Source organism: Xiphias gladius, chromosome 16 (genome assembly GCF_016859285.1).
Source record: "Xiphias gladius isolate SHS-SW01 ecotype Sanya breed wild chromosome 16, ASM1685928v1, whole genome shotgun sequence".
Taxonomy (NCBI): Eukaryota; Metazoa; Chordata; class Actinopteri; order Istiophoriformes; family Xiphiidae; genus Xiphias; species Xiphias gladius.
Window position 1 is genome coordinate 21,208,630 of NC_053415.1, and position 143,871 is coordinate 21,352,500.

A 143,871-nucleotide genomic window follows, 5' to 3' on the forward strand; every position below is an offset into this window, starting at 1 on the left:
CCTCTATATTAACAAAGTGTTGTGTAAATGACACTCAGCTCACCCACATAATGACTGTTGAGAGGTAACGAGCTGTCTCGTTAGTGACGTGCCAATCAAACGTGACTAATTTATGAGTTGGTAAAATTATTCATGAGTGAACATGAAAACAGGAATCACAGCAGAGGAGAGGAGAGCAAAGCAGAGCAGAGCAGAGCAGAGCAGAGCATTATCTCAGTCTAATAAGCTGTGTGAAAGTTGAGTCATTATGTTTTCAGACAGTAACATGAGGACGGTGTTAACCTGGAGCTTTGTTACAGTTTACTGACACACTGCTGCCCTGGGCTTGTTACACTGTGTGGTGACACCTAACAGTTTTTACACTTTAGAGGTCATCTGTTTACCTGAGCTGTTCATATACTACAACACATTTCAATACATCCCAGAAGAGTGGTTCTCAACACCCCTGGAAAGTTTTCACAGCGTCCTTTGTTATATCTTTCATCGTAGCGATTGCAAGGTAAACAGTAAAAAAACAACGTTCATGTTGCAAATTGATCCAGCAGGAACGTGTGCTTGCGTGTATTTGATCAGCCAAAGCAGTCCCTGGCTTGACAACGTTGAATTACACCAAAAGTCTGGTTTGTCTTTTTTGCTGGAGCCCTCTGCTCTGGCAGCCCTGCTGCACTGATGGACTACCTCCATTCAAATGGAGACATTACCCGATCTCTGTAGTCTGCTCCTCATTGCAGTTTGAGGCTAGCGGCTCGAGGTTAAATTAGCTGCCATTAGCAAAATGCACCCTAATCTCAGAAGTGTTGTTGCATTACGGGTAATGAGTTGCATTATGGGTAATGTAGGCAACAGGTTTCGACAAGGAAGAAGAATGAGTGGAATAAAAAAGCTGATATCTCTGGTTTTGCTGCATCAATTTTTATGATTTTTAACAAAAATTTCCACCTTAAACGACGTCAACAATTGTACTGAGTCTCAGAAGCTCGTCGAGTGGAGAGTGGCTAGACAGGACGTAACATCAGGATTTCAGGTCTCTGTATCCAGACGACAGAAAAAAGCCCAAACAAAAAAAAACAACTTCTCCATCTTTCTGCTTGTCTCTTACTCAGTCTCAGGCAGAGGCTCATTACAGAGGCAGTCGTCATGCCAAGAAGCTCAAGTCTCAGGAGAACAAGGCCAAGGCCAAGCTGTCAATCACTGCAGAGACCAATGGGAGCAGCTCTAGTGCTGCTGGCCCCGCCCCTCATGCTGCAGCTAACAGCAGCACCAATCAGCAGACAGGTTGAGTTTATCATCTGATAACACTGATCTGAATATTGTTACTGATGCTGTTTTCATACTGGGATGAGTTTGGTTTTTTTTTTTTTTTTATCACGGGGTGTTTTTCATTTCTTCCTCCTCTTTTTTCCTCTCCTCCTCTTCCTCCTTCCTTCCTACAGAACTCTCATCCAGCCTCAGTGACTCCTCCATTCCTCTGAAATCCTTTCTCCTCCCCTCCTCCTCATCCCCTCCTTCCTCCTCCACCTCCTCTAGCAGAGCAGGCAGTGAGCCCCCCCCCTCCAGTCCTCCATCCGCTCTCCCAGCTCCAGGCCTCTCTACCTCTTCTTCCTCCTCCTCGTCTTCTTCCAAAGCTTCTCCTCCTCCCCGTCCTCCAGCTCCTGTCACCTCCTCTTCATCCCCTGCTCCTCTTCCCCCTCCTCCTTCCCAGGCCTCCTCCCAGGATGCTCCTCTCTCAGTGGAGTCCGAGGAGGAGAAGGCGAAGAAGCTGCTGTACTGCTCTCTTTGCAAAGTTGCTGTCAACTCTCTGTCTCAGCTGGAGGCTCATAATGCAGGTGAGGAGGAACAAGCTGATGAACGGAAAGCCACCTCTGTCATATTTTTGTACGTTCACCTGTTCACCGGATTAACCGGTAGAGAGTACGCGTTGATGTCAATCTTTCACATGACACCACTCGCCTCACACACACTGAGAGGAAAGACAAACATACAGGTGGCTGCACTGAATGTATAGTGTTTCTCCTCTAGATACCAAGAGGAGAAACAGTTATCTCGAAGGGCCCGTGTCCACAGGCAGCTGTTTTGCACTGGCACCGTTTATTTTCTATACAAATCCTATGAAGTTCAGCGATGACGGCGCTGAACGTCCTCGGCGCAAAAATGCCCTCAGCGTACAGCTTTTTTTAACGCTGCGCTCAAAGCGCTTTCAGTTGAAAATAGTCACTCCTCTCCCACCTACCAATCAAAATCAAGAAGGGGGCAAGACTTACAATGTCAACACTGTCACTGACAACCCAGTTATTTACGATCTAGCATCGATGTGTTTCCATCGTTTTTAGCTAACCTTTCTGAAATAAAATATAGGGACTTGACGTTTACAGCGAAGAAATGCTGAAGTGCTAGAGGACGGTTTTTGTAACCTAGCAACAATTAGCGCTTGATTGAAGCTCTCTGACAATGAGGTCATGGGAGCTGCCAGTGCAAAAAACAGCTGCCTCTGGACAGAGGCCCTAAAAAAGTGGCTGTGAGTATTTTTAGAGTAACAATGGGGCACGTGACTACTTGTGAACGCGCTTGCAGTAATGAACCCATAAAGAATTATCACCTAAACCACCTAAACCATATTCAAAATGTTTGTTTCATGTATTAATTTGAGGAACGTTATAGTCTCCTCATCACTCCTCTGATGTTTTCGTCTGCTGCTATTTTTTATCTCTGCAGTGGATGTTTAAGTCACATGCTTCATATACGTCATGATTTATTCACAAATTCTGTCTCCATTGCACTTCATCGCGTTTAGTTTTTATCAACATAATAACTTCAGCCAAGCGTAAAAACTTTATTATATTTTGAGTTTTGTCACATTCCCAACGTTTCCAGTCATAAAAAAGGGTGTATTGAAATTCACCAGTTAGTGAAAATGATTAATCAAATCAAGATGAAAAACAGTAATTTAATCAGAACTTTGTGAAAACAATAATGTGAATTTGGTTGACTTTGCATTTAAAAGGTTTCTGATTAGCAGGCAACTCTCATATCTCAGATATTGGAGAAATGTATAAAAACAACAACACTTTGCAACATGAGCAAGGCTTTGTAGCTGCAACACTATGCAAAACCTAAAATGAGAGATATATGCATCATTATGTATCTCATTTCTTAGAAGTTGGTCTCTCTGCGTCTTTTGTTTTCAGGTTCGAAGCACAAGACGATGCTGGAGGCTCGGAGCGGCGCCGGGCCGATCAAGGCCTACCCTCGACCCGGAGCCAAGCTGAAGAACGGCAGCAGCTCGGGACTGAAGGGTTCCGGCCTGCAGAACAAAACCTTCCACTGTCAGATTTGTGACGTGCACGTCAACTCTGAGATCCAACTCAAACAGGTAGAAACACACACAGAGGGTACAAACAGTATAATAACATCACATTAACATTGCTTTATACAGACCCAAATCCTTCACTGTTAATTTGTTCCTGTTCTGTAGCTGTAGATTTAGTCCAGTTATAGTTATAGTGGAGATTTACTCTTCACTAAATTAAGAAAGGTTGCACCACACAAACTAGTTCTTACGTAGAAATTATTTTTTACTGATATTTACGTCCACTAATTACCAGGTGTAACTGTGTAGTTTACTGAACCAAGCTTGCTAATATACGACCCATTTAGAGTGGAGAGTAAAAGGTAATACGGAATATGGTTGACACTACTGACCTGAAAATTGATAAAATGCTGTTTGATGTAAACTGCGAAGATTGTAAATTACGTTTCACAAAAATGGAAGCAATGCTGTAGCTTGTGAAGCAACATCGACTTCTTGTTTGAATAGCCGATGAAGCGCTTTTTGCTCTTAGCCACCATGTTTTCCATCGCAATCATGGAACTCACAACTGGTCTGGTAGTATCCCTAACACATACAGTAACATACCACGACATCAAGGGACAGTTGGAGACTTGTCCCGCAGCCACTCCACACGTTGGCTAAAAGCTTCAGGTCATTGTCTCACTGAAAGTTGAACTATTGTTGCACTCTGGAAACCGGTTTTCTTCAAGGACCTCTCTGTATTTAGCTGCATTTATCCTTCCCTCTCTTCTGACCAGTCTTCTTGTCCCTGCCACTGAGAAGTAACCCCACAGCATGATGCTGCCACCACCATGCTCCTCCATAGGGATGGTATCAGCCAGGTGATGAGCAGCGCCTGGTGTTCACCAGACATAGTGTTTGGATTTCCGCCCAAACAGTTAATTTTTTGTCGCATCAGGCCAAAAAGCTTTTTCCTCTTGCTCTCCTCTTTCTCTCAGTCCTTTAAATGCTGGCTCACATATGTCTTTTCCTGAAAGTGGCTTCCATCTAGCCGCTCTACCATTAGGGCCCGATTGATGGAGTAGAGCTGAGATGGTCGTCCTGCCGGCAGGTTCTCCCATCTGTGCAGAGGATTTTTGAAGCTCTGTTAGAGTGACCCTTGGGTTCTCGGTCACCTCCCCGACCAAAGTCCTTCTTGCCTGGTTACTCAGTCTTTGTGATTCCAAACTTCTTCCATTTCACAGTTATTGAGCCCAAATTTGTGAAAATTTCTAAAAACATGTTTTCACTTTGTCATTCATTTTGTCATTATGGGTTACTATGTTTAGATTGATGGGCAAAATGTCAATTTATCTACAATACAATAAAGCGTGCAAAAAGTGAAGGGATGTGGATACTTCTGAAGCCACTGTAATGTTAAAAAACACAGCCATGCAACCTCAGGATTTTTTTCAATCTGAAAATGTGTGTCTGTTGTTGTTGTTGTTGTTGCAGCACATCTCCAGCAGAAGGCACAAGGACAGAGTGGCAGGAAAACCCAGCAAACCCAAATACAGTCCTTATAACAAACAGCAGAGAAACTCTCTCACTGTAAGTGTCTCTCTACCATTTTCTCTAAAATTCTAATTCAGATTAACTTTGTTGGTATGACACTAATTAAGTTCACTACTATTCAAAAGCAGGTCTGAAACAATGTTAATATATCCATCAATGTAATAGACAAATATTAATATAAATCATTAAAGGCTTTCCTTTCTTTTTCTTCTCTCCCCTCTTCTCCTCGTATCCTTTCCTCTCCTGGTTTCCTTTTCTTGTTTCCTCTCCTCGTATCCTCTGTTCTCCTTCTTTCTTTCCTTGTCTCCTCTCCTCTATTGTATCCTTTCTTTGACTTCTCTCCTTGTATCCTTTCCTTTTATCCTCTCATCTCCTTTCATTGTCTCCTCATCTCCTCTCCCTGTTTCCTATTTCCTCTCCTTTCCTTGTTTCCTTTTCTTTTCTGCCCTCCATGTCTCCTCTCCTCCTCAGAAGGAGTTGGTGAAGCCCTCCCTCTCTCCCTCCTTCCTCTCCAGTCCCTTCGCTCCTCTCACCTCCTCCCTCACCTCCTCCATCTCGCTCCCTCGCTCTTCTCTTTCCTCCTCTTCCCTCCTCCCCCCCACATCCTCACCCCTCACCTCTGCCATCTCTCTCCCCCATCGCCCTCCGGCCTCCTCGTCCCTCTTCACTGCCCCCTTCCTGCGTCCGGCTCCTGGACCAATCAGAGCAAGCCAAGGATCGATTCTTTTCTCGCCCTACTGATGACAGAGCGACGGTGGGGAGTCGAACCGGCAACCTTTGACCTCGGACCTCCAGTTTGTTTGGAGCTACAGGGGCAAAAGAGTCCAGAAGAGACATCAGCTCTGCCATCATGGCTGCAGGGATTCAAACGCGCAACCTTCTCATCTGACTGAGGCTTCACAAAGACACTTGAGAGGACAGAACGTCCTCCTTCTGCCTGGATCAGATGTTTTTCTCTTGGGTCTGAAACAACCTGAAGCAACCTGTGACGATTTTATCCGAACTAGAAATGGACGTGTTGCTTTAAATAAACCACAGAGCTAAACCCAAGCAGAACCAGAGGCTGAGAGCTTCCATACGTACGGGAAAATCAGGAACTTTATTTATGCAGTCATTGAAAAATCCTTACAGAATTTCACAAATTTCCTAGAAAATAATAAGTGGTCCTGGAAATTTCTTTTAAAAAATGTCTGAAAGAAATGCAGCTCATTTGTTGTCTGAAGTTGTCATCGTGATATGCCAGAATCAGGAGGATGTCCGGCTCAAGGAAAATTAACTGAAACAGTCAACTTGTGCATGGAAAACATAGGGAATATTTACACGTTTTTTTTTTAACCTTATTTTTTTAAACTTATTACCGAAACAAACCCCAAAGTACCTCATCATTTATGACTGTTTCACACTGTTTGGTGGCAGCCGGAATCTGCTGTTTTTTCTTTTAACATATTTTCTTTTGACTGAGATGACAAGAATCAGAACCAGGCTTTGGGAGGAACCAGAATTGCGAAGCAGAATCTAAAAAATCTCAACGATACCCAAACCTGCACCTAAAACACTCATGGTGAAGAGGCACTGGTGTCAAAAATTCGCCGCATTTTGATTTTCAGGCTAAAGATGCAGCTTGAGTGGAGCCCAGACACAAAGGTGGACAAGAAAGTCTGGACCCAGAATTCAGTTCAGGTCAGGTTTGGTCGGATCCTCAGAGATTCAGGGGGGTTGATTCTGTCAGAACAAATCTCCACTGAGCACAGAATTCAATTTGATTCACTTCAGTTCACTTCAATTCAATTCAATTCTTCCTCCTGCTGCAGGGGCGAACCAGCACAAACCAGAAGTCCGAAAACTCAGCAGAAGTCTTCCACCGTGAAATACTACTGCTATGCTTACTGCAGCTGTCTTCATGTTGCACTAGAATGTGCTATCACAGACGTTCTCCCTCAGACGTGCCTGCACTCATGTTCCTAACATACGGCATTTCGAGCAAACAAACTGCTAAGTGGAGGCAGAGAAATTTACAGATAAGGCTTATTCTATATTGTTATGACTGACAAAAAAGACCAAAACCGACAACGTGTCAGTTCGTTTGATAACATTTCCTGACTTCCCTGCCTTGTCTGTGGCACTATTGGTTCCTACCCAAAAGATCTAAAACTCTAAAATGGGGTCACAAATATGTAGTTTCACCTTTTAAAAAGGCTCAGTAATTTCATAAAGCAGCTGAACACCGTAGGTTTTAGCAAACGTTACGCAAACAGGATGAAATAGTGCATTTGTTGGGGAACTATTATCAGTTTGACTTCCAGGTAAAGTGGTTTAGATAGTCTGGATTAACTGTTAGTTTCTTTTCAACCTGTCTGATCTTTGGGTCACTTGACCAGTCCGACTTCTTAAATGATGTCACCGTTTTCACAGATCTCAGCTGTTAACTCAGTGAGTACTATGTCATTATTAGGCTACCGATACAAATGATGGACAAAATAAGACCTATGTTACAGGGCCATGGCCAGGACACAACAACACCCACCTCTGAAATCCTTCACCTGCCACAAGAAAAATCTCTGAAAGGTTTTCAATGTTTAAAAAAAAAACAACAGAACCCCCCCCTTTTTATTCATTTCATTGTTCAGTTATATCTTCTGTTAATGTCATCTATCTACATTCTGGTCTCCATGTTACTTCTGAACACTGCCAGCCTGCTGTTTAATGTTGGATAATAAATCCCTTTAATTGTGACTTATTTGTGTGTTTTTTTCCCCCCTAAAAACAGTCACATTTAATATATTTAGAAAAACAAAAATAGGATAGGACCCTAAACTAGCTTAACTTTCTCATTGGGATTTATGGTAACATAAAATCCAAATGAAAATCCATTTTCATGGAGGTCAGGTCTGCTCATTTTGGCAAACCCCCCCGAACCCACCGAAAAATTCTTAACAGAAAGTCACATCAGGATAGATTCAGGACAGTTTGTTGCTCGTTTTCACTTCCTGCTGACTCAACGTACTGTATGTTTGGAACTCAAACACGAGTACATGAACTCCACTTTTCTCTTTATGTCTGATGTCCACACCTCTGCCTGGACCAGTGCTGCCGTCCCTGTCGTCTCCACTGCCGCTGTGCTACAGACCCACTCTGGACTCTGGATCGGGCTATTTCCTGATTTTACAATGAAAAGGCCTTTTGTCCTGACTGTTGCCGGGTGTGAACTCTCTCTCTGTTGGTTTTCTTTCACTCAACCTTGCTCCTGCTATCACTGAATCTGACCAGAACCTTCTGGAGTTTAAAGTGTCTGAGCAGAACTTTTAACTTAAGCTTTTATCACTAAGAGGAACTTCTGAATACTCCAACACATCACTGGAACCTTTCACAACCTGCAACAGCAAAGGAACATTTTCCTAAAATAAGCTTATTCAATTTCCATGATCTAAACAAAATATTAACATTTCCCTGGTTGCTTTTTCTGTGCTCTGATCATTTATTTTACCTGGTATGTTGTAAATATTTACCAAAAGCTTTTTCACGACTTTCAAACAACTGCACGATCTAAAGCACGATCTGATGGTGATTTGTTTTTTAATGTCGCTCTACACCCCATCTCTCCCAGTCCCAGTCATCCTCAATATATATATATATAGCATATATTGTATATATCTTTTCACTATATATACAGTATCCTCATCAACTCAAGTCAATTTTCTTTACCACAAATTACAAGATTTGTGACACTCACTGTATGATGCTGTCAAGATGCGATTTAAAACGTTGTAAGAACCCCATACTACCCTTTTACGCTTTTTTGCTGATATGTGTAGCAACAAGTTTGTCGAATATTCTAATTGTGTTTTTGTTCAGCGTTTGGCAGTGTCCATTTTGGTCTTACTGTCCCATGTATCAGACAGAGTTCATGTAATGAAGCCTGAGCTAGCTCCATTCACTTAAGGAGGTGAAAGGGGGTTGAAAACTCTGAAAAAAGCTCCTAAGTGGACCTTTTAGTGGAGATTATTTTGTCACGCAAGCTGGATCATCCTTCAAGAATGAGCCTCCATGCTCAACAACAGTATAGTGTTTTGTCTGTCCATCACTTTCATATTGTGGCTGTGATGAACACTACAGCCTGTAGGGGCCACTAGCAGGACTTTTGACTTTTGGTCTGGCCAACAAACATCGTTGCTTGAAGATTGCTTTCGTCAGCAGTTTTAGGCCTCCACGTCGTAAATTTAAAATGACCAGGAGGTTGTTTGACAGTCGTGAAAGGGCCTCGCAGACCAGGTGAAACCATAGGAAAACACCGTAGAAAACACAGTCATACAAAGTCAAAGACGAGGTATAACAGCTCCACCCCCTCTGATAGGACCATTTGTTGTGAGTCTAGTCCACACAGTAGTTTTTCTCCGGGTTCTGAAGACTCTTCTCTTATTGGCTATCACAGCATTGTCAATGATTTAACCAATCAGCTGAACTGAGATTTACCTTAAGGAGAGTCACTTGCTCCGCTCTGCGATCGGTTAATTAAGAAGAATACAAAGAGAGGAAGAAGAAATGTCACTTAAAATCTGATTGGTTGAGTCGAAAAAACGTGAGCTGTGACTGGTCAGAGCGATGTGACCGTCGATCATGTGTCTTCTTCAGCATGGCTTGTTGCCTGGAAAACATCTTTTTCAAAGTCCATGACTTTTCCAGGTTTTTCATGACCATAAAATCCTGCACATTTTAATTTACAGTCAGTATGGACAAGAGGAACAGTGAATTGAACACGTGAGTGTTGTATTACGATAAACTTGACCTAATGTGAAACTATCCTGTAATGGGGAAAAAATGCTTAAGGATAAGTTTTCCTCATTTTGTTGCAAGGGACTTTTATTAAAAATTGACAAGTAAATGTCCGTGATTCAACAGCTGCTGTTTTTGTAAATACAAAAATGTCAAAAACATACCTATAAGCTGATATATAATTAGTATGATATATTATAAAGGGTTTTTATCTTAAATTTATTGTCTTATGAATTACATACAAAATACTAAATTTAGAGATGGAATACAAAATTATTTCATTTTCAAGCAATAATATGTACAATAAATGTTATTTGGTATTTCTTACTACAAGGTCTCCGGCAAAAAAATTCTTTCTATTTTAATTAAATGATAATGATGATCTAATAATAAACTTCATTTATATAGCGCTTTTCAAAACACATTTACAAAGTGTTTTACGATTAAAAAAAACAGAACATAGTAAAAACATTAAAAGATTTAAAACACTAAAACAAAATAAATTGCAAATAATTCACTGAAAAAAGCAATTTCATTGACTGCACCGCTACTGGATCAGAAATATTAAGAATATAAGCAGAAACACTCAGTAGACCTCTCAACTGGCTGTTTTCAGTATCATTCAGTATTCAAACTGGGTTTTAAACCGGTGGTCATTTTCTATGGTTTCAAATTGTCTGTCTTCCTGCCTGCTCCTGAATAACTTGAAGCATCTCAGTCTTCCAATAATGAACAAACAGGTTTGAGGACATTTTGTGTGTGTGTGTGTTCTCTCCATGCTTGGAATGAACCTCAACCATCTGATTTAATCACTTTGCTTCCAGAAATAAATGCTCATTTTCCATTAACCCAGATGACAGGCAAACAGTGAATACTTTAAGTCTTTAAAGGAGAAGTTCACCCACACTGCTTCACACACGACAGCACCCTTCTCTGATCCAGGCAGAGTTGTTTTTAACACATCTGATATATTCAAGTCCACAACAAAACATAGAGTTTAGGTATAGTTTAGGTGGAAAGTTATTTGTGCCAGCAGGTATTGAATTTGAATTTTGTCTTTAAAATTTTTAAACTGTAAACCAAGTTTTAAGATAAATTTGACCAAACTTTCTTTCTTTCAAATTTCCACCAAATATATTTTAAAAATAAATCCAGATTTTCAAACTTTGGTGATTCATTTCAGATTCAGCTTTCTGAGACTCTTCACCGAAATGAAAGTGGTAAAGGCTGACAAATTCAGATTCAGTCCATTTAACCTATCGTCACTGTTCAATCCTTTCAGAGATTATCTTTAACGGCAACAAGTGAACTGCTGAAATTGGATCGTCAAGATGCTGATAAAGCAAGAAGCAGTTCAAAATTGAGAATAAACAGATATTTCCTTTAGATTTCAGCTCATAACATCAGAGTTAAGTCTTCCTCGGACATGTTAAAAAGCAACATTTCCTGCTTCAGAGAACCTCTGACCACTTCTTTGTGTACAGTATTTACTCTCTGAGCTTGTTTTTTATGAACATGATGATGATGATAATAATTACAATGCAAATATGCAAACGCAAACTTGTCAGGTTGAGATTACGTAACATTTCTCTCATTATTTTATTTGTTTCATTTGTTTTCATTAAAAACTGTTGAACATCATACATCAGTGCTGAATTCTTTTTAAGTGAACATATTAGTTAATGGAGATATTTATTCATTTTATCTAGTTTTGGTTTTATTCCTCCATTTAATCTTAACACAGCTACTGTGACTTTAATGACTTGAGCTCTAAACCTGTCTCATGTAACCTCCACAAATCTCATGTGACTTGAAAGACTCTTGCGTGATCCAGAACTTCATGGGAGCTAAAGTGATTCTTGTATGACCTTAACAAGTCTTTGGGACCTTGACAGCTGTCATGTGACCTTAAAGACTATCATGTAACCTCAACAATTCTCGTGTGACCCCAGTAATTCCAAGGTACCATCAACAAGTCACATGTGACATTAAAGATTCTCATGCCACCTCAACACTCACGTAACATAAAGTCTCGTGAAACCCTAAAAACTCCCGTGTGATCTTAAACAGTCTCTTGAGAGATTTTCATGTCACCTTGAGTGCTACGTGACCTTAAAGACTCATGGAATCTCAATGTGTCTCATGTGACATGAAAAACTCTCATGTGATGCAGAGTCCCATGGGGGCTAAGATGATTCTTGTGCAACCTGAACAAATCTTTGGCAACTTGACGATTCTCATGTAACCTCACCAAATCTCATGTGACCCTAAAGACCCTCATGTGATATTACAGATGCTCATGTGACATTGAGTTTCATTCAACCTCAATGTGTCTCATAAGACCCCAAAGACCCAAACGAGACCCTAAATATTCTCATATGACCTCTCATGTGGCCTTGATTTTAATGTGACCTCAGTAATTTTCATGTATTCTCATATAACTTCAACAAACCTCATGAGACCCTAAATTCTCATATGACCCCCAGTGAGTTTCATAAGACCCCACATCTAATGTGACTTTAACGACTTGTGATCTCATTAAGTCTCATTTGATGTGAAAGACTCCTGTGTTCCAGAGTCTCAGGGGAGCTAAATGACTCATGTGGGACCTTAACAAGTCTCAAATGACCTCATCAAGTCTCAAGTGACCTGAGCATGTGTCATGCATCATGACATAAGTCACATATACTATTAAAGACCCATGAATCTTCAACTCTCATGTAACCCCAATGAGTCTCATGAGACCCTCAAGTCTCCCATGTGATGTTACAGACTCTCTTGTGACCTTGGGTCTCACTTGACCTCAGTAATTTTCATGTAATCCCAGCAATTCTTACGTAATGTCAACAAATTTTTTGAGACTTTAAAGACCCCCATGTGACTCTCCTGTGACCTTACGTCTTCTTAATGTTGTACGTGACCACAAGTCTCATGTAATGTCAAAAACGACCCAGATGTAACTTTAAAGACTGTCATATAACCTCAGTTTTAACCTCAACTTTCATTTGACCTCAATGAGTCTCGTGTAATCTTAGTTAGTCTTTGAGACCCTAAAGACACTAATGTGTATTTAGTGACTTTCAGCTGACCTTAGTGAATCTCATGAAACCCCAACTAGTCTCAAGAAAAATCAAGTCACAAGATCTTAAATACCCCACATGATATTAAAGATTTCCATGTAACGTAATGAATTTCCTATAGCTTTAGTTTCATGTGCACGTGAAGGTATCAGTGTATCTTTAGTGACTTTTACGTGACTTAAATTAGTCTCATGAGGCCTTAAAGACTCGATGAGTCTAATTATTCTCATATGACCCCAAAGATTTTCATGTGACTATAATAACTCTAATTTTCTTGTCCACTAGAGGGCACTTACTCTACACAAAGGCCAGTGTTGACTCATGACTGACACTAGACTGAAAAATCCCTAAAACATGTGGACAGTGTGGAGGGTTGATATGACGAAGAGCTGCAGAAATTGAAACAGCTGGTGCGAAAAAATACAGTCAGCTACAGAAACTACAACTTCTGACCTTTTCCTCCTCAATGGAGAGCATTTACTCCCTGACACATTTATGATCAACACAGCTACTTTTTCACTAAACCACAGTGATACGTTGACAACATGTTGATAACATGGCCTTGGATACGTAACACCGTGAGCCCTGATGGGAAACTGCTTGCTCCCTTACTCCTCTCTCTTATAGTAATTCAGAAACTGAGGACTGTGTTTCTGATAAGAAGCAGGTCATTTGTGCTTTTAACAAAGCCAGACATAGGTCTGGACAGTCTTTTTTTTGTTGTTGTTGTTGTTGTTGTTGTTGGTTTTGGTTTCGATCCCATTACAGAACATTCAAAATCAGAGTGAATGTGTTTTTTTTTTATGATAAGCAATTTATTGAACAAGTACGCATTACCAACAATGCATATACCAATAGACATATTCACACAACTTTTTAACACAAACTGCATAAACGTATACTATCAGTAATTTTGCAGGGGCATGGCAGTCAGTAATACAAATTAATCACAGACAACAACACAGAAAAACACAATTACAAACAAAGTGTCAACTTCTCTCATGAAATAGCAGTTCAATAGTTTTTTCCACAAGTCATTATGGTGTCATCAGCTAAATTCACTCCTCCGCTCAGTGTTCTGGTGGTCCTCCTGAAAATAATTTCATAATGAATTAGATTAAAGAAATTGGATCAAAGAAACAACGTTTTGGGGGTGTGCCTGGTCTGATTGACATGCCTGGTCTGAACCCAGTCATGAGTGATTGATAGGCAATCCGTTTGGAGGACGCCAGGTGGGTCATTCGCCGGTGAACTCGAATCGCATGCAGCACCTGGTGCAGCAGTCTGTACACTCTATGAGTAAAGTCCAAAGCCTGGGTAAAGGCATAAGAATTGGCTTTATGATTAAAGTGAGCATAGTGCAACAGTCTGTAGGTTGGCTATAATGCATTGTTGAAATGCTATTGCAGCAGTCCATAAGTAATGGAGGTAAGGTACGAAAAGGAGCCACTTTTCATCATGAGTCCTTGTGTTTGAGACAGTTAATATGTAACAGACTCACAGTTTAGTCCAAGAAGCTGTTCTGAAGTCTACTCATGTTAACAACTTCTTGGTTTAATTAGGTCACTATAAAAGGAACAAAAAGGCAACCTGATAAAGTATTTGAATGGAAATTTGCACGAGTAACAACCTCTCTCTAAATAATTGACGCTCTTGGAGGAGCACACTGATATCATAGATTTTCAGAGCTAATTTTAAAACATAATGTTTTAATATGTTTTAACCTTTATATACAATCTGTGGTTTAACCACACAGTTAGCTTACACCCATGCTAACTTCAGCTACAATAACATTACATGGTTACTCTTCATATATGTAATATTTGCTTAATGTGGACATGTATGCGATTAGCTAATATGATTACTTTAACAGCTATAAAGTTTAAAGCGAGTTATGGAGGCTAACTAGTTAGCGACTTAGCCCGGCATAGCCTAGAGCCTGGTGCTATCAAGTTGCCTGTACAGGTGGGTGGGCATAGTGTCCTCGGGTGGGCATAGTGTCCTCCTTCTCAGTCACATCCACCCCTCGCTCCTCCCCACCTCCACCCTCTCATCCAGTTGTGGTTACTTCTGGCTCCATAAAACCAAGATGGCGACGGCCAAAATGCCAGACCCGAGGCTTCGAAACGTCAGTTCACAAACCAGTGGGTGACGTCATGGTGGTTTACCACTTCGTATTACCCAATGACATTGGAAAATATATAAAGGCACAACACAGGGAATATGTATCACAAAAAATATCATTCAAGGTCTGGGTTTACTGGATGAACCACTGATATGATCCAGAAACTTTTGTCATTTCTTTAAATAGTTATACTGTTTATTGATTAGTCTAAAGGAGAGTCTGATAAGAGGCAACTCTAACTTTAGGCTTGTACCATGCACATAGAGACGGAGCTTAGGGAGATGTCCACTCTTTAACTATGAGTTTCAGACTAATCATAAGTGTGGTCTGGATCCAAGTGGCATCATAGGGAGCCAAGGACTTGAATGGAGATGGTTCACCTAATTAATGGACTGCTTGAGTATGGACATTGTGTCCTGGACACAAACATGAATTGCTATCCAGAAACATCACATTGAATGCTTATTTAAGCTAAACGGACCAACAGAATCAATGTGAGTTTTTAATTTTGGTAGTTTTTACCACCAAAAATCTTATCGTATGCATCTTCAAGATCATCTGAAGAGGAATAAAATCACTGAGTCAGTCTTACCAGAACAAACCGGTACTGCCCAGGTCATCGGACAGACAGAACTGGACTGGACTGAAAGCTTTTAACTGGCTTGATCATTTACCGCACAGTCAGCATCTCTTGCTATGTGGCAATAAATGATCAGGCCAGTTAAAAGGTGACAAGGCATCTTCGGTGCAGTGTTTTTCAGCCCACACTGAACCGGTAGCTCATGACCCCACCTCAAACACGCAGCCTTCAAACACACAATGACCGACTCTCTGTGAGAAGTTTACACGCAAACATGGAACAAGATTACTGCGAGAGGTCAATTTAAAGCACGAAATAAGGGAACGTGATAATGATGTCACTGCTACTTAAGTTTTGAAGTTTGTTTTTTTTTTCTCAGAAAGACCAAATGTCACCAACTACTTGATTTCACAGTGTTTTAGTTCCTGATGTGTATTTTTCACCAGGGACCTAGCAGAACATGCCAAACTGGAGAGAAATGTACAAAAGGTCACAGCAAACAAACTGTCACATTTGAACTTCAGTCTAAACATTTATCACAGCTGACCTGGGACTAGAAGTCAGACAGCATGAGCATAAAAGTTCAGAAATATTAACAGAAACCTGCATTTTTGGTGCTTTAAGCTTCAAAACTTCAAATTACCCCTAAAATCCACTGTTAATCAGCATAAAGTTGTGAAACCTGGTGACAGATGAGATTCCCTCCATATGAACTTTACAACTAAAGCACAGAAATAATCATCAGTACCCGAGAAAAAATAAGCATGAATAACTTTCTAATAATCTGCACATATTGGAAAAAATGAGCAGTATTTGGGATATTCACAGGCCTCGAGGCACGGTGAAAATCATCTTCTGCAGCTTTTGGGGCTTCAAATTGATATCAAGCTCAGCATGATTTTCAAAACTTAATCTCTCCTTAATTAAAACCCAGAGGAATATAGTTCCTTTAATCAGAGTCACTGGGTCACTGGGTTCATTTAATCTGGCTATTTACCATAAACTTTCCTTTAATAATCATGTAAACCTGCACAAAAGGTATGAAAAAGCACATTTATTATATTAAACATATATAAATATCTTTAAAACCCCTGTTACTAACTCTTACTGTTTGATTTCTTTGTATGTAACTGCATCACATGTTGTGATTTCGTACATTTCACACGTGACGTGTTTGAAAACCACATGTTCGTGTATGTTAAGTGATGTTTCATATGTAATAAATCCCAATAGACATGTATAATTTTTAGATGTTTCAAGCGTGAAATCAAAAATTTCACCTGTGAAAATTCATATACAAGGCATATGTGGATTTTGGATGTTTCACATGTGTAAGGATCACATGTTAAAACAACAATTTCTTGGAACGTTTTTTTATGCGATATTGTCAGATAGTATTGAGAAATTTGTTCTTTTCTAAATTGAAATAAACTCAGAGGGAAATTTAAAGGGTTTAAAGGTATAACTTTCTGGACAGTAAAAGTGTGTTATTAAAACATTTCCTACTAATCAGTACCCAGAGGATGATTTTCACATGTAAAAAAGGATATTTCCCTCCAGGACATTTTATTACTCCCTAACCTAACCAGGAGATTTTTCTTCATTTAGTCGTCATTTATTCCCAATAGTCATCACTATTATCTTGTAAAAGGGACACAATGTTTCTTCCCACTCTGGTCTCTGACTCCATTTCTGATATGAAGTGCAGTGTTTTTTTATGAGGAGTTTCCACAAGTAGTTTCAATAAGAGAACAGACTTCTGAAAGGAGGAGGATGAGAGGAGGAGGAGGAGGAGTCCTTTTGTCTAGTCTGGATAAAAGAGTTGCGAAGCCACGGGGAGATCCTGCAAAAAGAAGCGGACACTGCTACAAAAGGAGTACTAGTAGTATTTCTATTCAGAGAGCTATAATATTTATACTTATTGCATTGGATCTCATAGTGGTGGGAGAACTGTATTTACCGTTATTGTGCTTGTAGTAACAGAACATATTTTTACTTATTGTTGTAATATTGCTGATAGATTATTAGTTTTTACATATATGATACTGCAGCAGAGTAGTAATATTTTTCTAAATGTAGTACTAAAAGTATTTTTAGTTTTAAGATCGCTATTCTTTGTGCATGTGTAGTCAACTTAATCGTCATAGATTCAGTACTTATAATAGCACTTGATAAATTGAAGTGTTGACCGTGGGTTTAAATTAATTAATTAGACTAGAATAGAGTATCGGCAGAGTCCAGTAAAATGCAGGACTACGAGGAGTCAGTGTCGTTCCTGGGGACCTGGGGCCCGTTCCAGAGGAGAGTCTTCTTCCAGCTCTGTCTCACCTCCATTCCATGTGGATACAACATCCTGTCCGTCATCTTCCTGCTGGCTAACCCCCCCCACCACTGCCACATCCCCGCTAACAGCAACCTGAGCCAGGACTGGATCCAGGCCAGCATCCCAGTACAGGTCAGAACCAGTCAGAACTGGAATTTGGCCCTGTTCAAACTGAATGATTCTGAAAGTGATCAATAAAGTTAAAAAAAAAAAAAAGATTATTAAATGGGAACATTCCGAGTTTTATTTCATCATTTGTTTTTTATCATTTAATAATGAATATTTTTTTAAATGGAATCAAAATCTTTTGCCCCCCGTAAGGCTTTAAATTGACTTTTTAAAAATTCCATTTATTAACCCATTTCCCAAACCAAAATTTCTTTAATGTCTTCCAACTGACTTTCCATTACAGTTTCTGTTTGAGGGGGGTAATATTCCAAGAAAAAAAAATGTAAAATTTCTGAGATTATAGTCTTCAAATTTACAAGAATAAATACTTGAATATTTTCTGAGATTGTAAAGTTAAAAATTTGGATAATATTTTATATGTTTTTCATATATAAGTAAAAAGTAAAAAGTACAATTTTTACCTCTGAAATGTTGTGCAGAAGTATAAGTATATGAGTATAGTATATAGTATAAGTATAAAGCAGCAGAAATAAAGTCCCTTAGAACGGTACTTAAGTACAATGCATGAGTAAAAGTTACTTTCTGGCACTGTGGGATACCTGGCTTAAGGTAAAGTTAACTTATTTGTTATATGCAGTAAGATAATAATTTACTGGATAGTTTTGGATTAGTCTAGGCCATGATCCTAGTGCGGGTTAAAACTGGTCTAGTCTCAACCGACTTTGGCTTCTCTGGTGCTCTCTACCTCCCAGACTGTTGTTGCAGTGCAGGTTGGAAATAGTGATGATGTTGTTTCCTGGTCAGGAGGTGGCCGGGAGGCCAGAGAGGAGCAGTTGTAGTCGGTACGAGCTGGACCTGGTGCTGAACCTGTCTGCAATGGGAACCAGACTCAGCCATGACCAGATCCAGAACCTGTCTTTGCTGGGATCAGGTCCAGATATCCTCTTCTCCAGCCTGAAGCAGGAGGGCTGTAAAGATGGGTGGACCTACAGTACTGAGTACTACCAATCTACTGTAGTCACTGAGGTACTGAACTACTGCTTCTACTAGTGTTACTGTGGAGTTTACTACTGCATCTTCTGTGAGTACTAATCCAATTATTTGTACTTGTTTTCACTGTTGTTACTGTAACTATTAGGGACACAACGTCCTCCTGCCGACTGTAGGTTACTGTTTAGACTCCAGCATATTAAATAAGGATCCAGTCTGGTCAGAACAGCTTCTGTATGTGAAACCACTGGGTGGTCATGACCTTTCTCAGTGGTCACCAATCATTGACATCCCTCAGATAACTGCAGGAAGCTAAGATGAGAAACTGGAAATGACTGGATTGGGGTCTCCTGCATATGTGATCTATCTTTGTGGTGTAATGCCAAAACTTCTGCTGCAATGGCTAAACCTCTTTTTTAAACTTTATCTAAAATGGATTTTAAATTATATTTTGGTTCAGAGAAGAGAATAATAAAGGTGTGTGTTTTACATTTCCTATTTCTGCACGACAGTAACGGTCCCAATAATCCACTCAGTAGCTGAGCAATTGGGGGTCTTTAACTTCGACAAATGAATGCAAATGTATGCAAATTAATGAATCTGCATTGAACTTCGGAGTCCGAATATTTTTCAAATTCAAAAAAGGACGACCACATTTCATTTTCTACAACTACACTATTACTTCTAACCAGGTTTTGACTCTGTAGAGTTCACTAAGGGAAAGTGATTGAATTAAATATACTCAACAATGTGAGGAAACATACTATTACTACATTCATGGAGTAAAGCTAGCCAGAAAAAGTTGAAAAACATTTTTCATTGGTGGCGAAACAGCTCCAAGAACATCTAAGAAAAAAAATCTTTTGTATTTTGCTTTTTCTTTAAGTTTCTAAAGTCTTGTCTCATTTCCTGTTTGTACTAAACAGTAAAATGCATTAACATTTTGTGGGTTGTAACTACCAAGAGAGTATCGTCCACGGATAACAACATAGTATAGCTCATTGAATTTATATAGTAAGGTATTGGGATTTTTTGTTTGGGTTTTATTGGTGCGACACACCAAATACATAAGCACACTTAGACTGCATGAGGTAGAAAATAAGAAAAAGAGCACTGCATTACCCATTACCCATTGTACAAATCAGCTGATTGTCAAACTACGGATGGCAACAGAATGTAGACAATTACAATATTTTCTGGTATCCTTAATATATTTTTACTCAATTCCAGGTGGGAAAAAAGAGTAGAGTTATACTTGGTGCCACGTAATATTTACAGCTCCTTCATTCTTCTCTATATTGAAATTGGTTGAACTTTGATGTTGTTATAGTTCTTGCAGCTGCCGCCAGACTCTCCATTGAACATAATGGCCTTCAGACTGACAGTCAGTAAACCACTAAGGAGGAAGAAGAAAAAGCACAGAATTGAAAGGCAGGGATGGCACTGACCAACTAGAAGGCAACAGGTAAACAGGCATCGAAGAAAACAAGGAGGGCTCAGATACGCCAACTTCGCAATGTAGATGATGAAGCAGAGGCAGTGATTTATGTCCTTGTGCTATTTTGAGGCAACTCTGTAAAGTTCATCTCAGCTTGGTGCCTTTTGTTAAGCAAGTTGTATCAGTGATGGACAAACAAACCTTTGGCATAGGGAAGTGACAAGTAGAACAGATCAGGAGGAAAACCCAGAGGAGGAGGACCAGACCAGAAAAAAGCTGATGTCACAGCCCAACCGAAACCAAGCAATTCGGAGGCTGTTGAAACCAGCAGTCTGGACAGGGAGAGCCCACATGCTGGAGGGCTGAGATCAGAGAAGTTGGATAGAGGAATTCCAGGTTCAATCTGGTCACTTGAGACCTGGGCTCTGAGGACTTGGATGCTCAAGGACCAGGCTTGGAAGAGCTGAATGCTGCAAGACTGGACAGGGTGGAGGTTGATTTCTGGAGAACAGAGCACAGAGGAGCTGGTTGCAGGAGGACTACGACAAGCTGGATACTAAAGGACCAAGATCTAAGAATCTATATACTGAAGGGCAAAGATCTAAGGAGATGGATACCAGAGGACCAGGCAACAAGGAGATGGATTCTGCAGCAATGGGCTTTTAGATGACCAGGACACCGTTTCTAGAAATCTGGATACTGAAGGACCACAATCTGGGAAGCTGGATGCTGGAGGACCCGTCTCAAAGGAGATGGACTCTAGAGAACTGGGCTCAGAATAGCAGGCCACTGGAGGACCGTCTCTAAGAATCTCTAAGAATCTGGATGCTGGTGGACCGGGTTTTGAGAAGGAAGACACTGGAGATCCAGGTTCAAAGAAATTAGATACTGGAAGACCAGACTAAGAGGAGTTGGACGCTAAAGGACAGGGCTCAGAGGAGATACATGCAGGTGGTCCAGGCCCAGAGGACAAACCAGTGGTCTTAAGCAGGACACGGGGGATCATAAGCCAAGACACTCAGGAAAAACTGACTCCGGTTAATCAGTAGTATATAAACAGAAAAATCAAGTCCAGATAGAGCAGGTCAAAGCACTCTGTGTCCAGGGGTACTTGACTGTTGGTGACCTGAGGAACTGGTCTTTTTTTCTGCAGTGATTTCCAGTTTATGTTTTTTGTGTCTGTTTTGTGTTATTCCAGGTTGCATTCATATGTTTGCTTTATATTCCATTGTTTCAGTCTGCTGTATTATTCCAGTTCATATTTTTATGTTTGCAGCAGAATTCCCATATGTCCATTGTCTTCCAGTTTAACCTGGTGTGCGGTGACCAATGGAAACAGCCTCTGACCTCTCTTGTCTACTTCCTGGGGGGACTGTGCGGGTGCTTCGTCTCTGGACAGCTCTCTGACCGGTACTTTTCAGTTTTATTTTAAACTGTCTCCCTTAGCCAATCCTCTCAGCTGCTACAGAGTTACGCTGGACATAAAAAAGTCCTAGGGCGTTGTCATATTAGGTATGATTGCTACAGACTGTGCTGGAGTACAATCCCCCCCTCCCATCCCCCGCAGTTCAGCTTTCACATTAGTGATGTTGTTCTGTACCCGAGTACACTTACGTATCCACACACTCCGATGCAGTTGGCGGCGGTATGCACGTAGGTGGTTTGCAATCTGCGAATAAACACAAAGAAGAAGAAGAGTACACTTGCGATCACATTCTAAGATAGCAGTCCAATCCCATGTTTTGGTACAGTAGTTTTCACACCTGATGCATTTCTAACAGAGTGCACATGAACCGTACTTGAGACCACCTTTCCAAGTAGAACCGGGCACGGTTTGGTACCTGATGTTCACACTAATCAAATTAACTGGGCTTTGCGGTCAAGTGTACTTCGATCCGGGCCCTGATGTGAGGGCCCCCCTTAAGCTTCCATGGTCGAAAACATCTACCGTTGATTTGGATGAATGTCATAGCAGCGGACGACAATATCTTGCTTCTTCAGTGTCTCTCTTCTCTGGCATTAATATCTGAACAGAGAACCGTTATGTTGCTGACACTGCTCTGTCGTATTTGTACTCCAGGTTTGGTAGGAAGCCTATTCTGTTCGGCTCCATTGCCATGCTTAGTGTCTGCAGCACCGCTGTGACTTTTGCTCCAACCTGGTCTGTCTTCACTGTGCTCTTCTTCATGCTGGGCCTGGGACAGATCGCCAGCTACGTAGCTGCGTTTGTACTGGGTAAGGGTTATTTTCAGTTTCAGGACACTGTGGCCTCTGACCTTTATTTTCCTCTCTGGTTGTCAGCTTGTCAACTTTTCAATAACATAGCTGATGTATTTCTACTGACACAGCCATCATTATTTTATACTTAATCCTACAAAACAATTAGAAATATAAAAAGGTCTACTGGGCACTTGTCCATGATTGTACTTTTTTTAAACATAGCATTTCCTCCACAGGTTCAGAGATCCTAATTGGTTCGACCAGAGTTCTCTTCTCCAGCCTATGTTTGCCTTTTATGTATGTGATTTCTATGACGCTGCTGCCTGGCACCGCCTACCTGGTCAGGAACTGGAGACACCTGTCACTGATCATGGCTGTCCCCGGCCTGGCCTGTATCCCCCTGTGGTGGTAAGATGACCTGTATAACAGACATTACCAAGATTTTCACTATGTAGGGCAGTATAGTCCTTCCCCGGTTTCCACCAAAACATTTTCTTCTAACAAATTACAGAGGACACATTTTTGTGTTTGTCTGTCTGTCCAAAAGGATGATTACAGAGTCTCCTCGCTGGTTGGTGTCTCGTGGCCGTTTGCAGGAAGCAGAACTCCTGCTGAGGTCAGCAGCTCTGGAGAACCGCGTGGAACCTCCACGTGTCATCTTCCTGTCAGCCAGCGTAAGGACCTCTAACCTTGGTCTTGTTCCACACTCTAAAGGACAGTGGCCATTCTACTGTATTTTCTGTCTCTCCACAGGTTGAAAAGGCAACAATCCAGAGGGCAGAGTCCCTCAGCTTCCTGGACCTGCTGGGGACCAAAAACATTCGACATATCACTCTGATGCTGTGGCTCATCTGGTGAGTTAAAGCACTTCCATCACAAAATTTTTCCTTGGAATGCTGGAGATTTCCCCCTTTTTTTACTTTCTAGTACTACCAATTGCGAGATCAATTGGTTCGCCCATAAAGAGCCACATACAGTATCTTGATAACCAGTTGTCCATTTCCATAACACTTCTGTGGATGACTACTAATGATTTTGGTGACCCTCTACCTTTCCTGTAGCACTACCATCAGGACAAATCATCCAGTCTCACACAAGCAATATTATAATCTAATGTTCAGAATGCCCTGACTTTTCCTGATCACATTCCTGCACTCCAGAGGATGAACTCTTTAGACAACCTTTCCTCTAACACCACCCTCACAGCAACATTTTAGCTCCACCCCTGGTAAATATTTAAGAGTGGCTAAATCATCACACTGTTGTTTGTTTTGCTCATTACTTTCATATTTTTGCTGTTACCAACGTGGAAGCCTCTAGCCAGCAGGACTTCAGATTTTAAGTGTTGTTCTCTTGTTGTTTGCAGGTTTTCTTTGAGTGTAAGCTACTTTGGCTTGTCATTCAACATGTCTGGCCTCTACGGAAACCCCTTCATAAACTACATCCTGGTGTCGGCTGTTGAGCTCCCAGCATACGTCACCAGCTGGCTGGCGGCACGCAGTCTTCCTCGTCGCCTGTCATTTATCAGCTTCACCCTGCTGGGGGCGCTAGCGCTGCTCCTCATCCAAATCACTCTGTACAGTGAGTAAGACAAGTACAAGGTAGCTGTACTCCTCCACATCTTTGTTTGCTTGTTTGTTTGTTTATTTCTTTGCTTTTTCCTCTTTCCTTGTTAACATAAATATTCATCTTGTTAAAAAAGATTGAAAAAGCTCTATCCCCTTTAGTTACTGTCAAGGACAGTTGCAAATTACCATTAAAATTCTTAGTAATTTTTGATAAAATTGATCCTTGTTTTCAGAACAGAGGTAGATGAAAACAGCTTCTCATTTCTAGCCAGTGAGCGTCCACTTAGGTTAGCTAATGTTGAGTAATTTGCCAACAGTAAGTCTGTGAGTTGGTTGAAAACTCTCTCTTCAGCTGACTATTTAATGTTTCCAGATGACTTTTAAAACAAGAACCCTGGCCCTCTGCCGACTTTCCTTGTAAACAAACAAAAGTTATGTTTACATTCAGTGTTTCTCACCAAAACGCATCATGTCTATCCTTGAGGGTCTGAGAAATGTGTTGAAGACATCTCCTTCCTCATCAAACATATGCATTTGTTTTTGAGCATTGTTTACATCCATGTTTCCTCCCTATCCCCCGCCCTTGTTGCTGCATTGCTGCATATCTTGTTGTGTTACTGCCACCCTTAGATCAGCGGAATAGTGTGAAACCGCTGATAGGACTGTAAATCGCACACGGGGACTGACTCACAGAGAAACAGCTCCATAGCGCTACTAGAGGTCTAAAAATCCACAGGGAACTTTAAAATAGGCTTCATACATGATGTTATGCTAACAGACTGAGGCTAATGTTGTATGTTCAGGTTAACAGAAGGAGCAGCGTTGTTCTTGAATTGCAGAGTGGAACCAGTAAGCCCTAGTTTTGCAGTACAGTATTATAAATAAAAGTGTAATTAACGTTGGTCTAACATAACCCCTGTTTGGATGCTTACTATATAAAAACATTGTTGCACAAGCAACACATAGGTTGGATTGATATTTTGCTGTTTGCATATTCAAACAGCGTGTTTCACTTTTAAAAGAGAAAAGGCCCATTTATTTTGCAAATGCAATGCTCTCTCAGGAAATGAGTTTGGCTGGAGTCTAAACTTCACCGAACCTAATGAGGAGTAGGATGGAGCTGCTAATGCTACCCTGATATCGTGGCATCTTGGTTTTTCTACGCCGGAGATGTTTCAGTCCTCACCAGGGATTTTTTCTAACGTTACCTGTTCTCCCACAGAATAATGTAGTTAGCTAATGAGGTTCGTCAGCGTTGGAAGTAAGACTGGGTTCATACTGTAAGTTATGTAATAAGATTGGCAGCTGGGCAGGCTTCCCTTTGCAGTTCAAGTTAGATCAGACCAACACATTGTTGTCCATTCCTTGCGATTTTGCTCGGGTGGTTTGTGAAAGGCTAAATACAAGACGCCACCCTCCAAACACCTTATATAAAAAAAATATCCCCCTTACTACAGCCCCATGCACACCACACATTTTGAGAAATCTAAAGCTTGACAGGCCCCCCGTGCTTAGTTATATCATGATTAGGCAATTGTGCCTCTAAAAGCTTTGTTTCCTCCAACACCAGCTTACAGTCCTCATCCGCCCCGCAGGTCATCCAGGTCTCACCTTGTCCCTGGTGCTGCTGGGTAAATTTGGCATTATGGCCGGCACCGGGGTGTTGTACATGTACACTGGTGAGCTGTCTCCCACAGTCATCAGGAACACAGCCATGTCATCCTGTGCCATGTTCTCCAGAGCGGGGTCCTCGGTTTCACCTTACCTGCTGCAGCTTGGTGAGACCCTTCACTTCATACGTCGTACTGTAGACAGTGTATAAATAATAACATTTTTGTTTACCACATCTGATTCGTTGGAACCAATTTCTTCACGTGTAAAGTTCACACTTTAAAATTTGGTACTACATTGTGTGTGACGTTGTTGATCTGCAGAGAATCAGAATACTTGTTTTAGTAGCAGTAGTAGTAGCATGATAAGTGGCATGAGGAATGTCATAGTTTGTATCAGGATTCTTTGAGGCTTCATCCAGGTCAGGCTTCTAAAGGGTCAGTTCACCCAAATTACAAAAATTACTTTTTTTTTTTTTTTTCAGTTGCCCTCAGTTGCATCTAACGATGGAGATAGTTTCGGTTTCACATGCTGAGATTTTTAGTGTGTTGTTTTTTGTTTTTTTTGTAATTTGGGTGACCTGACCCTTTAATGCTCACAAGGTTCTGTGGCAGACGGATCTTGAAAGCATGAACTCCCCCTTCATTGACCTGTCCTGATGTGGTCTGCTTTTGTCCCCAGCCGTGTTCTATCAGTTCCTGCCGTGGATCGTTGTGGGTTCTCTGTCACTGCTCAGTGTTGTCCTCTGTGTCTTCCTCCCGGAGACCTTCAGGCAGCCGCTTCCCGACACCATCCAACAGATATCGCCCACACACAGGCAAGTCTGCACAGTCATATTACAGTGCTCACTGTATGTGTAATATCTGTGATCCTGCTTGGTAGTAGTGCTCGGAGGTTCGAGTGTCATATTACCTTGGTCTATACCAGATCTGGAGTATTTCCAGGATTTTGAGTATTTCGAGTTTTCAAGTATTTGGTGTTGCGCACCTTTCAGGACAAAAGAGTGCAGAGGACACCAACAGTAAATGCTGGTGTTGAGTGGATGTAAAGCAATGCTTCATTGTCCTCTCAAAATATTAAGCTGTTGGCTACATGAAGCCGATAACTTATGAAATCAAGAAAAAAATGTTGTTACTCAGCTGTGATAAATAAAACTCTACCAACTCGGTCGTGTGTTGTGTTGTCACGACAGTAGCAGAAATAAGAAATGACATGGAGACAATTGATTTGAACCAAAATCTAAAACAGTTATTAACACCTAGAGACACCTAAAGTTGTGTAACTTAACTAATACGCAGCAGTTAGTCTCTAAAAAACATGGCAGGCAGCAGGAATCAGGAGTGGTATCCACAGGCTATTTCCTGGTGGCAGTACGTACCAGTGGAGAATCCACACTGTATGTGTCACGCTTGTAAAAGAAGCAGTAGAAAAGATTTGTTTGTTCATTTTTGGCCGGCACTAGCTCACCGTCTGCGTAAGGTTTGTGGGCCTCCCTCAAACTAAAGCAGTGTCTTGCTACCGATACGATGGCTGAACACTTGTGTGGCTTTTTGGTGGTGACTAGAGTTTCACTCACACTTTCCTGTAGGTGCTTTTGGATATCAGCCTTATTTTACTGTTTACCGATTAGAGGGGTTCAATACATGTATGAACAAATCTTCACCAATGTACCCTCAAACTGACCATGACTATGTTGAGTCATGAGTGTCGCTGAGCAAATCAGCGGCTTTTAGCACTGGAGCTCCTCACTGGTGACTGAGGTCAACTGTGATTCACGGTACATATCCATTACAAACAATTGTTAAACAATAAAGTTACATATGATGCAAAACAAACAATCAGTCAAACAAAAAACACTTGACAGTAGAATGAAAAAACGTTGTTTAATGCAGTCTGAATGATGCAGCCCTCCTCATCTGGCTTCCAGGTTCAGGTGGCCAGGGACCTCCACCCCTCCACCAAAGGATGAAGGGAAGTCAGCTAAAGGCCAGACCACTGCACCTGAGATCATCTGCACAACTCACCTATAAGACTCCTGACACACAAACAAATGAGAACAAAACAAAAACAAAACTACAGACAACACCAAAACTGTCCAAAACACCCAAACTGTTATATTTTATAAATGATTTTTTATTCCATTTTGTCAGGATGGTAGTGTAGTTTTCTCTGTCCACTAGGTGGTGACTCGTGAACACTGCAGAGCCTTCGGTGATGCATTCACTGACACCTTATGAAAAGTAACTAATTTATTGTATTTTCATACAGTAAGGGAAACTCGTGCAAGGCTTTGCTAAACTGAATGTATTTTTTCAATCAAAGTCAATGGAAAGAGTGAAATCAGCAGAATATTTTAAAAAGGGTTGTTTAACAGAACACAGCAGGTTACTTCACTTACTGTAGATGAAGTCTACTGTGTTGCTGCTCACGGATTGAAACACTGATGCATTATTTCACCTCAACTAAGTTCTATTTATATAGCACCAAATCTTAACATACATTATCTCACAGCACTCTACAGAGTAAAGTCAAGACCTTACAGTATTATAGCGAGAAACCCAACAGTTCCCACCATGAGCAAGCACTTGGCTACAGTGGAGAGGAAAAACTCCGTTTTTAACAGGAAGAAACCTCCAACAGAACCGGACTCAGGGTGGGCGTCCGTCTGCCTCGACCGGTTGGACGGAAAACATGACATGAATGCGAATGTGAGAGTCAGTCTAAGTATGAATATGAAAGACGAAAGAAGTTTAATTCATAAACATGAATTTAAGGTGAATGTGAAAATTAACATGAATGTGTGTCCTGTAAAGACTCCAGGAGGTAAAATTAATTTTGCTCATGTAGCAGTGTAGCATTGGTATTAGCGGTAGTAATGTTACATTACAAGATTCAAAATTGGTAAAATAAACTTGAATTTTTAGTTGTGTTTATACATGATGTGTTTGAAATTTGTTGGTTTTGTATATGTTTCATGTGATGTATGAATAAATAAATCAATATTAAGTAATTCAAAATGTCTAGTTTCATATTTCAATGGATTCCAAAGTGTGAACTGAAATGTTATCTCTTTAAACAATAATAATTCTGTTATAGTTATTAATCGTCTTTGTTATTGAATGTGCCTGGTTTCATTATTTATAGTTGTGACTGAGGGTTTTATATATATATATACATATATGTACACATATATATGTGTGTGTCTATGTGTGTGTGTGACCATTTATTTGACCATTATTCTGATTGTGAACGGAGGTTTTGCAGTTTCTGAGGATACCTGAACGCCTCAGTGGTCTGAACTGGATGGGGCGTGGCCTGTCCCGCTGTGGCTCCGCCCTGGATACATGGCTCCATTTTTAGGAAATTACACGGGGTTTTACCGGAAAAGAGGCAACCGGACCTTGAAAATAAAAGGGATGAAAAAGAAAATATATATATATATATATATATATATATATATATATATATATTTTTTTTTTTAAAGAAATATGAATATGTAGCAGTGGCTTTTACAGACTTAAATAAATAAATAAATAAAGTGAATTTTCCTTAAGATATCTGGGGAAAATAACAATTATTTAGTGCTTTATATAAAGCTGATTTATTTTTCTTCACTACTTTGAAACTCAACCTTCCAGTTTCTCACCTGAAATCATAGCGGCCTTAACATGTGTTTTATTATATAATCTCGAGGCCTTATCTTGCAGAGGGGCCCCGACTTAAAATCTGTTTTTTGAAAGTTTACACACTTTTGGCAAAATAGAGTTACCACAAAATAATTTGGATTTATAAACTAGTACATACACAATGCACAGAGAGTGGGAGAACAAGCGGGGTCAGTAGATGCCCCCTATTAAAATTCAGTTAATCAGAATGAGAATTTTCTAAACACACACCTACTATCAAATCAGTCTAAAAAACTGTTGTTCCACCACTTTGATCCACACTGAAATATCTCACCCACTACTGGATGGATTGCCCTGAAATTTTGTACAGATATAAATGGTCGGCAGGGATGAAGCCTGCTGACGTTGGTGATTTCTATAGCGTGACTGTAAACTACTTTTTTTTTAAAATTAGCTTTAAAACATTTCTACACTCTGATACCAAAGAATTTCAAAACTAACTGATGAACCAAACTTTGTGGACTGAAATTAAGGAAGAAATAAATACATGCAAAAAGAATAAATATTCCTAAAGAGGAATAATGAAACACAAAATTGTAAAAAGTGTAAATAAAAATAAAACTGGGCAAAATGTTAATACAAATATAGATGAGAAATGTAATTGAGAATTTATAATAGCTAACAGTATTCAGTGCTCCAACTTGTTGAGAAACGTGTTCCTCCGTACAAGGTTGGATTACCTACTGGGCAAAGCAGGCATCTGCCCAAGGACTCCAGACCCTCGGGGGACCCCATAATCCCCAGGTTCACTACAAATCATTTTTGTCTCCATAATTTGACTAACATATATTTGTCATTTTGTTGCACCATTGTATATCAATTGGAACAGGTCCTCAGGCCTCCATCTTGTGGCCCTGGTGTCGTGGGGGGATCTTGTGTCAAAAACTAGTTTTGAGACCTTCTTTGACTGACTTATATTGAGCTCATTTGTTGTAAAGTTATATTTTATCAAATTTTTCCATTTTTTTCCCATGTGTCAAGTACTTAACACACAGAAAACTTCAGGCAAGGTAATATCAAGAGTACTGTAAGGCTACAACCATCAGTTATTTTCACTGCAAATATGTCCGACTATTATTTCCTTTAATCACTGATTGATCATTCAGTGTATAAATAGTGTATAATAACTTATTAACATGTTCACATTCCCTTTTTAAAATTCTATTCACATCTGAAAAGCTGGTACCGGTAGATTCTTTTGGCATTTTTCTACTGAAAAAATGACTCAAATGATTAATCAATTTTCAAAATTGACTGTAGGTCACTTGACTAATTGATTAATCCACTAATCATTTCAGCTGCAGATAACTGTTTGGTTTCTGGAAAAATAATGAAACTGCCATGTACGGTGGGGGTCAATAGGGGCCCAGGAACACATTTTTTTTCCCGGCCATGCCTCCACGTTTCCTCCATGCTTTTATTTTGAATGCTGCCTCACCGGAAGTCGCACTCTTTTATTGGGCTTCACTGAGACTGCGCAGAGCAGCGAGCTCCACCGCCTGTTTTCTGTGAATCCGCTGTTGTTGAAAGCGAAGGGAGAAGAAACTGAAATCTTTCCCGTTGTTTTTTTAAATGGAAAATAGATCAAGTATTTGCCGATAAATCACCCTGAGAGGAGGAAGAGGAGGAGGAGCAGAAGGAGCAGAGGACGAGCCGCAGAAGAGAAGGAGAGATAGAGGAGAAGAAGAGGAGGACTGGGAGAAAAAAAATCGGGAGAGTATAAAATGCTGCAGATTTGACTGAAAGGTAAGAAAATACGCCTGATCAATATTTAATGCTGATCGATCCTGAAGTTGTCGATACTGAGTGAATCGAGGTCTGAGGTCAAGGAGGTGTGAGCCGCAGCAGCCTCCAGCCGCTGAAATGTAGGTCAATGTGTCTGTGGGGCGAGCCGAACCGAGCCGAGCCGAACCGAACCGAGCCTTGCCGTGGCCGGGCCGGGCCGAGCTGGGCCGAGCTGGGACGGGCCGTCCTGCAGCTGCAACCAGGCCGCAGGCTGGTTGAGGAGGAACAGGAGGAGGAGGAGGAGGAGGGAGAAGACGAAGACGAAGCCCAGCTGCAGGGCTAAGTGGTGCTGCAGTAACCGGAGCTCCACTCACAAATGCTGCTACTAAACTAATGATGACAATATAATAAGCACACTTTAATCAAAAAGATTAATTGTTATTTTTGAAACCAAGTTTAGTAGAATAGTCGAACACTAGCAGTAAAAAATATTAAGTAAAAGTACATCAAGTTTAGTAAGTAAACATTTAAATAAAGGTAAAATAATAAAGACCCTGAAAACTTTCTGTTTTGAGTTGTTTTGTATGACAATAAATAGTCATGTCTAAAAAAACAACAATTAAAGCTGAACTCTGGGGAAAAAAAATATTCAGTAAGAGTTTAACTTTAAACTAATCTGCTCCATCAGGACTGTATGGGTGTAGTTTGATCAACTGCCATCAGATATTAATTCAGACATTTGTAAACCCTGATTTGCCGCGCGTGAATACTCGGCATTACGCTCATTTTCCAAAGATCCCCTCTCACTTGCAACCGGTGAGAAGAGCACCAAACACAAACACACACGCTTCTCATGTGAACTAACGAAAACTCTTCCAGGTTTGGCAGAGAATGTTGTACTCGTGTGGGATCCCATCACTCTTGATAAGAAGATGTTTGAGGAAAAACAGGTTTTTCTGACCTTTTTAATAATAAAAACAAAGCAACAAAGAACAGCCGGAAAAACAAAATGATGCAAAGGTGAAGGCGATGGACGTAACATCACTCCAAATCAAAAACCTAAATAAAGAGACACGTGTACAGACAGTGGGTCCCACATTACAAGCAGGGAATGAACTGAACAGAAAGGTGCATATGTGTTACTATTTTACAACGTAAAACGTTGATGATAATAATAATAATAATAAAAAACACACTTCATAAAAGACAAATGAAAGCGACAGACATACAAACGCAAAGAAAACCTTACAGAATCGTAAAGGAATAATTTGACATTTGGGGAAATACACTCCAGTTTCATATTTAAACGACAGACATGAGAGTGTTATAGATCTTCTCATCTAACTCTCTGCAAGAACGTGCAAAAGCAAAATGCCAGAACTGTCGCCTCAAAAGAAGAGGAGAGCGCTGAAAAAGAGAGCGCACAGTTTGGAAAACAGTATCAGTCATTCCATGGTAAGTGGAACCACCGAACCTCAGGGAGACAGTTAAAAGAAAAGCAGATGTTGAGCCAACCAAAGAAGTGACTGACAGAAATGTAAACTGACGGATTTACTGGCTGTCGGCTTTAGCCCTGCGAACACGCTGTTGAAACACTCAGTAAATCACAGGCTGAGCTGGACGCGAAGCCAAGAATCTGAATCTGCCGGGAGACGCGCCAGCTGAGAGCAAATCCTCACAGAAAGTCACTGCGGTGTCTCTGTAGTCCTGTAATACTTCGGGGGGGGGGGGTTTGTAGTGTGTCCTCGCTGCTGCAGTCTTTAAAAGGGATCCTATGGTCGTTGTCTCTATCACCCACAACATGACTGTCTCAGTCCTTTGTTGACTTACAGTGGGTTTGTCGTCCGGGCAGATTACTGTACTTTCTTGGCCTATTTCTATAGTTCCTTACTGTCCGTCCAGTAACAAGGGTTCATACAGAGTCTTGTACCCATTCTGACCCTGAGGACGGGTTTCTGAGCCTGTGGACTAATGTCTACGTCTGTGGAGCCGTGACTGAATGTGTGAACCAGTGTCTCAGATTGTTGGCTACTGTCTGAACCTTCGGACTAGTGTCTGAGCTTTTTGGACTAGTTTCTGAGCCTGTTGGACTAGTGTCTGTCTTACGACTGGTGTCTGAAATCATGGACTAGTGTCTGAGCTTGTTGGGCTTTGGATGAATCAGGTGGGTATTTTTAGCATGAAATTTCTTGCTTCTGTTACTGTCTGTGGAAATGAAAAGAGGAAAGAAAATAAAAATAAAATAAGAAATAAAAGGCCTCCACTCAACTTCCGAATGTGTTTTTTTAACCAGATGAGGACTGTGGATTTTGTCCCCAGTCCCTTACATTACGATAATGCAGTAAGGGGTCACAGCTAGACCGGACAGGATCAAAAATGACCTCGACCAGAAACTGTTTCAATGTTCATAAGGGCATGTGAATGTCATTTTAAGGTGGACTTGACTAAATGTGAGCCTGTCCTTTTTAAGTATTGTTTACATGCGTGTCTACAGATGTCAAACGTTACCATGGAAGCGACCACCATCCTCCCCATCCTCAAGAAGAAACTGGCCTTTCTGTCTGGTAAAACACACACACACACACACACACACACACAAAAGGAGTTAACATGTCTACGTGTGTTTAATCTCATTTTAAACGCATTTGGGTGGTAATCAGATTTCCCCCCTCTCCGCTGGTCTGCCTTTCTTTAGGGGGCAAAGACCGGCGCAGCGGTCTGATCCTGACCATCCCTCTCAGTTCAGATCAGACCAGCATGGAGGAGCTCAGCGCCACACTGGACTACCTTCTCAGCATCCCCAGGTACACACACACACACACACACACACAACTACACACAGGCAGCAGTAGCAGCACTGGCAGCAGTAGATACAGTCTGGTCTGTGTTTGTGCGCAGTTGTTCGAATGAAAGACTGGATTGTGTCGGTTTTAATGCCACTGGACATGTTTGGAGTTATGTTTGGCTCCGGTGTACGAGTCCAGTGTATGTTCAGCTGTGCTGGAAAAGGCTTAAAGGATGATTCCAGTTCATTACAAATTGGGTCTTACCGCATTGGCCCAAATATTATTAATGGGTCAAACTTCCCGGGGAGGGGGGCAAGAAAGCACTCAGATGAATGTAAGGTTTTTCACAGATGTGTATTTAGAGACGTGTTTATTTGATTATAATGTATGTGCTAAGGTGTGTATGCTAAGAACTGTAACAGAGTGAATGGTTTTGTGATTCATTGGCTGGGCCTTTGTGTCAGGCCGATGTTTGCATGTGTGCTCTTATTTAACGTGTTTCCTAGTCATGCTTGGTTTTTATGCAGCAATCCCCTTTATCTGAGACAGTTTTCTCCTATGGGAGACAATAAAAGTGACTTTGACCTTAACTTTGTGAAGATACAAAACACTGTCAGACGAGACCTGTTGATAAAGTTTCCCCAAGATGCTACCAGAGTCCTGGGCATTCTGAAGCTCTAACATCCAGCGCTTGAGCTGGCCATAAAATGGAGTTGCATTCAAAAGCTAACTTGTGATTTGAAAACTCATTTTTCCTATCTAAGCAGTTGGACATGAATGAACCACTCTGACACACAGATCTTAATACCTACAGATTTAAAAAAAAAAAAAATTTTTCTCTGATTGGGCAACTCAAATACTGTATGCACGGGAAAGCGTATGTTAACGTTGATGTGGGTCGTTCATAGTTTGTTGTTCTATAAAATGCTTCCTCTCGCTCTCTCAGTGAGAAGTGTAAGGCTCGGGGTTTCACCGTTATCGTGGACGGACGGAAGTCTCAGTGGAACATTGTGAAGACTGTGGTGCTCATGTTGCAGGTACGAGCAAAACTCACGTCACCTCCAGGCCCAGTGCAGAGAAATGTACATGCATGACGGCATTACTTTGTCAGGATGATTAACAGCTGAGGACGATGACGCTGTTAATTCTGTTTTCAGAATGTGATCCCGGCCGAGGTGTCGCTGGTCTGCGTGGTGAAGCCAGATGAATTCTGGGATAAGAAGGTCACACACTTCTGCTTCTGGAAGGAGAAAGACCGCCTGGGCTTTGAGGTGAGTCTCCCGTCCGCTGCTCGCCAAACTGATTCGGGACGAACCAGCTTCAGGCTTCCTTTATGGTCGCTGACCTCCCCAGCTGAGACGTAACTGAAAGGATTTGGGTGGTAGAGGTCTTTAGGGATTCTGAAAATTTGGAACTGGCTTTTTAACCCGAACCAGAGATTTTCTTAACCTGAGGCCATTTTTTCAAAATAATTCTGTACATTTGTTGAAGTGTGAAAGCTGTTGCTGAGCTCAGGTGCAGTCAAGTCAGTCCAAAGCATCTCTGGACATTGGTGTGAGGTTTGGTTCCCTTTTCCACTGCATGGACTGAACCCGATATCTGGGGCTTTCCACAACCCTGAAATTTTAAGAACCTCATGAGGCTTTGGCGCAAAGTTACGCCCTGTGTTGAATCTGAAGATGTACAGTATGTCATTTGAAAGACAACAGCGGGACCAACTATGTAATTTTTTTTTAGTCAGGCTCGCTGCGTGGGTGCAGGGGTGGCAGTGTCGGGCACCCAGTTGGTCCACCACTTGGGTCTAGATTGTAATATCGTCACAAGTATTGAATTGCAATGAACATTTTTTTTTTTTTTTTAACGATGTGAATCATCACCAGAGGATGAACCGTACTGACTTTTCGTCCACAGCCACCATGACGTTAGGTGGGAAACATCTCAACGACTATTGCATGGATTGGCACAAAAAATTTGGTGCACATCAGTGTCCCCCAGGATGAATTTTGATCCCTTAAATTTTCATGACCATCAGGTAAAAATGTAAATTTGTCCACTACTTTGGTTCGTGACTAAAAACCTGCAAAATTAACGACATTCCCCAAACATTAGCTGCACTCTAGCGCTAATTAGCAAATACTAGCATGTGGACACACTGAACTAAGGTGGTGACCATGTCATTACGAGCATGTTAGAATCTAGTTCAGAGCACTGCTGGGCCGAACTACAGCCTCACAGAGCTGCTAACGTGGCTGTAGACTCTTAGCCCTCCTACGGTTGTGGGACCAGACACCAAAGGGAGAAGTGGTGCTGATATTGTTATTGATTTTCATTCACAAGCTTTCGTGCTGAACCCAGGTGCACAAGCTGGTCGGCCCAAAACAGCAGCCACTTCATAGTTTTTCAGTTTGCTCCACTGCGCTTTATGATCTCTTACTTTTCTATAAACTTGTTACTTCTGCCGAGGACATTATGTATTCACCAGTGTCTGGTGATTACACAAAAACAACTGAACTGATTTGCACCGAACTTGCTGGGGGGATGGGGCACGGGCCAGGGAAGAACCCATTCAATTTTGGGGCAGACCGGTGTTGTTTACTATGAATTTGAAGTCTGGTGTCTGTTGGCGGAGGTCTGCGCTCTACTGAGTGCAATTCTAGTTTTGTTGTTGTTGTTTTTTTTGTATTTTTGTTTTCAATTTTTAATCTCATTTAGTTTTTTCCTGCACTGTCTGGCCGTCTGTGGTATCCCCATTTCTGTCAGACGCTTAAGCTGTCTCTAATTGCTGACTTTGGGTCCCTCTGAATGACTTCCTGTGCCCAAACACTAAAGGGTTCCTACGGTGTGGGTGAAATGAACTACTTTGTACGACATGCACGACTACGTCTACAAAGGTTTAAGTGTTGGTACCTGTTTTGATCGGCTGCATTGGAAGGCCGCTTGAAAAGCCTCTCGTCATAGAGAGGGAGAGAGATCGGTGTTTTTTAATAAGAGCAGAGACAAACAGACTTTCTGTATTTCCAGTTTTTGTTGTTGTGAGGACAAAAATTACACACAAACACACACACACTCCTGAATTGTGTTGTTACTGAATATGAAACAGAGACAAACTGAGCTAGTTATAATAACCTTGAGCATCATTAACTGTCCTGAGTGCTGCTGGAAACCTGAGCCAGGATCAATGGAGTGTGTGAGTGTGTGTGTGTGTGTGTGAGATTTTTGCCCAGCCTCCTCCTCTATTACAACAGATGGTTCTACTGACAGAGATCTCATGTCACTGTGACCCAGATTTATACAGTCATCTTGGCCCCACGGCCGTTGCCGTGGTAACCGGAGCAAGTTGGTGGGTCTAGATAATCCATCACACTCGATGTTTAGATTCCTTTTTTTTTCTGTTGTTGTTGTTAGTCAAAGTGGAGTTATCGTTGTTTGCTGAGACTGAAAACCCCTCCCCGTTCAAGGAGGCTCCTACATTGAAGAGTTGGCTAATGAACAGCAACAGTTTTGATGAGTCAGATTCACTTTACTCTGTTCACGTCCATGTTTGCACAAGTTTGAGCTGTAAGTTTGTAAACATGTAGTTTGTGAAATTGCTTAGATGCTATTTACTAACATATTTTGAAAGAAGAAATCTTTGGTGCCGTGGAATAAGAAATGCGATGGGATTGCGTTTATTGTTTAAATCTCTGAGTGCTCATCTTCTTCACTATATCTAAATGCTTACTGCTACACTCTTAACACACACACACACACACACACACACACACACACACACACACACACACACACACACACACACACACAGACAAATACACACGGCTGCTGGAAGGGAGATTCCAGGGACGGTGTTGAAATGTGACTCATCTTAACTATGGAGTGTGTGTGCGGATATCACAGTGGGGCGTATGTCGTACAGCTGCTCTAAAGTCTGACCTGACATTTAAATAAACACACACACACACACACACTGCAGTAACAACTGGAGGACAGACTCACTACCAGCTGCCTGTCAAGGTTTATTTGTAAAGCAATCGTTCATACAAATGTTGTTCAGGATGCTTTTGTGAAATGATATAACAATGATAAAGGATAAAACATACGTAGAGGCACACACAATATATATATATATTTTTTAATATTGGCTAAATTTTGAAGTAAAAGCTAAACTTGTTTATTTTTCTTCATAGACAATGGTCTTTTGTAAAACCTCAGATCAGCCCACGGGCTGTTACTGGACACCGAACACAACTCTAACACCAAATTTAGAAAGTGCTCCGAAAAGCCGAAGGAGAAGTTTGCCTTGTGATCCAAGAGCTCCGTTTGGCTGATAGACTGAAGCAATGCTTGCTATATAAACAGTGCTGGTGTGTATAGAACATCTAACAAATGGTCTTAAGATTGGCCGTACAGTAGGATTTATGAGTCACAAAGTTCTCTGTAAAAAGTAGGAGAAAGTTAGTATTAAGAAGCTAAAAGTAACTGTTAGTTAGTGCTGACTGCAGTGACTCCCCGGTGTCAAGGAAACAAGGGCTATAATTATGTCTACCCGAAAAGTCCTCCCTAAAATACCGTATCGACCAGTAGCTCCAGTGTCCGTGCTGAATCACCTCGGCCATCAAAGCTTCGTGCGCACATGGAGTGCTTCTCCGTTTGGCTCAGTCGGTCCCTCACCTAGTTGGGAGCCGATGGTCTTGGAAAGATAGTTCGGCATATTTGGAATGAACACACAGGACATTACCAGAAAAGGCCTCACAAGTGACTGAGTCCTTTAGGCCACGTAGGACCACTGCACTAAACGTGTCTATCCAGAACGTTTTGGGAGGTCGCCACCACGTATCAATGACACCTGCCCTGAGCCAACAAAGCTGGGATTCTCATCCGTAGCATGATCTGTGTTTTCGGGGTTTCTGATTGCAGTCTTGTGTTCAGAAGTTCGCAGCTTTGTTTTTCTTTTCGTTTGGCCAACAGAAATTTTTCGAACAAGGCCGGTACAACGTGTAAACAAACGTTGGTCGAGTCACAGTTGGCACTCCAACTCACCGTCTGTGGTGAGTTCTTTTTGGCCTGCGAGAAGGCGCTTGAAGCATTTACCGTCTGGTGTGTTTGGGCTCGGGGAACATTTGCCACACCTAAAGTTTCCTTCAGCGACAGCCAGCTGTGGCTCTTAGGCATCCTGATAGAGTGTACAAGTGCATCTCCTCACGTCTGAAAGAGGAAAATGATCGGCCCTTTTGTTATTTCTTCAGGAACTGTTTCCGACTGGAGTATAAGCCAGTGTTTTAAAACAATGTTCCTGATTTGTTTAGAAATATTTTCACAGTGATTCGAATCAGCTGAACAATCAGTAAACAGATTCTGATCCAAGGGACATTGCTTTCCGGTTTAAAAAAAAAAAAAAAAACGCCGAATAGGATACATCTGTGACCCCGATCAGTTACTGGGTCACTGGCTGGGGGACGGGGGAAGCATCGTTTGCAGAGGGAAGAGCAACACTTGTCACAGTTATGACTACCCATCATTCATCGTATCCAACATTATATATTTATATATTCAATATATTGAAACTCGCGAGAGGAAAGCTGATAGAAGAAAACTCCTCTGCTGTTATGTCACAGTATCAGTGTGAATTATTTTGGAGTTTACATAGGATACTGAAATTAACGAACGTAAAACATCAAACGAAGAAAAGGTTTGTGTAAAATTAATATTCTGCTCACCACATCTAGCTCGGTCCATTAACTAATCTTGAGCTATTTTTTTGTTTTGTTTTACACTTTATGATTTTTCTTATCATATTTTGTCACAACAATATTTTGTCACAGTTCAGTTGTTAGGGAAATTTTCACACTGCGCACTCTGTGCCGGTGGCTGCCAGGGTATCGTCCTCTGTTGCACACGGACGTGTAACATCAGCTACTGTAGGCTGCAACACTCTCTCTTCTGAGGCCTCTTGAGAGCGTCGTGTCCCCTGGACCACCTCTCATGTTAGTCACGGACCACTTTGCTTTATCAGATTTTTATGTCTCTTTATGTCTGTCACAGTACAGCGCTGCTCTGATGACACATTGTTGACAGCTGTACTATAATTATTATTATTATTATTTCTTTTTTTTTTCAGGTCCTCTACTGCAAATACGGACTTTCCTAAACCTTTTGTTTTAATCAGCTGATATCCAACAGCAGGGCCTGAACCACCAACTGTGTGAAGTTCTTCTTATTACTCTTAAGTGACATTTTTGTGAATGAAACTTACCCACAGACAGAGCAGGACGGGCAGCCTCACGTGGCAGTTTCAGGGGGGGGGGGCGTCAGTCATGCCAATCACCAGAGCTCACGCTCATGAACAGGTGGCGTTTCATCAGGCTGAAACGAGCGGTTTACGAGATGTTTGTGCAGCTTAGAGAGCGAACATTCAATCCAAGCTTCACGGAAAAAAAAACAAAACGAGAGATTTAGGATAAGGGTAAGAAAATGTTTTTGCATGAGGCCCATTATCGTTATTGTCTGATTAATTGGCTCTCTGCATGCTTGTACCTGTGCTTTTTGTCAGGTGATCCTGGTTTCGGCCAATAAGCTGACTCGTTACATTGAACCCTGTCAGCTGACGGACGACTTTGGAGGAAGTCTGGACTACGATCACAATGACTGGCTCAACAAGAGACTGGTCACTATTTTACTTGAATAAATCCACATATATAACACTTTTATAACCGAAAAGGCTTGTTGCCGTGGTAACCTGGCACCAGGTCTGAGCATGTTTGTTTTTATCTTGTTTGCTCGTTGCAGGTTTTCGAGAAGTTCACCAAGGAGTCGACATCACTGCTGGACGAGCTGTCGATCATCAATGAAAGTGACAAGAGCAGCTCGGTGGACAAGGACAAGTACGTGCGCGCGCACACACACACACACACACACACACACAAAAGGCTACAGTTTAAGGTGCACTACCAGTAGACAGATGAAATCCAGAGCTATGTGTCTGTCTGACCTCTGCAGATCTGCTGACTCTGCCCTCCTGCCGTCCTTTGACCCTGAGACTGTCCTTCAAACCGGTAAATATCTTCTTCTCCCATTTAAACCCCTTTCAGACATGCACGCTGTTACGCAAATGTGATGGTAAGACTACATGTTGGTTTCATGCCTGTGACTGATTAAATCAAGTCAGTTTATTTCTGGGGCACATTCAGAAACATCAGTTGTTGACCAAAGTGCTTTACAGAGAGATGACGGTTACAATCCGATTAAAAAAAAAAAAAAAAAAAAACAAAAAAAAAACAACAACAACAAAACAAAAAAAAAAAAAAAACCAAACATAATTATGAAAACAAGTTTAAGAAAAACTAATAAGAACGTAAGATTCAATAATCATGGATAAAATCATAACAACATAAGCACATGGCACAGAGAAAAATTAAATAATAAAAACAGTGTGACCAGTCTTTAGATGGGTTTTAAAAATATCAGTGAATGGGTAAAATCTAATGTTGTGTTTAGGGCCAACAGTTTAAAAAAAAACAAGCCCAGCCATTGTAACTGGAATGAGTGGAGTTTGGGATGAAGAGCAGTGAACGGTCAGGAGATCTGAGGGGGGCGATGAGTCCAGAGATATAACCCGTGATTAAAAAATAAATAAAAGAACCAGCTGCAGGTAGGATAAGGCAGAGTGACTGGTTCCCACATGAAGAGAACTGCAACAGTGGAGATGAGACGAAACAGGAGGATACACTATGGTTTCAAAATCCTTAACCAACAGGAATGGTTTTGAGCAAAGCCAACGCTGACAGAGATTTAGATTTGTTGATCAAATTCTAAACCAGAATCAAAGGTGACGCCTAGATTCCTTGCGTGGGAATTTGCTTTCGAAGACAAGAGACCCAAGAGTGCTGATTGCAGTGTTGGAGTGGCGAACTAGTTCTGAGACGGTTCATGGTCTCTGAGAGGCTTCAGCAGTTTTAGTTGGACAAATCCAGAAAGTATCTTCCACGGTGTGTATCCTTTTAGGACAGAATTCCCTCTTTGTGTTACTGTCCCTCCACTGCAGGCCAACAGGGAGAAACCGTCTCAGGGAAACACGTCGTATTAGCCTTGCGTTAGCTAGAGATAAACTTTTTAATGTGTTTTTGCGCAAAAATGACGAGTGTGGATTTTGTCCATCATCACTTGATTCAAAACACATGGCCAGTATGCACAGGATGAAAGGTTACAGCAAGCAAAATCTTTTTCAATACAAATATATGCACTCGTCCATTGTTTTAAGATACACTTGAGAATTTGTGAACCTGAATGATTGCTTTAGTAGTTTCTCTTTTAAGAATCATCTCGTGCGCTCCAAGAAAATCAAATCGGTTTTCATAAACTATGATAAAGGGTGAATGAGCTGATTTTACATTGCTTAGGAGTTTCTTCTCAGGTTAAAGGTTTTTCCCCCTTAAGTGAAAACGAGGTAAAAAAAGCTTACTGTGTACACCGCTACTGAAATGTGTCTCACTTGTGGTCATGAGCTCCGAGTAGTGACTGAAATACTGGAATCATGGATCCAAGCAGCCAAACTAAGTTTCCCGTCGGAGCATCTGGGCTCACCCTGACCCCGGCGCATGTGAGTGGAAAGGGGGAGGTCTCGGTTATTGCCACCAAGACCCGGAGCTAAATAGACACTGACGGTGGAAAAGTGATGGATGGGTGGCTGGGTTCACCGTACTGAGCAGCCTGTGCCTGTGTGTTGGGCAGAGGTGAAAGGAGTCTTTGTCTGCGGGTACCACCCTCCTCCCTCTACCAGCCCCTGTCATAATGTAACAGCATGTGCGCAAACACTGATGCATCATTGTTTCCGATGCCTTTATAACAGACTTTTAAATCTCAAACCAGCTCTGTCCGTCTGTCTGTCTGTCTGTCTGTCTGTCTGTCTGTCTGTCTGTCTGTCTGTCTGTCTGTCTGCAGGTCATGAGCTGCTTTCGGAGCTGCAGCAGCGTCGTTTTAACGGCTCAGAGGGAGGAGGAGGAGGAGGACAGGGAGGTGAGGAAGCAGCCGTCAGTCATCCAGAAGTGACTGCGCTGGTCCGGCTTAGACAGATGGATGAACGAAGGGACGTCATCCGTGGTGTTTTTGTTTGTGTTTTTCCTCTGAACTGCTCCTGAATGCAGTCATTCAGCTGTTCCAGAGTACTACGTAGGGTACTACAGTATGAAGTAGCGTATGAGGGGACAATACACAGTGGCTCCTGTTAGAGCATCACTGTGCTCAGAAGTAGCGCAAACTGCAGCATGCTGCAGAATGAATTTGGGACCGATCAGACACCTCCATGATGGTTTTGCGTAATGGATTAGAATCCAAACATCTAAAATGCCTACAACGTTTGCACGGTATTAAGGAAAAAAACTGTATCATTATTATTATTATCATTATTATTATTATTATTATTACTATTATTTATTGCTTTAATTATTTATTTCCTCCACCCACCATAGCTCTGTATACCCGCAGTAAAACCACAGACCTCAGGGAGCAACTGGGAGCCTTGATTGATCATTGATAAAGTTCTTGGTTTCACAACACATAGTTCGATTTGTGTGGTGATTTGAATGGTGCCTGTAGAGATTAGTCGAGTCACGTCAGTTTTATTTACATAGTGCCAAATCATAGCACAAGTTATCTCAGGGAACTTTTCACATAGAGTAGGTCTAGACCATACGTGTTCCGCTATCACATAGGCTGCAATGTTTGTCCACATACATTTGGCCGCCTTTTTCATGAGAAGGGCGAGTGACAGACGTAAAAGCTCCTAAAAACACTTGTGAATGGTGGCTATTTTTAAGAATTGTCATTAGGAACGAGTGTACACGTTAGTCCAGTATCTTTCATGGCGCCAGGGTGTTACATAGACTCCCAGAGTGAATTTAACGCCCACAAAGAAGGCGCCTCACGAGACAATCGCGCCTGACCCTGTAGACTACATTGATATTTTTTAATTTACTGAAAAAGGAAACACTGCAGGCATCCTTTGTATGATCAGACCAGTGATAAGGAGACGTCCTGGACTACAGCCCCGCAGGTCTTCCGCCCTGACCGCTCTCTCTCTCTCTCTCTCTCTGACCTCTGACCTGCAGGTCCGGCCTGGTGTCCCATGGAGGAGGAGCTGCTGGCTCAGCCTCAGGTGATGAAGCTGCTGGACTCGCTCAGGGAGCAGTACACCAGATACCAGGAGCTCTGCAGGCAGCGAAACAAACGCACCCAGCTAGACGAGATCCACACCAAGGTCATGCAGGTAATCCGCACGAGCACACACACACACGCGCGCACACACACAGAGCTGACAGTGAGTCTGTGTGTCCACCTGTAAATTTGAAAGGGTTTTAAAATGTGAGCTCAAATGTGTCAACAATAGAGCTGCTGTGATTAGTCGATTAATTGATTGGTCGGTCTACAGAAAATTAATCAGCAATCATTTTAATAAATTATTACCCATTTTAGGTGTTGTTCAAGCCAAAATGCCAAAAACTTGATTTCTAGCTTCTCAAATGTGAGTATTTTACGCTTTCTTTGGTAAAACATGATAGTGAAGCTGAGTATGTTTGGGCTTTAGACTGTTTGCTCAGACAAGACAAGACATTTGAAGATGTGATTTTGGTCTTTAGGAAATTATAACGGGTTTTTTCCACTATTTTCTGGCATTTTATAGAGAAAACGATCAATTGACTAACTGAAAAAAATAATCGGCACATTAATCAATAATGAGAATAATCGTTAGTTGCAGCCCTAGTCAGCTTGCAGTGTCTAAACTGTATTTGGCCTCACTTGGAGGGCGGCAGGGGCTCGGGAGGTAGAGCGGGTCGTCCACCAATCAGGGTTGGTGGGTCGATTCCTGGCTCCTCCTGTCGAAGTGTCCGTGGGCAAGACGCTTTGTCTGTTATGGTAGAAAGGTTCTACATATGTTTAAGTGCAGTCCATTTACCATTCACTTCTCATCCAGAGTCTTGATTAAATTTTGATCTTTTTGTTTGTTTCTTTTTTCTGCAAAATGCAGCGAGACCTAAAACATGACTGAGGCGTCATATTATTTGGGACTTGGTTTGTAAATTGAAGATGAAAGGATGAAGGAAATATGACGTGTTTGATTAGTGAGGTAAATTGTTCTTTTACCTTGGGACAGATTCGGGCTAGCTGTTTCCCCGCTTCCAAATGTCAAACTGTTCCTTTTAATAATGCTCAGTGCTCCACATACACCTTTTTCAAAGTTCACAGGGGGTTTCCAAAGCTATCCGACCAGCTGTATAATGTCCGATTTAGTGTCTTTAGTCTTCAAAAGTCAAACTGCAGTTCATGTCCAGACGGAGTACAAATCTGTAAACACGTCCTCCACACTCTCACAACTCTCTGTGAACACTGTCCTGCTACAGAAATAGCCTCCTCAGCCTTTACAAGTGTCTTGCCTTGCTTCTTTTATCATCCGGCCTTTGACCCTCAGAAGCAGTGTCAGTGAGCAGCTTCTCTGCTCCAGGGCTCCTCAGTGGAGGTGGACTCTACTGGGGTTACTGCGGTTCCTGCAGCCGCAGGGGCTGATGGGCAACACCACTGTTTGAGATGAGCCTGGATTTACCATGGTAACCGCAACATGTCGGTCACTAGCCTGGAGGATTTGAGGTGGGGGGGTTGGCCTAGTTCTGGATCGAACTGTGTGTGTGTGTGTTAGCTCGTCAGGGCATCACTGACCTGATAAATACAATTAAATCATGATACTGACACACACACACATCTGGATAGACAGTTCCAGATGTTACTCTACTGTATAGTACTATGGTGAACATTTTAACTTCAACTCATTATAAAATCATACATGATGATTATTTACAATTTTATTTTGTATTAGACAAACACACAAGCGGCCTTTTTTCTTTTTTTTTTTGAACAATATAAATGTCCACCTAAAACTATGTCGCTAGGAAACAAGGCACACTAACAGAGTTTAAAACAAAAGCTCTAATTCAAATTGTGAATACTTTGGAATATATAGATATTTTAATTAGATAATTAAATAAAATTTGCCACTGATAAAAAGGAACATAAATGAAGACACACAATGAATTCCTTCCCCTTTGTTCTCAGAGAATTCTTACACTATCAAATTGAAATGCTAAATCTCTGGAGTCCCCCCTTAATGCCCAGTTTGTCATCTCTGATCAGCTCATATACGTCAGCTGTTGGATATCAACTTCAGTGATCTGTTTCATGTTTCTATTTCTTTTTACTTCCCTGTAACATGTAAATATATTTGTGCTGCAAAAACACATCAAGGACAATACGAGGTGGAAAAAAACAAACAAAAGTGATTTTAGATTAAAATTTGTATGTAAAAAAGATTCAGTCAATATCAAATAAAATCTTGATACGATTATGGTGTGAAATCATGTGAGCTCCATCACGGAGACAAGTAGAGCCTGAGAGCCTCCTGCTGGTCGCTCGGCTGCACTGCAGCTCAGGGACTCACTGAGGGAGACCCAAAAGGCCTTCTGACATGCCACAGCGGGAAAAGCACAGGTGTGAGTCATGACAATAATGATGGCTGAATTCCATTTCGCTGCCTCGGGTTTCAGGGTCCTGGTACTGTGCACGCTGGCTCACCGTCACACTGCCGTGACTCACTGGTCATAGATGCTTGCCGGTGTTGGCGGTGCATGAAACCGAATTTGCAGCTTTTTGATGTTACGTTTCCTATCGAAATGCACCTTGGGAGTCATAATTAACTTCTCATCTTATTATATACACAGGCTTGTACCCTCAACTTTTTATCAGACAAGCACCAAATATTTTCTAGCACAGTTGCTCCTCCTATGTACTGATGATGCAATTACATTGTCTGTAATTAGTTCAATCTGTCAGTGTACAGTGATTTCTCTTTGTCTTTCTCTAAGGTCGTCACCTGGCTGCAGGGTCCAGGTTCAGACCTCCTGAAGACTCACCAGGCGATCGGAGACTCCATGCGAGCGGCTCAGGCCCTGCAGCAGAAACACGAGGAGATCGAGAGCCAGCACAGTGTAAGGCAACGCACGGAGCACGCCGCACGCGCGATCATGTGACGAGGGCAAACTGATAAATCAGATTTGGGGTTATGTACAGATCTGAGTGGAATTTGTCTTTTGATGCTCCCACTCTGCCGTCTGCAGTTCAGCCGTTAAAAAGGTCAGAAGATCGCAGAAACAAATTCTCCATAAATGCATTTCACACAGAACTTTTCATGTTGTGGTCAGTGCAGTGGCTCAGACTCAGAGCGGTCACACGGAGCAATCGCCTCAGTACGGACTCATCACTGTGTGCACATGTTGATTCGAAAAAGAACAGCAGGTTCAGTTAACGCAAGCCTGGCTCCTGACCTGTGAACTGCTGCCTCCGCAGTCACGCCAAACTACAGTCTTCAGAAAGTTGAATCTACACCTCTCTATTACAGTTTCAACAAACACAACCTCAATGAAGGTAGCATTTGTTGCAGGGGTGTTCTTAAACTTAAACTGCTTTACTATTAGCTCAGGGTACCTGATGGAGTGTATCTTAGCTCTGTTTTGTGTCAGCACTATGGGGAATGAAGACATTTTACTGACACCGGTGTTAAAATGTGAGCATTGGACTGATTCTGTATCTGCGTGTGTGTGTGTGTACAGGAGTGGTTTGCGGTGTACGTGGAGTTGAACCAGCAGATCGCCGCCTTGCTCGGTGCCGGGGAGGAGGAGGAAGTGGTGGAGCTGAAGGCGCTGCAGCAGCAGCTCAGCGACGTCTGCTACCGCCAGGCGGCTCAGCTGGAGACCCGACAGAACGTCCTGCAGGCGGCGCAGAGCTTCCACAGCACCACACAGGAGGTAACACACACACACACAGTTGTCTTTCTTCACTTGTGAGGACCCTCATTGACATAATGAATTCCCTAGCCCCTTGCCCTGTCCTAAACCCAATTCTGACCTAACCTTAAAATGAAGTTTTAACCTGCAAACGGTCCTTTGAAGTAGTGAGGACCGGCCGAAATATCCTCGCAAAGCAAGAGTCCTCAGATTCATCCTTGTGCTACCAGCACAGAAACAGGTCCACCTTAGCACAAACACCATAGGGGAAACTGTTAGCCTAGCTCCATCAAGGGCGAAAAAGAATTACATCTGATTTCTTGGAATTTTAACAGCTCTTCAGAAGGTGAACCGCTGGATCAACTGTTGGTCTGTTCACTAACCAAAAACCAGAACATTCCAGTATAAAGCCGAATGTTTGCAAGTGGAGAGAGAGGGAAAAAAAACGTATGTGATGTTTTCTGAGCGTTCAAAATTCTTTGTCTGTCTCTGCAGTTGTCCCAGCAGTTGGACGGTCTACTGGGCATGCTCTGTGCCGACGTGGCTCCAGCTGACGGAGCTTCGATTCAACAAAACCTCAAACTGCTAGAGGAGAAGCTGCAGATTGTCGGTTTGTGCTCGGAATGAAGAATCTTGTGAATTTTCCTCTAATTTACTGATACTCTCATTGGCGTCTGTGTTAAGTGTGTACATCCACATCTTTTGTACCTGTGGCAGAGCAGTGACATGTTAACTGATGGGTTTATCAAAGTTCCTCTGTGACATTACCCGTCTCCTCTCAATGCAGAGGCAGGTCTTGGTTCTCTGCGTCAGAAGGGGGCGTTGTTGATGGAGCAGATGTGCAGCCAGCCGTCGTGGTCTCTGGAGGAAACTGAGAGTCCAGCTGGAGAACAGCAGGACAACGTTCAGCAAATACAGGCTGTGATGGAGGAGATGCAGCTCCGCAAGCAGAGGTTACTTTCTTTTCTTTTCTTTTCCTTGGCTTTAAAGTAAAACCAAAAGCTCATGACAATGTCTTTTTTTCTATATCTGCAGAGTCTGAATCACCGCTCTCATTTTTGTCAAAAACAACAAACACTCTTTTTAATTTGTTCAGGTTTCACAATCTGACTCTGTAGCAAAATGCAAAATGACTGATTGTTTGAAAAAACTAGAACAGAGATTTTCCTTCCTATCTGTGGATGACCTGTATACGCTGCTCGCCGCACGGCAAATGATGCTAATGTTTGCCTGGTCACTCCGAGTAAAACACACTAACAATTTCCAGACTACAACCACTGGTCAGAATTTAGTCAGATTTCTTGATCCCATCGTTGCTTCGCAGAGGATGAGCCGTTTAAATTTTAATGACCCCGTGACCTTTACATTTCAGCTCCAATACTAGTAAACTGCTGATAGCAAAATGATCAGTTTGGAGTTTGTTCTGTTCCACAACTTTGATTTTGTTGCTGTAGTGAACACTGCAGTCTCCAGGGGGTGCTAGCAGGACTTTGCACTGTTAGGTTATATGCTTGAAGCCATTTAAAAAAAAAAAAAAAAAGTGTTTGCCTATGTGTGTTGCAGGTGTGAGGACATGGTGGACGTGAGGAGGCTGAAGATGCTTCAGATGGTCCAACTGTTCAAGTGTGAAGAAGATGCTTTGCAGGTCGACACACAACAACAACAACAACAACACACGAGCGTGCGCGCCCATACACGTACCTCCTGTATTGATGAGATGTTGATCTGTGTGTGTGTGTGTGTGTGTGTGTGTGTGTTCAGGCAGTTGAGTGGCTTGGCGAGCTGTTGGACGCCCTGTTGAAGACTCATGTGAGACTGGGCGATGAATCACAAGAAACCAGGACCATGTTGGACAAACACAGGAAGTTTGTGGACGTCGCTCAGGTGAGACGCTCCCAGATTACGCTTTTTCATTTTATCCAGTATTTTTAAATGTAAAAATATTGATTAGCGCAGCTTTTATTAGTATAACACATCCACATTTAACATCAAACATTTCCCTGTCCGAGCTTCTTAGAGTATTTTATAGCCTGACTAAAGACCTTCCCCGCTAATGTTTGAAGAAATGATGCCATCTCACACAGCAAAGGTAATTTTAATGCTGTCTCCCAGTACCTAAATTGGTCATGAGACCAGATGCAGCAGGATCTGTCTCATTCAGCACAACTGGTGACAAAAACGTCTCTGTGCTTTGATAGAACCAAATCGTTTATTCAGCCCTCACTGTGCCCCACTGTTGAGATCCACTGCTCTACACAAACATACAAACTCACTGTAAAGTTTCACCAAAGTTAGCAGGATTCATCCTCACGGCACCAGGAATGTCTGTTCCAGATTTCATGGCAAATCTGACAATAGCTGTTGAGTTATTTTAGTCTGTACCAGAATGGTGGACAGACCAACTGACATTGATATCCCTAGAGCTGGTATAATTTTGAAAACAAAGCAAAGAGACAGACGGATAATAACTCCATCTCTATGTTCGTCTCCGTCTTCCCGTCTTCCTTCAGAGCACCTACGATTATGGCCGTCAACTGCTGCAGGCAACCGTCGTCCTCTGTCAGTCCCTGCGCTGTACGACGCGCTCGTCCGGGGACACTCTGCCGAGACTCAACCGGGTCTGGAAACAGTTCAGCGTCAGCGCCGAAGAGAGACAACAGAGACTGGAGCTGGCTCTGAACTTCCACACCGCCGCCGAGAGGGTAAGACAGGCTGAGAGAGAGAGAGAGAGAGAGAGAGACCTCACTGCATTATGTGCCAGGTGTCACAGCAGCAGACTAGAGTTCGTCCTGCGCATCGGCAGGTCGATGTTATCACCTGACATTGGCTAGAAATGAAAAATGGCGACCTGCTGACATCAAGTGTGCGTTACCAGTTATTTCTATTGCATGTGTAGTCGGCTTGTAGAAGCAGCTGACGAACTCACTCTTTCTGTGTTAACTGTGTTTCAGGTGTGACCAGTCTGCCTGGATCTTATCTTCCCTGGGTCCACGGTCCATAAACGCACGCACGCACACACACACACACACACACACACACACACACACACACACACACACACACACACAATCCTGTTTTTGTCACTCCAGAGGACGTTGCATTGGCTGACATTCAGTCCTGGGACACTTTGCCTTACCTTAACTGTAACCACTACAGGCCAAACTCCAATCGTCACCTTGACAAAAAAAACATCTGAAATCTAAACTTTAATGATTTACCTTGTGGGGACCAGCTTTTTGTCCCCACATGGGAGGTTAAACCCCATAATATGACGGATTTTTGTTCACGCACTGTATTTAATGTAGTACCCACAAAAACACACGCACACACACTTTATATAATACATACTTCTAACTCAAATCATTGTGATTACAGGAGCGAGCAGTACTTCGGGAGTCCCAGTGACACAGCAGCGGCAGCGGAGGGCGTCAGAGAGCGCCTCCTGCTGGTGGAGGAGCGGCGGCTGCAGCTGCAGGAGGCCAGGCTTCACAATGACGAAGAGGAGGAGGTACTAAACGGGCAGGAAACGCGACTAGACGTGATTGGAGAGGAACTGAGTGAGAAAGAAGAAGAAGAAGAGGAGGAAGAGGTGGAGGAGGTGGGGCAACAGGATGAAGAGTTAGCGAGGGCTACACAGGACTGCTAGTGGATGATGTTAAACCGAGCAGCCTTAATGAAGCTTGTTAATGAAGGGCTGCCGATTGATTTCCGCCGAGGCCGCTGATATGTAGTCCCCGAGGCAAGAAAGCCCCCGACCGGTTGCTTCTGTCTCCCCGTGGCAGTAGGTTATTCTTACCGCTGCTATTTCTCCACATCAGACTACATTATCCATCAGCCTCGCTGCTTACCCTTCCTTAAAGAGAAAAACAAAAACGTTGGATGTGATTTCTCCGTCGTGCTTTCACTCCTTTTTTAGCAGAGACTGTGAAAGCTTACCACTGTTTGCCCTGGAAGAACAGCACCGTCTAACTTTTTTCTGCCATTAAGTGATCCAGCAGCTCCCCTTCCAAACAGGACCTGCTGGGTCGAAAACGTAAAATACTGGAATTATTTACTGGAATAATTAATACTCGTGTCTCTGGATGCTCTGTTCATGCTGATCGACTGTAAAATAACCTGTCTGGATAAGAATACTCCTAACATACACCTCACAACACCGCCTCCTTCCCAGCATGCCACTTGTTTACCTTAATGGGCGGAACTTCCATGGTGCTAACATGGTTACTAAAGTTTCTGTCTGTGCCTCCTACGACTTTCTCTCATTTCTTGCCTCTTGGCCTCCTTTTATTATTTGCCTCGCCTAACAAAAGATGAACCCGAGGGGCAGAGCTACAGTATGTCAGGTGTGCAGCGACCTGATCCTGTTCCTGCATCAACAGCCCTGTACATTTCACCTGCAGACACTGTCAGGTGACCTGTCTTTCGGAGCTTTTCAACCCTGGGATGGACATCAGACTCTCCTCGCTGAGTCTCCTCTGCTTTATTCACAAAAAGACTGTTTCCAGCGTAGCTCGAGGAGAGACGTCAAACTACAAGTCCCAAAGAGCATTGCAAAACAACAAAAAAACAAGATCCAATCATTTTAAAGTAAAACAGTAACATTATTTGTGATTCCCTTTGCAAGTAAACAGTGCAAATTCACCCCAAAATTTGAAGTCTTCCTTTAAAGTCGAACTGAAATTTAAATTCTCCTCATTTTCTGTGTAAGATATATCCGCCATATTCCTAGCCACGTGTTAGCGACATGTTTCGCTTTTTCTTAGAGACTGTGGGGAAATGCACGATGTGGGAACCCAGTCTGTCGCACTTCAGACAGGGTAATACGATCATACCTCCGCCTTAGCAAGGGACGGGAGGACGACGACCTGAGGACGTGGCCTCGGATGGCAGAGACCAACCGAGTTAGCTTGCCGCTAGCTCAGTGGTGTGGTGATGTTGGGACTTCGAGGCTCTGACTTGGCTTGGCGTTTCGTTTCTAGCTCCTTCGACAAAATGTGCCCAAATTTTATTTTCATGGAAGAACTGATAAGCATCACAGGCTTTTCAGGTGGTTCACTGCTTCAGCACCGGTAGCAACGGAGTCAATAAAGTAAATACACCGTGGTGCGTTATCCAAGGATACTTCTTCAGGTAATGCTAACAAACGTCAAAGAATAGAGAAGACGCCTGTAGCATACAGCTAACTCCTTCGGTGAAAGGAATAACCGTTGGTCGTGGCCATAGTTCACGCAAGGCATCATGGGGTTAAGAATAAGGTGGAGGATAATAATAATACAGGATTTTAATATATTTTTTGTATCTCCAGAAGACGTCAAAAACGTTTTTTGGACATAATTGTGGGAAGCAGCGTTTAAGCCTCAAGCCTCGGGGGGGCTGCGGTTGACTGACAACTGAGAGGGATGTAGTGCTGCGACCTCAGCGCCAAAATACTTAAGATATGTGGATATACATCGCTTTTTAGCTGTTAAACAATACGTAGTGTTATCTGTTGAGACCCCTTAAAAGTATTTTACGGGGTAATGAACTTTTTCGCCGTAAAAACAAATTGGATGGTACTCGTCTTTCTCAAACCTCCGGCCGACTGAAATCCCCGCATCAGACGCGTTCGCCGCAATCTGTAGCAGAGGAGGAGGCTGAATATGTAAGATGACACAACTCGAGAGGATGAATTACTAAATTTTGTGCACAAATTATTTATTATCTGACGCCTCCTGGCTCCTGAATTTTGGCAATTACTGATTGCCAAGTACACAAGTGGAAACACAGACCAAAGAGAGAGAAATTGGTTTTATTTTTTTTTTAGTTAATTTTAATTTCAGTTCGACTTCTTGTTTAAAATGGTCTCTGGGACTTGTAGTCAGCGCAGTTGTAACAGTATATCAATGATGCTAAAATCTTTCGAGGACCCGGAGGCCCCCGGCCACTTTGCTGCTCTTAAGTAAAACCTCTGCCTTCGTGATGGAAATCAAACCCGCGCAGCCCGCACTGGTCCAAACTGACCGCGGGGACTGAGGTGACCTCTTGACTCTGCTGGCGGTCAAGTGCACAGACAGACTGGGGCGCACTGGGACGGGTATGCCGACATGGTGACATCGGAGTGAGACGGATGCCTTTTCTATTTATTTGATTTGATTTTATTTTTTTTTTCAAGCGAACCTTGGTGTAATTGGTTGATGTTTTTGACCAGTAACTGCTGCTGTAAGTGTAACTGCTAAATGCTGCGTCCTGCTCTCTGTCCCTTCAGTCCAATAACATACAATGACTTCTGTATGACCTCATCCTCTAAATAAAGAAGCTTTTTGAAGTTCCTGTCTGAGATGGGTTTTTTTTATTTTTTTTATCCCCACCTGCTTTTTCCTTTGCTCGACACAGCAACAAAGACGTGTTGATAAAACATCCTAAGGCTAAAAGTAGCTCCAAACTGGCTCAGTAAGGAGAAACCCCTGAAAAATAACAGGTGTGTCAGTCCTACCTTTAAGACTCCTTTCTCGGAGTAATTCACACAGACTTTCAGTGCTAAAACGAGCTCCTCAGTCTGACAGAAGTTAGACGCAGTCCACAGGACCTCTGAATCCTAAGACCTGCTCATGGTCAGTCAGCTGCTGCAGGTATTGCCCCTGATTGTATTAAGAGATTTTCAAAGCTCAACTTCCAAGTCACACTGAGGTTGAAAAAAATTGAAAAACGGGGCATTTGTTATGAAGAGAGGAAATCAAAACCCTACATAGTGGGAGACACTTTTTTTTTTTTTTTCCAGCACTAAAATACTTTATTCAGTGGACCTGTCCACACAATTAGCAACAGTCACTCATTTTAATACACACACAATTATGTTTAGAAAAAAAACAAAACTTTTCACCACGTCCTCACTGACTGTTAAACATGGAAACCTTGGAATTTATTATTCTAATTAAATAGATTACATCCTTATCCAACACCTTACATGCTGACAAATGTACACTCATTCCAAAATGCTATACCCAGCAGCAGTACAGTTCTTTCTCTAAGATATTTGTGTGAGATGCACAACAGTTACCACTAGAGGGCAACCGCACAAAACTCCCTACCCATGCCCTCAAGGCAAAATCCTTAACTCTTGGTCGACATCCATTATTATACATTCACAAGGTTGACAAATACAGTTAAAGATAAGTTACGTAACCAGCTTAAGAAGGACACTGTCATGATAATATTTCTTGTGACTTCTTCCAGGAGCCTGAGTGGAAGTCCAGGTGTGGTGTTGGTGTTGATGGAGCAGTACTACAGAGCTGAGTGATGGAAGTCTTTACAGTGTTTGTTAACAGTGCAGGTCATCGCCGGGTCTCCTTGTCCAAAAGGTCTTTGGCCTCGTTGATCTTAGCAGCGAGATACGGTGACCCACCTGCACGCGAACACACACAAACAACTTTTAGCCTGATTGGTGATCACTCCTTTATCACTCAACCGTGCACAAGCCTTTCAATCATCATTTAACTTTAATACTGGGCTTCCAAAGGAATGCTCACCCAACTTTTGGCACATTTCACCACGTGTATCTTTTCAACGAATGGAGTTAGGGTAGGGTTACTGTGTGAAATAGAGGGGGGTGGCCCAATGGTATCAGCGTTTATATAAGGAATTGGATATAAAACCCTTCTTATAAAAACAATTCATAAAAAAATGTCATTAACCTTTACCCCTGTCTTTGATGATATGTCTCCATCTGGTGCCAAGTTTAGGCTGCTTACTGAGTTGTTTCTTGATATGTATTAACTCTACATTGTATGGATTTGATCTCATTTTAAAAATGTGTACCCAATCTACGTGTTGTACGGGATACAGTCCTTACTTTGGCACATTATGTGTTTTATGTGCATAGTATATTGGGGATAATGGGGATAATGGGGATAATGGGTGTTACTTTGCATTATGTGATCTCTTATTGCAAAACCTACTTTATTTTTTTAAATTAAGGCCTACATGTGCCAAACACAAGTGAATAATTAATAAAGAAACAACATGATTCACACATCATTCAGAAACAAAAATACTAATTAATCCATTGACCAGCAGTGATTGGAGTCTTATAGACATTTTAAATTTGAGGGTCAGAGGCAGAAAAAAATAAACTGAGGCAACAGGAAACCTGGCCTTGGTTAAAGGTGACATTAGCGGTTAAGCAGAGGATAAATGCAACAATGGACTGATTCAGAGTTTAAGGTTACCTTTATCTGGATGGTTCAGGACCATGATACTCCGATGGGCCTCACGTACCTTGGCCTTAGTGCTGGCTGGGCTGGACATGATAAAAAAAATAATACATCCATGTAATCAATAATAACACACAGAGAGAAGAGAGCTACTTATGTTAAAACATAAAACCTTATTAAAAATATATACTACAACTCATTCTATTACCTGATGCCAAGAATGAGGCTGGCCTCACGTTTTGACATCTTCTGCTCAAAACCTCCTTTGTAATATGCTGAGAAAGCCTAAGGTGTCAGAAGAGCATTAAAAGCATTGATCATCAATAATCTGAAAATAGCAAACCTTTGGGATAGCTTACATTCGCTAATTTGTCATTTTTACCCTAAAAATCATAAAATGTGAAACAATGTAAAGGTTTTCTCCGCAGATATTAATCTAAGGTATCTCAAGTGTTTCTTTGAACCATCTACTCACACAAAAAGACCCAAAAACCCTGAGTACAACAGCTTACGCAGCCAAAGCACTGATTAAGAGTGAGGGTTGCAGACAGCAGCTGTCTGAAATCATACTAGACAAATGGCTTTAGTTTGAACCTTAAGACCTTCAGAACACACACACAAAAAAAAAGATGAGGTCAGGTCCGGCTCAATTTTTTTTTTTTTTTGACCCTATTACTGTTCTGAAGAGGGTTACATATTTTCAGAAGCTGAAGGTGTGAATTCTCTTTACAACGAGGTGCATAGTAATAAGTATGAAAGATGTGACGCATCATAAGTTTAGGCAAATTTGCAACAATCCATGTATCAAACAACTGAAAAGTGAGATGTAAAATTTAGCAGAATCGGAATGAATATGAACATCACGCCAGACACAGATGTAGGAGGTGGTTAATTATTACTCACTGATGTGGGCATCTTCTTGACAGTTTCAGAGAAGACTTGTCCAAGAGGCTTCCTAAGGTGGAATGCATAGCGGCCTGTGAATCAAACACAAGACACATGAAACACTTCCAAAGTAAACAAATTTATAAATGAAGAGGGAACACCAAAAAGCAAAGCAGAATTCTGTAAAGAAAATTTGTCTTGCTAAAGAGATGTAACATATTATTATTATTACTATTATTATTATTATTATTATTATCAGTCTTATAATAATAAGGATGGGGTAGGCAAGGTAACAATTTTAGCAATTCGAGTGACGGAAAAGATTTCTGCACATGCACATCCAGGTCATATCATTTTGGCAAATTTGACTGATTCTTACCTGCAAAACCCGCAGCAGCCACACCGAGGCCGACTGCAATCAGAGTCCCTCCCTGTTCCCAAAACAAAACATCCAGCAGTTACCGCACTGGGCTAGATGGGTCATATAACGCAGCTAGCTGAAGATTAGTGCGGCAGCATTAGCGTGTCCTGTACGATGAGAGAGCAGCAAGCCACTAAAAAACCCGGCTGTTTGATATGTGCCTGCCAGTGATTTGTGTGATATTGTCATATAATGATATTTTGGAAAAGGGAATAACTGCTCCAGTTTAATTTAGTGAACTTTAATGACTATATCCAAATGCAATAAGTAATTCTTCCATTGCCGCATAACATCTTTTGATTTTGGTGTTAAAAAATGTCAAAAGGCATATAAAGTACTTCATGTGACAAATGACTGTCAGAAAAGGTTCAAGTATGATGCGATGAGAGGCGGTTGACATTTTAGTTTTACTTGTAATAAAAGTTGAACTGCCCACCAAAGATGATAAATAATCATGTTAGTTCATTCTTTTGCATGGGCTCTAGGGCTGCAAGTAAGGATTATTTTCATTATCGATTAATCTGCCGATTATTGTCTCGATTAATTGATTCGTTGTTTGGTCTATAGAATGGCAAAAAAATAAATTGAAATAAAATAAAATAAAATCAATAATGACAATCACAGTTTCCTGTACCCCCAGGTTAAGTCTTTAAATGTCCTATCAGCAGTCCAAAACCCAAAGATATTCAGTTTGCAATGACATAAAAAGGTGAAAACCAGAAAATCTTTACATCAGAGGAGCGGGAGAAAAATAATTTTTGGCATTTCTGCTGTTTATAAACTCAAACGATGAATCGATTATCACAACGGTTCCTGATGAATTTTCTGTCGATCGACTTATCAATTAATCGTCTAATGTTTCAGCTCTAAAGGGCTCTTTTCTTTTCTCGTCAGACTGTCGTGTTGCATAGATTAAAACCTAAAACTCGGGCCAAGGTCAGTCTTTAGGTTTCCCAGTTGTGACTAGCTAGTTACAATGAGTTTTCAAGTTAACTTTACCTGACTCCCGTGATTTAAACGTTACTGATTTCATTAAAAACATTTTTTTTTTTAAATGTACAGAAAGCCAACGTATATCGGACAAATTCACCAGTTAATGCACCTGATGCAGTGACAGGCAGTTACGTTAGCAGCCATTGAGGTTACCTAACGTAAACTATAGCGGGTAAAAAAAAAAACCCCGTCTTGATTTAGTTTGACAGACTCCACAAAGGTTTTTACTGTGAAAACGGATACTCACCAGTCGTCTGTCTATCTCTGCGTCGCTCCTAGCCTTTGTTTTTGAAGTGTATTCAGCGTACCGCATAATGTCTCCTCCATCCACGGTCACTCCGCCGCCGTTCGCCATGATGTCTCCCCTTGCCACGGAACCAGAGCTCATCCGGTTATACCTTTCAAAATAAGAGTGATGTCCTGAAGCCGCTTCCTGTCAGGAAAAAAAAACATGAGGGTTTACATATCTTATTCTAAGATAAATGAGTAAATACTATAAATACTACATAGCTTGGTATTTGGAGTTGACATTTTTGTGATCGTAAAGCTATTCTAATCAATATTTTTATATTAAAGTCCCTCTCCACTAAAAAATGTGTTTTTTAGTCATTGCTACTTCTCTTGGATGTTTTAAGCTTCACTGTGCAGAATGATGTATGTTCAAAGTTTGACATCAGAAAGCTGTTTTTGAATTCATCCTGTTGAACGGGGAAAGTTTCTCTGTGTTCATCAAGGCTGGATTACCAAGATGCCCAGGAACCCCAGACCCCCAGGGGCCAATGCTTCAGGTTTACTACATATCATTTGGGTCTACATAATGTGATTATTCACATGTTTGATAGAAATTAGCACCACTAAAGTAAAATATCAACTATAATGTGTCCTCCCCTGTCTTATGACCCCAGTCTCGTTGAGAGATCCTGGGTCAAAATCCAGTTTTAAGATCTTCACTGTTTTAAATTATAGTCTCCCACATGTTTTTTAAACTTGTTTTTCTATTCTGTCGAGTAAAACCAAACATAAGAGTAAACCATGACAAGCATTTTATGTGTCCAAAATCCAAATATAAATCTTATAAACTCCAAAAATATACTTAAGTGAAACCCTGGCACTTCCTGTGACACATACCACTGGACGACCAAAGAGTCCGTACCGCCAATGAGTCCTCCTGATACGGTTTTCGGCAGAGGTCTTGGCAGCACAGTCAGTTTTGCCACTGTGTGCTCATGTTTGGAACAAATCAGACTTCATTAAGAGAGGATGGTTTGAAAGGATTAATCACTCTCTATAGCAAGTATAGCATGTTAGTGAGAAGTCAAGGGCTGAAACGATTAACTGATTAGTCACCCAGCAGAAAATTCATTGACGACAATTTCAGTAATTGATTGAACAGTGCAGGTATTTAGCCATCTGGTTCCACCTTCTCTAATGTGAGGATTTGCTTAGGGCTGCAACTGATGATTATTTTTATCACCAATTTACTTGCCTGTTATTTTCTCGATTAATTGTTTCGTCTATAAAATGTCAGAAAATTGTAAAAATGCCTGCTGTAATTTCCCATAGCCCAGGGTGATGTTTTCAAATGTTTAGTTTGTCTCACCAACAGTGCAAAACCTGAAGATATGCAATTCAATGTCATGTACGACAAAGAAAAGCCTAGAATCCTCACATCCGAAAAGCTAGAACCGGCAAATGTTTGCCATTTTTGCTTAAAATTAATTTTCTCGTCATTGAATTGCATTGCAAATGATGATAAAATTGAAGGGGCACCTCTCTAAAACAGTTTAAACAAAGGCAGGACTCATTGCAGGGCTGTTGTATTAGACTGCATTAGTTTAATCTGTGCCTGATAAACTGGCAACTGAGCTTATATTTTTAGTTTCAGACCTAAACCAGAGCTGGTTTTAAGTTTAAGTCAAGACTTGACCCTTCATAAACAAATCACGTGTCATGATGCAGATTTTCCAGGTTTCTGACCTTAACAATGACATGACTTTCAAAACAGAGTGACAAGAAAAACAGAAACCCCCGTACAATGTCATGTGATGCAATGTAATAGCCAGGTAATGAATGAATACTTTATTGTATCCGAGGAGAGCTGTTTACAAAATGTGCTTGTAGTATTATGGTATCGGCTTACATGAGGTTGTAAGCTCTTCATAATATTTTTGCTCCCTCATACATGTAAATTAAAATATCTGACATAACTTTCAATATATAATATAACACCGCCACAAATTGCATTACATTGTTCAGGTGTTTCTGTTTTTTCTGGTCACTCGATGTACCGTCTTCATGAGGAAACTTTTCTTAGGACGGCATAATCAGTATTCAAAAGATTTCTTATTATAAAAAAAAAAAAAAAATGCAAATGTTACTCAAACAGAAGGATAAGGTGCAGTTGTTGGGGACTATTTTCAGCAGCGGATTAATCCACATTTGGTGCTCTAGTGAGTATTTTCTTGCAGCAGGACGGTGTATGTGGGACTGAGTCATAATAAACTAGTGTGTTTTCATGGTAATGAAGGAACAAGTCGCCCAGTGCTACCGTGTGGCTCACTGATGTCTTCTTTAAATATTTTTGTAGACAAGGATGGAGCTTTGTGGCACAGAGCAATAAGACAGACTATACCAGACAATACTTGCTAGTAGGATCAGTTTGTTGTTGCTTTGTCTGGTATTCGGTGATGATAAGACGTGGCGATGAGCATATAGAATATCCCCCAGTCTTGTTTTTTTTCTTTCATTAAAACTAAGAATGAAACAGTGGAAACATTTCTTTACTCCATTCTTCTACTTCAAAGCGTGTTCCACTCAGTACCTTTCTCGTGGGTACCGAATACTCACCTCCTGTGGGCTCGAAAGGTGGTTGGCTCCACCGCGACGGACGGCAGCTGTCAGCAGCTTGCATTGTGATTTACATGCGGTAGCGCTGGGGACAACGCTTCAAGGCAGGGAAATAAAAGGATCCAGACATCCACAGAAACTTCCGACCCCCCCACTTTCTCTTGACCAACCAGTCTCGGTGCCGAGTTGTCGTGTTCCGAGTCAGACGGACCGTGAATTGTGATTTTTTTTTTGTCAGCTGCTGTTTCCAAGGTCAGTTCTGTAACTGAAACTCACCGTGATTTTTTAGAAAAGTTCTGTTAGCAGGACTCCGGTCCATCTCGAATAAACGGTTGCTATTTTGTTTTTATGCCACTAGAATGCGCCATTGAAAAGTGCAACATGTAGGGCCATAAAATGAGTCGCTGTGTGTTGCACAGAATAGGAAAGGCTTCTCCTGAACAATATTCATTGATAAGTATTGAATTTTGCGTGTTGCACTGGAAGTTAGCAGTATTCAGTGTCATGTTTACATGTGTTTGTGTATATTTGTGTTTGCATTTGTGCTTGTGGTGTTTTGTTTGTGACTGTATTTCTATTTGCTTGATTACTTTAAATATCTCTGTTTGCTTTTTTTTTTTTTTTTAACTTTATTATGCTTCATTTGTGTTTTCTTGTTGTTGCATCTGTGCTTGGTTGTACATTATATGTTATTATTTATATTTGCTTGTATCTTTTTGTTGACTCTTGCATGTGTTTGTGAGTTGTATTTGTTTGCATTTGTGCTTGACATGTGTTTATATTTGTGTTTCTCTTTGTACTCGTATCTCTCTGTGTGTGTACAGGTGTACTTTGAAGCCCTTGTGGACCCTCGACATGATTAGGGGTCCAGCAGGAGTCTCGGAGCAGGGAGCAGGAGCACAGAGGAGCTGATGCAGTCCTGAGCCTGGAGTTGGTTTCTATTGTCCCCAGTAATTGGATTTGGTCTGGGAGGAGATATGACTGCCAGTGAGAGGCTGCGATCATTAGGTGTGAATGAGACGTGTGGTGCCAGGGCTGAACACGCACACACACACACACACACACACACACACACACGTGTCCGCACTGATCCAGATAAATCTGAAATTGCTGTATTTGTATAACAGCATTCTGCCCACAGGTGTGTTTTCAGAACACCTTTTGAAAGCTCACCTCCTCACTGAGACATTAAAACAAACAGGACAACAGCTAAATATCTTCTTCATCATCCTCTCACTGTATAGAGGTGTGCTTCATGAAGCAAGAATAGCAATTAAGACAGTCTTACTAAAGTACTAAAGTGAATCAGGCTTTTTAGCACAACACTCAGTTTCTTAAAGCGGGTTTAGATAACTCCGACCTGAGTAACCATTAAGTTATTCCTCTGAAGTAGCCTGGTCCTAGCCAGGTTAGTTTTCAGTCTTGACTTTGCCCCAGACATAACAATCTATCAATCTGAAAGTTGTCTTTGTGTCATGGCAGTGATTTGTCCATTTTTTGTCCACTCTCAGGTTTATAGCATGGGCCTACTGTAAATACACTTGTACTTGGTCCTGTGCCCCTGTATTTACCCGTTGTGTCCATTTGGGACTTTACTGCTTACTTTACTGTTTGGATGTGTCTTTCATACAACTGTGTGAAAGTACCAGTAGGTTATCGATTGATTAATAGCTGATTTACTCAACCAGCAGTTATGGAGCAACATTGTCTCTCATTTGGAGTCCTGTTTCTGGCCACCTGATGAAGCTAAGTCCAATATTCATTCTCTTGTTGCTCTTTTTTTGTGCTCTACCCACCTCCTGAGGGACATATCTGACTCTTTAGCTGTCGAATGCTCAACTGTGTCCACCAGCTAGTGCCGTTTGGTGCTGAGCAGGTGAAAACACCAGCCTTTGGCGCCAAAAACAATGACGTGAGAGTGAACCAAAACAATAAATTTGAAGGCCAGAAAACAACAATGAGCTGAAACTCACTATGTAGCTCCGTTAAGCAGATAGGAGCTGCAGATTTGGGTGATATTTCTCTGTAGGCTCATCACTACGACGGACTCCTTTCATATTGTTTTTTCATACGTTGTTATTATAAAAAATATCGCTTACAGCTGTTTTAGGAAAACAAATAGAGAAAACGCAAGTAAATGGAAAAAATATCTTCACCTCTTTGATAATATACACTGCATTTAGAAAAAGTGCAAATAAAAATGCAGATCAAGAAAAGGATTAGACAATATGACAACAAACGTGGCAAAGAGACATGTTGCAAATACAGAAAAAATCTAATACAGAAAGGCTGTAATTTCAGCACAAGAAGACAGAAATATATCTGAGCGACACTAAAACTAATGTTTTACCATGAGTTTACCACTCATCAGTCTTGTTTGGAAATAAGTTCCTGATATGTATAATATCTTTACATTTCGATGGTGTGATTCCAATGATCCGGATCATTTGCTATGAATTTGAATTTTTCTCTCTTAAATCTGGTGTATGTTGTTTGACATTGGCCTTTGCGGACGTCTACGCTCTACTGATTGTCATTCTAGCTGGAGATGTTGTCTTGAAGATTTTCTGTATGCATTTGCGGTGCTATTCCTTGCGACACCTTTTCTCAATGTGATATTTTTGTTGTCCAAGAGATGAAGTTTGTGTCTGTGAAATTGGGTCTTCAGGTGGCAAGGGAGCCTCAAAACTTGCTTCCACTAACAGACATTTGAGAGAAAAGTGGAGAGAAAGTGGAAACCGATTATACAGCTGATGAGTGGATAAGCAGTGATATTTTAATAAACCCTGAAACTGCACAGGCTTGTGGGGACTTGTGTCCCTTATTCCCCCTATCGAACTTCTCAGGTCATATAAAGATTTATAATTCAGCAGTGCACAGGTTGCATTGGAGGAGAGCGGAACATTTGCATATTAAAAAATTAGCCTGTGTTTATGTGCGTGTGCATGTCCAAGTTAATCTCAGCGAGAGAGAAACATTTACTGAACACACACACACACGTGCGGTGTTTCCATGGGGACCAAGCAGCCACTCTGTTCTTCAATAGCGGGTGAGTGAGTCGAGCTAGATGGCTATTGTGTTGTGTGTGTTCGTGGGGTCGGGGTGGCGGTTCGAGAGGGTTTCGGGGGGGGGGGGTTCAGTATTAAACAACGCACTAGACAGATGAAAGCACTGCACATCCTTAAATCTAATCATAATTTAGTCATCACTAGAAGATGGTATGATCAAAATAAAGCAGGAAATAGGCAAGACCAACAGGACAGAGAGAGACCTGAGTGCATGAGTCAAGGGAAGGTGCCTGCAAGATTGCTATTAGATGGAAAATGATGGAGCCTTATGGACAGAGATGGTCTTATTCCTAAAGCTGATGCTTATTTGTTGCATCAGTCCCTATATCCAGACACAGGCACTTAGCCTAAAAGGATTTCTAAAGCTCAGATGCAGCCACACTGCTGCAAAGATAGTGACTTAGTCATAAAGACCGATATCTGGACTTCCATTCATGCCTTTTTTTTAAATATAAAATTATGACCAATCAAATTACAAAAGCTAAATAAAAAATAACAAGTGAAACTGCCAAAATCTAATACAATGAACAAAAATGTTTCTGTACTCGCTAATAACAGAAAATTATTTGTCCATGAAGAAATTGTGTTCAATAGAATGCGTTTAAAATACTGGAATAAGATGTTCCTATTGTGGTTATTTGCTTGAAACATGTTCCCAGACTTAAAAAATTCAGAAAAGAAGAAGAGAAGCATCAGAAGACAACCGGAATCTACCATTATACTGCAACAATGCTACACAGAGAGTAACATAGTAGAGCTCATTAGGGCGACACGGCCCTCCTTGCCCTCACTGCGGAGAACTTTTTATACAAATTTCAGACAAAGAGCATCCAGAGAAAGGATTGAGGGGGTGTAACTGGGGTTTGGGAGGTAACTGGGGTTTCAAATCAAATGAGCTTTTGAAAGCAGATAGAGATATTTCTTAGATTGGTTGGAGCTATTGATAATAAGTAATTTGGACTGATATTTGGTCTAAGCAAGTTTACTCTCTTCCTGACAAAGCATCCAGAAAATGAGTTTTTATTTTTTCTGTATTTCCCTCAGAATTTTATTGTGAACAATTCGTTATGCCTGTGACACAGGATTTATCATTTATCATGTATTCGCCATCTGAGGCAAGGCCAGTATTAGTATTGTTTAATAAAAAGTGTGGCGTAGTTAATTCCGTCCTGTACATCTCATTGTTTCCTTTCATTTTGTAGGACCAGGGCCCCATGTTGGCCTGGATTACTTAAAGAATGTTTGAAGAACTGGTCCCTGGGCTGGATTAAACCACCAGGTATTTTTTTTTACTGTGTTTGCATTTAACCAAACAAATTTGCATTTAAACAAATTACCACAATGTAATTTTCGCCTGTATACCCTGGGCCTGTGGATTCCCTGAAGGTCTCTAGGCACTTTTCCTCTTTGCACAATGAGCAATCCTGCCTTGTCCAAGCCTTCATACAAGCCCTCATGCTGTAATTCACACAGAGTCTGTGGATAACTACTATCCCTTTCACGCTATTCAACAACTACATAGAAACTGGGTTCAGACAGCATCGCAAAAATAACCATGCCGATATCCAGTACAACCTTCATATATACATACTCCTATTTAGTTTTTCTCAAAGCTCTCAAAGCCAGAGTTGTTGCAAACCTGCAAAAACGTCTAATACACATCTAATCATTGTCTGTGATAACGGAGATGGACAATATTGATTTATAGATATATGTTTTTAATAAAAAGTCCTTTATTGGCCCCATACATCGATTCAGCTGTTGTTGGAACACAGGTCAAAGGAGAATTACTGTGACCCTCTTGAATAATGTTTCTCTCTGTTGGACTGACACTATGGGTCCCGGGGCAGCTTCAAGCAGCCCATTAGGGAGAAACTATTCTCCACCTCTGCTTTGTCTTCCACTCTCCAGTCCTCTTCCCATCTTGGTCAGATTTGTCTGTGCAGACCTAAGTCACGACCTTTTCTTTGTGAGACTAAATAAAGGCACCACCTCCTGCTATCAACCATATTACTGATCATGTTCTTTAGGGATTTATTTCCCATTAGATGATAATGAAATGGGATAAAAATTAATGACATCGGTTTAATGCACAACACGTTAGTGAGAGACAGAGAACGGGTGTTGGGGAAATGTAAAAAGCTCATAGGAGTTGGTAAAACTTTTTTTTTTAAATCCCTGTGCAGCCTTTGCATCATTACAACTACAGATAGCAATGACACAAATAATAGAAATTAAAAACAAAACAACTCAGGAATGGTATTTTGTACTTCCAACAAGTCATGAAAAATTTACCTTTTAAAGTAAACATTTCTGTAAAGTAATGAAGCAAAACTATGATAACAAGAATGATGAAAATTCCATTTAATAGTCATGACTTGAATGTTTTCATTATATCTTAGAAATGTATTTACTCATTCATTTATTTGTCTCTCTTTCCATATTTTGGGGAAGGTATTTTTAGGGGAGAGTATTTATAAAGGTGTGAAGGAACAATACTTTTCTGTATTTAATCATATGCATAATATTTTTTTATAGACTATTCTTTATTTCTGTAGCTTTGGCTCAGAAGGGCTTCTATAAAGACCTGATTCATAATTGGTGTATGTCAATGTTGGAAAGTAACTAAGTACTGTACTTAAGTATAATTTTGAAGTACTTGTACTTCAATTGAGTTTTTCTAATTCATTATACTTGCACTCCACTAAAATTAAGACACATATACTATACTTTTTACTCCAAAACAATTACTTGATAACTTTAGTTGTTTGCAGATTCAAATTATTAATACAAAATATAATAAATCAATATGATATATTTTGATACAGATACTTTTGTACTTTTACTCAGGTAAAATTTTGATTGCACGGCTTGTACTCTTAACAGGCTATTTCTACACTGTGGTATTGCTTTTTTTTTTTTTTTTTTTTTTTTTTACTAAAGCAGAAGATTTAAGCCTTTCCACCGCTGGCGTATGTTATAGATAAGCTGCATTGCATATAATGTACAAACGCTTTCCGGAACCTTTATCACGAAGCCTCAGTTTCATTCGGAGGATTCTATCGCTGACGGACTGTCAAATGACATAGTGGTAAACACAGTAAGGTGAGTCTCGATTTATGTTTTGCAGCTTGTGCATGGCCGCAGTTTCGCCGCAAGACAGAGACAGTTCAGCTCCACGGATTCGTGGTTTTAATTTGAGTGAGCGAACATTTTTGTCTTGTGTTAAAATGACATTGCTCAAGGATGGAGAGAGGCTAGCGGTAGCTGCTAGCTGACTAGCCCCCGGCTCACTTTACATTAGCTGGGATAAAAACAGGCCTTGTTCGGCTAGCTGTCGGAACAGTTCAGCGATTTTATAAATATATACACAGTCTGTGTGTCGTCTTAAACAGGGTGTATCAGCGAGGTAGCATACACAGCCGGTTAATGTGGCTAACCAGCAGGCTGACCGTGGCTTCACCTCTGCCAGTGTTTGCTGCTGAGATGCTGACTGTGTTTTTATAGATACTGGAACATATACTGTTTTTTTAATTCATAATTGTTGCTAACCTCATTAAACTTAAGTGATATCATTGTGTGAGTTTTTTTTTAAGGAATTAAATACAAGATAAGGTAGTCAGCATTGGAGCTCGGGACCAGTGATGCATTCAAACTCTCCACATTTTATTTAAAAAGTTCTTACTACATTTTGTGTTGCGTTGAAGTTCAAGATTGTCACTCCAGCTGTGAAAACATACAAAACATCTGCACTGTTTCGGTGTTTTAAAACAGAGTAAAGTAAAAGATCAGTTTAATGTCAGACAACGTGCACACAGCGTAATAAAAAAAACATAAAACAATGTAGCGTTTACATAGAAACCTACATATGTGGGGTAGCAGTAGAAAGTGTTTAAGGTTCCTATGCAATACTGTGCAAGTTTCAGGCACTAAAACGGGATTTTTTTATCGAAAATCCTAAATCAAATTAAGATTTGGTGTTACCACTCTTTGCCTTTTAAGCACCTATTCTTCTCAGTACACTTGCACGCAGTTTTTAAGGTACTCGGCAGGTAGGTTGTTCCAAGCCTCTTGGAGAACTTGCCACAGGTCCTCTGCGGATATAGGCTGTCTCCGTGTCCTCTGCCTCTTCATATAATCCCAGACTTGACTCCATGATGTTGAGATCGGGCCTCTGTTGGGGCCAGACCATCTGCTGCAGGACTCCGTGTTCTTCTTGTCGCTGAAGATAGCCCTTTTTGACTCTGGGTTTATGTTTGAGCTTGTTGTCATGATGCAGAATTAATTTGGAACTAATCAGACGCCTTCCTGATGGTACTGCATGATGGATAAGAGTCAAAACATATAAAGTGCCATTAACTTTAGTACAGTCTTCTATATTATGGTATACCTAATTATATAAACAACATTATACATATGTATGAAGTAGTAATAAAAATGATATAATATGGGGGAGTTTATGTGAACTAAAATGTGTGTGTGTGTGTGTGTGTGAATGTTGGATGGCTACTGTGTGAGATTCAGCAGCCTGAGAGTAAGAATTAATAATACATGAAGTTTAGTTAAGCAATAAACTACAGGACATAAGGTGCAGAGTTTAGGAGAAAATACACATAAGAATGTAGTTAATGTTTTTGCTTAAATTGTGTGTGTGCTTTGAGTTAGCCTTTCCAGAATGGACAGACTTAAGTGAAAGTGCACCCATGTGAATTTATTTTAGATATTTATTGTTCTAGAAAAATGTTTTCATGCCAGCCATACGCGGACCTCACCTTCCACACTGCACTCGTGTTTTCTGTTTTCAATCTCAGTGATACGAGCGTTTACCAGTTAAAAGTCAGAATTACTACAATTGTAAATGGTGAATAAAATTCAAAACCCACAGCTTCAACCTGAATATGTACAGCATTAAAAATTAAAAGTTGATCAGATATGTACAGTACATTTTCCACTTTTAAACAGAAAAATCATTATTTTAGTGTGATAGAAAGTATCTTATAGCTCTTGCATAAAAAACCAAATGAGGTACAGTAACTTCATAAAAATACAGTTTGTAGAGTAGAGTAAATCGTAGTAGATGTAGCCTTGTTACAGACTTCTGAATTGTTGCCCACTCTCAGATTTTCTCAGTGATTTATTCAAATTATGAATAAATCACGGAGAAAAAAAGGCATAGTTTATTCAAATAATGAAGTGAAATGAAATGGCAATTCAGTCTGATTGTCAGGCAAAATTAAATGTAACCAGTGCAATGTACACATTTGGGCAATAGGGAGAGTGAAACTTGGGATAAGTATTTATTGGACAAAATCAATTTTGTCCTGTCCAGTTATTTGGCTGTTTTCCTTGAGATGACCACAGACTCCAGGTCATATTTTAGTCATGTTTTCAAAAGTCATCATTTCAAAGAGAATGGGTTCATGCCTTGTTCTTGAGTTTACTTCATCACTGATCAAAAGTACTCTAATCTGTGCTTTCCCGGCTAATGTTGGCAGTATTGGCTTGACAGCTTGTGTGAGTCGACAGGAGTTCACTGGGAATATCGATAAGTAACTAACTTTGATGACCATGCTCATTTAGGTCAGAGCTGTATCTGCAGGCAGATGATGTCAGAGTAAATACGTTGGTATGTGATCATACAGGCTGTTAAATAAAAAATGGTCAGTGCTAGTGATCAGCGCTATAGTGGATGTCTCAGCAAAGCTCCTACACTTGTATTTTTGTAACTAATGCTTTGTAATTCTGCAAAATGAATGGGAAACAGAATAGAATAGATAGGAAAATTTTACAATTTTGTACTCCAGTTTATTGGTGAGTTTTTGGCTCCTATATTGTCCTGACACACACTCTCACACACACACACACACACACACACACAAACAAATGGTGTTGCTAACAATATTTAATCGAGTGGTGCCGTTTTTATTTTCGCATTTTTTTTGGTTTATCATCTAATAAGATGGCAAGTACATTTTAGATGAAAGTAAAAAGGGACTTTTAATAGAAATTGATTCTTTGAACATTGTTAAAAAAATCATTTGAGTGGCTCTGCAGCTTCATTGTAATGTTAGTACAAACACAAAATGACTTGGTGCTATGCTGTAGATGATTGCATGGTCTTACTTGCGTAAGGTTAATGCATGTAAGTTAATAAATCCTCAAATAAAAACACATACAATGCATTAAAATCACTGTGATATCTGTGATAATAACCCGTTTTGTATCTCCAACAAATTATCATGAATAAATCGTAAATATTCAGTAGGTCAGCCAGCTGACTAGAAATTGAATTGCAGTGATGTAATGGCCTTTCAATAATTGATAAGTTGAGAAAAGTAAAAGAGGTTGCACTTAAGAAGAGAAGAAAATCAATGAGAATGAGAGAGCACAAATGAGAAAGAAAGAGGTAGAGACACAGAAGAGTGGACAGAATCAGAAGAGACAGACAGGCAGTCAGGCAGATGGATAGGAACCACACCCAGGCCTGTTTCCTCCCTGCCTGCTCACAGCAGTGATAAGCTGCTGACGAGGAAGTCAAGTATTATTTCATCAGGACATGTGAGGGAGGATGATCATTTCTATTCGCTGAGGAAGAATCTGTGAAGCTCCAGTGTTAATGTGGTGAAGATGCTGTAGGTGGGTAGGTAGTTTGATGCTTAAACTTGTTAAGCTTGAGGTTTCACAATCTTATTATCTGACGCTTCTCTCAGCAAAGGCTCTGTTTCAGATTTAAGCAAGCGCCTGGAACACGAGTCGTTTTTTATGTATAAATTAATCACGGTATTTTTTCTGTCAGCTGTGTTTCCATGCTTTGTGTTTGTTCGGCATGCTTCCTCTTTACTATTTCCTCATTTTCTCCACCCTCTGTTACAGTCAAGCCACAAAAAGTCTCCCTCCAATGACCTCACAGGCACCTGAGAGGCCAGAAGAGCACCAAAAATAGAGCTGCTAGTCGATTTTGACTTCACATCCTCTAGAATTTTGTCTCTCACACCTGAACATCTCAGACAGAGCAGAGGGGTTTTACTGTTTTTGTAGCCCAAAGTGTGTATATCTGGCTAAGTATCTTAGTTTGCCGTCCAAATTGGCTCAATTTGGAGAGTCCAAAGCTGCTGGCAGTCTTGTTTATCTCTGGCATGAAGACACAGTAGCTTTCCCCCAAGAGGTAGAGGCACGCCATTGAAAAGGAAGACTGTAACCCTGGACGAAGGCCCTATCTTGAGGCGGGGAGCAGCACTTGGCTTCCGACAGCAGTTTGTGAAGCCTGCAGGCTGCTTGGCTCTTCTTCACCCCTTCTGAGCTTGTCAACATACCTAAAAGACTTGTATTTGTCCAGCTGACAGCTAGTTTGCTTTGTTGGACATGTCGATGCTGCTAACAGGGTTTTTGTGGCCATTTAGGGAAACTATCTAATTGTGAGATTTACAGCTCAGGGGAAGACCCAGCCATGGAGGGTCTTGAGCAGCTTGACATGGTGGGCGATATCAGCCCGGCTTTGGAGGCCACAGAGGACTTTATCCACTGCATGGATGGGATTCAAGGCCAAGGTCCTAGCCAGGCTCAAACAGGGAACATCCAGCCTCCCAGGCAGCCTAAGCAGCTGCAGGAGGTGTCCAGTGCTGCGCTGGGGAAGCTGAGCTCCAGCGGCGTATGGAGCCTACTGGCTGGAGAGCAGCCGGAGGTGGGGCCCTTAGGCCTGGCGTGGGCCGACAACTTCAGCGTGTTGGGGCTGGGGATGGGCTTGCGGCACGGGAAGAGAAGCCGGGCGCGCTCCACCAACGACCTGGCAGCCCATACCAAGGAGTGCACCAACAACACTGCCAACTCCTCGTCCAACTCAGCCTTCAAGAAGGGACACAACCGTTCCAGATCTGACGTCAACTACCGGCCGTCTGCCTACACTGACAACGGCCTGCCTACAGTGGACTGCAACACCCTAAAGAACATGATCCTCAACCACCAGCAAGAGGGTGAGTTCACATACACAGTGTGAGTCTCTGTGTGATCCGATGTTGAAAGTGGTTGTTATCAATTTGTGAGTCCAAATCTTTCAGGTCTATTATAGAACTGAAAAAGTGAGCCGATTAATCAATTAAATGAAAAACAGTTGAAAACAATTGTGATAATCTTTGGGTTTTGAACAGTTGATGAGACAAAATAGGCAATTTGAAAACATCCACTGGGCTCTGAGAAATTTTGATGGTCATTTTTTATTTTGTTCTTAAAATTTAAAGATTAAAAGATAAATTGAAAAAAAAAAAAAACGAGATTCATTCATTATGAAAATAATTTAACTGTGTGGAGGCACAGAGCTTTTGCTTTTTATGTTTGGATATACAGAAACGTGGCCGCATCTACATCTGGTCATGTGCAAAGAAAGCTTATTTTTCACATCCTACAATATATATGCCTATGCTGTAAATTAATTTATATGTGTATACATTTTCTCTTATTTGGGTATTTTTTGTAAATTCTGATCCTTTACAGTTTTTTTACTCTATTAAACAAGTTTTTCAATTTTCTTTCTCTCTTTTTTTTAATTTTTTTTTTTTTGTCAGCCGTTTCCTTTGGAAACCAGGGATGGGTGCTATTATGAAATAGACTGTGAAACAATAGAAACGATTACATTGTTAGAGATTTCAGTTTATAATGAGTTAGCTGTCCTGTCAAGTCAAGTCTAGTTAAAATATATAGCCCAAAATCACATTATTTTTGGTTGTATTAAGCCATTATGGCAATGTTGTAAGTAAATAAGTAGTTTTCTTTCTTGGCAATATTGGAATTTTTACATGAATGTGACAAAATACCTTGATGGGTTCAAATTCAGGTATTTCATTTATGAGTGGTTTTTTGATTAAATCGGGAAATTTATTATATCACGACATATATTTATATCACAATATGAAATTACTTAAAAAAACGACCACAAAAACTATCTGCAAAGCTGTCACTAAAGCTAACGGGGAAAATATATGTTTTCTAATTTGGGTGAGCCGACCCTTTAATCGCATTGGAATTTTTCCTAATTGGGTATTTATGGTGCGGAGAGCTGTTGTTGCTCTGATTCATTAAACATGATGCCATGTCCTCAGGTGACCAACTCATTAAACTGGAAGTATTCTTAATTCAAGCCAAAAGGCTTGCCCCTACCTGTCAGAAACATGCACACCGCCTCCTGCTGCTATGTTCTGATTGACTGTCCATTCACTGGAAAGCTTTCTCAGCCTTTCAGAGGCTTTTGGAGAACAGAGTTCGTGGATTATTTGTGTTACAGATCGGGGCGTATGCTGTACTTATTTTGAAGCATCCTCAGAGAAAGCAATAATGATAGAAGATGATGATAACTTGAAATGACACAGCTGTGCTATGACAGTCAGTATTCAGGCAGCGAGTTCAACACACACACACACACACACACACAAACACACACACACACCCCCCATTTGTTTGTGTGTTTTGGCCATCTGAAGGCCTAAGGAGATCCTAAGGGATCCCGAGGGATAATAGCCTGTAATCCTGTCAGCAAATGGACTCAAATGAGGCGAGAGAAGAGGCAACCCAATTATCCGGCTCCTGATACTGGCAGGATTATTTAGTATTAGCATATGTGTGAAAAGGCATCAGGTTATTTAGTTTGGCTCGATGTGTATTGAAAAGGAGAGAAGTAGGAAAAGGATGGTAATAAGCAGAAGGGTGAGTGATTTGGCTCAGCCTTGCTATGTCTCTTCATTCACACTGAAAAAAAGTGGCCTGTTTGCCTTTCCATTAGTGACATATGGGGATGTTTAGATGGTAAATGGAAATGATGATTATTTCATATACACAATATACAAGTGTATATAAGACCAAACAGTCTTTATGGTTAGCTTTCATTAAAGCTGCTTTATGTTTTATAACAGTGCTTACTGAACTCCAAGGGCTGCATTCATCTGTTTATATATTATAATTCTTGTAAATAATGGGTCTGTTTCTGGTTGCACATTTTTTTTAGCAAGCATTCCTTGGTAGTTTAATATTCATAAAATTTCAAGGTTCCTGCAAGAGCTTTTGCTGGCACCTTTTTAATGTGAAACAACGCGCCCGTTAATCAAACTTTGTCAGTAATGTGAGTTAAGCTTGTTTAAAAAAACAACAACAAAAAAACTAGGTAACTTGCTAAGTTATCACCAGGACTTTATAGACCAGACTCCAAACTTTTACAGTTAATCAGCTCGTACTGGTCCTCTGGATGATGAGACACTTTTTGCTATTGGTACGAAAACACAGTATTCCCCAATGGGATTATGTGAAAGAATATTAACTAATAAAACATAATTTTACGATCACTGATGTTACTTGTGCTGAAGCAGTTATTTAAGTTAATCAAACAGTCATTCAGCAAAACATTAATCACCAAACATTTTGATAAATAATTAATTGTTTGTCATTTATCAAACAAAATCTCAGACATTTGCTGGTTGCAGCTTATACAAGGTCAATCTGAATATGTCTGTTTTTTGGAGTGAGAAGTAAAAGCTATTTGAAGACGTCGCCTTGGGCTCTGGTAATTGTGGCATTTTTCAGTATTTTCATTCAGAGTTAGTACTGACTAACCCCGAAAGATGGGTGCTCCGCAAATCCTGCGAGAACACCAAATGTCTTGTGATCTTGTACCAAAACAAAGACGGATGGCAACCAGCAGCTTGCACAGTTTATATTGGGCGCCGTGTTGCTGAAAAGGGCGAAAAAGGAGGAAAGAAGCAGAGTTTGGGTGAGAACGCTGTTGCGGTAGGCCTTCGATTTAAAATTGTAGAGTTTTTCATTCTTTTGCTGCAGTTCTGTCAGTTTTTTCTCCTTTTCAGTTGTCCAGTTCGCCCCCATCCAACAAACCATTTTGCACACCATTCATTGTCTTCTTTAGGATATTTAGCAGTATGTCTCCCTTGGGCAGCACACAAGTGACGTCATTGGTTATCGATGGCAGTTGCAAATAGCATACATGTTGTGAAAAGAAACGTTTTTGAGTAAACCTGGCAGCGACTGGTTCTGAAGTAGTTTGTTGGGTGTCTAAGCTTTTCAGTTGTAACCCCACCTTAAAGGTTGCATCTACATCTTAGTTCATTTGCATGCTTTCGCTTACTCTGCATGCATTCATGCTTCCTCTTTGTTTCAGCGGATGAAACTCGTTCATCCATTCATGTGCGTCACTAAATAGATGTCAGGGCATTTGGCCTCCTTAAGAGAGTCATAGTTGTATCAATTGTAATGCACCGTAACACATCCTTTTTCAAATTCTGAAGTTACTCAACTTGGGGATATACCACTGTACTTAGTTCCCAAATGATGCACGCACACACGCACACACTCTCGCAGTCTAGAAACAGTGTATCTGCAGGTCTTTATAAGTCTTAAAATGTTTTTATATGGGATTGTGGGCTGTCAGGAGACACTACACTACACATCTATAAAATAAAGTGAGACCGGTGCGTGAGTGGTTTGAGCAGGAGGCTGTTAAATCTTTTTCGTGGAGTTTCATGGGATCTATACTCAGTTTGCAGTTTATTAGTTACACCTAGCTAAAGCTAATGCAGACTAATATAACAGTCCTGCAATAGATCCTCTCCCCACCACGGTTATAATGTTCAATTTTTGTTGAAAGAGTTCTAGAGAGGTGTTAATTTAACTGTATGGCCTTTTTGGAGGCTGTAGTTTGTGCTGCTTATGACTGTAATGTATTATACAGAGAAGCGTTTCTGTTATTTAGCCTAAACTCATTGATATAAATGGAATGGACAAAATAATAGAAACACATGTCCATAACTACTGCTTGCTACTGTAGCTAGAAAGCTCATTGTCTCAGCGTGGGCAATTACGATTTTAGCGAAACTTAAATGAACTCAAATATTTTTTAATGACTTAATATTTACACACATTTTATGCCATTTACATGAGTCCAGGTTGGATCAATTGAATCAATTAAATCATTAGAAGTGATCGTCTGATTGTACTGCTGGACAGAACTGAAATAAATTTGATACGATAATAAATAATTCAAGGCCATATTGTCCCTACAGGTCTTCCATCATACTGTAATACTTTAGAAGGTATGATCATGAAACAGGTGTTAAATTGCATTCTGTGTGGTATTAAAAAGGCCTTTGTCTTAAATTTATTGTGGTGAGCCCCGTAGAAAAGAGATGGATGGCATACTGATGGGTCTCTGCAGGTGCCGTCTGCTGCTTTTTCATTTGCAGACTATATGTACTTTGTTGTCCAGGTAGCCACTGCAGTCTGTTAGATTAGAAAACATCATGTGTTATTAAGATTGGCTCCCTAATCAGTGGGTGAGATTGCTTTTTTAAGACTAGAGCGAAGGTTTGCGTCTTGTTTGACTTTAGGGCAGCGGTACAGGAGAGTTAGTTTGCAGCACTGAGAGCAAAGTGCTAATTCTGGTTGAAGGTTTCCATGTGTATATTAGACTATTACTGGAGTGTGATGTCAAAACCTACCAGGTGTAGATGAAGGCTAATTGAACAGAGCAGTTTTCCTTGCCACAATGCCTAATTCTCATCTCGACTCTCCCAAGCGTGGAGACTGCCAATCAGCCAGACTTGATTCCTGCTCAACTTATTTGCATATTCATTTGTTCCTTTAGCAAAAGGTTTGTTAACATGCAAAGTCCGAGACATAGTGACACCATGTCTGCTGCTGGTTCGATAAGATTGATGAGGCACTTGACTCGCCACCCCTTAGTTAACAGGAGCTGTGGCGGATTCAGCTTTTCCTTTCTCCCTCCTTGAGTGATTCAGCATGTTAAAGAAAAAGATCGCAGCATCTGTCAATTAGACGGCTTCTGGTCGGGGTTTACAATTAAATCACAATGGTTAAGGGAGGGGGGGGGGCATATAAGTAATTGTTGTTATTTGCAGGCCAAGATATGTCTAGATGTTTAAATCTGGGCTAAACTTGGTTGAAAAGTGGAAGTTTTTAGACATCTAGGTGACATATAACCATAGTTTCAACAGCATTTCAAGTATTTCAATGTGAAGTAGGTCGTAACTACATGTCGAAATATAGCAGATGAAATACTGTCTAATCGATGATTGTATATAACCTACATGTCTAAAAAAACGTTCACTTTACAACCAAATTTATCTTAGTCTCTTTTTAGACACGTAGATATTTTTGACAAAGATATGCAAATTACCAAATCAGGGCACCTGCAGACAGCTCATAGAATAGGTTTTAGTGTCACTTCTCAGATTTTTTTGCCCCATCTTAAGTCCTAAAGATTCATCTTTCTGTTTCTAATTTCATACTGTGCTTTGTAGTTTTTTTCTGGCCTGTTTTGTGTAGCGGGTGCTCCACTCTCTTCCTTATTCTGTTGTGGAGATTTGAGATTGAAACAGCTTTTAGAAATGATGAAATCTTTGTTAGTGTTTGGTTTCATTAGGTCATATGAATGCTGGTCACTGGTCTGTGGTAAAGTTTGTTTTTTGAAATGGTTTGGATGCCTGCCAAGCTGAGTCACTGCTACATTTCAAGTTGGACCTCTATATGTAAAGTTAAATCAAGTAAATTTTATTTATATGGCATCAAATCATAAAAATGATCTCAGAGCACTTTTCATATAGAGCAAGTATAGACCGTACCCTTTATATATTTTTTAGAGATGGTAAAGCTGATCGCTCAAATTTGAAATACCTTTACTTTACTCCAGCATATCTGTTACAAAATGTCTGTGTTTTTGTGAAAATTATATTTTCTATTGGCCTTTAAAATCCAGTATCCATTGACTCTAATCGTTAACGTTTGTTTAATCTCCACATTTTCTCCTTCACAAGTCACATAACTATTTTTTTTTTCAGTAGGATAGATTTTCTGTTGTTTGGCATTAGACCCATATGTTTTTTTTTTGTTTTTTTTTAAGCATTTTTCCAGTCGGGCAGTGAACTCAGCGTAACTCATAATAAAGGCTGCCCCAGTTTTGTGTCCTAGCAGAGGTTGCGCCTGTTGTCCACCTGAGTCTGAAGCCTCCTTAATCAAGAAGAAAACACACCACATCACAGAAGAAGAGTGAGACAGGGAGGAACAACATAAATGAGGGTAAAACAAACCTCCTGAGTAGCAGATTGTGATATATCACAAAGGAAAAGGCAAAATAGAGAGAGGGTGTGCCTCTGGCTATTTTGATTAGGCAGTTTACTTAGTGGCCTCTAACAATACTGTTTCTTCCTGTCTTGATGACAAGAAGTGTTTTCAGAGAAGCCCACTTGGAGTACTATCTCTTATGAAAATACCAACACTCAGGTCTGAGCTGCAAGCCTCTGATAAGCTACCTTGCGTAGGAAACAGGCTCATGTAGATTGTGGTTCCTGAGATCAATTTGAAGTGTGAGGGTTTATGCGAGCTGTGAGAAAAAGCTCTGTGAGCAAAACCAAGAGGACAAAGGATGCAGGTCATTGCCATAGATTTAGTCTTGATGTCAAAAAATTTTACTCACAGGGACCCAAGTATGATCGGAAATTATTTAGCAGTGTGAGTCGAAGATACTGAAGCATGTCGTTAAAGGAATACAACACCAAGAATGTCTTCTGAGTATCAACCACTCTCCGTCTGTTGTCTTTACAGGAGGCTCTGAAAAGTTTGCTTAGTATCTTGCTCGTTCATATTGGTTGGCAGCTACAGTCAGCTTGGATTCACAGCAGTTACAGTGGATTCCAATTCTGGACCCAGAATCAAGGCAAAAGCATATAAACACATCATAGAAACTTCTCAAACCCCATTGATGCACATGTTACAAAATGTTGTTGTAGCCTTGAAGCGCTGCTGGAAGTAGCATATTTGGCAATTATCTGGCTATGCGATGATTATTTGGAACGTACGGATCAGTGGGTTAGAAGTGAAATATGGTGCAGGAGTGGTTTGAGAAGTGTGTCTGGACATTGTGATCCTAACCCTGTTTGCGGCGAATCCGGGGCCTCTCACGACAGTTTGGTATGACTTAAGGTGCTGGTGGAAAGAGCAGTGATTTGTGCGAAGCCGGCAATAACGAGACTGAGAAGGCCGGGCTAAAAAATAGTGAGCTGCGTGGGTTGTCCCCTGTAGAAGTCACGTCAGCCTCCAGAAAAACAAATCAGAAAAACAGAAATCTGAGGAGAACCACTTGGCCATTATCTTTAAAATTTAAGGAACTGTCTCCTACACTATTGAATTAAATTTTTTACATAGCTTATTTAACCCTCTTCATTTGTGCGCGCATAAAAAATAACAAATGCCTTGAATTGAATGAAATCTGTTATTGATTATCCCTGTGATTTTGTCGAGAAAACGTCAGAAGATGCATTTCACTGTTCAGCAGGACTGCGTGAAAAATTTAAGCAGTATGTAGTTGGATTATTGAAATATTCAAAAGCTACAGATGCCAACACCCACAAAGGATCAAGCTACAAACAATTCAGAGGGTGAATGTTTGATGCTCAAAAGTTTTCTGTGGTTTTTGAGCGGAATACTCCACTCCCAAAGTGGTATCTATCAAAATGGTCAAAATGGCAAGTTTTTAAAAGATAAGTAACTGTATGTGACCCAAAGCAGATCGGATTACCTGTATCTGGTTGTCCAGTGGGAAGGTGTTTATTTAAAATAAAACCGCGTGTTGTTTCAGTTGTGGCTAGCCCGAACACATACATTACTCATCTGTGTCTCGTTTCTCCCTTTTTCTTCTCTCCTTTGTGTCTCTGTTCAGCCGATAAAAGCAGCAGCAGTAGCAGTGTGGTGAAGCAGGGTGACATGGAGCAGCGCGAGGGGCCCCGGGGCCGCTGGACACCCTGCCATGTCGAGCTGACACCATGCGAGCTCCGGCTGTACACTCTGGACAGCAGCGCCAACCGCCAGCTGGGCACTGCCTACTCTCTGTCACACTGCCAGAGCGTTATCTCACCAGCGGCCTGCAGCCAGCCCGGCCAGATCACCCAGGCCGTCGATCAACGCACGCTGCAGGCTTTGTTCTTCAATAGCACGCGTCTCCAGCTGAGGGCGGCCAGCCAATGGGAGGCCATGGAGTGGAGACGGCTGATGTGGGAAAAGGTGCAGGCAGCCCGACCTGTGAGGCAGGAGAACCGCCAGCGCAAGACCGGAGTGGAAAGCCAACAGGTCGCCAAGTTTCCTGCACCCATGTCACCCTCCTCGTCAACCTCTCCGTCGGGGCTCGACACCAGGCCTGATGGCGAGAGCGACACCTCCACCTCAGCAGAGGCCTCACTCTCTCTTCAGACTAATTTTAGCGTCTTGAGCAGACCCACCACACTTCCTCTGTTCACCCACCGCTGCCAGGACGTCCTCAAAGCTGGTCTGCTCCACCAGCTAATGGACCAGAACAACTGGCTGGCCTTCACCTTCGTCCTGACCAGATCTGCTCTCCAGGCTTTCCCTACTGAGGGCCGTGGGTCTGTGTTCCAGCCTGTCCTCCAGTACTCCCTGGCATCCTGCTTGGCTGTACAGCACGATCAGGAACCAGAGAATGGAGAACCGTGGGCAGATAGAAGGGAACGTTTCCAGGTAGTTTTCCCAAAAGAGGTGCTCCGACTTCGTGCAGATGATCACCTTAAGGCCCAGGAATGGGTGCACACCATGCGAGAGGCAGTGGGAGCACAGAGGCCTGCACAACAAGAAGGGGGAGAATCGGGAGGAGCTCCAGGCCTCCAGGGAGTGCTGTTGAGGTCAAAACCGTCTCGTGAGAGGAGGCAGCGGGAGGCCCAGAGAGCAAAGAGGCAGTCAGTCACCACCAGTTTCCTCAGTATTCTCACCTGTCTGGCTGTGGAGAAGGGACTCACTGCTCAGAGCTTCAGATGTGCAGGTGAGTGGCCTTCTCACACACACACACACACACACACACACACACACACACACACACACACACACACACACACACATGCGTGCACACGCACAGACACGCCTGTTGGATAATTACATGTCAGTGAGAGTCATACAAAACTAGTCATATTTTTTTCTACTTTTCTTCTTGCTTTCCTGCTTTTAGCCTAATTATGTTCCCTTGGGGCACATAATTCCAACATAAATTTTTATGTCAGCATGGCAACCGCAATCACAAGACATTGTATTATAGGTATAAAGAGAAAATTTCCCACTGCGTTTGTTTGTATGAGGCAGAAACAGTTAATTGTACCTTCACCCTCTAACCCTGCTGGTCTGCTTTTATTCCCGTTCTGATCCATGTAATTCGGCGTTCGTAGTCTTTTCGTCAGCAAAGTGCGACTTCTTAGTGCAATTCCCAGAAAATAAGACGGGACCCAGTTTTAATCTACGAAGAAAAAAACTGAGAACAATATGCGGCCAGCTGTGGCCACCAAGGCCCCCTGGGAACAGTGCCCGCAGGTCAAGTGATGCTCACTGACCCAAAGAAAATGTTTACCACACACACGTCATTACAGCAGAAAGTGCTGTAAAATGATAAAACATGAGTCACTTAGCAACTTTCTTTGGTGAATTGGGCACCATCTTGGAACGTGGTGTGCACTTCTCTCAAAGGCCCGGATATAGTCCCAAAACAGATTCAGATAGAGCCTACACAGAACCGCTGATTGCAGAACCAACAATTTCAGGAGGAAAAAAAATGTTCATTCACTTAAGTAGATGATCTGAATACTTCTTCCGAAACTGTCTTTAATAATGGTTTTCTCTGCTACAGAGAAATACAAATATTGAATAGAATATTTAAGCCCAACTTGCAGTATGTCAAATGTCCTAGTGTGTAAAACAAAAGTTTGACATTTTTGGAAATATTTTTAATCGCTTGCATTTTGAGAGTTTGATTAGAAGGTTAATACCACTCTCATATCTGTCTGTCAAATGTAATGCTACAGCTACCAGTCTGTCATCTTGGCCTGGTGAGCTTTAGAGGTGCTGGTAGGCAGGTTTTGTTACCATTTGACAGACCCAGGCTAGCTGTTTCCAGTCTTTGTGCTAAGCTAAGCTAACTAGCTGCTGGCTGTAGCTTCATATTTACTGTACGCACATGAATGTGATATTAATCTTATCAGCTAATTCTCAGCATTACAGCTGATATACAATATAATAGATATAATTCCCGAAACTATTCCTTTCAGGTATTACATTTGATATAGAACCAAAAATGGTCTCAATTCGTATGATCCTTTAAATAATGAATGCATATATCCTGTTGAACAGATATATGAAGGATGCTGTCTCTTTGAATGCATCTACCGTTTCCTGTCAGGCAGCAGTTTTTCATATCCAGGTCCATTACAGCCTCTCTCCTCCTTTATTATTATTCCTGTTAGTCTCCATACCAGGCCCTTGGACAGCCCCATAAATGGCAGGCGGTGCTTTTACTCTCCCTGGGTGTGAAACGTGGGCTTCCTCTCTCTCTCTCAGGAGGACTTTGAATAATCACCGCTCACCTCCCTTTTTATTTGTAACAACTGGCTTATTAATGCAGCGCTGTTTGAAAGGCCAGCTGAAACAGGAACAAGGACAGAGGCCGTCTGGGGGCAACTGATGATAATTGGTAGGCTTAAAGCACCAGAGGAGAGGAAAAATGGATGAATGTATGAATGAGAGCGAATGAAAGCGGCCTGGGGATGCTGCAGTGGTCAGGCCTGATCATAGTTGTTTGATTGAAGGGTTTCTGGGTAGAGCTGGATGGGAGAGACAGCTGGATACGTCCATTTTCTATACAGAGCACACCTCTGCTCACTCAATCCGTTTATTTCCCTCCTTTTCCTTTCTTTCTTTTTCCTTTCATCAGTTCAGTCAGACTCACAGTTTTTCTCTTTTTGTCTCCCTTTCTCCATCTGCCCCCCCTTTTTTTTTTTTTTGACTGTATCCTTTCTTAGTCTCCTGCTGTGTGAACTTAGCATCTCTTGAAAAAGTTTTTTACACCATCTAAATCCAACGCCTTAAAACTGTAATTCGAAATCAGCAAGGTATTGTTAGAGGTCTTGTGTTTGAACAGATTTATTGTTTTAATTTAAATGTTTTTTTCTGTTGGGTAATGGGTCTTAAAATCTCACTTTCACCATCTTAAATTTAACAACCTATCTCCCTCTTTACTGTTTTTCTCTCCACATGCCCTCACCTTGGTAGTTGGCATGTGCCAGCTAATTTTTATTGAAAACATTTAATTGAGAATAATAACATTATAACATATTAATCACTTTCAAAAACTAATCATTGTTTGCAGCTCTAGTGGTTAGTCAGTGACACCTGCCTTTGTAATGATGTAGTTCGTTGCATTTCGTATTTCTTGTACAAGCATTTTTAGACTTAAAAAAAAGAAAAATATATTAACTGGTTAAAGAATTTCATGAAAGGAACACCTCTCCAACTGCTAAGCACGGGGCTGGATTGATCACGCTTTGGGCTTGTGTTGCTGCCAGTGGCACAGGGAACATTTCATTGGAAAAGGGAAGAATGGATTCAATTAAGTACCAGAAAATTCTGGGAGCAAACATGACACCGTCTGTAAAAAGGCTGAAGATGAAACGAAGATGGCTTCTACACCAGGATAATGATCCTAAACACACCTCAAAATCCACTACGGACGACCTCAAGAGGCGCAAGCTGAAGGTTTTGCCATGTCACTCACAGCCCCCTTGACTAAACGTAGTTGAAAATCTGTGGATAGACCTCATAAGAGCAGTGAATGCAAGACGGCCCAAGATTCTCAGAACTAGAAGCCTTTTGCAAAGAAGAATTGGCCAAAATCCCCAAAAACAAAAACTGGAAACTCTTAGCTGCTACAAAAAGCATTTGCAAGCTGTGATACTTGCCAAAGTACTAAGTAATGACCACACAGGGTGCCCAAACTTTCGTTTTGGGCCCTTTTCCTGTTTTTGTTATTTTGAAACTGTAAAAGATGGGAATGAAAAAGTAACCTTGCTTAAAATATTATAGGAATATGTCATCTGAAACTTTATGCCTTTTGGAGATCAGTTCATTTTCTGCTCACTTAACTATTCACAGTAACAGAAATTTTGACCAGGGGTGCTCAGACTTTTTCATGCTACTGTGCATTGGCCATCAAAACCCTGTAGGCCTCAAAAGCATTCATTTTCTGTTATTAACCTGAGTGCATATCGGAATTATTCATATATGAAGCCACTAATCTAAACAGGATCTCTTGATGGTGGCGACTGCAATACACAGTATGCTACTTTGGTTTCAACTGATTTCTGTTTGAACTTGTTTCAAGTCTGCCCTTTGCTGCCCTTTGCATACATATATACATCATATCACATTGGTTATTTTTTATTTAAAATTAAATAAAAATATAAAAAAATTTATACAGCGAATTGCTGGCGTTTTTGATTCCTTATGAAGGAGTGGACAGTTTGTGTTCGTTTTGTGAGTTTTTGACCCCCCCTCACCCCCTCACACACACACACACACACACACACACACACACACACACACACACACACACACACACACACACACACACACACACACACACACACATTGAGTGTGAGAGTGGAGTGTATCCTCAGGTTTAGTGACCCCTGTCAATGCACTGGTGCACATTCTCAGGCCCCCGACAGACCATCTGAATCTTTGGTTGTGTGTGGGTGTGTGGGGGGGCGTTTTGGGTAAAGTGGGAATCAGTAGATATGAGAGGATCAGGGAAGTAAGAGGGATGGCTCACATCAAAAGATATACAGTTTCTCTCTCTCCAACTCTCTCTCTCTCTTGCACACACACACACACACACACACACACACAGAAACACACAATTTGTGCATATTTTCATTCAAGTGTTTGGTTGGTGTGAATGAAATACATCAAAGCTCAGGCCTTGTATGTCTTTTCAGTTTTAATTCACACACATGTACATAACTCTCACACACACACACACACACACACACACACACACACACACACACACACACACACACACACACACACACACACACACACACACACACACACCAGTGTCCTCTCAGAGGTGTGGTGGTTTGAACCAGCGGCGGGCAGATGAAAGCGTGAGCCCCTTTCTGCCCTGATGTCATCTCTCTCTCTCTCTTTCTGTTCCTCTATGTCTCTCTCCCTCTCTCTCTCCACCACACACTCACCCCGGGGAGGTCAAAGTGACCCTCTCTCACTACAGAGAGCCACAGTACAATCGGTAGACCTTTGAGCTACGTTTGAATTCCCATTCATCTTTCTCTCTGTCCCCCTTTCTCTTCGTCCCAGAAAGACCCATAAAAGATCAGAGACGAGTAGAGAAAGCAGTTGTTACTCTATGCTGGTAATGGAGGAAGTAATTCATAGCAGAAAGTACTAATAGATGCTCTGAAAAATAAGAAAATAGCATTCATTACGGTTGTAGTAGTTGCGTATTGGTTGAAAATGGGAAAAAAAAAAGTAGTAAACACTTAAAATTGAGAAAATTGTTTGTATTTGGTACAACGTGTCCGAGGCAGTGCTGGATAGTGACTGGACAGGGTCACCTGACCAGCCTGTACAGGGGATGTGATATCATCAGTTTCCAAATGTAAGTCTATGGTCTGAACCACTATTACATGCTTAACTTTGAGTTCAGTACAGTAAGCAGGTGTGGTGGCCGACTTGGTAGCTACTTATACAAACTATTATTGTGGCCTCTTGTTTGTGTTGTTTAACTCTACATTCTCTTGGGATGCAGTTTGATTATTTTCTCTAATTATCAACTAATTTTTTAGTCTATAAAATCTCTCAAAATCTCCCAAATCTCCCAAGGCTAAGGTTTCGTCTTGCTTATCTTAGGAGCCATAAATAAAATATTTGAAGTGTTTTCAAATAATTAACCTTTGAACAACTAATAGCTTGATTGATCATTATGCAGCAAATAATCTTTATTCATTGTCCTCAAATTTTTACCAGTATATTTTTTTAAAGAATTTTTTTTTGGTGTTTTTAGATGTGAACTGGCCTTTTACACACTCATATGTTCACATTTTGGCGGCTGTAGAATTTTCCTAAAGCGGGAGCAGTTTGCTCAGTGTCAGTCCAATTCTCCACCTACCAATCTGCACCACCCACAGGAAAGGAAAGTAACTGCAGCAGTTGTCTAGATGTGTATTTTAAACACATGCCCACCTGCAGGCAGACTTACAACAGCTACCAGTTTTTGTAGCTAGAGATTCTTGTTGTAAATTATTTGTTGATTTATTTCCCTTTCTAACAACACTGGTTTAACATTGAAAGTGTTGTTATCGACAGTCTGGTCAGGGCCTCCACCGTTCAGTGACAGAAAACACACAGTGACTTTCTTTGAACTCTTTCTAGCTTTGAAGAGAAAATACTATCAGATTAAAAATTTAAAATTTTCAAATTATATCATAAAGTATCAAACCTCAGACAGATATGAATAGCTCGTAGAGTACATAAAGTATAAATGCTGTGTAGAAGTTAAAAAAACGAATCTCATTCCCTGCAGGAGGTGTTCTAACTGTTGTCTATAACTTCTTTTGTTAGTCCTTGTTAAAATATACTGAGCACAACAATGTGATGCAGAAAACCTGCAATCAATCCTGCTTCAATCTGATAAAAGGAATTGCTGACTAACTTGTCCCACGAGGGTTGGAAAGTCTTTTCAGTGGTATTTCCTCCCAATCAAGAATGAAAATCTGAGAAAATGTGAATTCTCACGTACTTTTATATACTTTGTATACTTGATATACTTGATATACTTACGTACTTAGTTATATATATGATTTATATACATACGTACTTACTACAACTGACTGATAACTTTATTGTACTTCATTAACTTTTTTACTTGTACATTTTATCAACTAACTCGAGACTGTAATATACTGTACAGGATATTACAAAACTGAGTACACCCCCTGGTCATTATTGCTCAAATAAGAAGTGATTACAGATCCTTTCCATTTAATTTTAGAAAGATCCCAAGAGGATTGTAGCCAGTTAATTTAGAAAACAGAAATGTTTGACTAATTACACTATAACAAAGGGTCCAAATTATAGAACCACCTGCAACACCAAAGTTGTTTTGTTGGATTCAAGTCAGGGGACAGGTCATCGTTGTCACATTTTAATTTTTTTTCAGAATTTCTCTCCTACCAAACCTCTTGAGACTGGGAATCATCTTTTCATTCAGTATTTGTGCATACAAACTTGCATTCGTAGTGCGATCTATAAATGTCATCTCACTCACACTTTTCATACTCATGCAGCCCCATATCAGCACATTCCCTCCTCCATGTTTCACGGTTGGCACTATGCAGTCACTGTGGTGGTCCTGGCCAGGTCCACACCAAACATGCTGGACCCCATCCGATCCAAACAAATTTATTTTGGTTTCATCTGACCAAAGAATGTGCTGCCAGTATTCATCGGGCCTCTTTTCATGTTCTTTGGCAAAGTTTAATCTTGCAGTTTTGTGCCGTTTTGTGAGCAGTGGTTTTTCTTCTTGGACGCCGTCCGTAGAGGTTGACTTCATGCAATGTCCTTCACACTGTCTGATCAGTTCCTGAAACGGCAGTTTCCTCAGATAATCCTTGTGTCAATTTAGAATCACCTAGTCGTTTTTTTTTTTTTTTTTTTCAATACAAGGTTGAGTTAATAGCAATTTGTGCGTGGCATCGTTTTTCGAGGACGGCCTCTGCGCTTTCTGCCATTGGTAGTGTGGCTCTTCCTGTACCTCCTAACCACTGCTTATGTTCAGTAGACTGCTAATGCTCTTGTGCCCTCTCCCATTTTTGTGAAATTTCACAATCTGGTTTCTTACCGATTCAGGCAGCTCCTTACCATGTGGAGCCATGTTGCATTACACACAACCCAGGCCAAAATTGAGAAAGCTGTGCAGTTAGCATGCAGTTAACCTCAATTGGAAATCACAGATGTGATGAAATTTGTTGGAGATCACAGGTAAACTGACTTCTGTTGCAGTGGTCACTGTTGTACCTACTTTTGATGTATTGAGGTTGTACTTTGGGGCCGTGTTTGTTTTAAATTATACATAAGATCAAATACCCTACACTTCAACTTTAAAAGAATACAATTTTTGTAAGATGGTACAATTTTGCATCATTTAAAATTTTAACGATACTTCATTAGGTACTAATGTTGTTTTTTTTCTGTCGGTGTTAACATTGTTAACATTGATATTGTTAACATTGGCGTTGAATATTAGAAACACCTCCGAAAATAATGCCATCCAGTACACCAACACCACTATGAACACACTGATAAACATACAGTTTAATTAACACCAATACGATAGTGTCAAAAAAAACCCCGACGATAATGGCATCATAAAAGTACACTTAATGGCTGAACTGTTACATAGGATTGTATTAGACTGTACCTTATTAAGTGGACAGTGTATATTTTATACTATATACTTTATTTACATAGAGTTATTAACTTATATATGCTTTTTATATGTCATTTCTCACAGTATATACTTAATTTATTACAGTCACTCAATCAGCTTAATAAAGCATAGCATACAGTGTTCTTTATGTTTGGGAACACATACATGCTGTATCTTTTTTTTTTAATTTTTTTTATTTATACAACAGAAACATCACAATCTGTCTTTGTTGGTTTGGTCCACATGGATTTTCTCTCTGCTCACTGGTGAGAATTGCTGCAGAGTGCTGTCTGTTTTGAGGTTGTTTTGCTGCTTGTTGAGGTTTTGGTCAGGATCAGGTCAGCATCAGATTTATATGCTTGGTGTAATTTCTTCTTCCATAGTCCCACATCATCTGTTCAGACTTAACTGCTTGTTTTACTGTGCAGAGCACATTATAGACTGCCTCAGCTGTGGTAGAAGTACTTTTGCCATCGTGTGTGTGTGTGGGTGTGTTCTCTTCTTGTCCTCATGATATAGAATTTGAGGTTAAGGTTAAAGGTTGTTATTTAGTTTGCGAGTGTTTTCAGGCAACGTACGTATGTGTCTTTGTTCACTTGGTCCCAACAGCAGCAGACCAAACTGGGGCCCAGTTGGCCTGAAAGCCGGCCTGGCGGTCAGCTGTTTCCTCGAAGTGACACAGTGTTTCTCTGACTGTTGACCTTCCCCTCTGCCTGCTGGCTCCCAACCAGCTGACTGTGGTTTGTTGAAAGAGCATCCACCCCAACAACAGCATGAGCTCACTGCTGTAATTAGCGTACCTAGATCGGAGTTACACATATGTGTTCAATCACGGCTTCCTCAATAAGATAAGACTCTGTTGTTGTCGTTCTTTCTATCTCATCCACAAGCACTAGTTTCAACCAAAGGAAAAACACACATCCATTGTTTAAACTTTGGAAAGTGGTGAAAATGGTTCTTGACAGTTCTTAGATTACGGCCGTTTTTACCATACAGGTCTTCAATTAAGTTTTTAGGATACAGTGAAAATGGCAGAAAGCGTTGAAGTCAGAATATGAACAGCCAGACCACATATGGAGGGGGTCTGGATGTGGACTCACATTGCTCCAGACAACCCTGTTCTTGGCAAAGGAAAAATAAGCAGAGCCTGTACAGAAGCATAGCTTTGCAAGATGCTCGGAGGACCAGTATGATGGGCAAGATGAGGGTCATGTGACTGACATGGTTCAGCACCCCCCCCTGACTGAGTTAGCACCAGTGCTGTTCACCTTCTGCACTGTAATTAATGTTAGCCTTTGTTAGGAAGGCTACCAAGAAGGAGCCTGCAGATTTCTTTGGCTGACTCTATATGTCTCTCACGACCCTTACCCTGGACACCGTAGCGGTCTCTCAGGCAGCAGTTTTCTGTGGTGGGTAAATTATGTAATGTAGACACTGAAGTGACAACCTTTTTTTTTTTTTAAAAATTACTTCAAACATGTCTGTGCATTTCTGAACAACAGTGTCTTTTTAATTATTGACTGACATTAAAAACAATACTGATTCATATGTGATAAGCTCAGCCAATATACTGTATATTGACCCTGGAGATGTATTGGTCGGGATCTGCATCAATGAGCACTATACTCTCATACAAAATAAATTCAATGGCCCAAACAACTAAAGTAAGAGCAAAATTGTAATAATCTGTATTTGTCGTTGTGGTTTTGAACTACTGATTGTACACATTTTCTAAAAATTTAAGGAAATCACCATTTTTCATTTAGCCTGACATTTTATATACCAAATGATTAATCAGTAATTTAAAAAATAAATCAACAGACTAATTGATCATTTAAATTATTGTTATTTAAAACTGTAGTTCAGTCCATCATTCAGTCTATGTGTGGCTGACAAACATGAGTTTTTTTCTTTAAGCAGGAATCCAGCTATCAGTGGTGATTAGACCATTGTCGTTTTCAGACGTCAGATTCTTGTCTATAAAAGAAAAGTGGCTGGGTTAACTTCTCTTTATTGTCTACCTTTATCTGTATTTGTTTGATCTCACGCTTCTTTTCTTTCATTCAATTCTTTCTCTCCCTTGATAGTCTCTTAACTCATTCTGCCTTTTTTTTCTATTTCCCCTTTTTCAGTCTGTGTTGTTTCTTGTGTTGAACCACCACTGACAAACAGGATGACACACTTCTCTCATTCTGTCGTTCTTCTTTTCTGTTTTCTGTAGCTCACCATGCCTCTGTTTTTGAAAACCTAGATAAAAATCTCCCGTTTCTTTTCTTCTCTGCCTCTCTTCACTTGCTGTTTTCCTCCAGGCCCCATGTCCTCCCAGATTGCGTGGATAAGGGACACCTGTCACAGTGCTGTGGCATTCAACTGTTTGTGTGTGTGTGAGAAAGATCATAGACTAGGCCCGGGTGTTTGGGTGATAAATGGACTTTAAAGAGTCTGCAGACAAAGCAGACAGTGGGGCAGCGATCAGGCTGAATAGAGCAGAGGATCTGTTGGTCTTTTAGTTCTACAAAACACTTCAGTCTTGAAGTCTGTTGTTGTGACTACTGGAAGAACCAAGACTATGTTATCTAAGGGATTACTTCAAATGAATTTGGCAGGTAAATTTTGGTAGACTTGGGTATCAGTACTAGAGGATGCATTAAATATGAACTGGCCACCATCCGAAATATTTCAGTCATTGTACTGAAGGATGTACGCAGGGTTTTAGGGGTTTGAGAGCTATTTTGTGCATCTCCAGCAAATGAAGCATCATGGTGAAATTGCTCATTGTGAAATTGCTCATTGCAGTCTATCATAATATCATTAACGCTCTAACTCCTCAAGAACACCACCTTTCGTTTTTGTGAAAAGAGATCTGAGATATAAAGATGGATCATGTACAGTAACCAGAACTTTTAACCACGAAAATACAGCATGCAAAGACTTTAAGACTTAAATATAGTTTAAGTGAGCAGATGTCTTTGGTAGCTAAAATTGGTGACTGAGTGACAAAAGTGTTTATAGCTGTTCCTAAAGGCCAAACGCAAAGGCGGGGTGAAAAGCCAGCTGTCATAAAGAGATGCAAGATGCAATAGTTGTTGAGATATGGTGATAGTGGGGAAGGGTTTCAGTCAGTGTCTTCTGAAAGACAGTCATAGTTTTGGACTTGTTTGTCCACAGCAGTGTGTCTAACAAGTGAAAAAAAACAGCTTGAGAGAGAAGTTCAAACCCAGCTTACTTTCTCACCCCCCCCATCACACACCTGGGCAATCACCTGGTTGTGAATTAATAATTGTTGGCTTGGAAAGTTGCAGAAAAAGTCAGATGCAGCTCCTCCAGTTGCAAGGTCGGAAAGGTGTCAGACGCTATTTAACCGTCCAACAAGTGTTTCCCTGAAGCACACTAAAGCATTTTACTGTACTTGTATAGCTCTTATTTCTCCCTTAGTGTGTCTTCATCAGATTGTCTATCATTTTATAATTTCACATTGTCCCCAGTAAATCAGAATAAAACTTCAATAAACATTTGATAGAAAAGGTGAAAGTTCATTTGTGTGGATTTTCAGTGCACAGCCTTCAACAAGCTCAACCAAGCAGATTGTTAAAGGTCGCCTGGACTCTGCCAGAGAGGTAAAACTGTAGGCTAAAATCCAAAGACTTTACTGCATCTGCTTATGAAGCTCTTTCGATGTGAGCATATGGTAAATGCCAGAAGCATATTAGACGAGAGTGTCTGTAATCTGCATTTTTAAAGCTGAGCAACAAGAGAAGACTCCTTAGAGTAACGCAATGAAGTTTTTCTATAACAGTAAATAGAGCGCACAGAAAATTCCCAACACAAAAACCCTTAATTAATACTAAGAAAAAACCAAATAAGTGACGTTCTGAGCCTACTGCTGTTCACGAAGACCATTGCAGTGTCACTCACTTTTGGTGAATGTGGAGTTTACGGATGTGCTTTTTTTCTATCCCAACTGTAAAACTTGAAAGTAGGTTGGAAATTATACCCTTGATAGGAATAAACACCTCCATCTAAGAATTTCTCTGCAATTCCTTAATCAATGTGATAAAATCGGTCGTCACTGTTTTTTGTCCAGTCTCTGTGGGTCCTGAAACAACATTATTACATTATTGGGGTCAGAGTTCCTTTTAACTTTGACTGTGTTGTTTATTATGTACCGGTCTATTTGGCTGGATTTGTGTGGTATTTAGTGAGGGGCAATAAACTGACACATATTAACACACGTTATTTGCTCCGCAACCTTTGTGTTCTCCTGATCACGGCGCTTCCCTGCCTGCTCCAGCAGACTGTTGACACCAAAAGCTGATTTGTGCAACACTTTAGGGCTAATTAGTCAGTTGATGGACATAAAAAGCTCCATATATGGATCTCTTTCTGGAAGCCATCATTTGATTATGTGCAGTGTATCTAAGCCTGAGATAATATGTACTCGTTTCACATTAAAATGGAAGATTGTTGGTTTAATTGGTTTCCTCATTGACAGAGACTTTTGACAGACACGAGATGTCTCAAAGATAAGATGTAAGAGCACACACACACACAAACACACACTTACCCAATGAGTTTCTCCTCAGGTTGTCAGCGTCCAGTTGGTCTGTCCAGAGGAAAGGCAAAGGTCTGCTACTACAGTGGCTGGTACTACTGCCAGAGCTGCCATCAGGACAACTCCTTCCTCATCCCAGCTCGCCTTCTGCACAACTGGGACACCAGCAAGCACAAGGTGGCAAAGCACACACACACACAACTATATGAAAATACCCATTATCCCAAGATACTTACTGCACCGGCTTTGAAAGTATGCAGTTTCTTATTCTGAGCGACTGGAGGGTCAGCAGGGTCTAGCAGTGTCTTGAAAGTATTACATTGCAAATTAGCATGAGATCGCCATTAGAGATCGACTGTTTTCCAGCAAGTGACAGTTTTCCAGGATATTCAAGCCCTCATTTCAGGTGGTCTTCAAGATTGTCCCTTTTAACAAATTCTAGTCCATCTAGATCCCACTTTACAGTCTAGAGTTCTATTTTCTTCAAATAAAATTTTTAAATAAATGTGAAATATTTTTAGCAGTTCAAATAAAATTGCCAGTGATGTGAGATTATTTCAGAAAGTTGTAGATCGCTGCAGATGAGAAGAAATAGTTTGACATTTTGGGAAATTATTACTCATTCACCCTCTTGCCGAGAGTTAGATAAGAAGATTGATACAACTCTCAGAATAATAATCACAATATGAAGCTACAGCCAGGATACATTAGCTTAGCTTAGCTTAAATACTGGAAACAGGGGTAAACTGCTAGGCTGGCTCTTTCCAATTGTAAAGAAAATCCGCCTACCAGCACCTTTAAAGCTCCCAAATTAACACATTATATTTCGCTTGTTTAATCCACACAAAAACCAGAGGCTCTTGTGGGTTCTTGCTCCCTGCATCTTCCATTACAATGGAACATACAACTTGTCCGGTATTATCTCTAATGTATCTGTTGTCCGTGGTGCAGTGATCCTGATGTGTGATGTCGACTCTGATGTGCTCCTCCAGGTGTCTAAACAGGCCAAAGAATTCCTGGAGTTTGTGTATGAGGAGCCTCTGCTCGACGTCCAGCAGCTCAACCCTTGTCTGTATGAGCACTGTGAGCCTCTCAGCACTGTGCTACGTCTCCGTCAGCAGCTACAGTCGCTGCGGGCCTACCTGTTCAGCTGCCGAGCAACTGTTGCCGAGGACCTCCGACGACGGTAGGTTGGCTGTAAAGTCAGTTGTGGTGGGTTGGTGAATTTTTGCATCACTTTTCAAAAGACCGTAACAAAGTACTTTGTAATTTTGAACGCTAGTTCCCAACCTTTTTTGACCTATAGGTGAAGCAGTGTCTACTTGCAAACCATTCAACCTTTTTTTCCCTTAAAGTTTAAGAAATTAGCTTTAAATGTTTAAAATCGTTTAGTAGGTATAAATATTTTTTACTGCTTTCCTATCTCACAATCATTCAGATTTATCTTGCAACCCTACGAGGGGTCCCAACCCCCAGGTAAGGAACCACTGATTTTAGAGGGCCAAAACACAGAACACAAAAGTTCAACTGAACACAATATTATCAGAAATCAATAATAAGAAATTAGTGAAATCGCAACCGTAATGAGGTTAAATACCGATAATGACACATACATGTATAAGTCCACTATAACATATAGGAGTAGACAAATTTGAGCAGTATTAAGACCTTTACATTGAAAAGTATCTTAGGAAGAGATACTCATTCTGCCATCCGGAGCTTCACTCCTAACTTTAGCTGCGGTCACCTGCACACAGGGTTGTAGGGAAGCAAATGTTCAGAAAAATATTGCATGAGCTTTAAATGTGATTGGTAAAATCTTAAAACAGGTAACTAAAATAGTGGCAATGTGGTCCTGTTGTGTAGTTCTACATATAACTGCTTCACTGTAGCTTCTGAACTGTGTGTTTTAGGCAGGTCAGCAGATCATTATAAAAGGGACAAAATGACTGCTTTAATAATCCTCCCTGTGCCATTTGTACAGTAGTATTGTTCACATTTGTGTAGGGGCTCCCTAAACGGAAAAATGTAGTCAAATAAGACTACATTAATACCTTAAAATGACCTCAACATGTTTTGAATAATGGCATGGTTAGATATCTGCATGGTTAGATACAATAATACTAGAGGTAACTTAAAAAAAACCTTTTTTCCTCCTTTTGTTTTTTTTTTTTGGGGGGCTGAACCTTTAAAGAAAAAAAAACACATATAAAATAATGAGCTTTGGGGCACCACTGGCAGTAAACACGAACATATCCAGCAATTTAAAGTTATTTTCTTTGCACAGGAGACATCAGCTATTATTTTTATGTTTAACATTAACAGCCTGTGTCATCAGTCACACTGACGGATGAACTTAAATATTTGTTATATTCCTCTGTTGATGACCAGACACTCGATTATACAGACTGTTAAGATCTCCTCGTATGATGTGTGTGTGTGTGTGTGTGTGTGTGTGTGTGTGTGTGTGTTTATGTGTGTATGTCTGAGTGCATGTGTGTATACTGCCATAACTTTTATCTGCATGTTTCTGCACACATAAAAGATGTGTGCCTATGTGTATATATGTTCATGTTTATCTGAGTGGAGTCCCACACTGAAAGCCTTGTCTGTGGGCTGATGGATGCTCCTTGCCCCGGTCCAGGTCGCTAATACACTCTGATCTGATCGGCCGTGTCTAAAGGAGAATCCTCCACCTCAGCATACAGAACGGAATCTAATTAATATTCTGTCATGGAAACCATATTTTCTCCACAGCAATAAGGACATTGTTTCTGACAAGAAAAAAATTCTGTTGAATTTCTTTAAATGTATTTTTTGAATGCTAGCACCACAACGTATTTGGGCGGCAGCAGGAATCTCAAAGACAGAGATCTCTCTCTGTAATTTGTTATTATATTATATTATTATATTTGATTTTTCATTTTCAGCTAGATAAAATTGCCCAAGCCTATGATGACAATTTTGCTATTAGGTGTAAGTCTGATTCTTTATTCTGCATCATACTATTTTTCTGTCTTTTCTGCTTTAAATGTATTTTTAATATACTTCACCGTTATGACAAATTAAAATGTTGTTATTTCATTAATTTGACAAGGAAAGTATACATTACAGACAAAGGACAAAACGTCAAGGACTACAGATGTCAGATGCTAGCCATGCTAGTGTTAGACTAACTACCTTAGGAAAAAAAAAGACATTAATGAAGTGTTTGCTGTGCCGTATGCAGTACAAGGCAAATATATCTGTGGTATGATTCAGACCCATGTTTCCTATCACTCACCACAGTCAGTTATTTAACAGTAGACACTTAGAAGATGGCTACAAAAAAACGCTAAAAAAAAATCTTTCAGTGAAATGACAATGTAAAGCTTACTGTTGAGGACAACAACGGTAATGAACGAATAATAAAGGAAAATGTAGAAGCTCAATGCTTGCTTGGTAATATTTCACTTTCTCTGAGCTGTGTTTTTATATTTGGAAAATGTACATAAGCAGAATTGCACACACGGACTGTTCATGAATATCAACCTGAGGTGCTTTAACAGTAAAGTCTGATGGTCTTCATGAACAGTGTTAATGTCCCACTATTAAGATGTCTTTTCTCAGGCTTGCCTAGTAGTTTCTAACCGAAACCGCTTGTACTTTTATCAGCCGTAAAACAAAAAAAACCCCCATATTGGTAGTCTCCTGTTGCAAAGCAAAGCAGAGCAGCATTGTGGCGTTCTGTGTTTACTTCTGTCCCATTAGCTAGTGCCGGCTAGTGCCCCGCCACTTCCAAACACTGCAGGATTGATGAGGGCCATGGCGCTAAAACCTTCCCCTAGTCATCAGTCTACTTCAGGGGGAATCTGAAGAGAGGTGCCTGTTGCACACACGCTGAGAGCCATGGACACACAATCGCACACACAACCACATGAGGCACTAAAGGCTGTAAATTGGAGAGCATTGCGTTTATGTCCCTGTGCATTTCTCAAACACTATCGGAGGTTTACATCTTTGATAACATGTTGCAGAGGAATCTTTGACATGGTGCGAAGACCAAAAGCTGTTTCCTATTATGTTTTGACAAAGTTCAGCGAATGTGTGAATTGCTCTCAGTAAATAAACCTAACAGGTAACTATCAGGAGGGCGATATTCTTATCTTTACGACTGGAGATTGGTTGCTGTGTAACACGGAGGGGAATGTGTCTTTAATAGGCGTAAGAACAAGAATTTTATATGCTTGGCACATACAACAAGGAGTGTTGGTTGCTGGCTTATGAACACCCTTTTTTGTGTTCATGCCAGAACAAATGAATAGACCTTTTGCAAAGCCCCCGTTGCCACACGTGTCAAATTTACGTTCTAGCATGGTACATATTGTTTACAGTGATAACAGTGGCAGATTTACCGCTCCAAATTTGTAGTAGTTTTCAAAACAGTGGGTTCTTGATTTCAGACAGAAGCAGCCAAAAGCAGCTTGAAATGACAACCACAGCTGGCAGATTTTAATCAGCTCTATTGAGCAAAGCTAATAAAGCTAATGTTAGCTACATGAGATCGTTGAAACATGGTCTCCGGCTGACTTCTTAATGTTTCTAGCTGACTCTAACTCTGTAAAAGGGATCGCAAATATGCACTTGATGGCTACGTACATGCTATCATGCTATCATTGCCAGATGATTTCATGTGGATGTTAGGGTGTTATTTGCTTTTTAGAACGACTGTTTCCTTATTTTCCTTGTATTTCATGAACTCAGGGGCATTGTTCTTGCTTTTTGGAGGAACTGTATTGGTATTAAGGTGTGTATGTATCTCATTCATGTATCTGAGGACGTACTGTATCCTATTTTTGGCTTCTTTGTCGTATAATGGTGTGTGAAGATGCCTCGGTTTGGCAATTAATTAAATGAAATGTAAGTCAAACGATCATTCTGAAAACATAACTAGCGCTCTCTGTGGCATTGCTAGATGGTTTCTAGGCGATTCTTTGTGGTGGTTAGTGCGTCTGAGTATGTTGCGGAGTACTTGAAAGGTTATGGTGGTGTGTAGAGGTTTTACGTCCTCCAAGTCTTAGGGTGTACTCTAGTAGGAGTAGGAGTATTAGTGGTAAAAGAACAAGAAAGTGAAGTTATAGGAATTAGTGGCTACTAGTAATAGTAATATTAATAGTGGTAGCAAAAGTAATAGTATATCCCCCAAACTGTAAGTGTTTCTTGTATTGAAGAGTACTGCAGTACTTTCTGGTTCGAAAATGTGGCCCTTATCCACTTGGTGTACGTAAGCGAGGGTTAATAAGTCATTAAAACATTAACACCCAAAACATGCAGCTCCCAAAAGGTTGTGTCAACACAAATTCAACGTTATAAGCTTGACAAAGATAAGATTTGCTGCACAGATATTGTTTTGAGTTACATTAGATTGTAATGTGTTAGTCTGTCCATCCCCTGTACACACAGGACTTCCTACATCTGGTGGTACGCACACACACTTAATCAGGCCAAATCCTCCTTTAGTAAACGATCATAATCTCTGAGTGATAACAAAATTTTAATGAAAGGTGTGTCTTCTGAAGTGGAAAGAACATTGATGATAGTGAAATAAAATATGGAGTTAAATAATCAGGTCTTACACAAATATTGTCCGTTGTCGTCATGTGTGTGTGTGTGTGTGTGTGTGTGTGTGTGTGTGTGTGTGTGTGTGTGTGTGTGTGTGTGTGTGTGTGTGTGTGTGTGTGTGTCTGCATGCATGCATGGACTGTGCGTCTTCTGTCTGTAATCTAATCCTAAAATGTGTTAGTTCCCAAAGTTCTTTTTATCGGGTGCAGCACAGACTTTAAGGGTGTGTTCATCTAGGTTACCGACTACACAATCAAGAAGGAGTCTGTGTGTATGTGCTTGATTGTTGGACCCGAGTGTGTGTTGTCTTATGAATGCTGATGTGGTAACCATTGGTAACGTGCCAAACAGACTTCTTATCAGTGGTGCTTATCACCATGAGGTGTCTGGATCACATACGCATATGCACATGAATACACACACATACTTGTGTTTTGGTGACACTCATCACAGCTTAGACAGGATTTACCGTGGTGCCATCCATCTTAGTGGTCTGAGAGGAGGCTTCACGCACACACACACACACACACACGCACACACACTTCACCGGAACTCTCCTGTCTGTGTTTTGTCGCCTAACGTTAGAGGAGGGAAAGCTACTGACTCTAGATTAAGATTATTACATTGTTTAGCACAGTGGACTGCGAGGCTGGTGATTAAACAATGAATCAGTGTAATGCTCATATTTAACTACAGTGTGTGATCATTGTGCCATATTTATATGTTTGCAGGATTGAGCCTATTATTTAAAAACTGGTCTGCACACTGTGTGTTAGGAGCCAGTTTCACTTTAAAAGAAAAAATAAACTTGACAGCACCTTAGTCACAATATTAAAAGCCTGATGCTGTTTACTGATGTCCCTGGCAGCACACGGGAACCCGGTGGCCATCTCAGGCCCCCTGGACAGAGTTGTCTAAAGGATATCTGTGGTGTTTGTGATGGTACAGGACCCAAATGTGTCCATCACGAGAGACCATATGTCTAAAATTGACAGGCACTTCTGGAAAGAAAGTAGAAGTGCTTAAACTATCTGCAATATATTTATAATGCATATTTATTTATTATATAATGAAAACATTGCACATTCTTATGAGTGAAGTTGTGCTAAATTATCATTCAATTATCATTATCAATTATCAGTTATCATTCATTGCACGACCATAATCTTCCAATCAGTTTACTGTTCTTTACTGTCTTTTGTACCTGTTTGTTTCCAGAGACAAATTTCCTGCCTTGGACTGACAGTAAAGTCTATTCTATTCTATTATTGATTAATTACATTGTAGCACTGAAGTATCACACTTTAGTTGATCACTTAACTGTCTCTGGAAACAGTGACAGTAAAAGATGATAAATTCTACCTTGACCTTGACCTTTTTGTGTTGGTAAAGGAAGCTGGGAATTATGGTTATTATTTTGTTGAGTTGCAGGCTGATATATTATGGGATTTTAAAAAAAATCTACACTGAATATAGTGATGGTGTTTCTCTTATCTGTGATCAAAGTTAACTGGCAATAACTGCCACACCAGCAGTTTTTTTTGGTTGGGTTGGTGTATCTCATTAGCATCTCATCAAATGCATGACTTGTTTCTCTGAGAATGATGCATTCAAACTTTTTGTGTCTTTTCACAGGATCCTCCCCAGGGAGTACCTGCTACAACATATTCACCTATACTCCATGGCAGACCTGCAGCAGGTATATACACGCGCACACACACACACACACACACACACACACACACACACACACACACACATATATCCTGACTTACTTACATGTAGACAGTGCATACCGTAATACCAATGGCATTCACATCTGACACGCAAACTAAAACTGGTATGAAAACTTTGGTTTAGACCTTAGACTGAGCTGCTTCTCAATATATAGCCTTTTTTATGATAAGGATCATTTTAGCTAAAGACTTAACGTTCGATTTAGAATAAAGGCTACGTTTAACCTTATTTTAACTTAAATATAAGCTGGGTGTAGCTTAGTTCTGGATCTCCAAATTGTTGCCCACATCTCAAACTTTGTCGGTGATTAGAAAACGTCTGGTGTGGACGTCTGGATGGCTTTTTTTTTCTGGTTGGAGAAACAATCAAAGCCTTTATGATACTAAAATCGGCAAAATTTTTTAACTGCATCAGATTGGAACTTCTCAAACCTAGTGGCAGTTGATAATTTAGCTAGCCATCTTGCAAATGTTTGCCAGCCATAAGGCACCGTGGTCGTCCAAAAACTATTAAAAAGTCACCAAAGAGCCACAGTGTTGTGCTGGCTGACATGTTCCTTCATTACTATGAACACACACACATTGTAGTTTATTATGACTCATTTGCACAGACACCGTCCTGCTGCTGGAAATACTCACAAGAACACCAAATGTATATTAAAGTCAGAGAGCAGTAACTACAGAAACAGTGAAGTAGAGAGAGAATGGTTTGAAGATTGAAGGCTCTTAGTTAAACTTTATAACATGTATATAATCTGTAAAATCTTTATTTCATCCTTATTTGGCTGGTTATTGATCGTTGTCCCGGATCTTATATGAAACCTCAAAAAACATTTAGATGCTAATGTTACGCTTAATGTTTAAAAACAAATAACAAATGAAACATTCTTTCCATTATGGTTTAAGATTTGGCTATTGCATCATTTATTTAGTATAAAAAAAAACTCAATTGCAAAAAATTAAAAAAAAAAACGATTTTTCAATTCTAAGGGAAACAGGGGAAAGTGGGTAAATTAGCTTTAGCTAAGGCTAGCTCAGCACCTAGTATTAACTAGCTGAAAAAAAAGAATAAATTAAACATTCAATTGTATAATCATTTCTATGGTAAGTTAAGGTGTCAAAAATTCAGACTCCGTTCTTAACATTTACCAATTAAACCAAATATATAGTTGCTGTTTTTTTACTTTTGCAGGGCAGTATTTCCTTCTGTTTAACTTACATTTGCTGAAAAACTAAAGTGCCCAGCTGTTTAAGGAGATTACTGAGCCTTTTTGGAAATTAAAGTACAAATTTTTGATCTGTTTTCCTTAAGATTTACGCCTTCAGTAGGAACAAAAGGGCTAAGAGCCACAGAAGGGTACTAAAGTATTATGAGACAGACTAACACATTGTTGGTTTTGGCCTTTTCATGGGATTTGTTGACAAAAAGAAAAATACAGAAAAATGCTTGTTTTATTCTTTTAAGTAAACACAATATCTCCTTTGTTTTTTTTGGCAAGTGTCCATGTCATAAAAGTGATAGGAGAGGGTAATACCCTCTAATAGTCCTATTTAAAACAGGGTTAGCTCTTTCAAGTGTCCTGATCCAGGAAAACAATGGTCGCAGTGGAAAGAATTCATATCTGGCATTGTAGTGTTGGTAAGACTGTTTTAATCTTGGTTATGAGGAGAAATTATTTTGCAGAATTTAAATGTGTTCAGTTTCATATAAAAGTAGAGAAATTCTTTTTTTTTTTTTTTTTTTAGCAGAGATCATAAAAAAAAAAAAAAAGGAAACGCACCCTGGCCTTTCAGCATGTCAGTATCTAGCTGTTGAACTGAGTTGGGGGGGGGTCAGAGGAAAGCGACCACAAATGACTGAAAAGTTCTTTTGTTTGTCATTATGTTCATTATGTTGTACCCTTCCCCATTTTTTTCTTTCATCCCTCTCTGACTCAGAGCTTGGGCACAGACTCTCACGGTGAAAGAGATTGGACCCCCTCCTCCTCCCCCACTCTCACACTCTGTGTCTCTCTGCTTCACTAATTGGTCACATTGAGAATCAACAGGCAGAAAAACAAAGCGTGACATCCCTCCATTTTTCCCAAAATCCCCTTGGCCTCACACACATGTGTGTTATGTGTGTGTGTTTCTTCACTCTCTCCCCCCGCTAAACTGTGATTTAACTCATAAACCCCAAACTGGCAATTTAGTACTAATTTTTACAATAGGTGTCTTTAGTAGAGGCTGCACAGCTCCCTCTTCTCTTTTCCTCCCTCTCGAACTTCCCCATCTCTCGCCCCTCTTGGAGATTCTCAAGCACTCTGCTGCTTAATTGGTTTTCCATATTAACAAGCTTGTTTCTTTTGATTCACCTCCTGAATAAAATGACGCTCTTAATCAACATGGCTTTTTTTGTTCCAGCTCAGAGGTCAGTGAAGGCTAAACTCCTCTGGCTAAACCCTGGACCACACTAGTCTATTCACCTCCCGACAAATAGCCTCCACCCATATCCCCTATTAGGAACCAGTTCATTTTGGAGAAACCATATGTGTTTGTTTAAGGACACTCTGCCCTTTTCCTCTGCTGGTTTTAAGGATTGTTTCTAGGGTTTTGTGTGAGGACTTAAGTAGTAGGAAAGCAGATGTGTGTGTGTGTGTGTGTGTGTGTGTGTGTGTGTGTGTGTGTGTGTGTGTGTGTGTGTGTGTGTGTGTGTGTGTGTGTGTGTGTGTGTGTGTGTGTGTGTGGTTGTGTGTGTGTGTGTGTGTGTGTGTGTGTGTGGTTGTGTGTGCACCGGGCTTCCCACAGTGACACCCTGGCATTCCCTCTATGCCAGGCATGCCTCTCCACTCACACTTGTCCAGACACACAGATGCCTCTTAACTACATGTTAAATGTTCTCAGAACGATTTCCAGTTTCTCCAAATGGCCTTTAGTTCAGGTAGAGCTTTTTCCCTCAAATGCAAAAGACTGAACTGTATGAAGAGGTCAAATAGGATTCCTCGTGGAGAAATTTGGCAACGAATAGTAATAAGAGTTATCAAAAAAAAAAAAAAAGACAAAACAAAACAAAACTGTGATTGGGCTGCTTTTCGGATGCTGGTTGAGATTATTGGGAGTGAAGACGACTTGAAGCAAGTTGAAAAAGGGCTCAGTGCTCTTCTGGTTTTCAGCTACATGCGTCTGGCAAAACCATTCCCACTGCAAACCTTCTGCTCACTGCAACGCCCTCTCTCTGTCGCATTGAATTAAACAACCTAAATACTGCGACTGCATGGGATAGTCTCACTTTAAGGAATACCTTCCCATCGTTGCTGGTATCACAAATGAAATGAAAGAATGTAAGCACAATTACTGGGTGCTTTTCCTCAAAAAGTTCCAGGAACTTTAATTTCCCAAGAAGTAATGTCCAGGAACTTTCCAAGGGCTAAAGGTTCCTCCGCCAAGTTGTGATTTGCGTTACCACAGCAGGGCCAACACCCTGGGAAGATTAAGCTAATTTGTCAGCTGATGTCTCAAAAGTGCTAAAGTGACTTTTCACATCATCTGTACATGTGTGTAATTTCATCCTCTGCAAAAATGGACAACCTAGTTGTCGGTGCATTGTTTGTAGAACCTCTTGGGCTGCTCCATCCTGCTTATTGTTGACCACAAAATACAAGCAAAACAATGTGTTTTCAGTTGTGGATTTAAAAAAAAAAAAAAAAAGAAAAAGAAAAAAAGCCCGGTGTACAACAAGGCTGCGGCAAATGTTAGCATATAATCAGTGACGCTCAGCGCTGCAAGCCCCACCCTTAAAGGTCCTGCACCCTGTGTTAACCCAGTCTTTTGGGGGTGAAACTATCTCCCTAGGTCTTAATTTAGACCCTGGTTCCTCTGGTGGAAACCCTGGTAGGGGAACGGAGTTCCTCAAGAGGTTCCTGTTCCATGGGGAAAGCCGCTGCAGTAGAACCTACTGTGTGGTATAATCAAACTACAATACCGCCTGATACGTCCGTCTGGTGTTGTTGTGGTGCTATCAATTTGAGAAATCCGACGGCGAACTACAAATCAAAAACCTACCTCGTGTGTAATCTATGGTGGGACTACCGTTAGCTTTATTCACACCAAAAATGCCCCTTTCAGTCAGAGGTAGATGATAAATCTTTGAAATTTAGTATTTACAGTACTGTGCAAAAGTTTTAGGCAGCTGTGAAAAAATGCTGTAAAGTGAGGATGCTTTAAAAAAATAATGCTTTGAATAGTTTTTATTTATCGATCAACTTCATTCTAAATCAAATCAATATTTGGTGTCACCACCCTTTGAATTTTAAGTACCAATTCAGTACACGTTAAGCATAGTTTTTTGTTTTGTTTTTTAAGGTACTTGGCAGGTAGGTTGTTCCAAGCATCTTTGAGAACTTGCCACGGTTCTTCTGTGGATTTAGTCTGTCTCAGTGTCTTCTGTCTCCTCATGTAATCCCAGACTGACTCCTTGATGTTGGGATCAGGGCTCTGTGGGGGCCGGACCAACTGTTGCAGGACTCCTTGTTCCTCTTGTCTCTGAAGATAGTTCTTTATGACCCCTGCCGTATGTTTGGGGCCGTTTTCATGCTGCAGAGGGAATGAATGAGTGCGTTGCCATCGTTTGAGAGTCGTTTGAACATTTTGTGCAACATCACACTTCAACAAATGTGTCTAATAACAGCTGAAAAACTGAATTAAAAGCTGCGTGCTTCAGTTTTCCTCTGGACTCGAGCAGCCATGAGACAGCCATTGCTGTCCTCTGAGGACCCTGGTCCATAGGCTGAGGCACAAGACAGATAGTGGTGTATCGTTCCTGCACCTTCTTTTTATCTTACACATGGTTTCATTATGTTGAAGAGAATTTTATGGTTGTTCATTGCAGAAGTTCCAAAGTACACCATTAAATTAAATTTATTAACTGTTATCTCATCTCCCTCATTAATGTACACGTAGTCCGGATATTGGGAAATGTTTGCTTCTCTTTTATGGCCTTTCATAGACACATATTAAAGGCTTGTTTATTCATCAGCGATGTGATTGGCAAAGAACAAAACAAGCAGGAAAATAAACAAAGCCGAAACTGCGATCTTCTTGTCAATTGACAATGTACCACTGACCCATGACTGGAGTTAGCAGCAGGTGTGGAACTGGGCATGATGAGCTCACGGTCATGATTCACGTGGGTCACATTTTTAGTTTTGGAAAAATCGGGATTTCTGGATTACTCCAGGAAAATCACATCCCTAATTTATCTATAAAGAAGGCATCGTCCGAAAAAAAGATGTGTCCTGCTTCTCATCTGGTGGGGCACTAAACAATTTTGGGAACCCCCGATAAGACAGACCCGACCATGCATACACTGACAAGCAACATACATCAAGCCTTGTATGTGTGTGTGAGGAGAGGGTGTTATCCAAACAGAGCTCACCCTGGTCTTTCTAACCATGTAATCCCAGCTGGCTTTCTAGTCTCTCAATAGAGCCGTGGTAGTCTGTGTGTCCGTGTGTGTGTGTCCGTGTGTGTGTGCCCGTGTGTGTGTGTGTGTGTGTGTCCCCGTGTGTGTGTGTGTGTGATAGAGGGGGGGGGGAGAAGGCGAACGGCTGTTAAACAGCAGTTTTAGGGGATTAGGAGGTTTTGGAGCACAAAGACTCGGCGTAGAGCAGAGAAAGAGGTTGAATTGGAGGGGGGAGGAGTTTAAGAGGATGGATGGAGGGAGAGGAGGTGAGGCGTGTGTGTGTGTTTGGGGGTATTCTGAGGGAAAGAGGGTAAAGGACATGAATCTATCAGGATGGTTTGTCCTGCAGGCTGCTCTAGAATTACATTGTGATCATAGTCTTGTGAATAGTGATTTTCCACCTTTGCAAATTCCTCATTGTTTTTTTTTTTTGTTGTTTTTTTTAATCTTGGTGCTGATACTGTTGCTGCTTTTTAAAGTTTAAATCCACAATATATTCTCCTCAAATGTTCTGTCTTTTGTCCTCTACATAGTGGAGTGTTTTTAGGAGTTCAGCCTGAGGCCCTGGAACACGTAACACTGCCGGCTTCATCGGGCTGTTTAAGTGACAGCTTGTTGTCATTTAGACACGGGTAACTTTTACCTTAATGTTCCTTGCAGCTTTATTCAAAGATGACAGGACATTTACAGAGAGTATGGCGATGTATGGCGCCTGGTGGAAGAGAGGGACCACAGAGAGAGAGAGAGAGAGAGAGAGGTTGTGAGAGGTGAGTTAAAAATGTTGGCAGGGAAAAAGACTGTGTTTTGTTCTCTCACAGGCTGCATCACCTTTTACAACGTTTTCTGCTGCTGAAGTCCTGATTAATGACCACCGTGAATGCAAAGGATGCTCGCCCCCACTTAACATATTCAGTCCACTGATACTTTTTTCACATCAGTTTCATCATTTAACGTCATTAAAGAGTGAATTTTGTTGCTTGTTTCATAAAGTCCGACGTCTCTTCATAAAGTCTCTCATCGCTGCTCCTTCTCTTCCGTTCACTTGCTGGGCGGGGTTCGGTGGTCATTTAATATGAAACAGACTACGTAGCCCATGTTTTTTTTTTTTTTTTTTTTTTAGGAGAACACATGTGTCAGGGTTTTAAAAAAGGGATATTGACTCCTTAAATGTGTATTTATAAAATCTGCAGTTACTGGATAGTGCAGTTGAATTGGTGTGGACCTCATCTCACCTTTTCAGGCTGTGATCCGTCCAAAAGAAGCAGTGTTACCTACTGCCCCTCATCACAAGTCGTGCTCTTCTCCCAGTGGTGATCTGAGAGTTATTTTCACTGTACTCCCTGTGCAAGAAAAACAAAATATAAAGGTTAGGTAAACTGTAGTTTGAAAATACATATTTTACGGTAACAAATATATTTTCTTCTTCTTTTTTTCCCCCCATCCTGTTACACATCTCAAAACTCCTGCAATTCATCACACGTCAACAAATTCTGTCTGTTCTGGAGACAGAAGTAAGTCCGACCCTGAATGCCCATCAGAGCACTGAGAGATCTGCCAGCGGTCTGGCTGCTGGTTGACCCAGACACTCAGAACAGCCATCAATATTTGGCTTCATTCTTGTCTTTGTTGAATGTGGGCGAGTGTACATATTAAAAAGGGTTGAAGTTGGAAGTTCTGGTCTGAATGATTGTCCCAGTGTGACCCTGCTGGCCAGTGCTCCTTTGGTGTAGCTAATAAAATGGTCACTGGATATATATAGCGAGCAGTAAAAGCAGGGGTATGGGAATTTTAAGAAAATGGAGGCAAAGATTGGGGAATTTAGAGAAAATAGATGATCAGTTTTTTTCTGAGTAATTCAGTGTTTATCATGAAAAATTGCATCCAGGCTTCATAAACGGACGAGAAGCTGGATTTGATTTACTTGTTGTTTTCCTTTATATTGCCCCTTCCCTCTTTTCATCCGTCCATTTACTTCTGTCACTCTCCATCCATCTTTCTGTGCCTCCCTCCGTCTTTCCCAGTGTCCCTCCAGAGTACCAGTCAGCCACCAGAGCTGTGCTGCCAGTCGTTTGATTCTGCCCAGTCCAAATTATAGAGGGCCTTAATTACTGAGGCTGTCAGCCTCCATCAGGAGAGCCATTCGTCATGTGGACTGGGCTGGACCGGACTGAGCAGGTCTGCGTATGTTTGGTGTGGGCTGTGCTGGGCGCAGGGGGACACAAATCTATCACTGTCTTTCACTTTCAGGGTCTGGCTGTCAGTCTGCCTGGAAACATGTTTTAATCTGTACTGGACTGAGCTTGTTCTCCCTCATATACAGAAGAACATTAAATTAGGGACCCTTACAGGTACAATGTGAAGTTTTCTTACAAACACTAGCAGCATTTTTTTTTTTTTTTTATATCAAAGTGTGCATAGAACAACTTCGAAAAATACACGAACGGCCCGTATGCACAAAAAAGTTTGATTTTTATCAAACCTCAACTGTTAGCAATGAGTAAAGAACAATTCTACAAATTCTACAACCATTTGCTTGCGCGTGATTAGGCTCATTTCAAGGTGACAGCTGTTTTCCGTATCAGTTTTTCATTATCAATTTGTAAATTACTTTCTCAGTAAATCAGTTCATCGTTTGGTCTATAAAGTGACAGAAAATAATTGAAATAAAAAACGCAGGTCAGATTTGCAAAAGCCCAGGGTGATGTCTTCAAATTGCTTGTTTTGTTCGACCGGTACCCAAAGATATTCAGTTTACTATCATATAAATCAAAAAAGCAGCAAACCCTCACAATTTAAAAGCTGGAACTTTGCTTGAAAGTTGAGAAAATTGTTGCAATTTCATTGATTTTTTTTTTTTTTTTTTTTTTTTGGAGTGGTTAATCTGCACAAGACAAACAAAACAGGGACCCACATATATCTAAAAAAAAAAAGAAAAACAAAAAAGCTGCTCTATAGCACTACTAGAGGTCAAAAACTATGCATGGTACCTTTTTAAAGAAGGAGCTGGAGTCACGACATGGTCACTCGACATGGAAGCTGCAGTAGTGGTTGCTAGTGTTTTTCCTCAAAGATCAGAGAACTATGTTGAGTCGAGTTGTTATTTCTGTAAGTCACCTTATAACAACCTGTGCAGCTGCATCAGTCTTACCCATGCTGGTCTGTATTTTTGTAGCCATTTTTCCGTTGCTTTTTGTCATGGATGCAGCTGCAGTCATGGTGGCCGGCGGTGAAGACGGAGGACGTCCTCAATCTGTATCCAACCTACAGAGCCAACCTGGGAAACAGCTGTCAATGACACCACAACAACATACCTACTTGAAACGCTGAACAAATCCGACCTCGGTGGTGATTCGGAGGTCTGGACTAATACTGGGAGGCCTTGTCCTATATTTTAGCTTGCATAGTGCATTGCTTGTTTTCCATTGTTTCGGACTCTCTCAAACAACATAAAATAATTGGTGGTTGCAGCCCTAATTGGTTGTACTGTAAATGCCAAGTCAAACATGTCCTGTCAGAGGCTAACAACAGCGACTGCAATAAATCCTGTTTTTAGTGAGATGTTGGTCTGAGACTGATATCATATTTTGTACATAAGGGTGCAATTCGGGTTGTCAATGTAAAAACCTTCGGTCGAGGCCATTCACCTCAGTGTGAAGTGCAGCAGTCTTTGGGTTTATAATTTACTGTAAACAGGATCAGTATACCTCAATGCTGTGTTTCCTCTGTGTGTGTGTGTGGTTTCTTCCTCCTCTCTCCATCTCATGTCCTCTTCTTCTCCCCTCGTCCTCGTTGTCTAACAAACAGCATGAAGGAGGTTATAATTGGGAGGTCCAGAGCTCTGCCAGGTGGAACCACTTGTATCTGAATACAGGCTCTCACTCTCTCTCTCAAGATCTCTCTCGTATATTGTATCTCTACCACTCTTACTTTATACTCTGTTTTTTCTCTGTTACATTCTCCCTCCCTGTCTTACATGCACTCTGTCATTACGCCTGTAGCTCTGACATCACTATTAACATGATACAACAAAGCTTTGTGACCATATTTAGGTTTTAACTTCTGAAAGATTCTGCACAGCTTTTCTTTTCACTAACTGTTTCTCTGTGAGTCATCCACTGTCTATTCACTACACAACACAACTTCAGTCTCCCCCCCACCCCCACCCCCACCCCCACCCCCCACAGTTCTTTAAGGAACTTGCCAAGCGTTGCCATTAAAAGGCGTTCACCTCATTTACTGTCTCCCTCCTTCCTTCCTTCAGTTTCCTTCCCTCCGAGCCTAAGACGATACTTGTGGTAACTTTAAAGTCGTACTCAGAAGTACTCAGAACTTTTACTTATGTAAAGGAGGCTATACCTCAGTATAGGAAACTTTGTTACTTTTTTTTTTACTTAATTAACTTGATTTACTTAATTAAAAGTTCAAAAGTATTAGGATCACAATATACTTTATGTATCCAAAGTATAAAGGACTCATTATGCAGAATGACCCATTTCAGACTAATCTGTATTATATTATTGGATAATAATTGTTGATGAATAATATCTACATCACTTTAATGTTGCAGCTGTTAAAGTTGGAGCTGATTTCAATGACTTAAATCACTGGTAGCTTGTGAATTTCCCACCAGGGATCAATAAAGTTTTATGTTACCGGACAGGCCTTTGTCTGAATTCTCACTGCCTCAGAGGAGTGTGTTTGTGCTCACAAACGGTTGAGCGGTGTGCCTCAAGGTTCTGTTTTTGGTCCAATCTTGTTTACCTTGTACAATGTGAGAAAATTGTCCATTTTACACGATTGTCTAAATGCAATTTAAAAACTGGATGGCTGACAATTTTTTTTACAGCTTTGTGCTGATAAAGCAGTGGTCCTTATTTGTGTGGTTCCTTCTCTTAGTTGGTTAAATCCTCAGTCAGAAACCTTGGTGTCACTTTTGACCAGGCACTGACTCTGGACCAGCATGTGAAGTGTTCGATTCGTCCTTATTTTTATCAGCTGAGGAATATTGCTAAACTCAGGCCTATTGTGTCCGAGATGGAGATGAATATTCAATGTTTTCCTCTCATCCTGTCCAGACTACTGTGATTCCCTTTTCACTTGTCTTAGCAAAACATCCCTGGATCCTTTCACAAGTGGTCCACAACATGACTTCTAAGCTCTTGAGCAGGTCTTCAAAGAGGTCTCCCCCTGATCTCCAATGCTGATCTCTTTACTCCGGCTCCTCATCAAATTCAGAAATCAATTCAAGATTGTTGTGATTACTTTTAGAGGTGACCTACATTAGAGATCTACTGCAACCTTATGTCACCAGCAGGCCTCTAAGGTCCTCTGTTCGGGGTTTGTTGGTGGTTCCTCGCACCAGACTCAAAACTATAAGGAGAGTCTGTCGTTAGAGTCGTGGCTCCCATTGGACTTGAATCTGTGGACACTGTGAACACTTTTAAAAAGCATCTCAATAACCATCTGTCTAGACTTGCCTTTGAGTAGTGTTTATTTTATTTATTTTCATCTATTTAATTATTGTTTTATACAGTCTCTATTTGCTTGATTTTATTAATGATGTACAAAGAAACATTACTTACTTACAACAAAGTATCAACTCTCCAAATAGGAAGGAATAGTATTAAAAGTAGAAGATAGCACTACTCTTTCAATTTATTGCTGTGTAGATCAATATTAAAAGTGAATTCTATTTATTTAAATGTCATTGATCACCATGTCCGTTTTGATCTACTGTTGAACAAGGATTGGACTCTTGACCCTTTCGTGTTTGCTTTACTACCTTGAATTTCCTTGTAGCATGTAGCAGTCAGTTTTAACTAATTCTACTGGTTACCCTTCAGGCAGAGGAGAAAATCTTTGCTGCTACGATTCTTTTTCAGAGTTTAGAAAATCCTTCCAAAAAGGAGTAGAAACTGCTATCAAGGAAGAGTCTTTGCATTTAAACAGCCTTCAAACTGCAGTCTCTTCTGTTTCTTACATTTCATCCACACAGATGCAGAGTTTTACGACAGAGATAATGACGGTGTGAAAGCATGATTACATTCAAGCCGACAGTTTGAGTTCATGAGTAAACGTACCCATTAAACCCTCGGCCACTGAGTGTAGCTTACACACTGGTGTGTTATCTGACAGCCAGTACGGTGCCTTTTATTAAAGTCAGGTTACCTGTATTGTGAACTCACATTTCTAACTCTTTGTTGTTGTTGACCATGTCCTTCCTTTCCTCCTTCCTCGCTTTCTCTTCCCCTCTTCTCAAACCCTCCCCCCTTTTCCACCTCTCTCCTCGGCCTCCAGGTGATTGATGGAAAACTGGCTCCCTTCCTGTCCAAGGTGATCAAGTTTGCCAGCTCCCACGTTTTCAGCTGCAGTTTGTGTCGAGAGAAAGGCTTCATCTGTGAGCTCTGCCACAATGGACAGGTCATCTACCCCTTCCAGGAGAGCGCCACCAAGAGGTAGAGACCCTCAGATAACCGTTCTGTTAATTTGAAATTACTTTTATTTACTTATTTGGCCATCAGAAATAGATATGATTGATTTAGATTTTATTTGATCTGATGCCATCAAGAACCTGGTGTTGATTTATTAGCCTTACATTCTCAGGATGAAGGTTTCCAACACAGTCCATGCGATATTATAGAAGTAGGTACGTCCTGTAACACCAGCAACCAGCGTGTACATATTCTTTCAGTTACTAAACTTTGCTGACCTCCGGAGATAAGATCCTGGTAACATTACACAGCTGTCACTGACTGTGTGGGGTCTGAAATCATTTTATTCATGTTAAGTAGCTGCAGCAGGAGGAATGCCTCCTTTGCCTTGTTTCTGTTGTCCTTGCTGCTACTATTCTAGCTTATTTTAGCATGTATGTTGATCTTACAGTTATAGCAATATAGCAATCGTGTTTACAATGCTATAATAAAATATAATGGGTCACCACTATAGACAGTGTATGTAGTTATTTCACTGTGTGTATAATTAGGCTACTATAATCATTAGAGACAAATGATATTGACAGATGAAGTGTTGCGTATCTGTCTTTATCTTTTCTGTCAGAAACACTGTTTTTAGTGTCAGTAAAGGGAAAGAGGTATAACCACAGAGTGACACAGCAAAGGATTCCTTTGCATGATCAGACTGTGGGGCCTCTGGTTGAGAAAAATATTATGACAAGGAGTATTGTGACATGATGTATTAATATGATCACGAACGCCTCTGGAGTTAAAGTCAGAGGGTGTAGTATCATCTTGAATGTGCTGTCACAACTATTCATATTTAGAGATATTTATAACTCCAAATGCAATTCCAGAGATGTTTGGAATTGTCTCGAATGAAAAATGTTTCAAACATCAGAGCTGCAATATGACAGAGTGAAAAGACTTCAAGAGAATTCATAAACAAAGTTATCTCCGTTATAGTGGACCATCAATAACATTATAAACATCATACACCTTAGTGCACATCTACACAAAGCTTGCGATTGCAAATCAAGCTACCATCACATCCGGTTTCATTGTTCTCATATTCAGGCTGAGTTGTTTCTTTAATTGCTTGGATCAGTTTGTCAGCTTCTTGGTGATTTTGGCAGAGACGAACACCAGAGTCACCACCTCTGCCATCAATGCGATGCGCACGTAGTCGCTGGTTGGTTGTGTGACACGACGTAGCTTCTCCTGAGCCTTGGAGTCTAACATCTACCCATCCAGGAGCTTAAAATCATTCACCTTTTTCAGGTGCAAACTGAATGTGAACCCCCTTTATTTTTGCCGTGATTGTGTTTTTATTCAAAGCAAACAGCCAATACTTTTTAAAATTTCCTATCAGTTTTTCTACTTTTTCCTCTCGTGTCTGTACGTTCGCGAAGTGGAGTCAGAGAGTGAGAATTTTTCTGCCCAGTTTTAAATGTTTTGAACTCGAGTGGACTATCCTTTGCTGCACTTTGTGAATCAGAGTGAACTTGTGTATATTTGCCACCGTTAAAATTTGCTTCATGTCCGGTCTGTCCTGAGGAAACCTGCTGTGTTCAGAAGCCTCTGGAGAGGTTCTTCATGAGGCAGCGAGTTGTATCAAGAATCTTGCGCTTTTTTTTTCTCAGAGTGTCCCTCAAAGCAAAGCAACTTTATATAAAACATGATAATGTACTTTTTATATTTCTCTGGAGAGCGACTGAATGTTCTTCTTCCCTCTGTAATAACCCACCAGTACAGAGCCATAGGAAAACTCACAGGGATGTGAGAAATTATATGTTTGCACTTGTACTTCAGTATTTGTGTGGACCAACTCTAGTTTGAGACCCTGAGAATGAAGTTGTTCTGGCCAATCCTGACTTATACAAAGGGCTTTTTTTTTTTTAATGCTTAAAGATTTGGCTCAGCTAAATTATGGGGGAAGAAAAAACATGTATTTCTCAGGTCCCTCCTGGTAGTTTTTTTTTAATATTATTTGACCAGGTTTTGAAATATCTGCCTCTGAGATTTCTGCGTCGATTTTATTTTTCTGGCACTCGCAGCACAGACAAAAAAAAAAGAAAGGCTTTTCAGATGTGAAACTTGTCTTTCCAAAAACAGTGTCCTGGTTACTCTAGATAATGAATTTTTTCGAATGTCATTTTTCCATGCGGTGAGTTCTACAGATGAAACTCCATTTGCCTCCATTGTGCTGGTGTGGAAATAGAAATCTAAGAGAGAGATATCAAATAAAACCAAAACTATCTGCATGGATAGACAACACTAGAGAGAAGCAAGAAAAGACATGTTTTAGTAATCTTGTTGAACTGACCCTTTAAGGTTTAGTGAAGGCATTATGTTGATGGGGGCCCTCACAAGTAAAGAAGTACAAGCACAGCGTGATCGAGCCTCCTGCTTGTTAGTAACGCCGGTTGGCAGGGGGGTTTACGACATGTACACCTAAAGCCCAGAGCTTTGCCTTCGCCACCGACACCCCGAGTGTCAGACAGCAGAGCGATAAGAGCTGATCAGGACTGATTCCTAGAAGACTGAGCTGTGGAGGGGAAACGCTGACATACAGTCTGTTCTGTAACACAGGAACACACACGCACACCCTCGTTGTTGAGTTGTTTTACGACTGGTGAGGGAAGTGTTAAGTGTTAACTGATAACAGCCGCATTTACTGTACTTACTGGAACAGATTGGCTGCGCTGAGCTCTGTGGATTTCGTCACTCGGACACCAGTGGTACAGGAAATGAGCAATAGGCGGGTTAATGAAAACAGCCTACCATGCCTTGTTGCAGTCACATATTTAGTAATCTAGCGTGTTGTATTTGTTGTCGTGGCTATCATTGGTGTCGGTAATAGCCATGCCTGTGCTCAACCAGATTGACTGACTGTTGGGATCTGGGAACAGGGTGACGTGGCAAAAATGGATCAAGAGACACGAGCAGTCGGACGAGTTAAATGTGAAAGTGAGGAAACCAGAGATTGCTGGTAATGATCCCTCAGGGCACGAAACTACATTAAGTACAGTAGGTCACGCAAGTACGTTTGAGCAAGAAGTTGGTAGGTGAACTGTGGTGGATGTTAACAACAGGAAAATTTGGGCAATAATTTTACTCTTCACCTTTGTTTTCTCCTCCGAATAAGTTGTTGGCTTGTGACCAACCTGTCTGACTGCTTGTGGTTCTTGGCCCGTCACAGTACTTTTTAGCAATGTTGTCACGTTCCCAGATCACTGCAGCTAACTCGGTGAGTACGATGTTATGACTACTAATAGGAATGATGGCCAACCCTTCAAAAGTGTTGGAATCTGTTCATCAACAGGAGGAGGCTGCTGTTTTTGGAGCTGATAAATTAAACATCCCAAAGCTCTGTAAACTCCTTCATGTATCTTGAGGAAATACTAGAAAGTAATGTAAATACATGCTGAAATAGATGAGACTTTGTCAAAGTCAAAACAGATCTTTGGGAGCTCTGGACGGGTTTGTAAATTTCGTAAGAATCAGCACACTGTTGTGAAATGTGCTGAAGTTTGGAAGTATTTAAGAAATATGCTCTCATGCTTGCCAAGGGTTGAATGACAAATTTGATACATCTCTCATATTTGTTTGGTAAATATGAAGCTGGTTAGCTTAGCTAGTCCCCGCCAGTCTGGCGCTCGAAAAGTAACAGAACCCACCAAACAAGACAAAATAAAGCTCACTAATTGACATTTTTTCTGTTTAATCTGTACAGAAAGTAAAGCGTATAAACAACGAGTTGTGGTTTTGTCGGGGTGTTACGTGCCGGACTAGTTCTTGGCCGGTCGCTGTGCTAAGCTAACCAGCTGCGGGCAGTAGCTTTATATTTGGCATACAGACATGACAGTGGTAGAATTCTTCTCATCTGACACGCAGCGATAAGAGCGGATACGCATTTTTCCCAAAATGCTGAGCTATTCCTTTAACCTACCTCTCAACTTACCGGTTAGGCAGATGTGTTTACAGTGTGATGGACCAAAGTTAGTGCTTAGAGGTGTCACTTCCGTCATTAAGACGTCAAATAAAGCTTTTTATGGGAAAATGTAGCTTCTTCACAATAAATGCCTTACACAATTCTATCAACTATCAACATATGGAGGTGAATCACTGAAGAATTCTGCTCATTCTGACATGAAGCATAATTGGAATTTATCCAATCTAAACAAAGGCCAGTTGGCAACCAGCCGCAGCTGCAGTCAAGCCGTGAGTCCCGAATTTATACCAGTGTTTCAGCAGTTAGTTAGTTAGAAAAAGATCAGCATTCTTTACCATTTTATACCAAGAGGAAATGATGCAATACGTGTGCCATCAGATGTCAACTGTTATTTTTCTTATAAAGTTATTTTGATTTTTTTTTTTTTTCCTAGCTGTGAGAAACTCCTCTTTTTCGTTTTGTTGCATTGCATTGTGGGAGAGGACACTGTCCATCAATCATTCAGTCTGCATTCTGCCAGGCGCCTGGTATTGATTTAGTTTAGTTCCCATTCAGTTTTAGTCGAATTTTAGTCATTTAATTTTTGTATTAGTCAAATTTTAAGCTAATTTTAAGCCTTCTCATATTTTCTCATGCATTCTGAGGCCGCAGTTTTCATCATCTCTGTTGTGTGCACTCACCATGGTTACAGGTTTCATGGAAAAGGCACTGTTTACTTGTTCGTACACAAAGTGTCCATGTTTCTCCGCTCTGCAGTAACACAACAGCCTGACTCTCCTAAGTCCAGTTCATCAATTTCGAAACTCTGACTGAACAGAACCGCTCTCTCTCTCTCTCTCACTCTCTGTCTGTGCTGTTCCCGCTCACCTAGCAATCCCACCGCTTCCTGTGCTTGTCGTTCAGAAGCTGATTCGCTCACTTGTTCACTAAAATACTGGACGTCTGGAAGATATAGATGGGGGACTGTCGGCATTAATCCTGGAACGTCCTCATTGCGACGGAAACATTAACGTCACCTCCACATCCACAACCCCTTGTCACATTACTTTTCCTTTTTATAAATGTCAGCGTACTGCCTGCATGTTTTCGTAGTTTGTCCCAGCTGTTTTGTTGCCGCTTCTTGTTTAATTCTCAGTGGATTGTAGATGAATTTAGTCCATAAATCTGATTCTTCCAAGAAGTGGTAACGTCAGATAACATGCTGACATTTGCTGACTCAGAGAAAACATTACTAAATGTAAAATGCTTGTTATTGACAGCAAGGCAACACGTCAAGCGCCTGCTGCACGAGATATATTTTGGACGGTGGAGGAAACTGTTGTAATAATTAGATAGACTTTGGTTTAAACAGTAATTGGTTTCTTTTGACCATTTTGTCCATCTTTCACATTATCGTTTAGTTTTTAATTGCTGACAAAACGTGTACATCAAAGGTTAATTTTAATTTAGTCTTTAGTTTAAGTCTCAGTTTTGTCTTTAAAAAAAAAGGTCGTCACTGAATATTTTTCGTTTAAAGTTGAGAAAATGAACACTGGTGTGGCGTGGAACTGTGACACACTGACCCGTGTTGTGGCGGTGGTGGTGTTATGTGTTTTGTAGGTGCGACGGCTGCGGTGCTGTTTTCCACGCTGAGTGTCGACAGAAAGCTCAGCCGTGTCCTCGCTGTGTGCGCCGGGAACTCCACCACAAGAGGCCGTCCTCCTTCTGGTCACCTGACGACGACAGCCCTGGCTGTATCCACCTGCCGTACCAGGACACCTGAAATGCGTGCACACACACACACACGCACATACACACACACACACATACACACACACACACACACACACACACACACACACACACACACACAGGCACAGAAAAGCAGTGACAATTAAGGCGCTGCCGGGCCACGACACTGGACAAAGTGCCTGTTTTTCTGATTTGTGTGTTTCCAGGACAAGTCATGTGACAGTTTTTGCCGGAGGACGAGCTCAGAGAATCTGATGCGTCGTCAGGTGTGTGTTTATGTGCGTTTACCTGCCAACACACAAACCTGAGCCGAGCCCCCTTTGTCCTACTGTCAAGAGCAGGGAGATAACCAACTGAAGAACTGCTGCACCAGGCTTTACAGACTGAACTTCTTGTATTTTGTAGTCAAATATCTTCACACATGTCAAAAGTCCTCCTCCGTCATCTTCATCCATTCACCACATCATCACATCGACTTATTTCTTCTTCCAGGAGTTAAACATGTAAAATCGCAGCTGATAAAACCGGAGAACTTCATACTGGTAGTTGGAGCATTATTCTAGCCAATGTCTTCTACCTGTCCTTAAAGTCATGCTCGAGACTAGTGATGAAACAATTTGTCAAAGGACAGGAAATTACTGAAGAATTTTGGCAGTCAATTAATCGTTCATAGAAAAGGCAGGACATTCTCCGGTTCCAGCTTTTCAAATGTGAAGATTTACTCCTTTCCTTTTTTGTTTTCGACGGTTGGTCAAACAAAATAAGCGAACTGGAGACGTCGCCTTGACCTCTGGGAACGCGTTATGGGTCTTTTGTCTTCGTTTACAGACTAAATGATTACTTGAGGAAAAAAAAAAATGCTTAATCTAGAATGAAAACAATCGTGAGTTTCAGGACTGCTCATGTTCAACCGATACCCCACCTGAAAGTCTCACACTGTGGCCTTGAAAGGTGGCTGTAAAATGTTTGTGGTTTAGTTCTTTACAGAGAATAGCAGCTGTTGTCAACTTGGATTCGAGTCCGTCGTGACAATGTTAAAAAAAAAAAAAAAGGGGAATTTTGTAGAAGAAAGACTAACTTTGGAAGACATCCACTTGAATTGTCTAACTCTGCCGGCTGAAGCCTCATATTAGCTTCAAATGAACTTTAGGTAGGTTTCCGTCCACCAGCTTTTATCCACACTTACAATTTGAATATTAAAAAAAGCCAAAGTGGAAACGTTGGAAATTCAAAAAAAAAAAAAAAAAATATCGCAAGGACGTTTTTACACTTGGCTGAGATGGAAAAGTTGGTCAAAAAGCGACGAAGCGCAATTGAAACAGATTTAGTGGATTAATCACAACGCACATAAAACGTGACTTAAACGTCCACTGATGAGAAGACCGTCGCTTTCTTTAAATTAATACATGAATCCAACATAAATGCCATGTTTTCATCACGTTTTCTACATCGTTTTTCACCATTTGAGGTTTGACCGGAGCTCCTTAATTATGTGATGTTGTTGAGCCCCTCTTCTTCTTTAATGGTTTTAACGGCACCCGACTGGAGAATGAGCGCCTCCTGCTCGACAGTAGTAGATAGAAACACGCATTCATTTACATTCCCTTGTGGAATTTCTCAAAATTCAGTTACAATTTGGATGAAAACCTGCCTTTTGGAACGTATTTTCTTACAGAACGAAGGCTGTGGATTTTTGTCCCCCACGACTTGCACTGAATCTGCATTAGGAATGCACCTTTCAGTGGTCAGAACAGGGGGAATGATTACAGCAAGCAGAAACGTTTTCAATGTGTATATGGTTTTGTGAGTATTGTTTTAAGTAGAGTTGAGAAAATGTGAAACTGCCCTTGAGTCAAAGATTTTTCTTGTCTTACGTCACAATAAAATGAATGTCTCTGAGTTTTGGACTGTCGGTTGGACAGAGGAGTATAATTTGAAAACGTGACCTTTTGTGATTGTGATGGGCATTTTCCCTGTTTTCTGACGTATCAGAGACCAAGAAATGAATCTATTTATCGATGAAACTAACTGACAAGGAAAATCATTGTTAGTTAAAGCCCCAGTAAGATTATTACTTTGGGCTCATGTTTCCAGAACTGTGACATTTCCCCTTTTTCTACAACTTTACCCTGTCAGACCTCAAACTGCTGCATCGCTTTCAAAGACTGTTTACAGTCTCTGATCACTCTGCTCGGATTTTTTTATTACCTACATGAGTAGCAGCGTATTTAGTCATATTTTGGAGGCAATATGAGTGTTTGGAAAATATGGATCAACAGTGATAAACTGGAATATGCTGCAAGGACGGTTTCATGAGCTCCTCTGGATGTTTTGTTAACTTTTTTTTTTTTTTTTTTTTTCCAACTGTGACAACTTGAAATCCAAATCTGTCCAAAATCCAAACTGACCACAGCTGCTGTTGTTTGTGGAGAAGCGAAATACAAGCATTTTACAGTCACATTCAAGTCTCTGAGAGGAGCATTTCATCAGAGTTGGGGCTTATTTGGGATTTAACTGGAACCATTAAATTAGTATGTTTTAACCAATAATGATAACGATAATAAAGTAGTTTTAAATAATAGAATTGAAGTATAGGAATCCCTCTATCCTTTCTCTTTCCCTCTTTTATCACATCTCATTCTCCTTTTCCTTAAGCAGAGTTATTTAACCTGTAGATGTGGAATGAAAGACGTACAGTATGTTAACTCACTGAGTCCACTCATTTCACCAGTGTTCCTTTATGTAAATGTAAAAATGTAAAATGTAAAGACTTTAATTTAAAAGGGACTCTGTTACACTGTCTGAGCACACTTCTTTCCATCTATCGGTCTAACTGTAAAATAACAGGGGCAATAATATACTGTAATTTATCTTTCATTGTTGCCTTCTCCCGCCGCTCTTCCTCTGTGATTCTACTTCCTGTTGTGCTTTACTCACGCAGAATCTATCAAACATGATCGCAGCTTTAGCTTTTAGTATCTCTATGCAACCTAGATGGCCTTTATAACCCACTGCTTTCATGTGTAAAGGTCTGGAAACACTCTCGTTCACATTCTTCTTAAATTTGTGGTAGCAGCTGTGTTTCCATCCAGTTTTTAAGGAAATTTTTCACTGAATTGTTGGAAAAATAAACACCAGTCAAAAGTGTTTTATCGGATTCCTGAGAGAGACAAAAATCTAAACCCAAAAGGAAAATGAATTTCAAAAATTGATTACAATTCAACATTTCTTTTAGTCTTAGAATCCAATGTTTTGATCATTAGTTGTATTTGTATTTGTTTATGCTGTTTGAACATGAAAATGAAATACAACTTTCTCAAGTTTTCAGTCCAGAACTTTTAATTGACACTCAATGTGAAGCCTACATATTACATTTAAAAAAAAAAAAAAAAAAATTGTTCTTTCAATTATTTATTTTACGATATCTACAAACAAAATATGGTGTGTCTTCAATCAAAAATGAAAAGCTTTTGGAAAAGAAAGATTCATTCATCACTTAGAGCGGCACACCCTGATTTTATTCTGGTGTCTTCAAATTCGGAGATCTGCTCACAGCTAACGGTGGATGTTTGCATTTCCAAAACATCAGCGACAAACCTTTGGCCGGAATTTTGGGCATCATAACAAATTCAGAGATTGCAGCTTTAAAGGTCGACAGGCCATAACTTGTAACATTTTGGATGGAAATGTAGCTGCTGCTTCTTCCTGCAACTTGTTTTCTTTTCTGATAAACTGATGTCATGTTAATTCTTTGCTGTTCAGTCAATTCTGAGGCTCATTCTCCCCCCTTTTTTTCTTCCCCATCTTTTTGAGCAATAAAAACATTAACTTTTGAGGGAATTTGTGTGTGAATAAGCCGTTGTAATCAGCACCTGACTGACAAACCCCAGTTATGGGTTTATTCTGAAATAGGTATTTTTGTGAAAAGCAGAGATCAGAGCGACAGCTTTTCGTTTTTATGAAGCTTGTAGGACCCTGTAGACTGCAAATAAAAAAAAAAAAAACCAGTAGGTTCGAATATAGAAAAAGTGCACTGATTTGTCAGTTGAATTAAATTTGTTTTGTTTTTACTTTGTTTTGAAGGTGAAACCTTGATCCATTTCAGGTGAAATTGAAAGTAAAGTGTTTATGTTATTGTTGACTGATTGTGCCTGCTGCATAAAAAAAAAAAAAACAAACAGTGAAAAGGAAGTAAAGCCTTTGGTAAAGTATTTTTGATATATATTTTGTGTTTTTGTTTGTTTGTGTTCCTGTGTTTTAAAAATCATGCTTTTTATTTCTGCACTATGGAGTCCGACGGTCGTCATGAATTGATTTTTATTTATTTATTTTTTTTAAAATTGTGCACACAGATTAGAGTCCTGCACGGGCCTAAAACAGAGCTGACCCAGCCAAACCAGACCGGTACTGCCAAATTTAAGACCCAAACCCCCAACCCGCGACCCGAAGCTATAGATTTTTCTTGATGTCATTCATTACCATTTGCTAGACCGGCCATTGTGTATCTACCTGCAACACATGACACACAGACACAAATGATTTGCATAGTCTGGAAATAAAAAAAAAACCAAACCTCAATCTGGGCCAAGCCCGAAGCGTTACACAACAAAACCGCCCCAGCCTGATGGATCCTGTTAAAGTATCTGATTTCAGGAGGGCAGTGTTCTGATCTCAGATTACTAATGCGAGAGTATGAATTAATAAAATATGTCTTGAAAAAACAAAACCCTTACCATGTAAAATCTGTTTAAGGGATGTTAAATGATATTTAACTGGCACTGAAGTGGTTTAGATAATGCTGAAAACATTGTGGCATGTTTCAAACCTCTGTTCCTTGGCAAGCATTGGACCTCATTTTTAGCAACGCTGCGGAGGTTCCCTGGGCAGATAACGCACTCAGACGTGGACCAGATTAGAGTGAGATCGTCTGATCCGTCAGTAATTGTTTGGTGTTAACTATTTTACCAAACTGAAGAAAAGTGGCATACTGAAGGGGAACATACTGTACCAAACTGTTTGGGACAGATTCTCCCTATGGTTGCAGTATACTGATGCTTATTAGAGAGCATGAACCACTAATTTGTGTGCACAAATGACCAAAAATGAACTTACTCCCAGTATCTGCTGGGCTGCGTCGTTTGCCCTTTTGTGGCTACAGCAGCTGACTTGTCATCTTGTGCAACCGATCACTTGAAGACCTTTATTCATTTCCCTGCTTGTTTTTCATGCAGTGTGTTCATCTGTTTCTCCGTACAACTTAAAAGGTGCAGGTTTGTGTTTAAATTTGAAATTTTATTTGTGTCTTTCTTATCTGCCTTTCATTTCCATCTGGATTTTAAAGTGTTAAATCCGAGCGTAGCATAAAATCTGAGAGTCTGTCATGTATGATGCGTTCCAGATGTTTTTTCAGGTAATTTTGAGGCTACTTTTCCTGTTAACCTAAGTTTGTTATCTTTTCCCCATAGTGACAACACACAGTTCTGACAAAACTTTAACTTCTAAGTTTAAATCTTAAGGCTCTTTCATTTAAAAAAAGATCCACTGTACTGTGTTTACAGGTTTTATGAGGACAGGACTGGAAATGTTCTTTATGTTGCAGGCACATTATGACCATCGCAGTATTTTTTTACTTGACATGCTTGGAGAAGAATGTATTGTACAGTATTTAAGCACAGTAACTGGAGTGAAACTCTTGTCTCTTTTACACTTTTTAAGTTATTGTTTTTTAAAATCATTATTTCTTTTATTCGCAGTCAAACTCTTATGCAAGTACAGAGAGTTGAGTTGTTTTTTTTTTAAATTTAATCAGGCCTTCGTCATGTCTGGTTTTGTTCAAATTTGTCCGCTAGCCACTGATGCCAATAAAGACAAACTTCTTAAAAGTGAAAGTGTTCGAATCCTCCTTTTGAGCTGAGAACATCTGCTGTCCACTGCGAAGGAAACAACGCAGTCTTCGACAGCAGATGGAGTTTTCCCAGTTGTCATGAAATTGTACACGTAAGATCAAAAAATTGAACATTCAATCTTAATTTAAGCCTTAATGTGGACAGGAAGTCCTTAAACTTTTCAGAAAAATCAAAATGTGAACATCTACAATTCTGAGACAACTGCGCAAACATCTGCCACTCTTATTTTGTCAATTGTAATAGACCGTACGCGTCATCCGTGGGTACACAGAGTAAATCACTCGCCTGAACATCCACTGGTAAAACAGACTGGACGTGTGCAGCACTCCCCGAACACCTCCTGCTTCACGTTGGGGTTCACGTCAACCATTGGACACCGAGGACAACAGCTGCGCTGGTCGATGGCTCTGTAGCCCGGACTCTTCATTCACAAAGCTGTAACAAAAAGAAAACCGTCGGTTAGAAGAATACCATCACTGATGCACAGGTATTTGGAAAAGGTCCCATGGTTTGGTGACGTTACGTCCCTTAATGGGATGTGTCTCCTTTCTTGAAACAAGAGTCTGGGGCAGATCATTACAAAATGAGGGATCGGTCCTAAGTAGAGGCAGTTAAATCTGATAGGACGCGCGGAAAAGGGTGAGATTGCATTAGGGTGGCGTTGCATTAGCGGGCGTCTGTGCGTCACTTTACGAAACGGACGATGCCACGTTCACCGAACGCTCTGGCTGGCCAGCTGTCTGGAGCCAGGGATCGTACTTCTCTCTCTCTCTCTCTCTCTTTTCTCCATTTGTCCCACAACTATTTGCGGCACTTTTAATGTGAACAAATGACCGCAACACTGGCAATCCCCCTCCTGCAGAGAGGGCCTTTCACCCCACCTTCCAGTCTGGCCTACGGGAACAGACCCTTGTACCACTGGGGCAGCGTGAGTCACTACCGGAGATTCATTCCAGAAATTCAAGCTGCCTGTAAATGACGACACCTCCCCACGTTTTAGTGCTGCACATCTGGACCGGTGAGCTTTTAGTCATGCTTGCAGCACGTCTCTAGGGCTGGCAATGTCAGTCGGAAATCTCTCTACAACTACCGAGTGGATTTTGATGAAATTTTGCACAGGCGTTCATGGTCCCCAGAGGATGAATCCGACTGACTGTGGTGATTCTCCGACGTCCTCTAGTGCCACCGTGAGGCCAACTTTTGGGCTCGGAATGACGTCTCCGAACGACTATTACGTAGATTGCGACAAAATTTGGTACACACCCGCTTTCAGGATGAACTGCAGTCACTTTTGGGTTCCGGTAACTTTTCATCTAGTGCCATTATCAGGTCAAAATTTCCCTTTGTCCATTACTCTGGTTTATGAAATACCTGCAAAACTAATAAAATTCCCATGAGCCTCAGCTGCGCTTTATGTTGAGTGTCAGCCATTTTTCTGCAGTGGGAGGTTTTTTTTTTGTTTTAAAGTTCGATGCTGTGGCTACATCTTGCTGATTATACTTCTATACTGTTACGAAAGCAAGATTTTTAATGCAGGACTTTGACTTGTAATGGTGTATTTTTACATTGTTGTACCAGTACTTTTACTTAATATAGCTGTCTTCCGCCGCTGATCATATCATACGACGTTCCACAACACATTCGCTTTTTCCCCCAACTGTCCTGGAATTTTAGTTTTTATGTTTTGCATTTTTTCTGAGGCACTTGAAGGACTTTTTGTCAAACCCACACTGAAATTCAAACAGAAATTTTAAGATCCACACTTTCATGACAACTGGATAAACTCCAAGAATGAACTTCCAAATGAGTTCACCTGCCTGAGTGAATATGCATATTGTCTGAGAGAGCAGGGAGCTCAGAGGCTGAATCATTTGCCTGTGATGTATGTCGAGCAGTGGGCAAATTGAAGCTGAGTGTCGACCGCGCTTAATTGTCATCGCCAATTAGTGCATTGTGGGACGCCCACAATGGATCAACTGTAGCGAGTAGAACGAAGTCCTTTGTGCTTCTCCAGTGGCCCGCGGGCCAGTCAAGACTCATTTAGGGCCCGAACAACGACGGAGCAGAAATGCCAATGAAAATGAAAACAAAAGACAGTTTAAGGAGGAAAAGAGGATGGAGGAAAGAAAAAGAGAGGAGGAGGACGAGGGAGGTGGACAACGGTCACAGAGGAGGGAGGGACCGGGCCTCTGCTCTCCCGACATGAGAGGAGATGTATGACTTTGACACACACACACACACACACACACACACACACACACACACACACACACACGGTGCCCCCCTATCCCGACATTTAGCGAGCTGCTACACAAAAGCTGGCAGGGCCCCAGTGTTCCCAGTGACCTGGTTGTTCAGAGGCTCGTTTGGCCATGTCGAAGCTTTCAGCAGGTTTGAGCCGAGCAGATTGTCTGTGTCCTTTGTCAGTGTTAAAGGGTAGATCCACTGTTTTTCCACTCAAATCTTTATTATTGTGTGTTTTTACTATCAATTTTAATGATGCATAAAACAACTTCCCCACACGCAGTCCTGTGTCTGGTTCTATCTCTCTACATTTAATGGCATTATAATTAATTTAGGTTTGGTGCATAAACATTAAAATTACAAGATAAAGTTTCCAAAGAAATGCTCAGAATCAGCCTAAAAAAATATGAGCGTAATCGTAAAATGTAAACTCCTCACGGTATTAAACCCCTAAGTTCCCAAATATTACCAAGGTCATGATTTCCGTGTCCTCAATGGTAGCTACAGCACTGATATAAAGAGAATCAGTCAATTACTTTAAAAAAAAGATCATTTAAAGGTGTCACCCTGGTTTTCTTGTTCACTATTTTCTGGCATTTTATAAAGCAGACAATTCACTGAAAACGGTTAAATAAAAAAAGACAGATGAGTTTATATGAAAAACACTCTCCAGTTGCAGCCGTAGTCACAAGCTATCTCCTTTTGATAAAGGTTTATTGACTTAACCGACTGTGACATCCATAGCAGAAAATGAAGATGTACAAAACCATGTCATCACAACCTGATAAAAATCATGTTTCTGCTTTTTTCCACTTTTCTTTTCAGTATTTTTTTTTAGTTGAGACACGTCTGAGTTAATCGCGGGCTTCGGGTTTTCAAAGTCAGGTTTACCCTGATTTTTGTTTTTATGCTGATGAAGTTTGTTTACATCAGTGACGATGGTAAAAACAGCACTTCCTCTTCAATTCAAATGCTCCCGCTATACAGTGCAGTATTATGTGAATATACGTGTAGAGTTAAGTATAGAGGAACATAAAAATTACTGACAGAAGGGTGCCAGATTATTTTCATGGAAGAAAATATGTATATAAATAACACTGAGTTCGTTTATCATTGATGTCAATATAGCTCCACGTTAGTTGGAAAAAATAAAAGTCAAAGCAATAAACTAAAATCCAAATAGAACCGATAACAGTAAATCATTTATAAGAGATTAAATCAATTGCAATTAAACATTCGTTACTGTGTTATTAAAAGAGAGACAAGTGTGTGTGTGTGTGTGTGTGTGTGTGTGTGTGTGTGTGTGTGTGTGTGTGTGTGTGTGTGCGTGTGTGTGTGTGTGAGAGGGTGTGTGTGACTGTGCGTGCATGCGTGCGTGCAGCAGGACAGAGGCTTTGTGCAGACACCTGTATGAGCCGACAGTGAGGAGAAATAAAACCACAGAGGAACAGATGTTGTTTCAAACAGGCTTTGACACTTAACAAGTCTCACATCTCTGGACTGAAGCAGACAGTAGTTTTGTGTTTGTGCTGATTGACAATTTGGTGTTTCAGATGACATTTTACCCTTAAAACAAGTGCATATATAGTGTAGCTCTCACATCCTGCCAACCAGTAACAATGCTGAAACTGCATTCTGCAAAACCCCAAATACGTTTTATGATATGACATTTTTTTAACATTCAGTGCCAAAGCTTTTTAACATCATTTATTCTTAAAATATTCACACATGTAAATTACAGTATCTAAATCTGTATTTTAAGTATTAGACAATTACCCCTTGCAGAGTTCATTTCTCCAACGAAAATTTTTATGAAAAATATTTTTGACCCTTTTTTTCCCACGCCTAAAACAAGACTCAAAAGTTAAAAAAAAAAAGCAATTTTTGAGAGACAGAACTATGACAAACAAATTACATTTTTCTATTTTCGTCATTAAATAAAAACTAAAAGATAATGTGAAACATGGATGAATGGACAAATGAGCTAATCGCTGTTTTAAGTTTTATTCAATGACCTCCATGCATCTGCAGAATCACAAACTGCAGCTCCTGATTAGTAAAACAGTTTCCTCTGCCGCCCAAAAATTTTGTGTTCAGAAGCTGACTTAGCTGTTTGACCTGTTGCTCTACTGTATTTAAGAAGCATCTTGCATTCATGCGTGACAAAAGCAAGACTAAAATCTCACTCACAAACACCAGACAATGTTTTATTGACTAAAAGTAGAAAAATAAAACAAATTTGACTAAAAGACTAAAATTGACTAAAACTTTTTTGTCAATCTTTTGTCAAAAGATTCAGACTAAAACCAAATCAAAGTCAGGTGCCAAAACTAACACTGACCTCTTGTAGGTTTTTAAAAGGTGTTGATCTCCCTCATGGAGGACAGAACCTGGAGGCTTGGGTTTACAACTTACAATGGATTCCAATGGAGACATTGAGTTTCTGTAAAAGAAGAAAATTTAAAAAAAAAAAGGATCAAAATATTTAGAGAAACTTCTCGGACCACAGCAGCACATAACCTTCTTCTTCATCATTAAATTCAGTATGTTTCAAACACTCGTAGGTTGTTCAACAACAGAGTTAAAAACCCTACTTCCATAGCTCCGAAGCTGTAGAAGTCAGGGTTTTAGAAGTTGCCAAAGTGACAACTGTTGACAGTAACAAGCATAATTTGAGATTAGCATCAACAACATGGACGGGAAGTCCTTAAAGCTGCTATAATCGATATTTTTATAACAATATATCAATTGACAACATGATGACAATGTGACAATGTGAAAGTAGGCGTCCTCGGCTTTACTGAGCTTTATATTGAGTTTCAGCAGTGGAAAGCATTTGTCCGTGGAGCATTTATCCGCTAAAGAGCCAGATATTTCCCTCAGGAGTTGGTGGAGACCAAAAAGAGAGCAAAAAAAGTGACTACTGGACCTATATTCATCAGGTTGACACAAACACAACTCCAAATCAATCATAATGTTGCTCCGTAACTGCTGGATCTGCAAATAAGCAGCTTGCTAACTTTTTACAATAATAATAAGCCATTGCTGTTTTCCACTTTTTCTGCTCAGCCCAAGTGGCCAAAAAAAAAAACAAAAAAAAACTATTGCAGATTTAAATTGCTCAGAAAATTTTTTTGTTTAATTTTTAAAAAAATATTACAATTTTTAAAAAATTAATTTGAACATCAACAATCTCATGACAGCTGTGATATGTCTGAAAGCTCCGCAACAGCGACTAAATTGACCTTGAGGTGACATTGTTGTGTCCAGAGACTATGTAGCAGCAGCTACAACTGCCATCTGTACTGTCAGTTACATGACGATCCAATATAAGTTTTAGCATTAGCCACCATAAGACACTCGCACAAGTAAGGCTGTAGCAGCGAAACCCCGTGTGTACTGAACAGTGTGTGTTTCATTGCTTACGAAATCATCTTTTCACTTTGAAGAGGAACACTGTTACTTATCTTGCAAAACTTAAATAGCCTGACTTTAAGCTGGTGGTCTGAGACAGGACGTGAACTGGTGTCTTCAGTGTGAAAGTCAGATAGGTCCAACCGAGACCCCCGACTTGGCACACTTTCTTTTCACTTTGGTAGTAGGGATCGGGGCTGTTCTTCCTATAGCTGATATAAGGGATGAAAAGGTGTATCTGTAAAGTAATTTTTTGGAAGAAAAATTTTTATTATATCCATCTGTATGGCGGAGTTGGCAGGACACTGCCACAACACCTCCACAGGCAGAAACCTACTGATCCCAGCTCTAAATATTAAAATCCCCCTCATTCTCTGTGAATCACAGGCATGTCACTTCAGTGTTTCATAACCCCAGCATGCAGCGCTGTATTAGACTTTTTCCAATGCCTTTTTCCCCCTTTCCAGGCAGCCGCCGGTTCCCGTCCATTCAGACTGATGTAAGAAAACTGAACTACGCATCACCACACGACAGCGATGCAACTCTGACAACAAAAGCAGACGTGATGTTTGTTCACTATGACGGATCGCCTTACTCAAACAAGCGCCAAGTCTCTGCATGTTGATAATCGTGGAGTGCGGACATGAAAGGGGCTGCCTGGGAGGGGGGAGAGAACAAAACCTTCAACACGCTTTGGTAAAATGTTCTGTAGTAAAGCTACATCATATGTAAGTAAACAGCCTAAAGGTGTGTTCAGACTGAACGCACAGCAAAGTTTGGAGGAAGCACGGTTGCATCAAGTCAAGAGACACGGAATTCGTCTCTCCGTGTTTCCTCTCATGTCTCTTCAGTCAGTCTAATAAAGGCCAGTGGTGCAGTGTAATGAAGTACATCTACTCAAGCACTTTACTTAAGTACCATTTTGAGGTACTTGTACTTCACTATTTACATTGTATGCCACTTTATACTTCTACTCCACTACTTTTTTTCGAGTATCAGCTGGACGCCACATGGAGTCCTAATGCCAAGGCTGAGAAACTCACGGTTGGTCCTTTAAACATTTGATGTGATGGTGGAAGCTCCAAAAGCATTTAGTTTGGCATTTTTGTCATCACTCATTTCAGTCATGAGAAGTTAACCCCCTGCAATTTTGGCAACTGGGGGGCAGCGGAGACACTCCCCTTTAAGCTTTAAGTCAACTTGTTAGCAAACAGTTGCTTGTTTACACATCTAGCAGGTATGGAGCAACATTATTATTAGCTGTAGTGGCGTTTTTGGCCACGCAATGATTCTAAGTCCAATGGTCCCTCTCTCTCGGCTCTATTGTTGGTATCTTCCAACTCCTGAGGGAATTATCTGCTTCTTTGGCTGCTGAATGCTCTGTACTAACTATTATTTAACTATCGATTTACTTTTTGCCCAGCATCACGTGTGTGCGCTCCTGCACTTCTTTGTGAGGACCAGTTCAAGTTTTAGACTTTAATTATGAGGGCACTTTTGTTCTAGTCGTCTTCAAATTTGTGTGTGTGTGTGTGTTTTCTGTATCCCATGGTTACCTGATCAGCCAGTGATGCAGGCCACGTCTCCTTGTGTTCTCGCTTAAGTCTTAGTCAAACAGGCCTGGCACCTGGGAAAATCACAACAGGTAATCACATATGTGTGTGCGTGTGTGTGTGTGTGTGTGTGTGCGTGTGTGTGCGTGTACACACACAGGAGATTGATGCCATCCAGGCTTTACACATGAACTCCTCACTGTTTGCTTTCATTCGTCAAAGTAACCTGAGTGGATGCGAATCGGATCGAGAAAGACTTGTCTTGGCTGATATGTTTTGCGCACACACCTTCCTTCACCACCAAACAAACACACTCACACTCACACACACACACGCACACACACACACACACACACACACACACACACACACACACACACACACACCCTATGAGACCTTTGTCTCCCAGAGAGCATTGTGACCTTTGTCCGATGTGGGATATGGCTCCATGTGTAAAGAGGGAGAGAGAAAGAGAGCAGAGTCGTAAAATCACCACGGATTTTTCCTATCACTTTGATTTAGTTTTATTTAGACACCAACGCATTCATTCTGAACACGCCTCAAGCTTTACCTGCCAACGTTTATTCGCTTAGCCTCCATACACACCAGTACCGGTGTTGTGAATTGGTGTTGACTGGGTATTGAACCACAATACCTTTTTGGTACTGACTGAAATGTGTCTGTAGCTCTAAGTAACAAAAACTGTCAAGTACCGAAAGTTGACATCAAATGTCTGATCAGATCCATCATGTTGTTTACACATTTGATCAAAGATGTCCCAATTTTAAATGAAAATGTTTGCCAACTTTAGACTGTATCTTCTTTAGAGTAGTTCTTTTACAGCTGCTTGTGTTCAGACATGGTAAACATGTTTTTATGTTTCTCAAAATAAAGTAAAAAAAAAAAAAAACTATTGTTTTCCTATTGCTACAGAAACTCAGGCCTCTGTGAAAATGTCTTTGTGAAATGAAGGAAAATTTAAATATCCTTTTATATAAACGTGTTTTTTTCTTTGAAAGTTTAGATACAGTATTTAACAGTGACTGTCCAAGAGGTTTTAATACTGACTAACCGCTGACGGACTGACGTTTGAATTCATACAGCTCAACTCAATACCTTTCTTGTATATACAGACATACAGATGCCATGTACAGATTTCAGAAGGAGACCTACTTGATACAGCGAACTACAAAGTGATAAGGAGCAAAGAAAGCAGTTGCCTTTCCGACAGTAGAAACACTGACAACAATGAGAGCAAATATTGTTGCTGGTTATCAGGTTTTAAATGACGGCAGCTTTTGAAACAACTCCCCTATAACTTTTCATTTCGGCTGTGGCGGCCTCGGAACGTTCTGAAGATGTCGTCTCCGAGTATCTGATTTAACTTTGTTACACGGAGATGAAACTGTAGCTAAGTTGTACTTTAGAGTTATGGAAATGATTTGTTTACATTGACTAAAAGGACCTCAGGAGCTGATCATATGGTTTTACTGCAGCTGGAAGACAGATAGCCCGATGCACAATAAAAACGGGAAAAAGTAATTAATCAAATAACAGATCTGGTTTGAAATTGATTAAAAAATAAATAATCTATGAAAAGTTATATTGAAAAAAGACTAGATGATAAGTAGTAACTCATCATCAATTTGACAACATAGTATTAAAAGAGAGAAAAGATGAATCCTGGGTGTTAATCAATTTTTAATTGTCTTCTGTTCTTCATCTTTTATCATTTATGTGACCTGGCTGTTGTATAACTTTACTCATCAGCCCTATGATATAACCATCTCTTATTGGTTGGTTTATCCCTTTTCCCCCCCTCAGTTCCTGTTGTTTGTGCTTTTTCCGAACCTTAACGTCTGACGAAGCTGAAGTTTTCACTTTTATAGTTTACATTAAAACCTTTCCATGATTCTTCACAAATCTACCGCAGGTAACAATGTACAGTAAACACAAGGCTCCTGTAAACTGCAATAAATGACCTTGTATCCTCGTAACCCCCCTTGAAGAGAGGCTACTTGAACAGCCCATAGAGCTACAATTGAGTATAATTAACACGAGATAAAAAATACAATAAATAAAAAAAGGTCAATAATGAATTTTAGCCTATTTGACTAGAACCGGTTTACGATTTCATTCAACCACAAATGAAGCAGACGATACTGTTTATCTTGTGTGGAAACAGGAGTTGACACAGAAGCTGCCGTAACTTCTTTAAGCACAAACCTCCTCATGGGAATGATGACATCTGCCCTCAGATACACCCCTAAAATGAATTAAAAAGAAATGAATTAACAAAACGCATTGAAAACATACAGGCCTAAGTTTTCGCCGCACCTTTAAATTGATATTGACGTTTGCCCCCCCCAATAAACAATGCTGAAAGAAAACTGGCCCCTGGTTGATCTTAAATGCTGACCCCTGCTCTACGGCGTAGTGTGTTGTATAGACTGTACAATCTTCTGAGGTAGATTTCTAAATTGGGTCAGTACAACGGAAGACGACGAAGTACTGGGGTCCTCTTAACACGGCATTCAGCCTGGTATGCGTGCACATGGTTTTACGTCTGTTTATCTACATAGGCTTGGATATGTTGCGTTAAATGTGTCAGTGCATCTTCTGCTGTTAATGATATATGTCCTGGAGTCACCTTCAGTGAAAGCAGAGCTAACAGGGAACGACAAACTGACTGACTCCAGATGTTAATGACTAACTGAGATTAGAGGTCTGTCAGAAGTCAGGGACAATGTATGAGAAACAAACTGCATACAGATATTCCTTCATACACGCACCTGAACATGTGTCGCGAAAGTAGCACGTAGTGGTAAAATGAATTTAGGCTGAACGCGGAGAGGCTAGACTGCACTGACCGTTTGAGACCAACACATGATGTAAAATGTTAATGCTGGACATGCTGGGAGGGAAGTTAGGAATTCAGGCGTTGTTAGAGTGAGGAAAAGAAACAAGCAATGAGGAAAGAATATTCAGGAAATCAAAAATAAACAACAAGTCTGAAATACAGCCTGCAAGTATGAGAAAAGGAAAAAAAATGGTGAATAATTTTAAATTGTTTTGTGTGTGTGTGTGGTCACTAAGGTGTCAGTGGGTGGAGAAGCCTGATGTATCATCATAATGCAGGAAGTCATAAATACAACTCACCGATGCGTTCAAGTGCTGCTGGTGGGGGATGATCACCGTGTGCTGTGTCAAAAGCATTTTTACAGATGCAGTGTTTGGACATCAGGCTTCACTGAGCTGCAGAATAAGGACGAAGGAAACAAATGAGCAAGTTCACATTTTCAATCGGTGTCGATTCTGCGCAAAGTATTTTTAGAAATTGAAAAATCCAGATTAGGATTGAGAGTTTTTAGGATTATACTGGAGACCAGAAAATGAACAGAATTACTGTGTTTAAAGGAGTTGGATGGTTACTTGAGTAAAAAAAAAAAAAAAAAAAAAGGGGGGCTGATTTTAACTATACATTGTAAATTAAAGTTCTGGCAAGTAGTGTTAAAACAGAACATCAACTGTTCACTCTGAACAGCTAAGAAAAACTGTCACTATGACATAAAATAACATAGAAACATAACATGGAAATACTCAAGTGCAAGTACCTCAGATTTGTACCTATACAATTCTGGAGTAAATGTACTTAGTTATTTAATTACAAGGATTAAATAAATGACCACAGTGGAGAATTCAGGACCAGCGTCTATTACTTCACTGAAAGCACAATAAAATGTATTATCTGTTTTGTTTTTTGAAAACTTTATTTTTCCCATCACTGTGTCTTTAACTGTAGTCCTGATGTATTTCTTTGCCTTACACAAAGCACTTCATTCACCAAAACTTGACTTGAGTTGCTTACAGTCTGTGACAGGATCTAATTTTTCAAAAACAATAATTAAACACTGATAAAAATATATATATATATGATCAGGTATTTATAATGTCTCAGCTTTTAGGGCAAAATGGCTGTTTTGTTTTTTTTTTGGTTTGGAGCACGTTGCTATAAACCCCACAAAATGGGGTTTTACCTTGTCCTGACTTTCATGCTCACGTCGGAATCGTAACATTTCCGACGGGCCCTGAACGCAGCAGTCCCTCCGCGTTATCAGGAGCTGCTGCATCGTCGGCGCAAGTTATTCCGTCCTGGGGCTCAGCGCAGGCTACAGCAGCGAACTTCCGTACGTGTTGATACCGGACAAGTGGTTTTGTTTTTTTGTTTTTTGTTTTTTTTTACCCTGACGGACGCTTTCGGATTACCGTTGTTTTGTTGAATTGTTTTCCCGCAGGGGCAACGGAGACGACACTTGCGAAACTTTCTTAAAAAAAAAAAAAAAAAAAAAAAAGGTAACGTGCCTGCGAGCTGAAGGAATAAACCGACCCCGAGAGAGGAGACGTCAAGTGGATTTTACGCATCGGGCTCCGGACGCTGAGTCTGGAGACTTTATTTTTTTTATTTATTTTTTAGTAATTTTGTTTACTTTGTTTAACAGTTAAATTGTGATCTTTGTTGTCTCACTTTTATCCCGGACAGATTTGACTCTTTTTTTTTTTTTTTTCCTCCGACCGTGAGACTAATGATGCATTTTTTTTTTTCTGGCGTTTGCGACCGGTCCGGAACAAACCGTGCCTTTTAAAAATGTTGCAGGGCAGTTAAATTCATTGGTACGTGACCGCCGGAGATGAACTTTCTCCGCAACGAGAGCGAGCTCTCGTGAATGATTGTCCAGAGGGGCTCGCCCGGCGCACCGTGGAACCTTTATGGACAAACCGGATTTACCGTGAGGGTTTTCTACTTGTTTCGTCTCAACCATCAAGAGGCTGAGAGTCGATTTTTCTCCGGGAGCAGAATGAAAAATCGGTGCCGATTTATCCAGCAGAGGAAGAAAGTTTTCAGGTTTCCGAGATGAACTCGTGAATCCAAATAAACGGACCGGCCCTCTTCCTTATTGCTTCTTTTCTTAATGACCCTAAATTAATCAATCATTCTAAAACTATTTCAATATTTATTTTCTATATGGCATCCACGGTGAGGCACGCGCCGTGCAGCCCGGTGTTCCCGAGGACCCTCGTGCTGCTTCTGCTGATGTTCCTGTGTGCTGGTCTCACCTTTGGGGCCTCCAAGGATCTGGTGTGTGAGCCCATAACGGTGCCCATGTGCAGGGGCATCGGCTACAACCTGACCTATATGCCCAACCAGTTCAACCACGACACCCAGGAGGAGGTGGGGCTGGAGGTGCACCAGTTCTGGCCCCTGGTCCGGATCCACTGCTCTCCGGACCTACTCTTCTTCCTGTGCAGCATGTACACCCCGATCTGCCTGCCGGACTACCGCAAGCCCCTGCCCCCCTGCCGCTCCGTGTGTGAACGGGCCAAACGTGGCTGCTCCCCTCTGATGAGCCAGTACGGCTTCGAGTGGCCCGAGAGGATGAGCTGTGAGCAGCTTCCCCAGCTGGGTGACGAGACCCTGTGCATGGACCAGAACAGCAGCGAGACCACCACCCTGGCTCCCCCCTTTCCTAAACCCACCCCTAAAGGCCGGACCAGACCTCCAAGCCCCCCGCAGTGTGACAGGGAGTGTCGCTGTCGAGACCCACTGGTCCCCATCAAGAGGGAGTCAAACGCTCTGTACGGCCGGGTCCAGACCGGCCCCCTGCCCAACTGCGCCCAGCCCTGTCACCAGCCCTACTTCTCAGCCGATGAACGCGCCTTCACCAGCTTCTGGGTGGGACTATGGTCGGTGCTGTGCTTCATCTCTACCTTGACCACTGTCGCTACCTTCCTCATTGACATGGAACGCTTCAAGTACCCAGAGAGGCCCATCATCTTCCTGGCTGCCTGCTACCTCTTCGTCTCTTTGGGTTATATCATCCGGCTGGTGGCGGGTCATGAGCGAGTGGCGTGTGGTGCCGGCGGCAGCGATGGCGGCGACCAGCTGCACATCCTCTACGACACCACTGGCCCGGCTCTCTGCACCCTTGTCTTCTTGTTGGTGTATTTCTTCGGCATGGCCAGCTCCATCTGGTGGGTGGTGCTGTCCTTCACCTGGTTTCTGGCTGCAGGGATGAAGTGGGGCAGTGAGGCCATTGCAGGATACTCGCAGTATTTCCACCTCGCTGCCTGGCTTATCCCCAGCATTAAGTCCATTGTGGTCCTGGCTCTCAGCTCTGTGGATGGGGACCCTGTCGCTGGCATCTGCTACGTGGGGAACCAGAGTCTGGAGAATCTGAGGGGATTCGTACTCGCACCTCTCGTCGTTTACCTCTTCACTGGTTCACTTTTCTTACTCGCCGGCTTTGTTTCTCTCTTCCGCATTAGGAGCATCATCAAGCAAGGTGGCACCAAGACGGACAAACTTGAGCGGCTGATGATCCGCATCGGGCTCTTCACGGTGCTGTACACCGTCCCCGCCACCATCGTGGTGGCCTGCCTGGTCTATGAGCAGCACTACCGGCCGGGGTGGGAGCGAACCTTGGCCTGCTCCTGCCTGTCCGAGCGCCAGCGCTCAGGACTGGGCCCAGACTACGCCGTCTTCATGCTCAAGTACTTCATGTACTTAGTGGTGGGCATCACCTCAGGAGTCTGGATTTGGTCAGGGAAAACCCTGGAGTCCTGGAGGAGGTTTGTGGCTCGATGCTGCCCCTGCTGGCCGCAGAAAGCCACTGCTCCCCCCTCCATGTACAGCGAGGCCAGTACTGCCTTAACTGGACATACTGGAACTGGGCTGACATCAGGGGTCTATCATAAAGCTGCTCCATCCCATATATGAACTGACTGACACAGTGAAACATTTAAAAAGGACTGATGTTCATACAATTTTTACAGTCACCTCTCTGGACACTCAGAAACAACACAACGTGTGTGTGTGTGTGTGTGTGTGTGGACAAATATCTGGAGGACGGCGTGCTTTTGCACCATTGTGCTCTGAATATCAGCTCTAGTAAAAAAAAAAAGGGAAAAATTAAACAAATAACCTCGGGAAAAGTCCAAAACACGATACTTAAAGGAGAATCTTTGTGAGAACTGACTCGATCAAGTGAAACTGCTTTTCAAAGCAACAGAGCTGAAACAGTTCAGCAACCTTGACATTTACTGAGAAATCACCAGGGTTACACGGATCCAAAATAAAATCACATGCTTCTTCCTATCTGCTTATCCTGAGCACTGAAGGAGAAAACATATTTATTCATGTATATATTGTATAAATTTGCTGTAAAAAAAAAAAAAAAAAAAAAAAAAATTAGATGTATAGTGTGATATGTTTAGTTTGTAACCAACCGATGCCACTGGCACAAAGGGAGCGCAAGACACCAGAGAAACAAATCTTGTCTGATTTGAATTGTATAAAGTTGTACATATCATTGTTTGAGCGTGACTCTGCTGTGTGTTTTCTACGACTACCAACCGAAACTGCGCTGAGAACTAGTCTTTTTTTTTTCTTTTTCGGTTTCCTCGCACTTGGAAGTCTTCTGGGAATCAAACAAAGACTAATTCAGTCGTCACAATGGACGACTCTAAGCTCTGTCATTAGGTCACATCACACTTGCGGTCACTGAAGTCCACCACCGATCAACAGACTAGCGTTGTCCGCGTCATGTGAACTAACGAACGGGCAGTGGTCAGGTTAAAGCTGCGGGACGAAACCGACCTTGGCCTTTACCCCCACCTGCTGGTTCACAGTGGAACCTCTTACGCCAGGGACTCTCAAACATGGACTGCCTAACAAATTAATATGAGACCACAGACCCTCAGTTAAAAAAAGACTTCGTACTAAAACTGTCTAAAAAGGTATAAATTACAAAAAAACTAATGGTTATAGTGAAATCTACAATTGCAATAGTTATACTTTTTTTTTTTGCAGTTCTGCTGTAGACTCGCTGGTAGCATCTCAGTGACCCATAGAGGCCCCTGGACCTCACTTTGAGAACCATTGCTCTACTTTTCTAGGGATTTCATGTCATGGACTCTGAACAGACAGATGCTAGGGTCACAGATTAATAGACTTTTGAAACAAACGGATAAATTAACCAACAAACAGCTTTGATAATCGACCAATTATAAGTTATTTCACGTAAAAATTCCCAAAGCTACTACTTCCTTTCTCAGTTTTATAACACTGTAAATTGAATCTCTTTTTAGTTTTGGACTGTTGGTTGGAGGAAACAAGCAATTTGTAGACTTCGCTTGGGGATCTGAACAATGTGACAGGCATTTCCACTGTGTTCTGATTTTTGTTTTGCTGTTTTTATCGGGACAATTTGACTTAAATTTAAAACTTAAAACCAGGTTAAAGTACTCTGTATTTAGTTGGAAACGATGCTGAAATATTTAGACTGAAAAACAAAAAACATACACTAAATGATAATCATTTTAAATTTATAGAAGAAAAAAAATTATTCGCTGTCTCCACCTAGAATATGAGGATTTCCTGCTTTTCTGATTTTCAAATCATTGTAAATTCAATATTTCGGGAGTTTTGGACAAAAATAAGCACAATTAAAAGTTTACTTTGAACATCTGTCATAATTTTTTGACAATGTATAGCATAAACAAAACAAAAAGCACTTTTACTGATACATAATCATCCAAGGAACTTTTGGAAGATGCTGCTTATTATCACAACCGACTGTATTCACACTCTTTAAATATGTATGAGTTGTGTGTAACAACAAAGCTGTTCTCAGTTGTCATTCTACAAAATTTTATCAGCAGGGATCTGTGGTCTAACGTGCGTCATCTATTTTTAGGGGCCACGAAAACATAATCTGAAGGAGCCTCCAGTCTTCTTTCAGAGGTCACAAGAAACAAACTACAAAAAGAGGAGCTGTTTCAGTGCAAACAGTCAGAGCATTAGAAGGCAGAATTTGTGCATTAAATGACTAAAATAAATAAATAAATTATGAAACCGAAGCTTATTTAAGCTGTTTGTTTTCTACTCTCTCCCTCCCTGCTGTGATGTTTTCTGAAATTTTTATTCATTGTTGTTGGCCAGTTGTGTTTTTACCTCTGTGTCCATGCTAGATAATATTTCTAATTTATTAGACTGATTTGTGAGTGAATGTGATTGTGTGACTAATGCCAGTAAGTGTTGGTAAAAACAAAAAACAAAAAAACATTTAGGTTTGTTTGCTGAAGTGTAAATCTGCTCTCACACTGATAAACCCCCTTGAAAGATTATTGAAAAATTATTGTAGATTTTGATTCATATTGTGGGATTAAAACTGAGTTGATCTCAAGTTTTGTGCATGTCTCATATACATCTGTGTGTCTCTGTATATGTGGAATAATATACTGTATGTGCATTGGTTTTTACTGAAGAGCGCAAAAGATTTTTGTTCTAGTTTCAATGGCTCAAGTGCGCAAGAATAAAGATGTTTGCACCAGTCTGTCAATTTATATTTGATTTTGTGCTCATAGTCAACTAGAGGAAAAATTATATTTTTTGAATGACTTGATTTAAAAGTTGAATTTCTGGGGCAAAATGCAAACTTATCTTTAGCTGTAATCTCCAAAAACTTCTTAGTGGCCTAAATATGACCACCAATCAAATCTACGGAAATCACTGTCTCTAAAAACGGCTCCTTAATTCTAACATTTCCAGAGTGAACTGAAAAACTTTGTTGGGAAAAAAAAAAAAAAGAAAGAAAAACCAACCACCAAGTCTTACCTACTTCATGCAGGATCCCGTTTTCCTCTAATGTGTTGTTGCATTCTGGGCACGTGATATCACACCGGTAGTCGCTTCCTCATAGCACCATCCTCCATCGTTAAACCGCTGTCTGACAGTAGCCTCATAGACCAGAATACAGTGCAACATGACAGTCATTCACTCATTTTTTCATTCATTCGCTAGCACTTAATGTTTACTCTGAAGTGAGCAGTAAATTGTGATTTCATCCTCACTGACACGTCCAGTGTTATGTAGCTGTAAATTACAGAGTGAATTTATTTTTATTTATTTTTTTATTTCTTTGGTTCATTACAAAAAGTGGTGTACATGTTATGGACACTAGATCTATACATTCATATTTTGCACACTGAAATAAATTAGCTGAAAGCGTCATTCCCCAAACAGGGAATGACGCTGGACACAGCTTTGACATACAGAGTGATTCTGTAATTATGTTTTATTGTTTGTTTCTGAGCTAGGAGTGGGCGATACAGATAAAATCCTTTATCAAGTTATATATAACTTTATATTGCAATATTAGTACATATTGTAAGAACTGACTATACCAAGATGCTAATGTCTGTTTATGGCTATTCCAACCAATTAAGTGACCCCCCCCAATCATGGTACTTTATGGAAAAATCACATACTTTCATACACAAGTCGTATCTGCTTGTTTACAACGTTAATAGTGTCTCTAGTGTACTGTACTGTTTCAAAAAACTATTTAACTCACTTATATTTCTACATTAGCTGTATAATACTGAGGCTATTCATACGTTATCTCTGCAAAAAACAACTGCTTTTTAGGGGTTTTAAACCTTAATGTGGTCGTAATTTGTATTTACCTATAATGAGAAAAGCTGGTATTGAAGCAGGGGAAGCCCTTGCTCCGGTTTCACCAGCAATGAATGAATACGAATATACAAATATTACTAAATCACTAATTACTAAATCCATATTCTAATGCCCTTAAATTGAACAAAAAAAAAAAAAAAATCAAAAAAAAAAAAAAAGGAGTACCTAAACCACTGGCTCAGGACACAAACTGCTTTAATATCATAGTCCTATGAGGTGTGTTGGATAACAAGAAACTGACTGAAAAAGAAGATGGAATGGAATTTCCACACACCGTCAGTCACTTGTTCTCAACTTTATATGGTGGTTGTATGGTAGTCAGAAGTTGTCTGACAGAGTTACCTGAAGGTCTAAGGACCAAAACATCATTAACGGTGAGTGGGATTCTCTGGTTCCTTCATGTTCTGACTAGTAACAAGTTGGTATTAAATAAAAGTACTATTTCTAAATAATAAATAGAAGATAGCTTCTTTAGCTATTATTATACTAATACTTACAACTCATCCAAGGAATTGTTCAGCCGAGCTGGTACGCCTCCTTGATCTTGTTGTCGATTTATTGATTTAGTCAGAGTAAGATGGCCCATCCAACTGTCACACTGAACATAATCGCTTTAACTGTGCGAAATAGCGATTCTGCTTTTTTCCCTAAACGATTAGTGTTACATTTCATAAAGGTATGTTCCTTTTCTTATGATGTTGGTGGAGGTGGTCTTTGTTTCAGGCGAGGTGGCCCGACTCCACTATGACACATCGCAAGAAAACCTGAAACTGGGACTGGTTGCAGAGTGGTCGTGAAGGTTAAATCGGGTTTGTGCTACGACAGCACAGCTAGCAAACACTAAACGCACATACTGATCACCCTAAGGTCACAGATCATACAACACAATTTGCAATTACCACAACACATCTTTGTTACATGATTAGTGTTTATTTAAAATACTCCATCTGAAAATGTTTTTTTTTTTTTTTCAATTAAAAACAAGACAAATTTCACAGCTAGTGGCCTACATAGTAAGCAAAAAGGAGGGGAGTATCCATCAGTCTCTTTTTTTCCCCCTCAGTGTTGATGTAGTTTGTTCGAAAACTCTGGTCGGGGCCTGGGACAAACACGGGCTTGGTAATCTGTTGACCGGCTCTTTGAGGCGGTGTCAGGATGGCAGGACTTGAGGGGCACACTACTGAGCCTGGACAGTGTGGACCCAACCTACGTTATGCCATCGTGTCAACCTAACTGCTGTGTTGAGCCACTCTGTAGCAGTACCAATTCAGAATCTGTAAAATCGGTCCCGTTTGACCACCTGTAGTGTGGTCTCTGAAAAGTGAAACTGATCCCAGATTGGCACTGCTAATACCCTGACAAACACACACACACACACACACACGCACGCACACACACACGCACAACAGACAACAGCTGACTGAAGGTGTGCTTACTTCAGCCAACTCCTGTAGAATATTTATAGTTTAATACTTCTCATCCAAGACATGCTGTATGCTAAATCCAAATGGGTAGATAATTTACTCAGACAGAATGCAACACCACTGGTATTAACAGTAAACAAGTTTGATTTACACTCTCAAAAGTAACTTTTGGTATTAATTCTAATTTACGAGATAGAGCATTTTGCATTTGTTGTGCCTAGTAAAAAGAAAAAAAAAAAAAAGCCTGGTGATATTCTATAGTTCTCTTATTGTCTACAAATCCCACGAAAAGACAAAAACCAGCAATAAATTGCAAGGATCAACTACAAATTGTAGTTTAGTTTGAGTCAGTCTGACATACAGTGTTCTGCTGCCAGAAATACTCAGTAGAACAATAAATGTTTATTAACCTACTGCTAAAAATCGTCCCCAAGAAATGTACTATTTACTCCTGTTGAGTAGTGCTGATTAAAACTATAGCGGCAGCTGTCTTAGGAAATTTCTGAGCCTTTTTCCATTTGACACCCTTGGTAATTATTTGTCTTCAGTGCAAACAAAACTGCCTTGGGGCTGAGTAAAACAGACAGGTAGGGAAGTCAGAAAGTATACTGATGGACTAGCACAAAGTTGTTTTTGGTCTTTTCGTGGGATTTGGTGGATAACAAAATATAGACTATGACCAGTCTAATCCTTTAGGGCTACATGGAATAATTCAAACATTTTTGCAGAAATTACATTGTTGTGACAAGACTACCCCTCAGAGATCGACTGCATCAGAGCCAGTCCTTTATCGGGGAAACACTTTATGGTGGAAATAAGGGACAATTAAAAAATAAATAAGGGGTTTGTAAAAACAACAGTTGTATGGTAAAGTTTTAGGTTTCACAATCAT

At 40.8% G+C, this 143,871-nt stretch overlaps 7 protein-coding genes and 2 long non-coding RNA genes across 11 annotated transcripts in view; 5 read left to right on the forward strand and 4 right to left on the reverse strand.

Annotated features, from left to right (window-relative positions):
* The window catches only part of znf385b (zinc finger protein 385B), a 36,728-nt gene extending 29,383 nt beyond the window's left edge, over positions 1-7,345 (forward strand). Inside the window, exons 6-11 of the mRNA XM_040148825.1 lie at positions 1,104-1,183; positions 1,531-1,826; positions 3,186-3,370; positions 4,784-4,899; positions 5,311-5,366; positions 5,442-7,345. Of these exons, the coding sequence (XP_040004759.1) occupies positions 1,104-1,183; positions 1,531-1,826; positions 3,186-3,370; positions 4,784-4,899; positions 5,311-5,366; positions 5,442-5,584 (876 nt within the window). The 3' untranslated portion in view covers positions 5,585-7,345. The remainder of the gene's footprint in view (positions 1-1,103; positions 1,184-1,530; positions 1,827-3,185; positions 3,371-4,783; positions 4,900-5,310; positions 5,367-5,441) is intronic.
* Positions 7,346-17,510: 10,165 nt separating this feature from the next.
* On the forward strand, positions 17,511-28,510 carry LOC120801742 (solute carrier family 22 member 4-like). Its single transcript, XM_040148962.1, has 11 exons — positions 17,511-17,853; positions 18,655-18,876; positions 21,585-21,688; positions 22,359-22,513; positions 22,735-22,906; positions 23,046-23,172; positions 23,252-23,352; positions 23,865-24,079; positions 25,662-25,844; positions 26,359-26,494; positions 27,605-28,510. The coding sequence occupies exons 1-11, from the start codon at positions 17,644-17,646 to the stop codon at positions 27,705-27,707; spliced, it is 1,728 nt and encodes a 575-aa protein (XP_040004896.1). The 5' UTR covers positions 17,511-17,643; the 3' UTR covers positions 27,708-28,510.
* Positions 28,511-30,830: 2,320 nt separating this feature from the next.
* sestd1 (SEC14 and spectrin domains 1) lies at positions 30,831-51,370 on the forward strand. The gene is made up of 18 exons (XM_040147931.1): positions 30,831-31,109; positions 33,583-33,652; positions 33,784-33,892; positions 34,821-34,911; positions 35,032-35,145; positions 40,422-40,535; positions 40,658-40,752; positions 40,868-40,923; positions 42,809-42,883; positions 43,975-44,132; positions 46,777-46,899; positions 47,521-47,715; positions 48,190-48,304; positions 48,482-48,647; positions 49,258-49,339; positions 49,456-49,578; positions 50,205-50,497; positions 51,073-51,370. Exons 2-18 carry the CDS (start codon positions 33,583-33,585, stop codon positions 51,338-51,340), a joined length of 2,247 nt encoding a protein of 748 aa, XP_040003865.1. The 5' UTR covers positions 30,831-31,109; the 3' UTR covers positions 51,341-51,370.
* On the reverse strand, positions 50,328-52,622 carry LOC120801233. The gene is made up of 4 exons (XR_005709064.1): positions 52,527-52,622; positions 51,631-51,711; positions 51,043-51,547; positions 50,328-50,406 (listed from the first exon to the last, which is right to left on the reverse strand). It is a non-coding gene; the product is annotated as an uncharacterized LOC120801233 (long non-coding RNA).
* A 1,797-nt stretch (positions 52,623-54,419) lies between these two features.
* Positions 54,420-58,579, reverse strand: dnajc15 (DnaJ (Hsp40) homolog, subfamily C, member 15). Its single transcript, XM_040147930.1, has 6 exons — positions 58,430-58,579; positions 57,148-57,199; positions 56,787-56,860; positions 56,092-56,168; positions 55,899-55,969; positions 54,420-55,075 (listed from the first exon to the last, which is right to left on the reverse strand). The coding sequence occupies exons 1-6, from the start codon at positions 58,568-58,570 to the stop codon at positions 55,005-55,007; spliced, it is 486 nt and encodes a 161-aa protein (XP_040003864.1). The 5' UTR covers positions 58,571-58,579; the 3' UTR covers positions 54,420-55,004.
* An 8,538-nt stretch (positions 58,580-67,117) lies between these two features.
* plekhm3 (pleckstrin homology domain containing, family M, member 3) lies at positions 67,118-121,279 on the forward strand. Of its 3 annotated transcripts, XM_040148226.1 has the most exons (8): positions 67,118-67,202; positions 70,971-72,067; positions 79,822-80,931; positions 93,021-93,166; positions 93,982-94,175; positions 100,226-100,289; positions 112,064-112,221; positions 117,773-121,279. In XM_040148226.1, the coding sequence occupies exons 2-8, from the start codon at positions 71,545-71,547 to the stop codon at positions 117,933-117,935; spliced, it is 2,358 nt and encodes a 785-aa protein (XP_040004160.1). In that variant the 5' UTR covers positions 67,118-67,202; positions 70,971-71,544; the 3' UTR covers positions 117,936-121,279. The 3 variants fall into 3 exon arrangements, with proteins under 3 accessions (XP_040004160.1, XP_040004161.1, XP_040004162.1); XM_040148227.1 differs by lacking the exons at positions 112,064-112,221; positions 117,773-121,279 and adding an exon at positions 108,972-109,874; XM_040148228.1 differs by lacking the exons at positions 112,064-112,221; positions 117,773-121,279 and adding an exon at positions 102,265-102,709.
* On the reverse strand, positions 106,435-109,142 carry LOC120801349. Its single transcript, XR_005709089.1, has 3 exons — positions 108,754-109,142; positions 106,999-107,106; positions 106,435-106,478 (listed from the first exon to the last, which is right to left on the reverse strand). It is a non-coding gene; the product is annotated as an uncharacterized LOC120801349 (long non-coding RNA).
* Positions 121,280-135,660: 14,381 nt separating the features above from the next.
* On the forward strand, positions 135,661-138,191 carry fzd5 (frizzled class receptor 5). Its single transcript, XM_040147593.1, has one exon. The coding sequence runs from the start codon at positions 136,045-136,047 to the stop codon at positions 137,794-137,796; it is 1,752 nt and encodes a 583-aa protein (XP_040003527.1). The 5' UTR covers positions 135,661-136,044; the 3' UTR covers positions 137,797-138,191.
* Positions 138,192-142,482: 4,291 nt separating this feature from the next.
* Positions 142,483-143,871, reverse strand: part of ccnyl1 (cyclin Y-like 1) — a 15,193-nt gene continuing 13,804 nt past the window's right edge. Inside the window, exon 10 of the mRNA XM_040149372.1 lies at positions 142,483-143,871. This exon is cut by the window's right edge and continues 292 nt beyond it. The gene's annotated coding sequence lies outside the window, so the exon portion shown is untranslated.

Excerpts from the sequence above, each read along its gene's own strand:
- dnajc15 (XM_040147930.1), bottom strand. The coding sequence starts at position 58,570 with ATGAGCTCTGGTTCCGTGGCAAGGGGAGACATCATGGCGAACGGCGGC. Across the intron at positions 57,200-58,429 it reads CAGAGATAGACAGACGACTG|GGAGGGACTCTGATTGCAGT; the intron begins GTGAGTATCCGT and ends TTTTGGGAACAG. Across the intron at positions 55,076-55,898 it reads CCTGAACCATCCAGATAAAG|GTGGGTCACCGTATCTCGCT; the intron begins GTAACCTTAAAC and ends GTTCGCGTGCAG.
- sestd1 (XM_040147931.1), top strand. The coding sequence starts at position 33,583 with ATGTCAAACGTTACCATGGAAGCGACCACCATCCTCCCCATCCTCAAG. Across the intron at positions 42,884-43,974 it reads AGGAGGAGGAGGACAGGGAG|GTCCGGCCTGGTGTCCCATG; the intron begins GTGAGGAAGCAG and ends TCTGACCTGCAG. Across the intron at positions 47,716-48,189 it reads TCCACAGCACCACACAGGAG|TTGTCCCAGCAGTTGGACGG; the intron begins GTAACACACACA and ends CTGTCTCTGCAG.
- LOC120801742 (XM_040148962.1), top strand. The coding sequence starts at position 17,644 with ATGCAGGACTACGAGGAGTCAGTGTCGTTCCTGGGGACCTGGGGCCCG. Across the intron at positions 21,689-22,358 it reads TCTGGACAGCTCTCTGACCG|GTTTGGTAGGAAGCCTATTC; the intron begins GTACTTTTCAGT and ends TTTGTACTCCAG. Across the intron at positions 25,845-26,358 it reads ACCTTACCTGCTGCAGCTTG|CCGTGTTCTATCAGTTCCTG; the intron begins GTGAGACCCTTC and ends TTTTGTCCCCAG.
- fzd5 (XM_040147593.1), top strand. The coding sequence starts at position 136,045 with ATGGCATCCACGGTGAGGCACGCGCCGTGCAGCCCGGTGTTCCCGAGG.
- plekhm3 (XM_040148226.1), top strand. The coding sequence starts at position 71,545 with ATGGAGGGTCTTGAGCAGCTTGACATGGTGGGCGATATCAGCCCGGCT. Across the intron at positions 72,068-79,821 it reads CCTCAACCACCAGCAAGAGG|CCGATAAAAGCAGCAGCAGT; the intron begins GTGAGTTCACAT and ends GTCTCTGTTCAG. Across the intron at positions 100,290-112,063 it reads CCATGGCAGACCTGCAGCAG|GTGATTGATGGAAAACTGGC; the intron begins GTATATACACGC and ends CTCGGCCTCCAG.